At 38.2% G+C, this 113187-nt stretch overlaps 11 protein-coding genes, 5 long non-coding RNA genes and 2 pseudogenes across 40 annotated transcripts; 13 read left to right on the top strand and 5 right to left on the bottom strand.

Annotated features, from left to right (window-relative positions):
- Nucleotides 1-4606: 4606 nt before the first annotated feature.
- On the top strand, nt 4607-6422 carry LOC116189444. The gene is made up of 2 exons (XR_004152404.1): nt 4607-4841; nt 5502-6422. It is a non-coding gene; the product is annotated as an uncharacterized LOC116189444 (long non-coding RNA).
- Nucleotides 6245-11247, bottom strand: LOC116189443 (probable disease resistance protein At5g63020). The gene is made up of 4 exons (XM_031519105.1): nt 10448-11247; nt 7008-9419; nt 6787-6847; nt 6245-6544 (listed from the first exon to the last, which is right to left on the bottom strand). Exons 1-3 carry the CDS (start codon nt 11128-11130, stop codon nt 6841-6843), a joined length of 3102 nt encoding a protein of 1033 aa, XP_031374965.1. The 5' UTR covers nt 11131-11247; the 3' UTR covers nt 6245-6544; nt 6787-6840.
- A 3603-nt stretch (nt 11248-14850) lies between these two features.
- LOC116189264 (probable disease resistance protein At5g63020) lies at nt 14851-19428 on the bottom strand. 5 transcript variants are annotated; one of them, XR_004152365.1, is made up of 6 exons: nt 18661-19428; nt 16770-18023; nt 16065-16643; nt 15594-15818; nt 15305-15431; nt 14851-15138 (listed from the first exon to the last, which is right to left on the bottom strand). XR_004152365.1 is itself a non-coding variant. In XM_031518850.1 (5 exons), exons 1-5 carry the CDS (start codon nt 19341-19343, stop codon nt 15407-15409), a joined length of 2766 nt encoding a protein of 921 aa, XP_031374710.1. In that variant the 5' UTR covers nt 19344-19428; the 3' UTR covers nt 14851-15406. The 5 variants fall into 5 exon arrangements, 4 of the variants coding, with proteins under 4 accessions (XP_031374710.1, XP_031374711.1, XP_031374713.1 ...); XM_031518850.1 differs by having other exon boundaries at nt 14851-15431; XM_031518851.1 differs by lacking the exon at nt 15305-15431.
- A 2164-nt stretch (nt 19429-21592) lies between these two features.
- Nucleotides 21593-23451, top strand: LOC116188206. The gene is made up of 3 exons (XR_004152216.1): nt 21593-22073; nt 22851-22935; nt 23009-23451. It is a non-coding gene; the product is annotated as an uncharacterized LOC116188206 (long non-coding RNA).
- Nucleotides 23452-23604: 153 nt separating this feature from the next.
- LOC116188204 (probable disease resistance protein At5g63020) lies at nt 23605-34063 on the bottom strand. 3 transcript variants are annotated; one of them, XM_031517407.1, is made up of 5 exons: nt 33324-34063; nt 24903-26689; nt 24260-24791; nt 24077-24133; nt 23605-23833 (listed from the first exon to the last, which is right to left on the bottom strand). In XM_031517407.1, the coding sequence occupies exons 1-4, from the start codon at nt 34004-34006 to the stop codon at nt 24112-24114; spliced, it is 3024 nt and encodes a 1007-aa protein (XP_031373267.1). In that variant the 5' UTR covers nt 34007-34063; the 3' UTR covers nt 23605-23833; nt 24077-24111. The 3 variants fall into 3 exon arrangements, with proteins under 3 accessions (XP_031373267.1, XP_031373266.1, XP_031373268.1); XM_031517406.1 differs by having other exon boundaries at nt 24260-26689; XM_031517408.1 differs by lacking the exon at nt 33324-34063 and adding an exon at nt 26797-27109 and having other exon boundaries at nt 24260-26689.
- On the top strand, nt 27432-33494 carry LOC116188205. Its single transcript, XR_004152215.1, has 5 exons — nt 27432-27875; nt 29160-29224; nt 30948-31009; nt 32772-32866; nt 33360-33494. It is a non-coding gene; the product is annotated as an uncharacterized LOC116188205 (long non-coding RNA).
- An 8521-nt stretch (nt 34064-42584) lies between the features above and the next one.
- LOC116187149 (probable disease resistance protein At5g63020) lies at nt 42585-46751 on the bottom strand. Its single transcript, XM_031515747.1, has 3 exons — nt 46019-46751; nt 43163-45547; nt 42585-43031 (listed from the first exon to the last, which is right to left on the bottom strand). The coding sequence occupies exons 1-3, from the start codon at nt 46684-46686 to the stop codon at nt 43016-43018; spliced, it is 3069 nt and encodes a 1022-aa protein (XP_031371607.1). The 5' UTR covers nt 46687-46751; the 3' UTR covers nt 42585-43015.
- Nucleotides 46752-47513: 762 nt separating this feature from the next.
- Nucleotides 47514-49126, top strand: LOC116188880 (annotated as a pseudogene).
- A 472-nt stretch (nt 49127-49598) lies between these two features.
- LOC116187394 (chloroplast envelope quinone oxidoreductase homolog) lies at nt 49599-51236 on the top strand. The gene is made up of 4 exons (XM_031516060.1): nt 49599-49732; nt 49866-50007; nt 50267-50358; nt 50438-51236. Exons 1-4 carry the CDS (start codon nt 49667-49669, stop codon nt 51134-51136), a joined length of 999 nt encoding a protein of 332 aa, XP_031371920.1. The 5' UTR covers nt 49599-49666; the 3' UTR covers nt 51137-51236.
- A 1379-nt stretch (nt 51237-52615) lies between these two features.
- Nucleotides 52616-54346, top strand: LOC116188942 (annotated as a pseudogene).
- A 595-nt stretch (nt 54347-54941) lies between these two features.
- LOC116188941 (chloroplast envelope quinone oxidoreductase homolog) lies at nt 54942-57787 on the top strand. The gene is made up of 4 exons (XM_031518393.1): nt 54942-55108; nt 55798-55939; nt 56264-56355; nt 56832-57787. The coding sequence occupies exons 1-4, from the start codon at nt 55043-55045 to the stop codon at nt 57525-57527; spliced, it is 996 nt and encodes a 331-aa protein (XP_031374253.1). The 5' UTR covers nt 54942-55042; the 3' UTR covers nt 57528-57787.
- Nucleotides 57788-63238: 5451 nt separating this feature from the next.
- Nucleotides 63239-69236, top strand: LOC116189056 (serine/threonine-protein kinase MHK). Of its 5 annotated transcripts, XM_031518584.1 has the most exons (20): nt 63240-63437; nt 64016-64050; nt 64351-64456; nt 64545-64671; nt 64767-64845; nt 65204-65272; nt 65377-65466; nt 65644-65782; nt 65896-65998; nt 66118-66170; nt 66258-66324; nt 66652-66760; nt 66870-66935; nt 67052-67120; nt 67197-67257; nt 67348-67452; nt 67705-67739; nt 67851-67896; nt 68203-68278; nt 68731-69236. In XM_031518584.1, exons 4-20 carry the CDS (start codon nt 64664-64666, stop codon nt 68861-68863), a joined length of 1308 nt encoding a protein of 435 aa, XP_031374444.1. In that variant the 5' UTR covers nt 63240-63437; nt 64016-64050; nt 64351-64456; nt 64545-64663; the 3' UTR covers nt 68864-69236. The 5 variants fall into 5 exon arrangements, with proteins under 5 accessions (XP_031374445.1, XP_031374444.1, XP_031374443.1 ...); XM_031518583.1 differs by lacking the exon at nt 64016-64050; XM_031518582.1 differs by having other exon boundaries at nt 64351-64671.
- A 9716-nt stretch (nt 69237-78952) lies between these two features.
- Nucleotides 78953-82282, top strand: LOC116188879 (cytochrome P450 82G1-like). The gene is made up of 3 exons (XM_031518338.1): nt 78953-79389; nt 80059-80653; nt 81459-82282. The coding sequence occupies exons 1-3, from the start codon at nt 78953-78955 to the stop codon at nt 82080-82082; spliced, it is 1656 nt and encodes a 551-aa protein (XP_031374198.1). The 3' UTR covers nt 82083-82282.
- Nucleotides 82283-88115: 5833 nt separating this feature from the next.
- On the top strand, nt 88116-88905 carry LOC116189548. 3 transcript variants are annotated; one of them, XR_004152416.1, is made up of 2 exons: nt 88116-88552; nt 88670-88905. It is a non-coding gene; the product is annotated as an uncharacterized LOC116189548 (long non-coding RNA). The 3 variants fall into 3 exon arrangements; XR_004152414.1 differs by having other exon boundaries at nt 88120-88538; XR_004152415.1 differs by having other exon boundaries at nt 88144-88496.
- Nucleotides 88906-89714: 809 nt separating this feature from the next.
- LOC116189549 lies at nt 89715-90762 on the bottom strand. Its single transcript, XR_004152417.1, has 2 exons — nt 90286-90762; nt 89715-90148 (listed from the first exon to the last, which is right to left on the bottom strand). It is a non-coding gene; the product is annotated as an uncharacterized LOC116189549 (long non-coding RNA).
- Nucleotides 90763-97184: 6422 nt separating this feature from the next.
- LOC116188374 (cytochrome P450 CYP82H23-like) lies at nt 97185-102684 on the top strand. Of its 5 annotated transcripts, none has more exons than XR_004152241.1 (4): nt 97185-97592; nt 97975-98587; nt 100089-100359; nt 102360-102470. XR_004152241.1 is itself a non-coding variant. In XM_031517682.1 (3 exons), exons 1-3 carry the CDS (start codon nt 97234-97236, stop codon nt 102489-102491), a joined length of 1098 nt encoding a protein of 365 aa, XP_031373542.1. In that variant the 5' UTR covers nt 97185-97233; the 3' UTR covers nt 102492-102684. The 5 variants fall into 5 exon arrangements, 3 of the variants coding, with proteins under 3 accessions (XP_031373542.1, XP_031373541.1, XP_031373543.1); XR_004152242.1 differs by having other exon boundaries at nt 102366-102453; XM_031517682.1 differs by lacking the exon at nt 100089-100359 and having other exon boundaries at nt 102366-102684.
- On the top strand, nt 102644-107215 carry LOC116188373 (cytochrome P450 82G1-like). The gene is made up of 3 exons (XM_031517680.1): nt 102644-103072; nt 103455-104067; nt 106302-107215. Exons 1-3 carry the CDS (start codon nt 102714-102716, stop codon nt 106923-106925), a joined length of 1596 nt encoding a protein of 531 aa, XP_031373540.1. The 5' UTR covers nt 102644-102713; the 3' UTR covers nt 106926-107215.
- An 892-nt stretch (nt 107216-108107) lies between these two features.
- LOC116187964 (nuclear transport factor 2-like) lies at nt 108108-112354 on the top strand. Of its 9 annotated transcripts, none has more exons than XM_031517030.1 (7): nt 108125-108799; nt 108908-109045; nt 109445-109733; nt 109810-109976; nt 110113-110199; nt 110355-110479; nt 111654-112354. In XM_031517030.1, the coding sequence occupies exons 1-6, from the start codon at nt 108749-108751 to the stop codon at nt 110379-110381; spliced, it is 759 nt and encodes a 252-aa protein (XP_031372890.1). In that variant the 5' UTR covers nt 108125-108748; the 3' UTR covers nt 110382-110479; nt 111654-112354. The 9 variants fall into 9 exon arrangements, with proteins under 9 accessions (XP_031372884.1, XP_031372890.1, XP_031372889.1 ...); XM_031517029.1 differs by having other exon boundaries at nt 108126-108799; nt 111826-112354; XM_031517031.1 differs by having other exon boundaries at nt 108127-108799; nt 110358-110479; nt 111826-112354.
- The last annotated feature ends 833 nt before the right edge of the window (nt 112355-113187 follow it).

Below are 113187 nucleotides of genomic sequence, written 5' to 3'. Positions count from 1 at the left end.
CTGGGAGGAATTGGATGATTGAAATATCGTGGCTCTATGAAACATTTTATCTACTTCATTGCATTATTCATTTTGGAAGCTGTATCTTCTTCACTGGATTATTTCCATTTTACTTGGAGGAACATCAGTTTCTTCCTTATGGCTTTTCGGAAGAAAGTGAGCTTGTTTCAGTAGAGGAGTTCTTCTGATATGGCCTGTAGCCAACTGCCTAACCACTAGGCCTACGACAGACTATCTAAAGGTTAGTCTGTGGAATCCCGGAGGAGATCCTGAAACTTCTAAAAGTCATTATGATCTATTTCATTCTCAGATCCATGAAAACCTGCATTGAGTGCCAAAAACTGAGCAAGATGTTCATATATTGTAGCAATTTTGGTGCACCGAATAAAAGTATAATACATAGAATCAAAAGAGCAATGTTCCATTTAATGACTCATCGGTAATCAGCAAAACGTGGAAAGTCCACCCAGCTTCACAGAAAAGCTTGTATTGATCAAGGGGCTTTTAAAAAGGGCAGACTGAGGCTTCCTTAGCACAGAAACACAGAGAGACAGAAAGACAGAAATGAAGAACTAACCAGATTACAGGAAACAGCTTGAAGGGACTTGTTTGCAGCAGTTGAACTGAAAAGAGTAGGTGTATTGGACGCCTTCTTCATGAGTTTATCGTCCGTCTTCCTTCCCGCACAAGAGGTGAATTTGGTTAACGGCAACAGAAAAAGCTTGTCCAGTTAAAGTGCAATCCTCTGATCTTACAATGGGCTGCCATCATTTGGCCTCTACTCCCATGGCCAGTCCCCTCTGCTTCTAGCCCGAGCCGGTTTGGGCTGCAAAATTGATAGAGGTCGAGGCTATCCACTGGTTCTAGTTCAATAAGACGTTTGTGCATTGTCTGCAAAAAATGGGTAAAAACAAATAGTCATTAGTCATTGATCTAAAAATTCTAAGAATAATTGTTTACATATGGTTATCAATTAAACTTTTCAGGATCTTACAACTCTAATTTCGATGGTAAAAGTAAAATAATTGTCTGATTCTTTCACTAGACAAATGATATACATAAGCAAGAACTGGCAGCTACCTAACCGACAAATTTGCACAGAAAACTTGCTCCAGTGCTGGATCATCCCACTTCAACTGACTCCACGGTATGTCTCCTTTAATAACCTGTAAAGTATTCTTTGCACTTCGCAATTCAGTGGGAACTTCTCTAGGCTGGGATACCTAGATATTTCGATCTCTTTAAGGGAAGGAAAAGGCAAAACTCTCCTGTAAACACTCTAATTTGATAAGGTGGTCCAAGCTGAGACGAGTAAGGCACGAGAATATCCCACTATCTGTCACATGGTTGTCTTCAATATCAATGGTGATAATTTCCTTCATTGAGTTACAAGATCCGATGTGGAGTGCCTCCAAGAAAGGAGCATGATAAATTAGCGATGTCACATCTACTAATTTGCTGCAGTTAAGAATATGTACACTCCTAAGGCTATGAAAATTATCCCAACTAGCAAACATTGAAGGTTTAGGAGTCACAGATTCCACAGACCACTCGTCAAAGTCCAAGAAGCCGTCATACGAACCACCTATATCGATCTGTGTAAATTGGCAAAATCCTAAAGCAAGGGACTACAATTGCCCCGGTCTTCTCAGTGATGATCTTGAGATTCTATGTGGGACAGAGTCATAAAGTCCCTCAAGACAGGAAATACAAAGTCCCTTGAAATGGCTAGACAGCTTGGGACTGCCCAATAGCTTTTCAACACCTCCACGTGAGGGTAAGGTTATGCGTATTTCCTCCAAGCTCGGCATCACCTGAAACACCTCTAATAATTTGGTTTCGCGAAATGCATCCCAGGTATTCCATAAAGCCGTGTCTCTATTGCACAAATGAAACACTCTTAGAGATGAAAGATCTGATATGACTTTCACTGGCAATGGAAAATTACGTGTTACTTCCAACAGCACCAACTTATCCAAATTCTTTATCTCCACCGGCACCTCAATAATATCGCCAAAGTTCCTATTCAGATTTAGGTACCCCGTGTTTGTTAATTTCCAGAGACTGGGGGGCAACTCTTCCAAATGTTCGTTATCCAACAGATCCTAGACTCTTAAGCAGGGCATTGATAAGAAGAACTCATCTGGATTTGTCTTCAAACTTGTGTCCCTTATTATCAGTGTCGAAGGATGGGAACAAGATGCAGTTGCCAATCATATATCAAGTAAACTGCTTACCACTCGCCACAGAGATATCCTCTCCACATCCTTCCATTTCTTAAGTTCCTCTGATCGAAACAACTCCAGCCTCTCTCGAACCAAGATTTTATTCTTCTTCAATCCATGTTCGGAATCTACCCACAAGCACATATCTCTAACAAGTTCGTGCATTTTAACAGTCTCTCCAAGTGGACACATTGTGAGCCCCACTAGACATACATGCCTTAGCCTTCTTAATGTTTTTTCCCCCCCATGAGCGAGTGCTTCATGACAATCATCGCATCCATCTAGAAATCCTTCTCCAAAGACCAATCACGTCATCCTCATAAATCTCATGGTTCTCCGGGAATATCGAAAGGTATAGAAAGCATCTTTTGTGAGTTTCATCTGACAGACCATCGTAGCTATATTCCAAGTTTGCATGCACTCTCTTCTCCATATCTGGAGATTTGGACGCCCGACTTTTCAGATCCTTCTCAGCATCTATCCAACCTTTCAGTTCTGCTGTACCGGCCATGGCTCGTGCAACAGTAACGGGAGCAAGCAGCAAGTATTTGCGCCCGTGAACCGATGTCATTGTGACCGCAGGGATCCCATGATGAGCGCTCCAATCTAGGCATGTAGGCTTTTAAGGCTTCAAAATGAATCTTGAAATCTTTGATCCCAAGAATAAGGCTCTGAACCGAGCCATGATTTGAAGCACATGGGTAGGGTCTTTGATTCTTGAAATTACCAGCTTCAGTGGGAATGTACTTAGACACCTCTTCTAGTGGTAATGTCCATTACTAGATGAGTGGCAGTATGAATTTCTATGGACATCCAGATTACCAGTTATTTGGTTCAACCATAATTGATAATTGAATGGGCTCTGGGAATTAAAAGCAGATTACTGAGAATCAACTTAGATTCCCTTATACCAAACACACCTGTCTCTTAGAATTTCTTGTGGTTCATTCCTTGAGCCCTATTTATCTTCATTAAAACATCATCAATAGCTGACCAAGTCAACCTTTTCACTAAAATGGCTAGTACAAAAAGCATCAACTGCACATAGACTGCCTCGATGCTCCTCTGAGACGAGTTAGATGTCTGACGGGGTCGATAAAAGGAAAACAAAGCAAATCCTGTAAGTCGGACCAGACGGGCAGCGGAATGTTCCAGCTGAGCAAGAGTTTTGTTCCTTTTTTCTGCTGCTTGATTTTCATTCTGCTTCTCCTTCCTTTAACACCAAGCAGGGCACCCTTGAAAAGGGGCCATATTCCTCTCTGCCGACGAAGATATGCCTTGAGGACCTTCATGTTTCTTGCTTGCCAAACAAAATACAAACAAGCATTCCATACTAGCCCATAGATTACCACCCGAAGGGACTTCCTCTTGATTGCCTCACTGGAACGGTCCATGCGAGCTTCATTTCCCGGCTCCCAACAGGCTGCAACTGCAAGGCTTTCTTCCAGACTTGCTGCCCAAATCTACGTACCCGCAAAGAAAAGATGGACTTCTTCTTCTTCTTCTTGTTGATAAAAAAAAACATCTCTTTTCTCAATTACCTCTCAAAACGGAACATTTGTCTGGAGCATAGTTGTCAGAATCACAATTTGAATAGTAAAATTGTACGATTCTACGATTTGAAGGGTGGGCACCGATTCCGATTCCATGTCTTGAGTCGGGGAGCGAGAATTGGGGTTGAATCGGGCCTAGAATCGCAAAATCGGCCCGAATCTACGATTCCGGGTCTAGCCCAATCGTGCCGAAGCACAGCACAGGCGGGCCAAAACCCAGCCCTGTTCTTTTTCCCTTCCCCCCCTTTGGGCCAAAACCCAGCCCCTTTTTTCCCCTTCCCCCCCCCCGCCTTCCACCCCCTCTTTCTTTCTTCTTTCTTCGAGCCGAAGCCCAGTCTCTTTTTTTTTTAAGAATTGTAATTGTTTATGTTGGGCATAGTATAGGCAAAAATTTTTCGATCCATTCGTGCTATTGGTTTAGAACTCTCAGCCAGCTTGTTCCTCACTTCTTTTATTTCCTATATCAAATCGGTTCTTAGAGGCATCCAGGGGCCATACAAGTCTTTTGACGCAGTCCTGTCTTTGTTTCTCGCTTTATCTGCGACTCAATATCGAACAATTAATAGTTACACCTTAGATATAGATTGCTCGGGAAAGTATGATTATATATATAAACTATTTTTTTAATCACAGATAGAATTTTACGATTTACGATTCGACGATCCTTGACCGATTCTAGATAGAATCGCGATTCTAATACCCTTGGTCTGGAGTACCTAATTTGTTCTTGATTGCAAGCTAAGCAATAAAGTTATGCCTGGGAATACTAGGGTTGTACCATATATACAAGCTTGTGCCAAGTAAACCTTTTCATTTCTTTTTAAAGGGAAGGAAAAAAAAGATGAAAAAAAGATGGTTGCTCCCTCATTGACTTGGAATTCTCTGGACTCCAATTCACGTGGTCGAACTTACTATCCTCATCGTTCCTCATCCTGGAGAGACTTGATCGTGTGATTGCAAATGCTGCCTGGCGGGCTCTGTTTCCTGGGCCGTAGTGTATCATCTTCCCCGATCAAACTCAAATGATAGCCCTTTACTTCTATCCCTTCGGCAATCCAGCTCGGTGAGGCTTCGCAGTTCATTTTGATTTGAGAGTTGCTGGCTTTCACGTTGGAGCTTTTGTGATTTAGTTAATGAAGCATGGGAGCAAGCGCAGAATAATCATCTCAGGGCTGGGGATCTATTCAAGGCGAAAGTGATCCCTTGGAATAAGAATACTTTTGGGAATATATTCGCCAGAAACAAAGGTTGCTTGGCTCGGCTTGGGGGGATCCATAAGAGTCTTGAGAGGGGGCCCAATGCATTCTTGGTAAAGCTGGAAAGGGAGTTAAGGGCTGAATACTCAGCTATTTTCCTGTACGAATTGGATCACGGTGGGAGACCGTAATACAAGATTCTTCCATGTCTCTACCATTATCAATAGGAGGAATAAAATTTTAGAAGTAAGGGACTCTGTGGGTAACTGGTCATATGATCAGTGTACCATAATGAAAGTTGTGCTGACTCATTTTAGGAAGCTCTTCTCTTCTTTCCAATACTTCTACCTGCCAGTAATGGAGACTCGATTTTTTTTTAGGCGATCTGGTAGGAGAAATGGATGACGGAAAGATTGCGACTCTATGAAATGTTCTGCTTCATTTCATCATTCATTTAGGAAGCTCTCTTTTTCATTGGTTTCTCACCATTTCTCTAAGAATATCCGTTCCTTCCATATGGTTTTCAGGATTTGTTCTTCATCAGTCGGCTTTGACAGCACTGCCTAAAAAATTAAACCGTCATTGCAGCCCGATTGCAGGAACTCGTCATAGATTTTCTTCTGCACCACGGCCTTGGGTGAGTTCTACTTCCAAGGTGGCTCTCATTTGCTCGGTAAGCTTTGACAAGCCGTTTCATGATGGGTCGTCAATAGAGAGACCTCCTGATTGCAGCTTGCTTGAAACAGGAACAGGCACTAACTTGACCTAGTTTGGGTCAAGTGTCGATCATCCGCCATTGTAACTCGGCAGTTAGCATCTTCAAGGACTTGGTCCATTTGTTTATGTGATTACACTGCTCAGATCATCCTTGACTCTCTGAGAGCTGTGAGATTGTTTGGTAGGACATTGGCTATGATGAGAATGAGCTCACATGTGAGCCTGGATATATGCTCGGCAGGGTTTGATTAGAATGAGCTCACATTGGGAAGACAGTTCGAGAGAATGGTACGTATCTGGAGGATTGAAATGCCTATAAGTCTAAATGACTACATCTTTGCTTGTTACCATGCATATAAATGATATCTAGGCCTACAACATACAATCTGAAGGTCTGGCAAATCCAGAGGTGATGCTGAAACTTCTAAAGATTAATACGATCTATTAATAGAGCTCTCAGATTAGGGAAAATCTATGTTGGTTGCTGTAGAACTGGCATGGTCATAGTTGTATAGTATCCATAGAGTAGTGTACTGTCCAAGAGGATAATATGAAGAGTCAAGAGTGCAAAGTTTCGCATAATTCAACGGAAATAATCCCCAGAACACAGAAAGTCCAACGATGTCATCAAAGAAGTGTTCACTGTTGAACTTTAGGACCAAACGCGAACTCAAGAAACTTGTACCAATCAAGCGCTTTTACAAAGCACAGACTGAGGCTTTCTTGGCACAGAAATACAGGAAAGCAGAATACCAAGTGACCAGAAACAGATTGAACAGATGTGCTTGCAGTAGTTGAACAGAAATGGGTACGTTTTGTTGTAGCCTTCTCGTAAAATCCTTTCTCTTCCATCCTGCACAAGATGTGAACTTGCTTAATGGTAAGAGGGAAAGTTTGCTTCATTGAACAGTAATCCGCTGATCTTACATTTTCGTGAGATGAAAAGGGAATGAGGAAAAACAAATAAAAAGAATTGTGGGAACATCAGATTGTCACTTATAGGGTCAGAAATCCAAATTTAAGAACCGTATTTAATGTCTACTTATGCACATGATAAAAAGCAGTGTTCTTCTTTAACACTACAACTACACTTACTCAATGATCTTAGGAAGACATCCTGCTCCGGGACATTTAGAAGAACGTAGCATCTCAACAACTGAAAAAAAGAGAGAGAAAATTAATGAGCTCCCTAAGACCTCCGATGTTACTTGAGGAGTTGATCACAATGCATGCTTTTTTTGAGTGACCTTTTGCTTAAGAACAAAATGGGCCTATATTGATATGGTAAAGATTTCTGAGAACTGGTGGCTACATACCTGACAAACTTTGTGGAGAAAACTTGCTCTGAGGCAGGATCATCCCACTTCAAGCCTTCCCACCACGCCTGCTCTCCCTCAATAACCTGTAAACTATTCTTTGCACTGTCGCAATTCAGTGGGAGCTCCTTGAGCTCGAAGCACCCACGTACTTTAATCTCTTTGAGTGCAGGAAAAGGCAAGGCTCTCCTGCAAATTCTCTCCAAGTTATAAAGATCATCCAACCTGAGAGATGCAAGCAAAGGGAATACTCTATTACTCGTGACATGGTTGTCTTCAATGTCCCCCACGATCACTTCCTCCATTGAGTCACACCTTTCGATGCAAAGGTTCTCTAAAAAAGGAGCGTGGTAAATTAGCGATGTCACATTTTCTAATCCCGTACAGTGGAAAATTCTTACATTTCTAAGGCTCTGGAAACAATCCCAACTTGCAAAACTTGCAGGTTTAGGAGCAAGAGATTCCACATACGATGAATATCTTCCTGGACTTTCATAAGAGCCTTCATATTCACCAGAACCCACTTCAATCTCCTTGAAATCGCATCTGTATAAATAAAGGGACTGGAAGTACCCCGATCTTCTCATAAATGGCATTGATATTCTGAAAGAAGCCAAGCCATTACACCTGCAAAGACAGAGACCTCTCACGCGGCTTGGCAGCTTGGGACAGCTCAGTAATTTTTCAACACCTTCGGGTGAGGTTAAGGTTATGTCTATTTCCTCCATGCTCTGCATCATCTCTAGCGCTTCTAAACATTCAATTTCGCAAAATTTTTTTGACAGCGTCGGCCAATACCTGCTTGTATTTGACCAATAAAACAGTCTCACAGATGAAAGATTTGATATGAGTTCGGCTGGCACCAGAACATTGCGAGATAAAATCAACACTACTAGGTTACTCAAATTCTTTATCTCCTCCGGCACCTCATGAGTTTCGGCTCCAGCTATATTTAGATTTAGGTACCTGAGGTTTATTAGTTTCCAAATACTACCTGGTAGCTCCTGCAGATATTCATTATCGGACAGATCCAAGACTCTTAAGCAGGGCACTGACAAGAAGAGCTCGTCCGGGATTTTCCTCAAACTTGTGTCCCTTATAATCAGAGTCGAAAGACGGGAACATGATATAGTTGCCAATGATGTATCATATACACTGCTTTTTACTCGCCACAGGGATATCCTCTCTGCATCCTTCCATTTCTTAAGATCTCCCATTCGAAACGACTCCACCTCCTCTTGAACTAAAACTTTCTTCTTCTTCGATCCATGCTCTGAGTATACCCACAAGCACATTTCTCGAACAAAATCATGCATCTTAAAAAATTCTCCAACCAGCACTGTCTGCGCTATAAACTCCACTAAACATGCGTGCCTTAGTTTTCTATATATTTTTCTTCCATAAGTTCGCGCTTCATGAACGTCATCACATTCGTCTAGAAATCCTTCCCCAATCCAGAGGGCAATTGCATCATCTTCATAAAACCCATGGTCCTCCGGGAATATTGAAAGGCACAACAAGCATCTTTTGTGGATTTCATCAGGCAAGCGGTTGTAGCTGAATTCTAGTTTTTTAAGCACTTCCTCCTCCATATCAACCTGCCATTTCAGATCCTTTTCGGCAATCATCCAATCTTCTAGATCCGTTGTACCGGCCATGGCTCTTGCAACAGTAACGAGAGCAAGTGGTAAATATTTGCACTCACCAACCAATGTGTTCGCAATCTCAGGGATCCTAGGATGAGCAATCCAAGTTTTCTCTCCTAACTTCTGTCGGAAGAGTTGAAGAGCATCATCTGGTGGTAAGCACTCCACCTTCTTACTCTTGTCAGCTTTCATGCGATTACAAACTTCCACCGATCGAGTCGTGAATATGATCTTGCATTTGTTTTGGTGGTCATGACAAGGGATCCCAAGATCAATTAGAAGATCTATAGCATCCCAAAGATCATCCATAAAAAGCAAGAAGTTCTTATCCTTCATCAACTCTAGGATTGCAGATGTTGTGCTTTCTTTGTCACTGGGATTCCATTTATCTTCCGGGAGGTTTAGTTTTTTCCAGATGGCCTTCTGAAGTTTTTCTAGATTAACTGGCCTGGACACCACAACCCGGAGTACAAAGTTATAATCATGGCTAACTTGAAGGAATTGATTGTGGACCTTGTTCAGCAGGGTGGTCTTTCCAACACCACCCATCCCGAATATCCCAATGCACCTCACAGATTCGTCCTCAACCCAATTCCATACCTCCTCAAACATGGAATTCATGCCCACCGGGGGCTGAAGGGCTATCTCAACCATGAGAGGATCATCAGGCTTACAGGTTAACTCAGTGAAGCCACGGCGCTCTCCTAGCAGCCCTTCCATGATAGCTCTCTTCTTGTCAGCGCTCGTTGATATGCTGGTGAAGTTCCTATTGACAACAATAGAAAGCCAATCAGAGGAGTAGTTAATCAGAGCAGTCATCAAATTGCTTTCAAGGGAGTCCACTCGATAAGGAGTCGAGCTCTGGATTATTACATTCTTGAGAGTCGAGGAATATCGTTGTAGTTCTCATGTTTATATATTTATATATATATATATATATGCACCGAAGCGTGGTTCCTCTGCTTTAAGATCAAATGATGAAAAGATGAGGAGTGGGAAGACTCTGATATTAATTCTACGTTTGGTTTCAAAGTAGGATTTTAAAATCAGATTTTGATTTGAAAAAGAGTGGTATAAATGGAGTCTACCATTTGATTTTGTATGAATTATTTTATTTTGTTGTTGAATAAAAGTGATATAAATGGGACTCACTCTTTGACTTTGTATGAGTTTTTTTGTTTTGTTGATGGTAGAATTAGTTTAAAGTTGTAATTTTAAAATCATATTTGCAAACCAAACAAGTCATAAGAAAACTCATGAATGCTAATTCTGTCCGAATTGTTAATATATATATATATATATATATATATATTTCACCATGACAGTGCTGATGTCTGCATAGGGCATGTCCATTTTATTACCTGTTCATGGCCATGATTGTACAGATATTGACTATCGGTGTTTCCTATAAGTATCTAGACAAGATCACATGTACAAGCATCGTTACATTATTCAACATAGTACCCTGGTCTGTTCTCAATCAAAATGCGATGCACATTGAAATTCTAATGCTACGTTTAGTTTTAAAATATGATTTTAAAATTAAATTTTGATTTTGAAAAAGAGTGATATAAATGGATATGTATGGGACTCATCATTTGACTTTGTATGAGTTATTTTGTTTTGTTGTGGAAAAAAGAGTGGTATAAGTGGGACTCATCTTTTAATTTTGTATGAATTATTTCGTTTTGTTATAGGTAAAATTAAATTAAAAATATAATTTTAAAATCACGCTTTGAAATCAAACTACCCTTAAAATGTTGCTATGACCGGCCTTATATGTTGACTTGTTACCTCCGAGAATGAAAGTCCGCTCCCTCTTTCTTGCAGCTTTTGTCCAGTTCCAGCTTCCCTCGCTCAAGAATCTGTCCCACTTCCTCCTCGAGGACAAGTTTGACTCTCTCCAACCAACCACGGACTTCTGGTGTTCTAACCAAGTGCTGATCTTCCTCCCCCTTAACTCGTTGTTTCACTGTTTCAAATACTCCGCGCAGCTCATCCATCTTGTAGCGAAGAGCCTCAAGAGATCTCTCAAGGATCGGACCAGCAGGATCGTATGCAACATCATCCTTTACTCTGAAGTTACGGCCCTGCCCTAATTTAGTGTCTAGCGCGGCCTCCTTTGCCTCAGCGAGCTTTGATTGCTTGTAACGTGAACGACAGTTCCTGTAACAGAGACCGCACAGGCAATTCTTCCCCATGATCCACTTCCCATCTGCTAGAATCGTGTCGGCTTCCTCCCTGAGGGCTCTCACACTCTCCAACCAGCCAGCGGCATCGTGCTTTCGGATCCATCCTTCTCCTTCAGCTGTCTCAGCTAGTCGGTTCACGTCATTGTAGACGCCACCCAGTTCATCCTTCTTCGTCTCAAGGGCGGTCAAATTGTCTCCAAGATTGCGGATGTACTTCCGGTACTCGGCCGTGCGATCCCAGAAAGTGAGGCCTGTACCAACGGCCGTACTTGCAATATCCGCCATTTGGATCTCTGGACTGAAAGTTGAAATCAATCAAGGAAACGGTTTGAGAGAATGAATTGGTTGTCCGAAATAGTGAGTGTTTATTTGATCAGATGATGTCCTTTAATTATATTGATTAGTTCAAAATCACATCACCTATCAGTGGAGATTATTTAAAGACCTATAGAATGACTCCGCCTTGAATAGAATATAATATAAGCCTAATGGTAACTAGCTGTCGACCGCCCAGGTGGGGGCCGTGATTAATTAAAATCAATACGCTTTGCCTTTAATATGTACTACTTCAAAAAGGAAAATTAACATTTGTTCCAAAAAAAGTCCATAATGCACGAAATTTGAGCCGTTGGATTGGAGGATTGAATAGTAAATTCAATCGACTTCCACTCATCTTCTACCTTCGCTATTGCCAACTTTCTCGCCCTCCCCCTTCCATGAGACTTCAACTGCCTTTGCCCACGTTCTCCTTTTTAATTTTTATTTTTCTAATAACTATTTTTTTTTGCATTTTTGTGTAAAAATGAATTAATATGATTTTGACTATAACCGGACGGAATATTAAGTTGGGAAAATAATATCTACTTTTAAAAATTTTGCACATACATAGTTCATTTTTTATTTTAAAATTTCACACGTAGGGCGGGTTCTTTTTCTAATTTTTCTTAAATCAAATATATAAAATTCTGCAACTTGGTGAAGGTTTCGGCCGGCATTATGTCCTCTAGTGCATATTCACACGGGAGTGGTTAGCTCGATTCCATCATGCTCTTTTTCTAGTTTTTCTTAAATCAAATATATAAAATTCTGCAACTTGGTGAAGGTTACGGCCGGCATTGTGTCCCATAGTGCATATTCACACGGGAGTGGTTAGCTCGACTCCATCATGCTTTTCTCAGGCATTGTTTCTAATGAAAAATGCAGTTTTGATAAAAGACTGTAATATAGCAAACGAACATGTGCTCAAAAATTAATGCAACCATAACCAACATATTTAAAGCGTTCGACTAGCTACTTATGTTGCGTTAATTCCCAGTATGTCTCATTACTCAAGATGATGGAGAGACGTTCTAATCTATATATATATATATATTTCTCGGTTTCAATCACCATCGACATTTTGTAAATACATGCATATCAAATTCATTTTCGTTCAGCCCTCGAGAATTGAGTTTTCTTTTCAGACTCAAATTCATTTTTTCGTTCAGTCAAAGATTATTTTCGTCTCTCTCTTTTTCTCTCTTATAAAAAAAAACCAAAATCCCCCAACTTTAAATTTGATAAAAGACTGTAATATAGCAAACGAACATGTGCTCAATAATTAATTCCTAATTAACTTCTTTAATTAGAATTAATTTTTTTTCTCGACTTAAACACGCTTAATGTGTGTGACTAACAAGGTTCATCACCAAGTGGCAATGGATTATAATATCAACTCGTTTGACATTATCAATCTAAAAAGTGACAAGTATATAATTAAAATATTCTAATGAACTTGTGGCCATATATACCATGCACTAAGTCCCTTCACTACAAGATCCCAATTTAGCTAGAGTTACGGTAAATGTCAAACCTTTTAACCGACCATATGGATTCTCTGTTTTCATTCTTGGATCTATTGCACTTAAATAGAAACTCTTTCCTATTCAAATTTATCTACCTCGGCCGAGGATTCCTCGATCCACAATAAAACTCACATTCATAGGACCTTTTTCTTTCTTACTCAGGTTAGTGAATCTTGTCTTGATCGGACACTTATCTCCAAGTATAACTAACTAGGACCATCATCTGCCAAATACTCATGCTAAGCACAAATACATTAGCAGTAGCAAATTCTAATTATCCGTGCATGAGATAATGTTCCATTTCAGGTCTAAGGACTAGATACATTAATACGATCTAGATAATATTCATTGACATTAATAAATTACCATATGAATATTATCAAAATGTCAATGTTCGACTGTTTATCATATAAGCATCTACATGTCTGTCATGACAACAATTGTCAGATAGCATGAGACTCACTACTTTATTTTCATTAGTATCAATATACCAATCATGGATACAGACAGAGATGACGATTTATCCAGAGAAATAATGTCCGATTAAGTCTCCTATGATTGTGAATAATTTAAAGATCTTCCTACCGAACTAATCCGTCAATCATATTCTTAGCTCTTTAAAAATGAAGTATTCAAAATATCTTAAAAACTTTATTCTAATAAATATAGACAATATATGAATAACTGAATAAACTTTATTGCCATAAAAGGAATTATCCGAATATATAAATTGACTTTAGGGCATATCCCTAACAGCTTTCACATTGGAGCTTTTGCGATTTGGTTAATGAAGCATGGGAGCAAGCGCAGAATAATCATCTCAGGGTTGTGGATCTATTCAAAGCGAAAGTGATCCCCTGGAATAAGAATACTTTTGGGAATATCTTCGCCGGAGAGAAATGTTGCTTCGCTCGGCTTGGGGGGATCCAGAAGAGTCTTGAGAGGGGGCCCAATGCATTCTTGGTAAAAGTTGGAAAGGGAGTAAAGGGCTGAATACTCAGCTCTTTTGAGCCAAGAAGCAAAACTGTCGGCTTTGAAATCCCGTACGAATTGGATCACGGAGGGAGACCATAATACAAGATTCTTCACCATTGTCAATAGGAGGAGGAATAAAATTTCAGCACTAGGGGATTCTGTGGGTAATTGGTCATATGATCAGTGTACCATAATGGAGGCTGTGTTGAATCATTTTAGGAAGATCTTCTCTTCTTTCCAATACTTCTACCTGCCTGCAATGGAGACTCGATTTTTTTAGGCGATCTGGTGGGAGGAATGGATGACTGAAAGATCGCGACTCTATGAAACGTTCTGCTTCATTTCATCATTCATTTAGGAAGCTCTCTCCTTTTCACTGGTTTCTTGCCATTTCTCTAAGAATATCGGTTTCATCCATATGTTTTTTTGGATTTGTTCTTTATTAGTCGGCTTTGACAGCACTGCCTAAACAACTAAACCACCATTGCAGCCCGACTACATGAACTCGTCATGGATTTTCTTCTGCACTACGGCCTTGGGCGAGTTCAACTTCCATGGTGGCTCTCATTTGCTCGGTAAGCCTTGACAAGGCATTTCATGAGGGGTCGTCAATAGTTAGAGCTCCTGATTGCTGCTTGCTTGAAACAAGAACAGGCACTGACTTGCCCTATTTTGTGTCAAGCGTTGATCATCCTCCATTGTAACTCGGCAGTTTGCATCTTCAAGGACTTGGTCTATTTGTATATGTGATGACACTGCTCAGCTCATCCTTGACTCTCTGAGAGCTGTGAGATTGTTTAGCAAGACATTGGATGTGATCAGAATGAGCTCACATGTAAGACGCTAGATATATGCACAGTAGGATTTGATTAGAATGAGCTCACATTGGGAAGACAATTCGAGAGAATGGTACGTATCCGGAGGATTGAAATGCCGGTAAGTCTAAATGACTACATCTTTGCTTGTTAACAGGCATACAAATGATATCTAGACCTACAACATACAATCTGAAGGTCTGGCAAATCCAGAGGTGATGCTGAAACTTCTAAAGATTAATATGATCTATTAATAGAGCTCTTAGATCGATGAAAATCTATGTTGGTTGCTGTAGAACTGGCAAGGTCATAGTTGTATAGTATCCATAGAGTAGCATATTGCCCAAGAGGATAATATGTGGAGTCAAGAGTGCAAAGTTTCGCATAATTCAACGGAAATAATCACCAGAACACAGAAAGTCCAACGAAGTCACCAAAGAAATGTTCACTGTTGAACTTTAGAACCAAAATCGAACTCAAGAAACTTGTACCAATCAAGCGTTTTTACAAAGCACAGACTGAGGCTTTCTTGGCACAGAAATACATAAAAGCAGAATACCAAGTGACCAGAAGCAGATTGAACAGATGTGCTTGCAGCAGTTGAACAGAAATGGGTACGTTTTGTTGTTGCCTTCTAGTAAAATCCTTCGTCTTCCATTCTGCACAAGATGTGGACTTGCTTAATGGTAAGGGGGGAAGTTTGCTTCATTGAATGGTAATCTGCTGATTTTCGTGAGATGAAAAGGGAAGCAGGAAAAACAAATAAAATGAATTGTGGGAACATCGGATTGTCATTTATGGGGTCAGAAATCCAAATTTAAGAACCTTATTTAATGTCTACTCATGCACATGACAAAAGCATGGTGTGCTTCTTTAACACTTCAACTCCACTTAATGATCTTAGGATGACATGCTGCTCCGGGACATTTAGAAGAACATAACATTTGAACAACTGAAAAAAAGAAAGAAAGAAAATTAATTAGTTCCCTAAGACCTCCGATGTTACTTGAGGAGTTGATTAGAATGCATGCTTTTTCCGAATGACCTTTTGCTTAAGAACAAAATAGGCCTAGATTGATATGGTAAAGATTTCTGAGAACTGGCGGCTACCTACCTGACAAACTTTGTGGAGAAAACTTGCATTGAGGCAGGATCATCCCACTTCAAGCCTTCCAACCACTCCTGCTCTCCCTCGATAACCTTTAAACTATTCTTTGCACTGTCGCAGTTCAGTGGGAGCTCCTTGAGCTTGGGGCACTTTTGTACTTTAATCTCTTTGAGTGCAGGAAAAGGCAAAGCTCTCCTGCAGATTCTCTCCAAGTTGTCAAGATAATCCAACCTGAGAGATACAAGCCAAGGGAATACTCTATTACTCATGACATGGTTATCTTCGATGTCCCCCACGATCAATTCCTCCATTGAGGATCACCCTTCGATGTGGAGGTTCTCTAAAAAAGGAGCATGGTAAATTAGCGATGTCACATTTTGTAAAACCCCACAGCAGCGAATTTTCACATTTCTAAGGTTCTGGAAACTATCCCAACTTGCAAAACTTGCAGGTTTAGGAGCAAGAGATTCAACATACGATGAATATCTTCCTGGACTTTCATAAGAGCCTTCATATTCACCGGCACCCACGTCAATCTCCCTGAAGTTGCAGTAGTATAAACCAAGGCACTGCAAGTACCCCAATCTTCTCATAAACGGCATTGATAGTCTAAAAGACACCAAGCCATCACAATCGAAAAGTCTGAGACCTCTCACATGGCTTGGCAGCTTGGGAAAACTCAGTAATTTTTCAACACCTTCGGGTGAGATTAACGTTATGTCTATTTCCTCCATGCTCTGCATCATCTGTAGCACTTCTAACAATTTGAATTCGCATTCTATTTCTGACGATTCAAACTCCCACCAATAGTCGCTTACATTTGTCCAATAAAACAGTCTCAGAGATGAAAGATTTGATATGGGTTCGGCCGGCACCAAAAAATTGCGCGATAAAATCAACACCACTAGGTTACTCATATTCTTTATCTCCATTGGCACCTCATGAGTTTCTTCTAGGGCTATATTAAGATTTAGGTACCTGAGGTTTACTAGTTTCCAAATGCTTCTTGGTAGCTCTTGCAGATAGTAGTTACGGGACAGATCCAAGACTCTTAAGCTGGGCATTGACAAGAAGAGCTCGTCAGGGATTGTCCTAAAATCCGTGTCCCTTATAATCATAGTCGAAAGACGGGAACATGATATAGTTGCCAATGATGTATCATCTACACCGCTTTCAACTCACCACAGGGATATCCTCTCTGCATCCTTCCATTTCTTAAGACCTTCCATTCGAAACGACTCCACCTCCTCTTGAACCAAGACTTTCTTCTTCTTCGATCCATGCTCTAAGTATACCCACAAGCACATTTCTCGAACCAAATCATGCATCTTAACAGTTTCTCCATGCAGTGCTGACTGCCTTACAAACTCCACTAAACATGCGTGCCTTAGTTTTCTAAATACTTCGCTTCCATAAGTGCGTGCTTCATGAACGTCATCACATTCGTCCAGAAATCCTTCCCCAATCCAGAGGACAATCGCATCATCTTCATAAATCTCGTGGTCCTCTGGGAATATTGAAAGGTACAAAAAGCATCTTTTGTGGATTTCATTAGGCAAGCAGTTGTAGCTGAATTCCAGTTTTTTAAGCACTTCCTCCTCCATATCCGTAAATTTGGAAACCTGCCTTTTCAGATACTTTTCGGCATTCATCCAATCTTCTAGATCCGTTGTACCGGCCATGGCTCTTGCAACAGTAACAAGAGCGAGTGGTAAATATTTGCACTCATGAACCAATGTGTCTGTGATCTCAGGGATCCCAGGATGAGCAATCCAAGTTTTCTCTCCTAGCTTCTGTCGGAAGAGTTGAAGAGCATCATTTGGTGGTAGGCACTCCACCTTCTTCCTCTTGTCAGCTTTCATGCGATTACAAACTTCCATCGATCGAGTCGTGAATATGATCTTGCATTTGTTTTGATGGTCATGACAAGGGATCCCAAGATCAATTAGAAGATCTATAGCATCCCAAAGATCATCCATAAAAAGCAAGAAGTTCTTATCCTTCATCGACTTTAGGATTGCAGATGTTGTGCTTTCTTTGTCACTGGGATCCCATTCATCTTCTGGGAGGTTTAGTTTTTCCCAGATGGCCTTCTGAAGTTTTTCTAGATTAACTGGCCTGGACAACACAACCCGGAGTGCAAAGTTATAATCATGGCTAACTTGAAGGAATTGATTGGGGACCTTGTTCAGCAGGGTGGTCTTTCCAACACCACCCATCCCGAATATCCCAATGCACCTCACAGATTCGTCCTCAACCCAATTCCATACCTCCTCAAACATGGAATTCATGCCCACCGGGGGCTCAAGGGTTATCTCAACCATGAGAGGATCATCAGGCTTACAGGTTAACTCAGTGAAGCCACGGCGTTCTCCGAGCAGCCCTCCCAGGATAGCTCTCTTCTCTTCAGCGCTCCTTGATATGCTGGTGCAGTTCCTGTTGACAACAATAGAAAGCCTATCAGAGGAGTAGTTAATCAGAGCAGTCATCAAATTGCTTTCAAGGGAATCCACTCGATAAGGAGTCGAGCTCTGGATTATTACATTCTTGAGAGTCAAGGAATATCGTTGTAGTTCTCACGTTTATCTATACATATATATACACCTAAGAGTGGTTCCTATGCTTTAAGATCTATGATGAAACGATGAGGAGTGGGAAGGAAGCAGCCGTCATCATTTTGCAGTTTCAATTGGATAGACTCTGATATTAAGAAAACTCATGAATGGTAATTCTGTCCGAATTGTATGTATATATATATATATATATTTTACCGTGACAGTGCTGATGTGTGCATAAGGCATTTCCATTTTATTGCCTGTTTGTGGCCATGATTGTACATATATTGACTATCGATGTTTCCTATAAGTATCTAGACAATATCACATATGCAAGCATCGTTATATTATTCAACATAGTACCTGGTCTGTTCTCAAGTCAAAATGTGATGCACATTGAAATCCTAAACGAAGCTATGACCGGCCTTATATGTTGAGTTGTTACCTCTGAGAATGAAAGTCCCCTCCCTCTTCAAATCATGCTTCGGACAAACTAAATGCATATGCTGAGTTCTTACCTTTGAGACTGAGAATCCTCTACCACTCCCTGGCAAACCTTCTCCATTTCCAGCCCTCCTTGCTCCAAAATTTCTCCCACTTCTTTATCGAGAAGAAGTTTGACTCTCTCCAACCACCCACGGACTTCAGGTGTTCTCACTGAGTTCCGATTTTCCTCCCTCTCGACTCGTTCTTTGACTGTTTCAAAAACATCTTGCAGCTCATCCTTCTTCCTGCTAAGAGCCCCGAGAGATCTTGTGAGGATCAGATCAACAGGCTCGTAGGCAACTTTATCCTTATCATGAAAGTTACAGCCTTGAGCCAATACGGTCTCTATATCGGCTTTCTTCTCCTCAGCAAGCTTTGACTGCTCGTAACGTGCACTGCAGTTGCTGAAACCGAGACCACAGAGGCTACTCCTCCCAATCATCTGCTTCCCCTCCGCGACAGTCTTTTTGGCTTCTTTCTGGAGTGCTTCCACCCTCTCCAACCAGCCAGCCGCATGGCCCGTGCGGATCCACCCTTCTCCTTCTGCCCTCCCCACGAGTCGGTCCACATCTTCATAGATGTGGCCTAGCTCATCCATCTTCGTCTCGAGAGCAGTGAGATTGTCTCCAAGACTCCGGATGTATCTCCGGCGCTTGGCTGTGTGAACCCAGCATGTGAGGCCTGTTCCAATGGCCGTACTTGCAATATCCGCCATTTGGCTCTCAGATTAGACTCTGATCAAGGAGAGAAACGGATTCTAAAAGAGGAGGAAGAAAGACTGAATGGTGTGATCTGCGTGTTAATTTAATCTGGTGATGTTACCTTATTTAGTCCAATAATACAAAATATGGAAAGTGATGGATTGAAGGAGCAATATGTCCAATAATTGATGTGCAAGTTGTTGTAGTCCTGTGCATACATATATGGGAGTGGACCTTTTGCCATAACTGTAACCCGGCCCTAGGCACGTGCTTTTCGAATAGCAGCGAGAAGTGCAAGTTCTTGCAGTCCTGTGCATACCTAGCTGCAGCTGCGTTTGGTGCATTGCTAGATAAGATTACTAGTAATCTAGATTACCATCAATATAGCTTACCACCAATTAAATTACCGGCAATCCTCTTTTTTTTTTTTTGGGGGGGGGGGGGGAGGACCATCCATCCTCTGAGGTAGCTAGAGTCGTTTGAGTCGCTGGTGACCTTGGAGGAGGGGTGGTTATGGCCGGTGAATTCCCTCCACCCAATGAGCTCTATTGTCCCTATCCTTTTCTTTCCTTTTTTGCTGTTTTAATTATTTTTTTCAATTTTCACAAATTGATTTATTTTCAAAAAGATACCCGTGCTTCCTCCGGATTTTTTCAAGAAAATTTATTATGAAAATTTATTTCGAAATATGGATATAAGATAATTATTAATATTAATTTATATGTTGTTACACTATATACACTTTAATACAATAAATTTCATACTCATTCTAGATAATATTAATTTAAGAGCTCATAAGCAAATAATGCATGTAGACTATATCATAGACATGATCTCAATTATCAAATAAGAAAGTAATTATAAAATCCAAAAATACGAAATTCGTAACTTTAATTAATGAAAGAAATATTAATAATCATAGAGGATATAAAATTTTAACATTAAGTATTCGATTTTTTTTCCTCACTCATATTTCATATATTAAGTTTTGTAAATTTGAATAATTTTAGATAAAACGACTAATCACATCCATGAGAAATAATTTAATTTAACTTTTATAGGGCTAAAAATGATTATTAAAATTAATTGAGTAAAATTTAATAATTCTTCATTTCTGTAAAATTATGTATATTTATTTAATGATAAAATAGAAATTACTTATAGAATAACAATAAATGATTAGAATTCTTTTTTAATGTTTTTTTTGGATATATTTTATTTAATTACAATAATAAGTAATATTATTCAACTTCTATATAGCATACTGATTTTTTAAAACATGTATTATTCTACCTCTATATAATAGAGGCATTTACTGTTATACGCATATTTAATAGGGTGAAAAAGAACTTTATATATATATATATATATATATATATATAGAAAGATAGATAGATAGATGTGCGCGCGCGTGTGGGGTTGTTGTTGGAGGCAGGAGGGGTAGGGGAGTTATATATAGAAAAATGCTATTGATAGTAATAGGTCCATCATTTTCTTTTACGAGATGGATGTGCTTGAAAGGTGTATCTGCTAGAGACTATTTCAAATGAAACAAATTCCGAGAGAAGAGAGTGGTCGTTCTCCAATCAAGTCCTCTTAGCTATTGTCGTGACAAACCTTTTTGGGCGTCCGTCCGTATCCAATGACTCCAAGTCGTGGCAAGTTGGGGCAATGACGTTACCGTTGATTCAATTCTTAGCCATTGGCAAGGTCATCGTTTGATTCTTTTCGTCCAAGGATGCAAGGAATTATATTATTAGACTAGATAGTTGTCTTCATTAAATGCACTATGCAAACTTCTAATGATTGAGCAAATATTGAATGTGTGTTGCTTCAGTCACTTGATTGAGTAATATCCAATCAGAATACACGTAAATGATAAATTGCACATATGTCCCAAAGATTCTTATTTATAAATATTATAATTAGTTATTACTCGTTCAAATTATAGGAGTAACACTCATTGAATATTTAATCCTAATAATTGTGTGAGAGACAATTCACCTAACATTTTCTATCATATCAGGGGACCATCTGGACTACACCAGTTTTCTACAGCGAGCTACCATGACGTTCCGCCCTTTTTTGTTCAAGATAAAATAATGACCATCTAGTATCTGAAAGTTCGATAAGTTCCAACTAATTTTTTTGGGTAACACGTTCTAACTAATTTAGATTTGAGATTTTTCTTCGACCTAAGTAAGAAGACATCCTAACACGAGGTTCAACAAAACTAGCTATATTATCTCTCGTACAACCATCTACACATACTAAAGGTTTGACATGACTAGTATCATCTTTAGTAGTTAGGAAATCGAAAATTCTCCACTCCAAGTCCAGATAGATGTTTCCATTTGAAAGTGAGGCAGCCATCCAATCAGTGCTCAATCTTTGGCTTGATGCGTGGAGAAAGAGAGAAATGGAAATCCTTGCCAGTCGTCCAATCGGTTAATGATAAGCTTTCGATGATGGAGATCCTTGCCAGTCTTGGCCATTACTTGGCTGACTAATGTGTTCAACCCCAGCTCAATCCATGCTACATGTGAGAGAGGGGGTTTTGTTCTTTTTCTTTTTTTCGCTGCTTGGTTTTCATTCCGCTTCTCCTTCCTTTACCACCAAGCAGGGCACCCCTGAACGGGGGTACTCCCAAAAGTTGTGAATCACACCCCCATCAGCCATGGCAGTTCATTTTCGAGTTTCCTAGGATTCAAGTTGGCTTCAAACTTTTTTTCGGGAGAATTAAGGTACTGTATGGTTTAAATGGAAGCCCAAACCACTTATTTTGCTTTTCCATTTGATTTTTTGATGCTTTTGATGTCGCGATTCATTGAAGCCTTGGCAGATTATTGCTCAGTGTCGCAGTTGCTGGAACTTCCTTTAGTCGAAGTGAGAATATCTCAAGCTATGCAAAGTATATTAAGGGCTAGACTTGGAAACCCGACAAGATACTGAAACTGTTCTACTATGTCGTCGAATTAATGGTTATACTTGCTATCTAAATCAAGCTGAACAGAATAATGCCCTTCTTTGCGGGTAATGGTACAGATGGAACCGACTTTTTAACTGAATTTCGAAGTCAGTATAATTCTATAGTGTCTTAAAATCACGTCTGGTGTCTCTAGGATATAGGAGCATGATGAGGGATGAAGGCTTGAAAAGAATCCTAACTTGCAGAACCAGTGAACATTGTTATAAATTTTGAGTTGTCCGAAATGACATAGTTGCTCAGGCACCTCCGTAAATTATGAATGCGTAACTTCTGAGCGCCTTCTAGTATTTCGAAAATTCTCATCTTAAGAGCACCTTAGCAGTGGAGCATTCTAGGAGGAAATATTCTATATATACAACTTCATCTGGAAACATTCTGCTTCATTTCATCACTCATTTAGGAAGCTCTCTCTTTTTCACTGGTTTCTTGCCATTTCTCTAAGAATATATGTTTCTTCCATATGGTTTTCTGGATTTTTTCTTTATTAGTCGGCTTTGACAGCGCTGCCTAAACAACTAAACCGCCATTGCAGCCCGACTACAGGAACTCGTCATGGATTTTCTTCTGCACTACGGCCTTGGGCGAGTTCTACTTCCAAGGTGACTCTCATTTGCTGGGTAAGCTTTGACAAGCTATTTCATGATGGGTCATCAATAGAGAGACCTCCTTATTGCAGTTTGCTTGAAACAGGAACAGGCACTGACTTGCCCTTGTTTGTGTCAAGAGTTGATCATCCTCCATAGTAACTTGGCAGTTCACATCTTCAAGGACTTGGTCCATTTGTATATGTGATGACGCTGCTTAGATCATCCTTGACTCTCTGGGAGCGGTGAGATTGTTTGGCAGGACATTGGATATGATCAGAATGAGCTCACATGTGAGATCCTGGACTTATGCCCGGCAGGATTTGATTAGAATGAGCTCACATTGGGAAGACAATTCGAGAGAATGGTACGTATTGGGAGGATTGAAATGCCTGTGAGTCTAAATGACTACATCTTTGCTTGTTACCATGCATATAAATGATATCTAGGCCTACAGCATACAATCTGAAGTCTGGCAAATCCAGAGGCGATGCTGAAACTTCTAAAGATTAATATGATCTATTAATAGAGCTTGCAAATTGGTGGAAATCTATGTTGGTTGCTGTAGAACTGGCGAGGTCATAGTTGTATTGTATCCATAGAGTAGTGTATTGTCCAAGAGGATAATATGTAGAGTCAAGAATGCAAAGTTTTGCATAATTCAACGAAAATAATCACCGGAACACAGAAAGTCCCGTGATGTCACCAAAGAAATGTTCACTGTTGAACTTTAGGACCAAAAGCGAACTCAAGAAACTTGTACCAATCAAGCGCTTTTATAAAGCAGATATTGAGGCTTCCTTGGCACAGAAATAGAGAAAAGCAGAATACCAAGTGACCAGAAACAGATTGAACAGATGTGCTTGTAGCAGTTGAACAGAAATGGGTACATTTTGCTGTTGCCTTCTTGTAAAATCCTTTGTCTTCCATCCTGCACAAGATGTGAACTTGCTTAATGGTAAGAGGGAAAGTTTGCCTAATTGAATAGTAATCTGCTGGTCCTACATTTTCGTGAGATGAAAAGGGAAGGAAGAAAAACAAATAAAATGAATTGTGGGAACGTCAGATTGTCACTTATAGGGTGAGAAATCCAAATTTAAGAACCTTATTTAATGTCCACTCCTGCACATGATAAAAGCATAGTGTTCTTCTTTAGCCCTACAACTACACTTACTCAATGATCTTAGGAAGACATGCTGCTCCGGGACATTAGATCATAGCATCTGAACAACTGAAAAAAAGAAAGAAAGAAAGAAAATTAATGAGCTCCCTAAGACCTCCGAGTGACCATTTGCTTAAGAACAAAATAGGCCTAGATTGATATGGTAAAGATTTCTAAACACCGGTGGCTACCTACCTAACAAACTTTGTGGAGAAAACTTGCTTTGAGGCAGGATCATCCCACTTCAAGCCTTCCCACCACTCCTGCTCTCCCTCGATAACTTGTAAACTATTCTTTGCACTGTCACGGGTCATTGGGAGCTCCTTGAGCTTGGGGCACTCACGTACTATAATCTCTTTGAGGGCAGGAAAAGGCAAGGTTCTCCTGCAGATTCTCTCCAAGTTCGTAAGATAATCCAACCTGAGAGATGCAAGCCAAGGGAATACTCTATTACTTGTGACATGGTTGTCTTCAATGTCCTCCACGATCAGTTCCTTCATTGAGCCACACCCTTCGATGTGGAGGTTCTCTAAAAAAGGAGCGTGGTAAATTAGCGATGTCACATTTTCTAAATCCTTACAGCGGCGAATCGTTACATATCTAAGGCCCTGGAAACTATCCCGACTTGCAAAACTTGCAGGTTTAGGAGCATGAGATTCCACATTCGATGAATATCTTCCTGGACTTTCATAAGAGCCTTCATATTCACCAGTGCCCACGTTAATCTCTGTGAAGTCGCAGTAGTATAAATCAAGGGACTGCAAGCATTCCAATCTTCTCATAAACGACACTGATATTCTAAAAGAAGCCAAGCCATAACAAACGAAAAGACAGAGACCTCTCACATGGCTTGTCAGCTTGGGACAGCTCTGTAATTTTTCAACACCTTCAGCTGTGATTAAGGTTATGTCTATTTCCTCCACGCTCTGCATCATCTGTAGCACTTCTAGCAATTCAATTTCGCAAAATTTTGCTGACGATTCAAACTTCCACCAATACTTGCTTACATTTGACCAATAAAACAGTCTCAGAGATGAAAGATTTGATATGACTTCGGCCGACACCAGAAAATTGCGCGATAAAATCAACACCACTAGGTTACTCATATTCTTTATCTCCACTGGCACCTCATGAGTTTTTCCTTCGGCTCTATCTAGATTTAGGTACCTGAGGTTTATTAGTTTCCAAATACTATCTGGTAGCTCTTGCAGATTGTAGTTATCGGACAGATCCAAGACTCTTAAGCAGGGCATTGACAGGAAGAGCTCGTCCGGGATTGTCCTCAAATTTGTGTCCCTTATAATCAGAGTCGAAAGACGGGAACATGATATAGTTGCCAGTGATGTATCATCTACACTGCTTTCAACTCGCCACAGGGATATCCTCTCCGCATCCTTCCATTTCTTAAGATCTTCCATTCGAAATGACTCCACCTCCTCTTGAACAAAGACTTTCTTCTTCTTCGATCCGTGCTCTGAGTATACCCACAAGCACATTTCTCGAACAAAATCATGCATCTTAACAATTTCTCCAAGCGGCGTTGATTGCCTTACAGATTCCACTAAACATGCGTGCCTTAGTTTTCTAAATACTTTTCTTCCATAAGTGCGTGCTTCATGAACATCATCACATTCATCCAGAAATCCTTCCCCAATCCAGAGGACAATCGCATCATCTTCATAAATCTCATGGTCCTCTGGGAATATTGAAAGGTACAAGAAGCATCTTTTGTGGATTTCATCAGGCAAGCGGTTGTAACTGAATTCCAATTTTTTAAGCACTTCCTCCTCCATATCCGTAAATTTGGAAACCTGCCTTTTCAGATCCTTTTCGGCATTCATCCAATCTTCTAGATCCATTGTACCGGCCATGGCTCTTGCAACAGTAATGAGAGCGAGTGGCAAATATTTGCACTCATGAACCAATGTGTGTGCGATCTCAGGGATCCCAGGATGAGAAATCCAAGTTTTCTCTCCTAGCTTCTGTCGGAAGAGTTGAAGAGCATCATTTGGTGGTAAGCACTCCACCTTCTTCCTCTTGTCAACTTTCATGCGATTACAAACTTCCACCGATCGAGTCGTGAATATGATCTTGCATTTGTTTTGATGGTCATGACAAGGGATCCCAAGATCAATTAGAAGATCTATAGCATCCCAAAGATCATCCATAAAAAGCAAGAAATTCTTATCCTTCATCGACTTTAGGATTGCAGATGTTGTGCTTTCTTTGTCGCTGGGATCCCATTCATCTTCTGGGAGTTTCAGTTTTTCCCAGATGGCCTTCTGAAGGTTTTCTAGATTAACTGGCCTGGACACCACAACCCGGAGTACAAAGTTATAATCATGGCTAACTTGAAGGAATTGATTGTGGACCCTGTTCAGCAGGGTGGTCTTTCCAACACCACCCATCCCGAATATCCCAACGCACCTCACAGATTCGTCCTCAACCCAATTCCATACCTCCTGAAACATGGAATTCATGCCGACTGGGGGCTCGAGGGTTATCTCAACCATGAGAGGATCATCAGGCTTACAGGTTAACTCAGTGAAGCCACGGCATTCTCCGAGCAGCCCTTCCAGGATAACTCTCTTCTCGTCAGCGCTCCTTGATATGCTGGTGAAGTTCCTGTTGACAACAATAGAAAGCCAATCAGAGGAGTGGTTAATCAGAGCAGTCATCAAATTACTTTCAAGGGAGTCCACTCGATAAGCAGGCGAGCTTTGGATTATTACATTCTTGAGAGTCGAGGAATATTGTTGTAGGTCTCATGTTTATATATATATATATATATATTTATGTATGTATGTATGCACCTAAGCGTGGCTCCTCCGCTTTAAGATCGATCAATGATGAAAAGATGAGGTGTGGGGAGGAAGCAACCATCATCATTTTGCAGTTTCAATTGGATACTCTGATATTAAGAAAACTCATGATTGGTAATTCTATCCGAATTGTTAATATATACATACATATATATATATTTACTATGAGACCCGACATCTTTTTGCAAATATGCATACATATATATATATATATATATATTCTACTTTTATCGCTGGAGCATTAAAAAAATGAAAGGAAAAGAAACGGTGGCATGGGCTCCACGTGGTCTTGAGACCATCTCTACCGCCATATATTTCATTTTATTTGCTTCTTTCCTTTTCTTTTCCTTCTTTGCTCTATTTTTGGGCTAGGGGAGATGAAGAAAAACAGAGAGAGAGATCGAGATGAGCAACGAGCAAGAGAGAGGCTGAGAGCTGGAGATAGAGGTTAGGGAAGTGGAAGAAGATGGGCGAATGGAACAAGGCTGGCCGGAGATAAGGGTAGTAGACTGGGAGCGGGAATGTGAAGCCCAGAAAATTCTTTTTCCAAACATGCATACATTACATATACATACATATGTTTATATATATATATATATATATGTATTATATATGTGCATACATTACATATACATACATATGTTTATATATATATATATTATATGTACACGTTGCTGGAGAAAGAAAAAAAACAAGAAGAAGAAAGGGTAGAAATGGCCCCACGTGGCCTTCATTTTTCCATGCAATTCCTTCCACCGCCATCCATTTTTCCTTTCAATTGCTCTTTTTTTATTCATTTTTTTGCTCTGTTTTTGAGCTGTGGGGAAACCGAAGGAACAGAGTGAGAGTGAGAGAGAGAGACAGAGAGAGAAACGATGAGAGGGAGAGAGAGAGGGAGGACAAGAGCAAGAGCTCGAAAGCACGGGAGGAAGGCATAGAGCTCGGCATGCATGAGTTCAAGGGAGAGAAAGATGAAAGGCACAAATCGGGTAAGTGGAATTACGAAATTGAATGACAGATTTGGGTGTAATTAAGCCAAAAAGGAATTTAGGTTGGAACTAAATAGGTTATTAGGTAGTTGATTCTTCTTCTTCCAAATTTGTTTTTTGGTTCAATTGTGCTATTCATGCTGTGAAGTTCGAATTAATAGCTAATTAGATTGTTTAATTAAATGGTGGAACAGGAGTATGATATGTAAGAGTATATGGGAGACCTTGAATACGTCCTTCTTGGTATGAATTTGGAAGCAACGGGTTAGTTGGATTACTAAATTAGAGAAATTGATGGAACACCTTAGACCAGCACATTTGAATGTTTAGTGAATTGAACTTGGATAAATTGATAATGCTGGAATTTACTTATGATTACCCTGATTTAGTGGTTGTATTGAGAATGGGTTCTCTTTCAAGCTTTTGTCCATCATTGCTGGAACAAGATTTTGAATTTGGTGGTAATGAGTTAGTGGAATTTCCATATTTGATTGAGAAGGTGATATGTCGAAACGAAAGAGTAGATGGTGGATTTTGATTTAATAGGGGAATTTGGATGAAATTATTGATGTAGTCGATTGTTTGAGCTTTGCCCTTTTCAATTAATATGATTGGGTTTTTTATGATCATTTAGTTATTATTGAGATCTAACGAGAAGAAACATATTTTCTCTTAATGTGAAAAATGTACTTTCCTTATCTTTTAAGGCTACTAGGGATTTAGGATGGTCTTGTCTTACTAATTTTAGTGAATTAGGATTTTGTTTAATTATGATGGGATAAGCATGCCAAGTTGGACATTGAGGAATTTGTTAAGGTTTATAAGGATTTATTTATTTGATTGCTCAAGTAATCTGTGAGTTTAAAGCTTGTTTAAGGGTGACTCGTGGCATAAGACAAATCGGTATTGATTGGTTGTTAATGTTGATGGAAATTAAATATGGAATTTACTGACTTATTTATTTGGAATATATGGTTATCTTCTTTAGCTTTTGATACGGTTTTGGTGTTCGTATGTATTTGGTCTTTATTGAATCTCTCATTTACCTTGAAATTGACAAGAGCAATCAGGTTTGTTTAAATGAGAATTATGGAGATTGTTTTAGGTAGTTTTTGACATAGATGAAATATGGACATAATGAATATGAGGTGTGTATATATATATATATATATGAATTGAGACTTATTGGAAATAATAGGCTCTAAAGAAGATTGTGGGAGGTATTGGAAGTCCCTGTGATGGTGCTATATTTTTATTATTTAATCTAATGCTTGCAAATAATAGGCTCGTGGAGACTGAATTCTTGCACTTTGAAGGATTGACTCAGTGAAATGACTTTGACAAGCTCGGTGAGTACTCCATCCCATTGTGAAATGATATATATATATATATATATATCTGTATATATATTATGTGAGTACGCTATTCCCTTGTAAAATGGTGTATTATAGTTATATAAATTATTTAAGAAGAATATAGTGATAGTTAGATTAAGGAATATGTCTTGCTATGTTGTGTGAAATGATTTGAGAGGTATTGCCTTTTATGTTTCCTTTCGATTTGAGATATGCAGTGTGGTTGTGTATGTGAATTGTGTATGAGATATGTGATGATAACATGCTGCCATTGTAATGTGATTGGAATTGTGTTTGTGTATGATGATATATGAGGTGAGATGACGTGGTTGCAATGGATTATGCTTGCATTGTTGTTTAACTATAACCTTAGGGTCGCTGGACCCGGCGAGATAGAAAATGGGGCCTTAACGGCTGCTGGACCCAGCGGAATAGAAAGTGGGGCACCAATGGTAGGGGTGTGCACGGGTACCGGGTATACCCGGAATCGGTTGGAATATACCCTAACGGGTAGGGTTCGGGTAGTTCATATTGAAAATAGGGTAGGTTCCGGGTATTAAAATTAGGAACCTATGAAATTCGGTTCCGGTTCCGGTTCCTACCTACAGGGTACCCGAAACCGGCTATTTATTAAAAAAAAAGATAAAAGAGTAAAGTTACTGTCTCCTCTAATGAATCAGAATAAAAGTACTTTGTTGTGTGAGATCGTATTATGGATGTTTAATTTTGTCGATGGATTGATGAAACATATTATTATTTCATTGTTGTGGATTAATCTAAATTTTGTTGATATTGGCGTGATTACTAATTATGTAGGTGACATTTTCGATTTTATTTAGCGAAAGAAAAAAAATTGCAGGTTCCAACAGGGTACCCGGAACCTGTAGTATAATACAGGTTCCGGGTAGGTTCCGGTTTCATGATTCAATAGGGTAGGGTCCGGTTCCAAAATCTTGGAACCTGTCCCTTACAGGGTAGGATCTAGGTATTATAAAAAATACAGGATAACCGGAATCGATTATCCCTAACCAATGGCCGCTGGACCCAGCGGAATAGAAAGTGGGGCACGAACGGCCGCTGGACCCAGCGGAAGAGAAAGTGGGGCACGATTGGCCGCTGGACCTGGCGAAATAGAAAGTGGAGCACGAATAGCCGCTGAAGCCGACGGAATAGAAAAAGGGGCCTGAACGTCCTGACTTGTCGCAAGGAAATGAGACTCTATAGTTATATTGACTGATTGTGTTGTATATTGTTTATCTGATATGTTTGCTGGAGATGTGATGATTGTTGAGATTGTTGAAGATGCGATGATTGTTGAGATTGTCTAAAGATGTTCTCTGAAAGCCGTGTTGTTGCTAGAGTTTGATATGTCAGGTGATTGTGTTGTGAAGTTCTATGGAATGCTAATGAATGGATATTTGATGTTTATATGATATTGGATATTAGAGAAATGGTGGGAAGAGTTGCGTGTATTTGTTCGTAAATTTAGTTACTATATTTAATATAATTATTATTATAGTTGGTATCTATATATATATATATATATATATATATACCGTGTGTGTGCAGGTGAGATGATGGTTGGATTGGAAGTGATTGTATTATTTATTTGAATATTTGGTTGTTTACAATTAAATATTTATTTAATAATAAGTCGTTTGTTTTGGAGTATAGTACTCGTTGAGATGTAGCTCACACCCTATGTATATCTTCCCAGATAAGCTTCTAGCTGTGCGGAAGAACCACTTTTTGATATCGGGGATCAGCTTGGAGAACTAGGTAGGGACTTTAGTTATTTGATAAGTATTTTTTTTTGCATAGAATGCATTTAAATATGTTACGACCTGGAGCTTTTGTGTAGTTGGTTTAGTGATGTGGGTGAAAAGAAAATACTCTCTTTTGAGATGCATATACATATTAGAGCTTGCTAGGTTGGATGTATATACATTTTTGGGCCTTATGGAAAGCAGGTTTTGATATGAATAGTTTGTGTGGTATGGGATATCGACGAAATTAAGGGGAAGTTCTGCCGAAATTTCGGGTCGTGACAGGGAAGTCATTCAAGGGGATGAGTTTCGATTGCAATTGGTTAGCTTATGGGCATGCATGTTCAATGTGTTTTTGATTCTTCTTGATTGTGCTTTCCTTGATAACATTTATTGAATTTCTAAATTGGAGTTCGGGTTAAGTGAAATGAGGGTGGAGAGTTTAATCTTGCATTTTTGGTTGGCTATAATTGACCAAGTTTGGGTATGTGTAGCTAAATATTTTTCTTTCGTGGTTAGGTCTTCATTTAACTTAACGTTAATTTTTTTTTTAGAACTAGGAAGTGGAAATCTGTTTGAGTAGAGTAAGTTGAATGAGTTGGACGATAGCTGTAGGTTCTCTGCGAGTGGGTGCTATGGAATTGATTACTTCCAGCCTCGTAAGCTCAAGAACGGTTTTCCTATAAATGTTGGAAGTGGGTGTTTATGCCGATATGCATATGAGAGCTGCTGATTGGTGTGTTCGAATAGTTTGTTAATTTTCTTTTGATGTGATAATTGAGCTCGACATGTTAGGAGTTACTCTTAGAGATCATAGGGAGATGAGATGCTGTTTAGATTATTAAGTGAAGAATTAGACTTGTTTTTTAACATTCCATTGCATTTGTTTGGTTAATAAATATTCTTAGCACCTGAAGTGTCATTTTTATGCTTTGTTATGCTTCCATCAAGTGATTTCGATGTGTTATTTGATATGGACAGATTAAGATTGAGATATATAAGTATATATACACATATTTCTACTTGATTTTCTAATCGAGTTTTTAATTTATTGGAGCTGAGGAGACTAAGACGATACACCTAGAAGGCTCGATTCGTTGAGTTATCATTTTAGGGATCTTTGTGAGCATTTTTATTCCACTGTAGAATGAAACTCAATCTTAAATTAATTATATCAATGCTTGTTTGAATGAGATAAGTTGAATGAAGATGGTATGAGGATTTTAAGGATTACTGTGAATGAATTTGGTTAATTGCGGTGTGATGAAATTATTATTTATAGCCATGGGACCGTTGATCTAGCGGTATATAAATAGGACACCTAGACTGCTAATCCGGTGGGATACAAAAAAGGACGTCTAGACCGCTGATCTAGCGGGATACAAAAAAGGACGCCTAGATCGCTAATACTCCTACTATCGGCGGATAATGGGCAGCCCCCACTTATGAGAAATAAAATGAGGAGTTTGTGGACATGGGTGCTGGGTCACGGTACCGTCGAAACTCTGTCGCGAAGATATTATTATTATTATTATTATTATTATTATTATTATTTGTTGCTTAAGAATGATTGATTGAGTTATATAATAGTGAATTGGTTGATAAGGGAAAGGTTCGAGGCTGAAAAGTAGGTACATCTATATCATTAGTAATTTTGAAGCAAATGATATTATTGTAATTGTTGATATGAATACATAAATAAGTTTGATATTTCATTTTATTGTGAAATTTAATACTCATTGAGATACAACTCACTCTCTGCATATATTTTTCAGATAAGCTAGGAGCTAGATTAGTAGCACGGGAGAATCTTTTTGCACATCAGGGATCAACGTGAAGGATTTTGCAGCTAGACTTACTCGTGGTACAGGTAGTAAGTTAATGTAAAATGCTATAAATATATTACGACCTAAAACTTTTGTTTAGTTGGTTTATTGATGAGAAAGAGTATTATTTTGAGATGTATATAGATATTAGAGTTTAGTGGATTGGTTATATACATATTTAGGAGTTTATGGAAAGCATGCCTTTATCTGGTAATAGATATCTAGGAAATTTAGGGAAAATCAGCTGAAATTTCACGTCCGGACATTTTACCATGACAGTGCTGATGCGTGCATAAGGCATTTCCATTTTATTACCTGTTCGTGGCCATGATTGTACATATATTGACTTTCGGTGTTTCCAATAATTATCTAGACAAGATCACATAAACAAGCATCGTTATATTATTCAACAGAGTACCCTGGTCTGTTCTCAAATCAAAATGCGATGCACAATGAAATCCTAAGCGTTGCTATGACCGGCCTTATATGTTGAGTTGTTACCTTTGAGAATGAAAGTCCCCTCCCCCTTTCTTGCAGCTCTTGCCCAGTTCCAGCGTCCCTCGCTCAAGAATCTCTCCCACTTCCTTCTCGAGGACAAGTTTGACTCTCTCCAACCAGCCACGGACTTCTGGTGTTCTAACCAAGTGCTGATCTTCCTCCCTCTTAACTCGTTTTTTCACTGTTTCAAATACACCGCACAGCTCATCCATCTTGTAGCGAAGAGCCTGAAGAGATCTCTCAAGGATCAGATCAGCAGGCTCGTATGCAACATCATACTTTACTCTGAAGTTACGGCCCTGCAATAATTCAGTTTCCAGCTCGGCCTTCTTTGCCTCAGCGAGCTTTGATTGCTCGTAACGTGAACGACAGTTCCTGTAACAAAGACCGCACAGGCAAATCCTCCCCATGATCTGCTTCCCATCTGCTAGAATCTCGTCAGCTTCCTCCCTGAGGGCTTTCACCCTGTCCAACCAGCCAGCGGCATCGCTCTTTCGGATCCATCCTTCTCCTTCAGCTGTCTCAGCTAGTCGGTTCACGTCGTTGTAGACGCTACCCAGTTCATCCGTCTTGATCTCAAGGGCGGTCAAATTGTCTCCAAGACTCCGGATGTACTTGCGGTACTTGGCGGTGCGATCCCAGCATGTGAGGCCGGTATCAAAGACTGTTTTTGCAAAATCCGCCATTTGGATCTCTGGACTGAAAGTTGAAATCAATCACGAAAACGGTTTGAGAGAATGAAATGGCTGTCCGAAATGGTGAGTGTTTATTTGATCAGATGATGTCCTTTAATTATATTGACCAGCTCAAAGTCACATCACCTACCAGGGGAGATTATTTAAAGACCTATATAACGACTGCCCTTCTTACGGTGAATACAACAGCAGCAGCCGCCTGAATAATTAAATCAATACGCTTTGCATTTAATGTGCATTACTTCAAAAAGGAGAAGCAAACTTCTTGGTCTAATATTTGTTTTCCAAAAAAGCTCATAATGCACGAAATTTGAGCAGTTGGATTGGAGTATTAAATAGTAAATTCAATTGACTTCCACTCATCTTATTCCTTCCCTATTGCCTTGGCCCACATTCTCATTTTTAATTTTTGTTTCTCTAATATCCATTTTTTTTCATAAAAATGAATTAATGTGATTTTGCATATAACACAGGAGAACGGAATATTAAATTAACGTAATGCAATTAATTATATATTTTTAATAGATTTTTTGAAAAGGTTAACAATATAAAATAATATTTAATTTTAAAAGTTTTTGCACATAGATAGTTCATTTTTTATTTTAAAATTCTGCATGGAGGGCGGGTTCTTTTTCTAGTTTTTCTTAAATCAAATATATAAAATTCTGCAACTTGGTGAAGGTTTCGGTGGGCATTATGTCCTATAGTGCATGTGCACACAGGAGTGGTTAGCTCGATTCCATCATGCTCTTTTTCTAGTTTTTCTTAAATCAAATATATAAAATTCTGCAACTTGGTGAAGGTCTCGGCCGGCATTATGTCCTATAGTGCATAATCGCATGGGAGTGGTTAGCTTGATTCCATCATGCTTCTCTCGGGCATTGTTTCTAATGAAAATGCAGTTTTAATAAAAGACTGTTATGTTAAACCAACTGGTTTAGAGCGTTTGACTAGCTACTTACGCCGCGCAAGGAGTCAGTTAATTCCCAATGTATCTCTCATTATTCAAGATGATGTAGGGAAGTTATAATCTATATATATTTCTTGGTTTGAAGCACCATCGACGCTTTGTAAATACATGCATATCAAATTCATTTTCGTTCAGCCCTCCAGAATTGAGTTATCTTTTCAGACTCAAATTCATTTTTCGTTCAGTCAAAGATTATTTTCGTCTCTCTCTTTTTCTCTCTTATCAAGAAAAACCAAAATCCCCCAATTTTAATAGTGGCAGAAAAGGAAAAAGAAATTTCAGGGTGAAAAAAGTAGGTCTAGTCAAAACAAGTTGTCTTTTCTAACTCAACAAAAAAATTTCGCCTTTCTTTGCCTCCCTTGTCGAGGAAAACCAAATCTCCCTGTTTGATAGTGTTAGGACAGATCTCGACTTAGTGTATTCACTGTGGCAATGGAGACAGTTTCAGTTGAACGACTTCTTCGAACGAACAAGAGTCACCACCATTCGATCTGCAAACTCAGCAACCGCATCCGCCACAGCCTTTGCCAGGTTTTTCTCCGGACCTTGAATTTCAGCAGCTTCTCAGGAAGGAGCACGTGCAGGATGAACAGGAAGTGGCAACGGAAATCTCTCCTTTCGCATCCTGATTATAGTACTCCTAAGTGTCTTGTTCCTGTAAGAAAATGAATTAGATTATCACCCACTTGGAAATGAAGCCAGGTAAAACCAGATAACGCGCAACAAAATTTCCAAAGTAGATGCACAGAAGCACAGTACCGCAAAGTGAAACAAGATCTAACCCGAGATAATCAACAGTAACCCCAAATCAAACCAAGCAAAACGAGTAAAACAAAATCAAACCCAAGATAATGAAACAGATACCCGCCCACTTTGAGATGAAGACAAGTAGAACAGGAAAATGTGCAGTACAAAGTTAATCAGATTATCCCCGAGCAAGATCAAACTCAAAATTTTGAAAATGGAGGCAAATCGATAACAAAATTAGAATGTACCTCATTCCCCACAGTTTTGGAATCCCCAGAACCGTGTTCCTCTTCGGAAGGCTAAGAATCTACGCCCTTCATCCTTTCCAGGTGAACAGAACATGAATGGTTAACAAAGAAGAATGCGCCCTGGAGTAGCAGAGATAACCCTAAGAGGAGCATTCATCTGTTTTGATATACCCTCCACACTATAGAAGTTAGGGTACAAGCCGTTGCCGAAGCCTACAAATAACAGCACTATAAGGGGAAGATATGGTGTTGGTCACAAAGAGGGCCAATAGGACTGCAGTCAGGGCTGCAATGTCATATGCGTGCTTGCAAGGGAATAAGACTTGTGACTCGATCCAAAAGGAGAAGAAGCGTTACAGGCCGAGCTCGAACGCAAGCTATGGATTCAGCTCGTATTGGGTGCTGTTCAAGAAACTCGGTGGGTCTTGTTACTTTAATGGGCTCGCCACTCAAACTATCAAAGACCCAAATAAGCTCAAAACAGCAGCCACTCTTGTGTTTTACTTGTCACTAGTGGCATCGCAATGTTGATATATATAGATGTTTTTCTTTTTGGTTCTGTTTGTAGATTACGGATCCTGCAAGTTCCCTAGCGTTACTCTTTGAAGAAGCTCCTGACAAGGAATGGAACATTGCCAGGGATGCTGGATCAAAAGGAAATTAAAAAAAAAAGTCGATAATTTGCTTCCGGAACATTCATTTGGGCAGCCCCTTTCGATCTATATACATTTCTTTTTTCTAGGATTCAGATCAGTTTCTAACTTTTTTGTCCCGAAGAGTTTTGGGCATTGTATGATCAAAATGGAAGCCAAGCCGCTCTATTCCTTTGCCATTTGATTCTCTGAAGCTTTTGATGTCGCAATGCATTGAAGCCATGGGAGATCACTGATTGACGGCTAACTTGAAGCCTATGTACGGCATGTTCTCTTGCAGCAAGTTGGTTTTGCAATCGTGGAAATTCATTTTCCTTATCTTTTGTGTGGTTGAACGAGGCACCTCATGCCATGTAAAATATCTTAAGGTTGGGCACTGAAACCCGACACATTCCCAAAACTATTCTACTATCTTTTCTGTTTAGTGACCCCACTTTAGAAGTTATGCAGGAGACAGTGTTGCTTGATTTGGTTGCATGTATTCTTTTAGATCCATGGAAACCTGTGTTGGGTGCTATAGATCAAGCAATGAGAATACCGTATCGAATCAAGAGAAGAAATTCTCATTATTTGATTCACTGAAAATCAGCAGATCTTGGAAATACCATAGCTCCAACAGACATCTCTAAAAAGCCCGAAGAAATGTTTACCGTGGAAATGCCCGAACACAGACAATCTTCAGAAACTTACACCAATCAAGGGCTAATTACAAACGGCACACCAAGGCTTTCTTAGCACCAGGAGACAGGAAGGCAGACTTGAATTAGACCAACTGATTGAAACAAATTGAACAAATATTTATGTAGAAATTGAACAGAAAAAGGGTTGGTCTGTTGTTGCCTTCTTGTAAATCATTCATGTGTTCCCCCTGCACAAACGGTAAATTTGCTTAATGGTAACAGAAAAAGTTTGTCCAAAAAAAGGCTACATATTTTAACAGTCCTAGTCAATGTTTTGTCATGGCACATGGTAAAAACACTCATATTCTTCTTGAACGGTACAGCTATACTTATTGATCAACAGTCGTAAGAGTACATGTTACTCGATAATATCTAGGAGTTCAACCAATAAGATGCACTTGAAAAAAGAGATAATTAATTAGATTCCTAAGATCTCATATGTTACTCGAGCAATTGATGAAATGCATGCTCTTTCCGGCTAACTTTCCGCTTGAGCGTTTCATACACTAAGGCAATTATTTGATATGGACTTTCACGAAGTGAAAATCGAATTCCCAGAGGCGGCTCCTATAATCATGACTACATTTATCACAATTATTAGGACATGCCTCTCCTCATGCTGGTGCACGGTATTAAGATCCCACAAACACGAGATATGGCAGTCACCTACCTGAAAATTTTGCAGACAAAACTTGCTTTGAGGCGGGACCATCCCATTTCAAGCCTTCCCACCAGTCATCCTCTCCATCAATAACATGTAAAATATTCTTTGCACTTTTGCAGTTCACTGAGAGCTCCCTCAATGTGGGGAAGTCACGAACTTTGATCTTTTTGAATGAAGGAAACAGCAACCTCCTCCAGCAGATTCTCTCCAATTTGGAAAAGCTATCCAAACTGAGATATGCAAGACATGGGAAAACTCCATTTTCGTTTACATGTTTGTCTTCAATATCACCAACGGTCACTTCCCTCATCGAGTCATAACTTTCAATGTGGAACGTCTCCAAGAAAGGAGCGTGATAAATTACTGATGTCACATCCACTAAGTTGCCACACCAGCTGATTAATACATCTCTGAGGCTATGGAAACTATCCTGACTTGCAAGCCTAAAAAATTTATGAGAAAAAGATTCTATATATGAGTAGCTTCCCGGAATTTCCATGCAGATCTCGTGTTCACCGCCACATATATCAATCTGCCTTACTCTACAGAGATGTAAAGCAACCGATTGCAGGTGCCCCAGCTTTCTCAGTAGTGATGTTGAGATTCTTAGTGAGGCTAAGCCATCACTTACGAAAAGAACGAGTGCTCTTAATTGACTGGCAAGCGTGGGGCTGCTCAATAACTTTTCAAAACCTTCTAGTGAGACCAAAGTTTAATATATTTCCTCCACATTTTGCATCATCTGCATCACCTCTAATAATTCGATTTCAGCCCATCCCTTGAACTTCCAATACTTGCATATATTTGACCAATAAAGGACTCTTAAAGATTTAATATGACTTCCACAGGCAAAAGAAAATTCCGAGATAAAATCAATACCTCCAACTTATTCAAATTATTCACATCCACCGGTACCTCAATAATTCTTCTTTTGCTGACTATATTTAGATTTAGGTACCTCAGGTTTATTAGTTCCCAAATACTGTCCGGTAACTCAGCCAAAATGTAATTATCTGGCAGATCCAAGACTCTTAAGCAGGGCATTGATAAGAAGAATTCATCTGGAATTGTCCTCAAATTTGTGTCCCTCATTATTAGAGTTGAAAGGTGGGAACAGGAAATAGTCGTCAAGGAATCGTGTAAACTACTTTCCGCTTTCCACAAAGATATCCTCTCGGGGTCCTTCCATTTTTTAAGTTCCTCTGACTGAAATGACTCCAGCTCCTCTTGAACCAAGACTCTGTTCCTCTTCAATCCATGTTCTGACTCTATCCACAAACCCATTTCCCAAACAACATCATGCATTTTAACAATCGCACAGTGCAGCACTGCATGATGTAGGAACTCCACTAAACATGCATGCTTAGCCTTCTAAATACCTTTTCACCATGATCGTGTGCTTCACGAACATCACCACAATCATCAGAAAATCCTTCCCCGATCCAAAGGACAATTGCATCATTTTCATAAATCTCATGGCCCTCTGGAAATATTGAAAGGTATAGAAAGCAGCTTTTGTGAGTTTCATCTGGCAGATTGTCGTAGCTAAATTCCAAGTTTACAAGCACTCTCTTCTCCAGTTCCGGAAATTTGGACACCTGACTTTTCAAATCCTTGTCAGCATTCATCCAAATTTTCATATCTGTGTTACCGACCATGGCTTGTGCAACAGTAACAAGAGCAAGCAGCAGGTTTTTGCACTCATGAACCAATGCCTCTGCGATCTCAGGGATTCCAGGATGAGCGTCCCAAGTTTTTTCTCCCAGCTTCTGACAAAACAGTTGAAGGGCTTTGTCCGGCAGCAAACACTCCACCTTCTTTGTTTTGTCAGCTTGCATGTGATTACAAACTCCTTGCTCTCGAGTCATGAATATAATTTTGCATTTATTTGGATGATGATGACAAGGGATTCCAAGATCAGTTAAAAGATCTATTGGATCCCAAAGATCATCTAAAAAGAGCAGGAAGTTCTTTTTCTTCATCAAGCTGAAGATTACAGAAGTTGTGCCTCCTTTGTCACTGGGATCCATTCATCCTCTGGAAGCTTCAATTTTTAACAGATGGCCTTCCGAATTTTTTCCAGGTTAGCTGGTCTGGACACCACAACCCGAAGAATGAAGTTATAATCATGGCTAACTTGAAGAAAATGGTCGTGGACTTTGTCTAGCAAGGTGGTCTTTCCAACACCACCCATCCCAAAAATACCAATGCCCTTCACTCTTTCATCCTCAACCCAATTCCATAGCTTCTCAAACTTTGAGGTAGTACCCACAGGGGGCTCAAGGGGGATCTCAACCCTTAGAGGATCGTAAGACTTGCAGGTTAAAACAGTGAGGCCACGACCTTTTGTGAGCTCTTCAGCTAACCTTCTCTTCAGCACGCTTTAGTGTATGTTTGGCATTCAAAAAATTTTTCAACTCAACTTAACTCAACTCCACTTATCTTCAATTCAACAACACAATCATTACTTTTTCAATTTTTTTAAATTTTTTTAACCATTCAATTCATTTTTTAATATTAAATTCTCTCAACTATTCAATGCTTTTTCACAATTCAACAACACAATCATTACTTTTTCTCAATTATTCATTACTTTTTCACACTTTTTCTCATAATTCAACAATACAATCATTACAAACCAATTAAAATCAAAACTCAACTCAACTCAACTCTAAAACCAAACACACTACATTGTGCTCATGAAATTCCTTTTGACAAAGTAGACAGTAAATTGGATGTACCATAAAATTTCCATAATGATAAATGATCATTGTTTTAAGGATTTTCCTGTTAACAAGGCATGGAATCTGATCTGATCATTGTTTTAACCATCATATAGTACTGGCTGCGTTCTGCTCGTATATAAATTCTGTACTGCCTATAGAAGCTGGCTATCTTTATCTTGATTACATTTTGCTCTTGTGTTTTCATTGAATTGAGCAACTTGAAAGGATCATATAAGTATTGCTACTGTATCACTCAGATACCTGGTCTGACCTGTTTGATGATCAATTCTTCATGCTCATTGAAATTCTGAAGGTTGCTATGACGAGTTTTATAATACCCTTAGCTCTTACAATTGAGACTGAGATTCTCTGGCCCCTCCATGACGGACCTTCTCTATTTCCAGCGCTCCTTGCTTGAGAATCTCTCCCATTTCTTTCTCTAGAAGAATGTTGACTCTCTCCAACCTGCCAAGGACTTCAGGTGTTCTTACCAAGTGCCAATCTTCCTCCCTCTTTACTCGTTCTTTCACTGTTTCAAAGATATCTTGCAGCTCACCCATTTTTTGGCAAATCAGATCAGAAGGCTCATAAGCAACTTTATTTACTTCATGAAAGTTACGGCCTTGGACCAATTCCATCTCTATATCAATCTTCTTTGCTTCAGCAAGCACTGACTGCTTGTAACTAGCCGACAGTTTCTGAAACGGGAATTGCACGGGCAATTCCTCCCCATCATCTGCTTTCTGTCCGCCACAATCTTTTCAGCTTCTATTCGAACATAAATTCGGGCCTACTTTCTCTATTCAGTCTTTTATCATATTCATCTCGTTCAGTCTTATGTCATATCTTCTCCCTTATTATTTATCAATTTGGGCCTTTTTCCAATCTAAGTTTTGTAAATTTTCGAATACTATGCGTTAAATCTCACACAATAAACAATGAAGAGAGCGAAGGCGGACATAGTAAAGTTAGATTCGTTCGTTACTTCAGCTTGGTTCTGGGAGGAAGAGAAAGAAGTAACATTGTGATGTTGTCCATGTTATTCTTCGTTCTTCAGTTCTCTCTATTTTTTATCTTTACTATTTAACGTTTTTGGCTTTTTTTTTATTTTCAATAAAATAAAAATTTGTTGATGTGCCATTTATGTTGCATCCACAAGGATCCAACTCAGTATTTTTAACAGAATAGTTAACGGAAGGACGGAAATAGAAAAACAATGAAAGGTATAGGACAAAAATAGAAAAGAAAATAGAAAAAGGAAGAAAATAGAAAAGAGAGTATAGGTAGAGGATTAAATGTGTAGTTTTACCTTAAAAATAATAGATAAATTGGATGAGTGAATGAATGGAAAGAAAATAAAGAAATTTATAGGAGAGAGTGGATGAGTAGAGAGAAAGTAAGGTTAATTGGGATGTTACCGAAGTAGAATTACATTTTTTACCTTAGTTGAATATTGTAGTTAATTATGATTATTTTAGTAAAGGTGGTTTTAGGAAAGTGAAAGTTAGACCAAAACTTTCTTGTTGCTTTTGAAGTAGCATAGATAATAACAGATAAATCACATGCACAACGTCAAATGTCACATATAAATGAACTATCACACAACCTCAATTTTATAAGTGACAATTGTGGGTGTTGCAGCATACTAAAGCACATGTTAAGCTTTTCAAATTAATCAATAATCATGTGTACATGGAGGTGGCTAAGCTGAGAGTTCTTGATCGGACCATGAGCTGACTAAGCCGAATTATTGGATGGTCGGAAAAAGGGGTTCCTGTGCTGGGGTGCTATAGATCAGGCATGCAGATCATATGTAGTTTGCATTATTATAATCTCAAGAATCATACAGGAGGATAACATTTTCGAATTTAGAGAGCAAAGTTTCTTTAAAACTCAAAATCAGTAGAACAGTGAAATTCACATAGCTCAACCGAAGAAATGTTAACTCTCAAACTGCAAAACCACAAGGAAATATTACAGACTTATTATGCGGATCAACGGATTTCATAAAAGACACAGACCACAGTTTCTTAGCAAAAAAACAGAAAGATGGAAACGAATCATAGACTGAACAACCAGAAACAGAGTGAATTGTCTATTGGTCACGGCCAGCACCCCATGCTACCACTCCGAGGTTTGGCTCTGATACCAGTTGTTATAGACTAAATGGGACAGCCCGGCCCAAAAGAACAATATATTATGTGGGACAGGCCATTTAGCTTATAAACCCTCTATCAATTGCCCATACAATCAATGTGGGACAAGTCTCATTCCTTGCAATTGCTTCAATTCATAACATCCTCGTGGATATATCATTCGTCTTCCTTCCTGCACAAGAGGTGAACTTGCTTAATTGCAACAAAAGAAGTTTGTTCGCTTAATTAGAAAAAGAGATCTCCTTGGATCATACATCCTAGCGAGATGTAACAAAATGTACGGCAAGAACTAGAGCGACCAACCTGACAAATTTTGAGGAGAAAACTCCTTCACAGGCAGGATCATCCCATTCCAAGTCTTCCCACCACTCCTCTTCTCCTTCAATAGTTTGTAAAGTATTATTCGCACTGTTGCAATCCAATGGGAGCTTCTTCAGGTTTGGGCAGCCAAAGACTTCGATCTGTTTGAGTGAAGGAAAAGGCAAGGCTCTCATGCAGATGCTTTCCAATCGGTAGAGGAAGCTTAACTGGAGAAAGGTAAGACATTGGAATATACTATTATTGGTTGTATCGGTTTCTTCAATATCGCAGGCGATCACTTCACTCATCGACTGACAATGACTGATTCTGAGTGACTCCAAGTTAGGAGCGTGATAAATTAGCGATGTCACATCTTGTAATTCTCCACAGCCGCTAATGGTTACATCCCTAAGGCTATAGAAACCATCCCGACTTGCAAACCTTGAAGGTTTAGGAGCATCGGATTCCGAATATGGGTATCCTGCATGACTTCCCTGAGAGCCCTCATCGTCACCGCTTATGTGAATCTGTCCGATTCTACAGTTAAACAAATTAAGGAACTGCAGGTTTCGCCCCAATCTTCTCACTGATGACGCTGAGATCCTTAGTGTGGGCAACCCAAAGCATTGATAGAGAGAGAGTCCTCTCGAATGGCCATGCAGCTCTTCTGGGCAGCTCAAAAACTTATCGATGCCTTCGGGTGAGCCTAGAGTTAGGCATATTTCCTCCACAGCCTGCATTCTTCGATCCTCTAATAATACCATCTCAGAGTATCCATCCAATCTCTGAGGCAAAGATAAATTGGACCAGTGGAACACTCTTAGAGAGGAGAGATTCGATATGGTTTCTTCTGGCAGTACAACAGTTCGTGGTAAAATCAGCACCACCAACTTTTTCAAGTTCTTAATCTCCTCTGGGACCACAATCAGGCGCCTAAAAGCATCTATCTTTAGGTATCTCAGGTTTATCAACTTCCAAAGACTCTTCGGCAAATTTTCCAGAAGAGAGTTACGCGACAGATTCAAGACTTTTAAACTGGGCATGCATAAGAAGAATTCATCTGGGATTTCCGTCCAGTTCGTGCCCCTTAGTATCAAAGTTGAAAGACTGGAACATGATACAGTTGCGAGGGAACTGTGAAAACTTTGATCCCCACCACATAGGAGTATCCTGTCTGCATCCTTCCATTTGTAAAACTCTCCGCCTTGGACAAAAGTTCGATTCTTCATTGATCCCTGTTTCGACTCTATCCACAAGGCCATTTCTCGGACAACATCATGCATCTTGATGAAGGCTCCAAATTGACGTGCACGTTTTACGTACTTCACTAAACATGCATGCCTAAGGCTTCTAAGTATCCTTGCCCCTTCAGCACGTGCTTCATGAACGTCAACACATCCATCGAGAAATCCCTCCCCAATCCAGAGCTCAATGGCATCATCTTCACAAATATCCTGGTCCTCCGGGAACATCGACATATACAAAAAGCATCTTTTATGGGTTTCATCGGGCAGACTGTCGTAGCTATATTCCAGTTTCGTAAGCACTTCCTTCTCCATATCTGGAAATTTAGACAAACGAATTTTCAGACTTTCTTCAGCTTCCACCCAACGTTTCAATTCCATTGCACCAGTCATGATTCGTGCCATTGTAACAACAGCGAGCGGGAGGTACTTGCACTGACAGATCATTGTCGCTGCTATCTCAGGAATTTTTGGATGAGTGCGCCAGGTTTTTTCTCCTAGCTTTTGCCGGAACAGTTGAAGAGCTTCATCCTGTGGCAAACACTCCATCTTCTTAGTCCTGTTCGGTTTCATGCTACTACAAACTCCCTCGTCTCGAGTATTGAATATAATCTTACATTTTTTTGGATGGTCGCGAGGGATCCCAAGATCAGTCAAAAGTTCTATGTGATCCCAAAGGTTATCTAGAAACAGAAGAAAGTTCTTTTCCCTCATCAAGCTTTGGATGATGTCAGCTCTGCCTTGTCTATTGTGGAAATTCCATTCATCTTCTGGAAGCTTCAATTTTTTCCAGATGGTGTTCTGAATTTCATCCAAGTTTGCTGGTCTAGATGCCACGACCCGAAGTACAAAGTCATAATCATGGCTAGGATGAAGGAATTGATTGTAGACTCTGTCCAGTAGGACGGTCTTTCCAACACCACCCATCCCGAATATCCCAATGCAACTAATTGTTTCATCCTCAACCCAATTCCACACCTCCTCAAACATGGCATTGCCGCCCACAGGGGGCTCAAGGGTTCTCGCAACCATCAGATAATCATCAGGCCTACAGGAAAAAACAGTGAAACCACGACCTGCTATGAGCTGTTCTTCCAATATAGCTCTCTTCGCTTCTGCACGTATTGATATGCTGGTTGAATTCCTGTTAATAACAGGGAAAGTCAATCAGAAGAGCAGTTAATCAGCCCAGGATCATTCAAATTACTCAAGCGATAGCATGCACTAGATGTGGACAAAGGTCATGGATAATGATGTGCCCAAGAGTCTCATTTCCAAAACGTCCAAGAGCATTTCTTGATAGACAAGTTTTACAAAAGTGGGAGACTGTATTTGCTGGAATATTAAGACCCTTGCTCGTGGATATACCAGCGAAGAACAGAACCAGGTGATACTATGTTTAACTATGGTAATTCCGAAAGAGGGCGTGTAACCCAAATTTTATTAGCTTGACTATGACTTGATTTATTAAAGATTTCTTGGCAGATGATCACTGGACGAAACTGAGGGACTGTGGGAAAATCTTCGGGAAATTCTAGTTACCGATCAAATCTCGACGCTCAATGAAATTGTAAACATTGCTTGCTATAACCAGTTTTATATGTTCAGCTGTTACCTTTGAGACTGAGAGTCCTCACCCTCTCCCTTGCAGCTCTTGGCCATTTCCACTGCCCCTTGCTTGAGAATTTCCCTTACTTCCTTCTCGAGAACAAGCTTGACTCTGTCCAACCATCCGCGGACTTCTGGTGTTCTAACCAAGTGCCGATCTTCTTCCCACTTAACGCGTTGTTTCACCGTTTCAAATACACCTTGCAGCTCATCCCTCTTCTGGCGAAGTGCCTCAAGGGATCTCCTGAGGATCAAATCAGGAGGCTCGTATGCAACATCATCCTTTACTTTGAAGTTAGAGGCCTGGTGCAGTTCGGTTTCTAGCTCAGCTTTCTTTCCCTCAGCAAGCTCCGACTGCGCGTAACGTGCACGGCAATTGCTGAAACAGAGACCACACAGGCAATTCTTCCCCATTGTCTGCTTCCCCTCCGTCAAATTCTTGTCGACTTCCTCCTTGAGGGTTTTCACCCTCTCCAGCCAGCCAGCTGCACCGCTCTTCCGGATCCATCCTTCTCCTTCAGCTGTCACATCATCATAGACATGGCCCAGTTCTTCTGTCTTGATCTTGAGAGCAGTCAAATTGTCCCCAAGATGCCGGATATACTTCCGGTACGTAGCTGTCCGATCCCAGCATGTGAGGCCGGTATCAAATATTGTTTTTGCAATATCTGCCATTTGGATCTTCGGACTGAAAATTGAAATGGATCACAGAAACAGTTTGAGAGAATGAATTGAATGGTCCAAAATGGTGAGTGTTTACTTGATCAGATAATGTCTTTGAATATATTAATTAGCTCAAAGTCAAATGATCACATGCTAATGCCACCAGTGGGGATTATTTAAAGACTTACAGGAAGGATGACTGTACACGACTTGCTTCAATTTCTTGACGATCACTTCAATGTAAGTAAATAAATATTGCAAATACAGCTGTACATAACAAAGAAAGGATCGATGTTGTTGACATTGCACCATCCCCTTCCCTACTTAAATTATTTAGTGAAAATTAAGCAGCAGAAATCCGTTCATATTGATGCGGTGCCAGCGAATGGTTACCTCAAATGTCAACATGGAGAACAATCACCGGAACGAGCCATTTCAGTGACTGGAAAAGCGCTCAGGAGATGTAATATCTATAATTCTAATGAGAGTTCTTAATAGCCTCAAAAAAAGATTTACACCATTGACTTGGAAGACCACAGACAAACTCTTGGAATCTTGAAACCAGCAACGAGCTTTTACAAGTTCTCTTAGCACGTAAACACAAAAAGACGAAATGAGTTAGACTGACTAATTAAAAAAGAGGAGTGCCCATGCTTGAAGGTCTTACATCTGTGTGTTAATTCGACATGTTACGAAGGGGTTCAGGTTCGATTTTCATTAGTGAGACTTACCATGCCCCTTCATTTGCCCCGGTCTATTCCTTTCTGGACCATGGGTCTCGTCTGTAAACGAAAATGTAAAAGTTAATGCAAGTTGAGTTTAGCCTCACAGATATAAGGATGGAAGCATCAGCAGTCGTCCATTGTCTTATATCCATTCCATTCCAAGAAGAGAGCCATTCAGACGAAATGGAAGTAAATATCACTTCCGAAGAGCTCATCAAGCCTTCTTTACCAACCCCACAACAACTCAGGACCTACAAGTTCTCCCTTCTCAATCAAAATACTCCCGCTGCTTATGCTCAAGTCATCCTCTTCTATTTTTCAAACTCCGAACCGGACCTCCTCCCTCGCATAGATGTCCCAAGTAAACTAGAACTTTTGAAGAAATCCCTGGGCCAGACCTTGGCTCGCTTCTACCCACTTGCAGGGAAGAAACAGGATGATTTCTCCATCGAATGTGATGATAAGGGATCCCATTTCATTGAGGCAAGTGTTAACATGTCCCTCACTCAATTGCTTACCAAGCCGGACCCCTTGTTTTTAAACAAATTGTTTCCCTACGAGTTAGATGTCCGGGAATGTCCTCAGACAACTTGCGCTACTAATATTTAAGCAATGTGTTCCAGTGTGGTAGGATCGCCATTGGGGTGCCCAATACACAGAGGCTCCATGATGAAACTGCCCTAAGCGTGTCTTGAAGGAGTGGGCAGCAGCCATCCAGGGAGGTGGCGGCAGCGCTACTGCAGCGCCACTGCAGCAGCTCCTGACCTCACGGTGGCAGGGAACTATTCCCTGCAAATGATCTGTGGCTGAGGGACTTAGCAATGATCACCTTTGGCTCCATAGTAAAAACTGGAAACAACATCACAAAGAGGTTTCTCTTCAGTGGGCCAGCGATAGGGGCCTTGAAGGCCTGAGGAACTAACCCTACTGTCAAGAACCCGACTCGGGTTAAGGTGGTCTCAGGGTTCGTATGGAAGCGTGTGATGGCTGCTTCCAAGAGAAAGAACAACGGCCTCAGCAGGCCTTCAGTCTCCACACATTTCGTTAATATTCGTAGAAGGATGAATCCTCCCTTGTCAGAATTCTCTCTCGGAAACCTTCTTTGGCTGGCTACTGCAAAATAGAAGACCACTCATTTCGATCATACTGGTAATATGGTGCCGTTGTTGGTGGGTGAACTAAGGAGAGCATTAGCCAAGATAGATAGTGACTTCGTCTTGGGACTGAGACATGACAAAAACTTGATGAGAATCTCTCTCGAAAAAATTAGCAAAGCAGGGTCGTCTAAAAATGGAGTGGACATATTTAGCTGTTCGAGTTGGTGCAAGTTTGGGCTTTATGATGCCGATTTTGGATGGGGAAGGCCCATCTGGGCTGGTGGTGACGGGTTGTGCTGGTCGTCAACAATGTTTCTCAATGCCAATGGTACGATTTTGGTTGATACGAGGTTTGGTGATGGAATAGAGGCATGGGTTACTCTGGATGAACAGAGGATGACTCTGTTGGAAGAAGATCCTGAGTTCCGGTCATTTGCTTCAGGGACCCCTAGTCCTTTAATTATCAGTGACAAGCCGTGAGTTGTCTCGATGGTCAATAAGATGTTTCCCATGTGTGTTTAGATAACTTTATCAGGAACAAGAAAATACATCAAGCGTGTTTGCAGTTCTCCATTCTATTCACTGTAATATTATCAAGTATGTTTAGATGAATATCCGTGCATTGTGCCGAAATATTATAACTTTGTAATGATTATCAATATAAAAATAATTGAGTACTCTCTTAGAAAAAATGTTCACTGAAATGGAAAGAACCGTCTTAATCATGTTTACTGAAAATAATAATCATTGTTTGTGTTGGCATAATTTAGCTTGTGTTTGTAATTAAGCATTATTGCAGTATCTAGGGCAATTGCCCCTCCACAACCTTGTACGGTTTAGTTTTCATAATCAAAGAGACATGTCCATACCAGGAAGAAAATTACTCAGATTGGACCCAAGAATGTATTGTTCAACACCCTTAATAGAGGCCCAGAACAGAACACATTTCTTCCCATGAATAGTATAACCAAGAATTTTCTTTATTCAACAGTTTGACCCCCATGTCCCCCCCTTTTCAAATAGAGATGGCGGGAATGACGTGATCACATCACCAGCCGCCTCGGACTACAGACCACACTACTCGGGCTTTCCCTATTAAACGAGTGGATACCATTGAACCAACCCCAACAGAAACACTCTGCATTCCGAGAGCTTCGGTGGACAGAGAAGATGGCCGGAAAGCTTATGCGCGCCGTCCAGTATAAATCCTACGGTAGAGGAGCTGCTGGCTTAAAGGTTAGCGCGCAAATCATATATATAATAAAACGGGTTATTTGATTGAACTCAGTTCGATTTAGTGTCTGCTGCTGATCTTATGTGGACTCTGCCCTATGAGTATGATGTCCTGGTATCTCTATCCTTCATGCAGCATGTAGAAGTACCAGTTCGTGTACCGAAGGAGAATGAAGTTTTGATCAGAACCGAAGCAATTAGTCTTAATCCTATGGATTGGAGAATACAGAAGGGCGTCACAAGACCCGTTTTGCCCCGCAAGTTCCCTCATATACCCGGTATCGTAATTGGAACTGTCATGTCATCACTTTTTCCTCTCAAATAACACATTCCGTGTAACTTGCATTCTGAATTGATCATTGACTTTTCGGTCGATCAAAGTTGATGTGAAATGTTGCTGTATCTAAAGAAATTCCTGTCCAGTAACCATTTCTGCTGTTTGATGTGATTCATCTCATAGTTACAGTTGTTTAGTTCACTTCATGCTGGAAATATCCTATTCGTTCAAATGTTTTGACGGGACTTTTCTGGTGATAGCCACCGACGTAGCTGGAGAGATCGTAGAGGTCGGCACAGAAGTAAAGAACTTCAAACCGGGAGACAAAGTTGTTGCAGTGATTAGTCACTTTGTAAGAGCCGATTTCTCATTGGACATCTCATTTCTTTGTGTTTATTCTGTGACCATGATCAAGTTGGATCATATGACAGGTCGGGGGCGGGCTTGCGGAATTTGCCATTGCAAAGGAGTCCCTGACTGTTGCAAGGCCACACGAGGTGTCTGCCCGCGAAGCAGCTGGCCTGCCCCTGGCTGGGCTCACAGCTCACCAGGCCCTTACGGGGCCTGCTGGAGTCAAGCTTGATGGGAGGACAGACGGACACCCGATAAACATCCTCGTCACTGCAGCTTCTGGCGGGGTGGGTCATTACGCAGTCCAGCTAGCAAAGCTTGGGAACACCCACGTGACTGCTACCTGTGGAGCCCGCAACCTCGACTTCGTCAAAAGCCTCGGGGCCGACGAAGTCCTGGACTACAAAACCCCCGATGGGGTTGCCCTCAGGAGCCCATCGGGCAAGAAATATGATGCTGTGATCCACTGCGCAATGAATAGGATCCCGTGGTTGACCTTCGAGCCCAACCTGAGCGACAACAGGATGGTGATCGACCTAACTCCCGGGCCCCGGGCCATGTGGACCTTCGTCCTGAACAAGCTCACCTACTCAAGGAAACAGCTAGTGCCTATGTTTATGTCATCAAAAAGCGAGAACTTGGAGTTCTTGGTAAGGCTCGTGAAGGAAGGAAAGTTGAAGACTGTAATTGACTCTGTTCACCCACTTAGCAAAGCGGAGGATGGATGGGCTAAGAGCCTTGACGGGCATGCCACCGGTAAAATTATCATAGAGCCATAGTTCTACTTCCATATTTGTGTAAGTCTAGTTTTTTTTATTTTATTTTTTTTCCTTTGAAAGTTTGTAAGGTGGTTGTGCAATAAAAAGGAATCTTACTCTATTCATAGCTTCTATGATTTTATAAGTGAATATTGTGCGTGGATATACATTACATATATGACGGGCATACCCGTAGTTATATGATCGCCGACCGAGTCTAATTTGATATTCATCCATGACACATCGGTAAAACCCGAATTAGCAAATAACGTTATCAGGACCGATCGCAGGGGTAGAAGCTTACTGTACGTGAATGTGGTTGTTAGATGACTTAAGAATACGTTCCGTCCATAGCAAATGGAATGATCCGTATCACTGAGATCGGTTGGTGGCGGTGATTTAGTACGTTATCTTTCAGCTCTCCAATTGCTAGCAATGAACAATTTCATACCACCGGCAAGGATTCATCCTCATACGTCAAACCACGGATCAAGATATATATACATTTACATGAACTGAGAACTTTTCGATCATTCTATTTCGTTATCTCACGTAACATAAAGCACTAATATGATTGCAACAGATAAATCAATGAATTGATGAGCATGTGCGCGGCGAAGCATTAATACAGGTCTTTAGGGAGCCATATCGATTCTTCGTGATCACGTCATAATAGCGAAGGATGATTTAAGAATTTCTGGAAAAGCAGAGTATTAATTTGAATTTGAAGGATCCATCCTTGGAATTTTTTCCCGAGTTCCTCCTTTTCTGAATGGTGGACAGCAGTAGTGGCAATATTGTCGCCTCCCACTATACAATATTTGGATTCTTGTGTTTAATCGTAAATATATCAGACGAACTGAATAACCAGTATAAATACTGATCCCATCAGTGTAGCACCATCAAAAGCCTAGTATAATTCCCACCAATGTTCCCTAAATCCAAGCAAAGAGCATATACTTCTACTAAATGTTTGGACACAAATGCATGTGGGATTTGAACTTAAGATCCTATGAGTGAGCATTACTCATTTACAGTGAATGGGTAATAACCTATCAAAATACTTGTAAGTGAAACTCTATGGATCCGTTATATTGCAGGGCATACTTCTTACTTTGTAGCATTTTTATTGAGTATTACATTTTCAAGTGGATGAGTAATACTCAGCAATATTTGCTCGAATTGGCCATACAAGATTCAAATGGAAGTTGACCGTATTGCGATCGCCATCAGAGTAAGATGAACGATTTTCGATTTCCCGATCCAGAATTAGTTTTCATAATCAAAGAGACATGTCCACGCCAGGAAGAAAATTACTCAGACTGGACCCAAGAACACATTGTTCAACACAATTAATAGAGGCCCAGAACAGGACACGTTTCTTCCCATGAATAGTATAACCAAGAATTTTCTTTATTCAACAGTTTGACCATCCTTTTCAAATAGAGATGGCGGGAACGATGTGATCACATCACCAGCCGCCTCAGACTACAGTCGACACTATTCGGGCTTCCCCATAAAACGAGCGGATGCCATTGAACCAACTCCAACACAAACAGTCTTGACATTCCGGGAGCTTCGGTGAACAGAGAAGATGGCCGGAAAGCTTATGCGCGCCGTCCAGTATAAATCCTACGGTGGAGGAGCCGCTGGCTTAAAGGTTAGCGCGCAGATCATATATATAATAAAACGGCTTATTAGATTGAACTCGGTTCGATGTCGTTTCTGCTGCTGATTTTATGTTGACTCTGCCCTATGAGTATGATGTCGTGGTATCTGTATACTTGTTGCAGCATGTAGAAGTACCAGTTCGTGTGCCAAAGGAGAATGAAGTTTTGATCAGAATCGAAGCAATTAGTCTTAACCCTATGGATTGGAAGCTACAGAAGGGCGTGGCAAGACCCGTTTTGCCCCGCAAATTCCCTCATATACCCGGTATTCCCTCATCACTTTTTCCTCTCAAATAACGCGTTCTGAGTAACTCGCATTCTGAATTGATCATTGACTTTTCGGTCGATCAAAGTAGACGCGAAATATTGCTGTATCTAAAGAAATTCGGTCCAGGAACCATTTCTGCTGTTCAATGTGATTCATCTCATAGTTACAGTTGTTTAGTTCACTTCGTGCTGGAAATAGCCTATTCGTTCAAATGTTTTGACGGGACTCATTTCTTGTGATAGCCACCGATGTAGCTGGAGAGATCGTAGAGGTCGGCACAGAAGTAAAGAACTTCAAACCAGGAGACAAAGTTGTTGCAGTGATTAGTGCCGCTGTAAGCGCCGATTTCTTATTAGACATCTCATTTCTTTGTATTAATTCTGTGACCATGATCGAGTTGGATCATATGACAGGTCGGAGGTGGGCTTGCGGAATTTGCCATTGCAAAGGAGTCCCTGACTGTTGCAAGGCCACATGGGGTGTCTGCCCGCGAAGCAGCCGGCCTGCCCGTGGCTGGGCTCACAGCTCACCAGGCCCTTACGGGGCCTGCTGGAGTCAAGCTTGATGGGAGCACAGAAGGCCACCCGATAAACATCCTCGTCACTGCGGCTTCTGGCGGGGTGGGTCATTACGCAGTCCAGCTAGCAAAGCTCGGGAACACCCACGTGACTGCAACCTGTGGGGCCCGCAACCTCAACTACGTCAAAAGCCTCGGGGCCGACGAAGTCCTGGACTACAAAACCCCCGATGGGGCTGCCCTCAGGAGCCCATCGGGCAAGAAATACGATGCCGTGATCCAGTGAGCGACGAAAAGTATCCCGTGGTCGACCTTCGAGCCCAACCTGAGCGATAACGGGATGGTGATCCACCTAAGTCCCGGGCCCCGGGCCATGTGGACCTTCGCCCTGAACAAGCTCACCTGCTCGAGGAAACAGCTAGTGCCTATGTTTATGTCATCCAAAGGCGAGAACTTGGAGTTCTTGGTGAGGCTCGTGAAGGAAGGAAAGTTGAAGACTGTAATCGACTCTGTTCACCCACTTAGCAGAGCGGAGGATGGATGGGCTAAGAGCCTTGACGGGCATGCCACCGGTAAAATTATCATAGAGCCATAGTTCAACTTCCATATTTGTGTATGTCTTGTTATTATTATTATTTTTTTCCCTTTGAAAGTTTGTAAGGTGGTTGTGCAAAAAAAGGAATCTTACTTTCCATAGCTTCTATGATCTTATAAGTGAATATTGTGCGTGGATAGACATTACATATACGACGGGCATACCCATGCTTATAGATCGAGTCTAATTTGATGCTCATCCATGACACATCGATGAAACCCGAATTAGCAAATAAGGTTATCAGGACCGATCGCAAGGGTAGAAACTGACTGTATGTGAATGTGGTTGTCAGATGACTTAAAGAATACGTTCCGCCCATAGCAAATGGAATGATATGTATCACTAAGATCGGTTGGTGGCGGTGATTTAGTACGTTATCCTTCCGCTCTCCAATTGCTAGCAATGAACAATTTCATACCGCCGGCAAGGATTCATCCTCATACGTCGAACCACGGATCAAGATGCATATATATATTTACTGAGAAACTCTTTGATCATTCTATTTCGTTATCTGGCATAATATAAAACACCAATATGATTGCAACAGATAAATCAATGAATTGATGAGCATGCGTGCAGCGAAGCATTAACACAGGTCTTAAGAGAGCCATATCAATTAATTCTTCGTGATCACGTCATAATAGCGAAGAATGATTAATTAGAATTTCTCGAAAAGCTGTGTATTAATTAGATTTGGTCGAATTTGTTTACATGTAATTGCGGGGGTATATCCGTCAATTCAGCAAGGGAACAGAAGTACGCGTTCCTCATGAAACGAGCGGCTCCCATCGCAACCTGCTCGAACACTCTCCTCCTTCCTTTACCCCCCGCTTTCCCTCTCTCTCGCTCGATTGTGAGAGCTCAGTGGACGGAGAAGATGGCCGGAAAGCTTATGCACGCTGTCCAGTATGAATCCTACGGCGGAGGTGCCGCTGGCTTAAAGGTGAGTATCACCGGCATTTCCCCTCTGATGTTCGGTGGACGCGTAGATTACGTTGGGATTCCTTGCAGTATCGTTGCTTGATATGCTGCTGAAATTTATGGCTATCAATCCATTTTTTGGTGCGTAGTTATGGTGGTTGAGCCCCGATTTTTTTCATCCCATAGATCGATTCTTTAATGCTCTGATTTTAACTCATTGCTTGATTGAATATGGAGGATTTATCAGGAGTTCCTTCAGGTTCCCTGTATGCGGCGTAATGTCGATTATCTAGTTCGTCTTGATACTGTCAGGTTAATGCGTTGCAAATGTCTTGAAAGGGTCCTTCTGCAGTAGTACATATGCTCGAATTCGACTCTGTTCCTGTTAAAAAGAATGTTAGAAGCAGAATGATATCGCTGTCTTTGACATAGAATTTTCGGGATATTCAAGTTTGTTGCTTTCTTTGGTGCACCTCTTTTAGCTTAGATAGCCCCCCATTGAATTTTCGGGCATTTGAATCTGTGTTGTAGACCCTGCGTTATTTCCCTTACGGAATAAAAGAAACTCCCCGGTTTGCATGCAACTTGTTGAGATTTTGTTGTTGTGGTGGTGAGATAAATAAAAGGGGTCCTTCATCTGAGCTCAGTTTGGTCGGGTTCTGCTGCTGATCTTGTGTCTTCCTAATGACCTAGTATATGTTAATCTTGCAGCATGTGGAAGTACCAGTTCCCGCACCGAAGAAAGATGAAGTTTTGCTCAAAGTCGAAGCAACTAGTCTTAACCCCGTTGATTGGAAAATACAGAAGGGCTTGCTTAGACCCTTGATGCCCCGTAAATTCCCTCATATACCAGGTACTGTAATTCAAGTCATGTCATCACTTTTTTTCTGGCCGGAATGTGTTCCATGTATTATACATTCTGAATTGGTCCGTGGCATTTGGATGGATCAAAGTATGAACTTCTGGAGTGTTATTACTTATAAGAGCCAAGTGATGCAAAATGCTGCTCTTTTTTGAGAAAATATGTCCATTTTTCCGCGTCTTCTTATTTCAAATCAGCCATCTGATGTTCCTCCAATATGTACGATGTGATTCTCATTGTCCAGTTGTTTACTTCACTTGCTGCTGGAAACATCCTATGTGTTGTTGTTCTGAAGGAACTCTTTTCTGGTACTAGCCACTGATGTAGCTGGGGAGGTCGTAGAGGTTGGATCAGTAGTAAAGAATTTCAAACTAGGGGACAAAGTTGTTGCATTGTTCAGCCATCTTGTAAGTGCCCCCTTCTCGCTTTCTCCTCTTCATCTCTCTCGTAAAACACTAAGCTTGATGTCACCCTCTTATGAAGTTATGATGAACTTAAAATAAAAGAACTTTTTTTGTGGAAAATAATTCCCATTTATAGGTGCTGCCATAGCTTGAGGTCGGTCAAAGGTTCTTAAGCTGAAGTCTTTTATAGACTTTTCTATTACTATGAGAAGAAACATCTCCTACCGTTTGTTTTCTTAAGCTGAAGTCTTTTATAGACTTTTCTAGGAGGTTTCTGTTGAGATTTCTCGTGGTTTTTTTAAAAAAAAAAATTTATGAGAGAAGAGAAAAGGAAACCACAGAAAATTCTTTCTGGTCAATCATACTAATGTCCAGAAGTAGAAACATGTCGTAAATAACTATGTTTTTCCTGCTGACTGAAAATGCACATTGCACTTTCATTGTGTTTCTTGGACCATAATCAAATGATTATATGTTAGGGAGGAGGTGGGCTTGCTGAATTTGGCGTTGCAAAGGAGTCCCTCACTGTTGCACGGCCCCCGGAGCTGAATGCCCGTGAAGCAGCTAGTCTGCCCGTGGCTGGCCTCACAGCCCACCAGGCTCTGACAGGGCCTGCTGGAGTCAAGCTTGATGGGAGTAGGGATGGCCCCCCAATAAACATCCTCATCACTGCAGCTTCTGGCGGGGTCGGCCACTATGCTGTCCAGCTGGCCAAGCTTGGGAACACCCACGTGACTGCTACTTGTGGGGCCCGCAACCTCGAGTTCGTCAAAAGCCTCGGGGCCGACGAGGTCCTTGACTACAAAACCCCTGATGGTGCTGCCCTGAGGAGCCCATCGGGCAAGAAGTATGATGCGGTGGTCCACTGTGCTATGGGGATCCCGTGGTCGACTTTCGAGCCCAACCTGAGTGAAAACGGAAAGGTTATTGATATGACACCTGGGCCCAGTGCCATGTGGACCTTCGCCCTCAAGAAGCTCACCTTCTCGAAGAAACAGCTGGTTCCTTTGCTGATGATACCAAAAGCCGAGAACTTGGAGTTCTTGGTGAGGCTCGTGAAGGAAGGGAAGCTGAAGACTGTTATCGACTCTGTGCACCCGCTGAGCAGAGCAGAGGATGCCTGGTCTAAGAGCATCGATGGGCATGCCACTGGGAAGATCGTCATCGAGCCCTAAGATGATATTCAGTAAGGAGTTTCCATTGTTATTTTGCAATAATAAAAGGAGTCTCGTGAATATTCTGAGACCATTGCCCAAATGGAGGTCTGAAGCTGTGTCAGATGACAAATCTTAGCTTCAAAGCAAAGCTATTGGTGTCTTTGTGTCTGTAAATCAAGTAAAAGCCTATAATTATATAGAGATCTTATATGTGAATATTTTGTATACGTTTCGAATGCTTATTCAACTTTTCTTAAGTGTATATGTTATTAGAAGTATAAATTATTCCGTTTTATTTTTATTTATTTTTTCAACTCTGATTAGAGCTGAGGGAAGTGACTAACCCGAAAGCCGAACCAACCAGCCCGAATTTTCGGCTCTTCTATTCTAGAAATGGTTCGGTTCCTTGTCTAATTTTTCGATTTCGGGCTACGGGGACGAGTTTAAGACCCCAATCGATTGCTTATATATTTGGTACTTAAATTTAAATATATTTAATTAATTGCCTCGAGCCCAGCCAATCATCGTTTCTCTTCTAATCAGTGATAAGAACCTCATACAGGCCTCCTCGATCATTCCCTCTCTCACTCAGACAGTCTTCAAACCCTAAATTTCAACATGAGATATTGAGCTTGTAATGTAGATTTTATTATTTGAAATTTTGTGATGAATTTTGTTGCTTCAAAGCAACGCTGTTGGTGTCTTTATGTCTGTAAATTTAAGTGAAATCCTATAACTATATGGAGATCTTAATATGTTAATATTTTGTATATACATTTCGTGTACTTATTCAACTTTTCCTTGTGTATATATTATTATAAATATAACATATTAAGCTAACAGAAGAGTACTCGGGAACACCCACGTAACTTTTCTTAAGGGGCCGGACTCGTTTAAAGAAATAAAAATTAATTGACATATACAAATATTACTCAAAAGAGAATTTGAATACCTTTCTCAGGAAGTTGGATTAACCAAATAAATAAGCACTCCAAGAAGATTAAGCTTTAGTGTCTTCCGATCGAATCAATCCGTGCAAGAATTTCCTTTTCCTATTTGCACGGGAGATATTTGCTCTGCCAGCTCTTGGATATGAGTCCTTGCACCACCTCTGCGAGGGAATGGATAGTATTAGGCTTGGTTTGAGAGTGTTGTTACTGAAATAAAAGTATTAAAGTATAATTACTGAAAAATAAGTGCTGATTTTAAAATAAATAAAAGCGTTTGAGTGGTAACAATTGAAAATTGCTAAAAGTAAAAAAAAATTAATTATTAATATTTGAAACAAAATAAGCATAAATAAATTTCATAAACACCTACCAACTTGCTTGAGAAAATCACGTTTACAACCACAATATCTCATTCCCCTCTCTCACAGACAGTCTCCAAACATTACATGGGAGACACTTGCATGAGATTAAAAAAACATTTCGATTGGAGAGAAATTTATTTACGAAATGATGGAATAGTCATTCATTCAAATAACTTAACAAAAATTTCCATTCCATCATTTCTACTAAACTTGACATATATCATATATTATCTTTTAGTTTTATATATCTAAACATATAATATATAGAATGCTATCATAAAAAATAAAAATAAAAATCATCGAATTAAATTTAAAAATTCATATTCTCTTATTCAACCTAAAAATCACAAGTTTTCTTCCAATATAATAACATTCACTATAAAAAACCATTCCAACATATCAAAAGGGGCTTGAATTCCAATATGCAATATTGAGTTCGTAATGTAAATATTATTTATTTGGAATTTTGTGCTGAATTTTGGTATATATTATGTGTCCTAGGACCTATTCATTGATTTTAGTTTTTTTTTTTTTTAATTTGAATTGTTTATTTGGGTAACCTAACAATTGAATACTTATCCAAAAAAAAATAGAAAAAAAAAACTGAGACTGAATCGAGGAAAACGATAGATGCAAGGGCCAATATTTTTTATTAGATTCCGTTTTTATTGAGCAAAACCTCTAACATCGTCCATCTTCCCCTCTTATCAGCGCTGCTCCATGAGCTATGGCTAATCCATAGTTGACTCGAGAAGCAATATTTGTTTTTCGGTCTGAATTCTGGTATTCAAAAATTTAATTGGACCCCGATTAATTCAGCCAAGTCCGGTTGCTTCATTAAGGATAAAACTCTTCCATAATACATTTTCTGAATTCACAGGGATTCGAATTCAAGATCTCAATAAGCACCAAATCACTTGAACCAACTCTTATGGGTTAAATCTAAAATTCACCTGCATTCCTTAAATATAATTGTATTCAGGATAGGTCCAGATCCTTTTTTCGGTATGAAGCTTAGTATTCAAAAATCCAATTGGACCCCGACTATTCCAATTGAGCCGAGTCGGCCTTCTAAGAGGTAAAGTTTTCCCAACATGGATTTTACGCATTCACAAGGACTTGAACATGAGATTTTATCTAAACGAAATAAGCGCTGAACTGCTTGAATCAAGTCATGTTGGTGATAGGTCAAGCTCCTTTACTCGATATAAGATTGCATTTGGATACCGTAAATTACTTTAAACCTAATTGACATAAAATTAAAAGGTATATTCGTCGTATCCCTTTATTTTATTTTTTTCGATTATAAGGGGCTCATATTCCTAGGAATATAAGAGAAGAAAATAAAGGAACAAGGAGAATTTTAATCGAACTTGAATTTTTTTCTTTTCGGGTAAAAACTATTTTGAGTTTATGCGAGAGATTGTGTTGTTCGGAATGTTTGTTCCGTAATCCCAACCCTATTGAATTGGGATTTCCCCTCTCATCAGGTTTGCTCATGGATTTTATCATTATGCGATGAGATCTCCTGGAAGATTTGATTTGATTCTATCTATCCATAAAGCTCATTCTTTAAATTCCTGGTTTGCCGATAAGTATTGTACGTCTTCCATCCTTGGACCAATCCCTTTCCCCATTTCCCCTCTCCCGCTTTCCCCCTAATATAATATTTAAATTAAGTATTTCAAATAAATAAATCACCTCCTCTTCATTAATATTAATTAATCAATCAACTATATCCTAATATGACAGAAGACATTAGTGGTGTAACTTTCTCTTTCAAAATTATCCTCATGTCATTTTTTTGAAAATCAATAACAATTATTTTCAAAGCTAATTTTTTGGTTTCATCTTGTCATGATTTTCTCATCCCACTTTTTCCACGTATAATTTCTCACTCTTTTCTCTCTTTCTGCCCATATGTTGTTCCCTATGTTCACATTTTTTAGGGTTAAAATAAGAATAAAAACTTATTATCATTATCCTTTTTAAATATAAATCCAAAATTAAAATTGTTAGAACTAGAGCATGTATTTTATAAAATGTTTATGATCATTTTTGTCTTCTATTAACTTTTCCTTCAGAATTTTTTTTTAGTTTTTTTATAAATCAAGACAATTTTAAAAGTACAAAATTGAGAAAATTGAAAATAATAATGTTTAGAATAAAAATGAAGATGTGAGAGCATGAGTTAGGAGAAGTAACAAGGGCCCCTAGTATGCCACCACTTAAATAAAGTAGTGAAAGCGTCTTCTCCTCACTAACCTCTGTTTGTTCCATCTCCGGTGTCGTATATATTTTTCTTTTTATCATTTTATTTTTTAGTACTATTGTTCAATTTTTTTTGTTGAAACTAATGAAAAGTTTATGCAAAAATGGATAGAAAAAGAAAATTTTGATTGCAATTGTTATAGAAAATACACAATTAGTCATAAACAAAACAAATTACAAATTACGTACTTTAATTTTCAATAACCTTTTCCTTTAACTATATATATATATATATGTATATATATAGAAAACAGAGTAAAATGTGAATTTTTCCTCATAACCCCTTTTTTATTTCAGGTTTAATTTAATTTTCATAGATTTTCCATATAGAACAAAAGATGAATTTTGCAAGTATCATGTAGCGCAGGGTTCACATGTTATAATTTACACATAATTAACATACATGACATTAAAATAAATTTATATATTCAAAATATAACTTAAAAATTCAATGGAAAAATAAACAAACTCATCCTTAGTGCTCGTACAACTATTTGAAATGAAATCATATTTAATTCCGCATGCAACGCAAATGACCTTTTTACTATCTTATATAAAAACAAACAGAATATTCAATAATTAGTCTTTTCATAAATCAAAGGATGTCCTTAATATATTGGTTACAATTAATTTTAACTCAGCTTTGGCTAGTCCCAATCCAAGTTCTTCTACTGGGCGTTTCAGAATTGTTCAACTTACTTACCAGATTTTCTTGTTTAACAATATCCAATAATACAAAATCCATTGAACCAAAATTTTGATTTTTGAGAAGCTAGGAAAACAAAATCCTCACAAAGAAAAAATATTTTCTAAATTCTACTAAAGTCAAATTTCATCTTAAAAACAGAAAGAAATCCTACCAGATTTATTTCCTAACAAATTTGAATTTCCAAAGTTTCATTTTGATCTTGTGATATAGGAAGAATTTAATTCACCCTGTGGCACTGTTACGGCGCCGGTGCATGAAACTTCCGTCCAGCCGTCCGCCGTGTGATGCAGATCTTTGATGAGGATCGGCATCGTTCACACTGTGTACGCAACCAATCATCAACCACATGGTAATGGATTCATCAAAATACCATCAAACCCCCCAACCTATCTTCCAAATCTTCTTCCAAATAAAGATAAAGGGGGTTGCGATCGGAAATAAAGAGCGACATTTGGTTCGAGTATTATTAGAATACCTAGAATATTGAGATTTTCGGGAAAATTTACTCGTATAGCAATGGAATATATGGGGAGAGGATAGATATATATATCTATCGTATTTGACAAGTATATTGTTATTATAAGATTATAAAAAATATGAATGGGTATTTGATACTGAATTAATTTATCTTATCACTGGCTCTGTAATTATATTTGGAGAATACCATACGTTTCAATATTGTAGTGTGTCTACCATAACTTGGACAACTTGTTTAGGATATTTTATTGGTATAGTTAAATTCTAACCTAACGCAATAATTAATGAAAACGCATCGAAATTCCGAAATTCCCCGACTTTTCCTCAAATCAAACACCTATACAAAAGAACTGCAAACGAGAAACTAATTCATTTGTAAAATGGTACTTTTTTTATTGAATAATAAGGTATCATCTATATCATTTTACACGTATCTCGACTGATTCATCCCTCCAGATAAGTCATAAATAAAGTCATTAATATTAAACCCGTGGGAATCTCCACGGTAGAGAATTTCAAAGGGGATTTAGACCTGAGCGGCTTACTGAAATCGATAATTAAATCAGTAAAAATCGACACGTATAAATTTTTCTATCAATAAATATGACGTGACTACGCACGTACAAATTGCAAAGATTGCCATGTCAATTAAAGATTTCCTTCGGGGCATTATCGTCAATTGAAAGGCATCGTCGTAATAAGAGAACCTCGCCGGGGGCAATCGCGTAAGTCCAGAACCAACAGTATTTTATTATCCGTGGGGACCACCTCCCACCCCCACCACAACCATTTTCAATTTCTTTTTCAAATAAAAAAATCCGGGGCGAGATATCGTTATTCGAATTTATTTCCAATTTTTAAATCAATTTTATTTTTTTAACAATTAATTAAATGTTTTTTTATTATTAAAAAATATAACGCTCCTTTGGTTTCTTCTCCTATATGCTGTAGAATCAATCCTTCCTCCTCCTCCCTCCTTCCTTCCCCTCCTCTAATGGCTTCCTTCTCACTCTAACTCTCTCTCTCTCTCTCTCTCTCTCTCTCTCTCTCTCTCTCTCTCTATCTCTCTATCCGTTTCTTGTTCTCTACAAGAAATCCAACGGCATTGGCATTATCCTTCTCGGGTCATTGGGGGGATCATTGTTGCTGCTGATTAATGGTGAGTTCATCAGCGTATTCCTCCCTCTTGATCTCTCTCTCAATTCTCCTTCCCCTGCTGAGGGAATTGTGCGGTTGCGTGAGTCCTTGTTCAATCGAATTTCGGTTCATCCGTCGTCCCGCGTTGCGTGAATCGGAATGCAATGGAGCTTCCGGGTCGCTCTGCTTTGGTTGTAATTGGATGAATTGATGATGATTAGAGAAAAAAAAAATCCAGAATTTCCCGGTTTCCGTTTGCTTGTTCTTATTCATGTAACACGAGATGGTAGAGGGAATTTCGAAGAATTGTTCTGATTCAAGGTGCTTCCTTTAGTTCTTCAGCTTGTGATGACTATGATTTAAGAGCCTGGGAATTCTCTTGGATAAGCAATCTTGTTCTTCCCTTCTCTCTTTCTTTTTTCTTTTTAAATTTTTTCTTTTATCAGCAGGAAAAAGAGGAATTGGTTTTCCACTCGGAGTGTACAATATTGTTCAAGTTGGATGAAAGATTGTTCAAATTCTGGCCTTTGTGTTTCTGTCCAAATACGAGCCTTTCTTCAAATTGATTTTCTGTTTTTGCTTCAAATTTTGATGCTGTAGGATGAGAAGAAAGATGGTGATAACCCGGAAAAGTGGTGAAAATTCAAATCCTCTGGCTTAGTTAGCTTTATAATTGTGGCATGTCAATGATTTGGAACTGAGTTATGCAGGCTCGATTGTTGAAGAGTTTAGATGAGCAATTTTTCTGGGGAACTAGATCAGTGTCTTTTTTCTTTATGGATCTACACAAGCTGAAGCAATAGGAAGATTTTAATTGCTATGATTGGTAAAACAACTGATTGTTGAGCGGAGCGCAATCATAAACATACTCTGGTTTGGTAGGGTCGGTTTCCTAGGCTTTAGTTGTTGATGCATTCTCTAATTTTGTCTTGCAGCTTGCTTGCTGCAGATGGGCTCTGTCCAAAAGAGGAAGAGAATCGGGTTGGCTTCTTTGATCGTTTGCTGAGTTGAATGCTTTGTCAGAGAGCGGTTATTTGGGAGGTTACAGCATGTTGCTAGTTCTCTCCCAATTGTTCAATTACTCTTGCAACAATAATTTCTATATAAACAAGTCTGTCATGCTACTCAGTGACGACAAGCTTCTACAAGCCAGTGACCCTCACGGTACTGACGGTATAGAGACCTCTATGTCGAGGTTTCTTGAAGTCCACTGAGAAAGTGTTGCTTGTTCTTTGCTGAACCTCAAAAATGGAGAGGTACATTGCTTGTTAATGCCCCATAGTGGATTCTCCGAAAAATCTCATTTTGGTGTAACTCACAGAAGTTTTGGCTTGTCTTTTCTATCTTCCAGATATAAAATTTTGGAAGAGCTAGGAGATGGCACTTGCGGCTGTGTTTATAAGGCCATCAACAGGGAAACATGTGAAACTGTACGGAACCTCTTATGCAATGTGAATCAATTGTTTCTGATTGTCACAGCTATTCTTCAGTCCTTGCAATGAAAGTTCTTTCTGTAAATGAGTCAGGAGTGCTACCTCTGGACTTCTAACTATACAAATGATCCTTCTCTTTGACTAGAATTCGTGTCCTTTGGATAGATGAAAATTCAAAGCGGATTTCTTCTTGGCATATTCTGCTTCAAAGAAAAATAAAAATTGGTTCTCTTCCCGTTAGTCCTTTTTTTTTTAAAATAGAAAATTTGCAATTGTTTGCTTTTGCCTTTCCCCCTCTCGTATTTCCTATCCTCTTAAGTATATTATCATGGTCTCTATTTTTTCATGGCCTCAGGTTGCTGTCAAGAAAATGAAGAGAAAATTCTATTTCTGGGACGAATGTGTAAATTTGAGAGAAGTCAAGGTATATGCACTTGCCCTCTCTCTGATATTGTTTTGCCTCTTTTTTGAGGTTCAAGATACTTATTTCGCATTTCAGTGTCTGACAGAATTTAAATCTTTCTGCAGGCCCTCCGCAAATTGAATCATCCCAATATAATAAAGTTGAAGGAAGTTGTCAGGGAAAATAATGAGCTGTTTTTCATTTTTGAGCATATGGTGAGGGATCACTTTTTATTTTTTATTATATTACTATGATTGTATAACATGTCCCTGAACCTTTCTGCAACACTTAGGCGACTAGCAGTTGCATCTATTTTGACAATATAAGTGTGACACTCTAATCAGATGAATTTTGATGGGAAATTCAATGAAATGCTTCCTTCCTATTGCTAGGATTACAACTTGTACCAAATAATGAGAGATCGAGACAGTCCGTTTTCAGAGGAAGAAATACGCAACTTCATGTCTCAGGTGCTTCAGGGCCTTGCCCACATGCATAGAGTTAGCTATTTTCATCGAGATTTGAAGCCAGGTAAAATGCATAACTTATTCAAGGTTCAGTTTTTATGTCTTTTTAACTGTATCGGTCCCATTGTGGGGTTCATAGATTTTGGGACTGAGGTTATAACTAGTTCCTTCTCTCAGAGAACCTGCTGGTAAAAAATCTCATTCTTAAAATTGCTGATTTTGGACTGGCTAGGGAGGTGACTTCAACACCTCCTTATACTGAGTATGTGTCCACACGCTGGTGAGTCGCCCTTTCAGCAAAGTTATTTGTATCACTAGGGTCTAGGTGCTTCTTATACCTGGAATAATTGTGAGGATACTTGGAATTTTTGCTCCTTATGACGCGTCTCATGTCTTCAGGTACCGTGCCCCAGAAGTTCTGCTGCAGTCCTGGTTGTACACTCCTGCAATTGGTATGTCGTACTTCCATTTCAAAGTTGCTGCAAAAACAGTTTAATTTTGTCATGTTTAATTTGCCAACAAAATTTAAATTTATGCAGACATGTGGGCAGTTGGAGCTATACTAGCTGAGCTTTTCACCCTGTCTCCTATTTTTCCAGGCGAAAGGTGATTTCCAGTATCTCTGGTTCATTGCACCCTCTACAACAAAGTATTCATTTTCAAACTGAAACTGCATTTATCACTTATCAGTAATACATGTGCGTGAATCCCAAAGGGGCTTCTGGTTTGGCTTTACTCTCTCATGTTTTAGTAGAATTGTGCAGACCATGTCGTTAAAGAAATTTGTCAAGATTGTAAACCAGAATCTTATTAGTCATATTTAGAATTTAGGATCTCTGTCTATGCAGTAGTCTTTTTATGTGCTTCAACCGTGCCCATATGTAATCTCTACTTTAATCTGGAAAGAAGGTAAAAAGTTCTCTTTACTTGCAGTGAAATGGATCAACTGTACAAAATAGTTACTGTTCTCGGGAGGCCACATTGGAATGCTTTTCCTGAAGCTAAAAATATTTCTCGATTGGTTGACATCAGTTATACAGAGGTGAACTTTCTAGTTAACTTAGTATTCTTTTCGGTAAGAATCTCCTGTACTTTGTTTTAGGTCCAGTCATCTTCTATGGAGATGATCGGTTCTTTTCATTTCTGGGCAGATTCTTCCTGTCAATCTCTATGAGATTATACCTAATGCTAGCACAGAAGCAATTGATCTCTTCATGGTGCGGACCTGAATTTAGTTAATATTCGAATGAATTTGATTTTTAATTTTCGATTTTTCTACTTCTAACTAGTTTTCCCCATTTCTTGTCATGTTTTGTAATTTAACCAATGATAGCAACTGTGTTCCTGGGACCCATCAAAGAGGCCGACTGCAGATCAGGCCCTGCAGCACCCATTTTTTCATGTAATGGTCCTCCCTTCCTCTCCCACTTCCTCATATGATTGGTCAAAGATCAATTTTCTGATTATCTACTTCATAGGTTTCCACGTGGATTCCACGTCCACTCCATGATTCTGTTGAGAAGAAGCTAGAAAAAACAGGTGAGTAGTTTTCCTCTTCCCGCTTTTGGGTACTATTGCTGACTATCCCATTCAACATATGATTTTTCAACCCCTCCATTTATTCTGCAGGTTCAAAGCCGAACCTTGAGTTGAATCTGTGGAACTTCAGCACACAACCTGATGACTGTTTCCTTGGCTTGACTCTAGGCGTGAAGCCTAGTAATCAGAATCCGGGTGCGTAGTCCTGTACCTCGGTTGAATTTTTTTTTTTTTAATTGGAAAGATGCTTCATTAAAGTGTCTATCTTCTTGCTGGTCCTCGATTTTTCTCATTATTCAATCATTTTGGTTCTAAGATTATTGTAATTGGTCTTCTGCTTTAGATTTTTTTAAGAATCCTGCTCTTCTTTTATGCATCTTCTGTTCTCGTGGCAATTACATTTCTTTTGTCATTTTGTGTTTCTCACTATGTTGACGTCTCTTCCAGGGATGGGACCTAATGTCTCTCAGGGTCTAAGAGAGGTTAGTCCGTACTTAGGAGTTTCAAATATTCAAAATCATGCTTTTGTTGGTTGTGAATGTACGAATCAGCTTCTTTGTTCTCATTCAATATAACCTGTATCTGCAATGCAGGAAATACTGTTTGGATCTGATTACAAAGAGTACCAGGAAAAGTCTGGTGATTTTCTTGTTTAGCTTTAGTGTATCCCTTATGCTGATTGGGTTTGCCAGAATGTATAGAGAATGCAATTTCTCAACATTATAGTTTGAAACAAATGGACCAGGCAAAGTTTATATTGTTTAACGAGTTAGTAAATTACCTGACTCTACGCATTTCTCGACTTTGGAACTGGGTATTGTGATCCTGTAGCTTGATGCATTAATCAGCCATTTCAAGGACATGATTGTCGTGCTAAACTCCTAGTTCTGTTATTACTTGAAGAAGATTCTGATTTTGCGTCTATACTTTGGTTTTTATTTCCAGCTTTCTGGTCGCTGCTTTCTCCTGATCAGAGTCGAATTCACGCGCCAGTGGATTCTGCACTTTCATTATCATTCAGGTCAGTTGATCTTTACCATAATCATCTCTCTTCTGAGAAATCCATTTTTATTGGGCCGAAGTTGGGGGCAAGAAAGACTTGTTACATATGCGGACTTCATGGGGAGAATTGAACCTAAACTGGCTAATTATAATTTTTCGATCCGTTGTGGGTCAGTCCTATGATTATCATCATGGGACCCATGGGATGATAGGTATTTAATTAATCTGTTAAAAGTGAAACTTCGTTACATCGTATCTGAGTAATGGGGACCAGTATATTGTTGAGGTTCCTAGATTAGTCTTTGCACTGTTTTTGCCAAACCAAAAGAAAAAGAAATGTTGCAACTGCATTGAGACGGCAATCGTCCTATGGCATAATCTAGTTCTGGCTCTGGACCTGGAGGCTGCTCTTTTTGTTCATACATGCATATATACATATCTTCTTAACTTTTTTAATAATACTTGTGGCAGCAATTCGATTCAGCAGCCGTCGGTCGGGGTCCTCCAATCGACTGGGTTAACGATGCCTTCTTTGCAGCCCAATCTTCTGGACTGCCCTTTATTGGCCATGCCCACTCCTTTTCGGCAGGGCAACTGGCTTTGATTGAGCAGATGCAAACTAACCCTTATGTTTGACCTACTGAAATAAAACTGAGGAGGAGCCTCTGCAATTCTTCATTTTCATCAATCTCTCTCTTTTTTTTTGTTTTCCAAGACATTTTTCTTCTTGTAAATCTCTACATGGGACCCACAATTAAAAGAGATCTTTGCCCCCATCCCACATCTTTTCATATGGGGGTTTTACGTTTAGGAATATATCATAGTTGGCAAATTTTGAGGTGCAAATTGCTATATTTAGGATCTGATGTTTTTCAATTTTTAGGGGAGAATTCTTGTACAGAGGGGTGGGACTGAGTCCAGAGTCCAAACTCACATTCTTAATATTGCAATCCAGCATTTCGAGTTTTTCTTGTACACATTTTCGATTATAATCTTCGATTGGCTGTTCTTGAACTGCTGGGCTTTCCCGAATGTGGGAGTTCCGTTTGTGAGAGAGAGTAGCGAGGTGCTTACAGGAGGATCGATGCTTTAATGGTTTGGTTGATTTTTGGCATGGTGTTTTGGACTTGACCAGGAATCCATTCTGGTGAACGATCAGAACCCCTACATACCCCGTTCCAGCATATCCGTACAAGACTCCAGTAGGGGGTCGAGGTCGTGAAACTGGGTCGGGCCAAAAGCGGTTGGGCGCTGTACATACGATGTACACACCGTTAGTTACATATTGACCTCATTTAACCCAATCTTAGGCCATGTTTAGGCCGATTGACCTTTACCTAGGCAGACATCGGTAATTTGTTGGCTCAAGCCTCGGTCTAGTGATCAGTGGTGACGGTTCAGCAGGCACCGCGCTGCCATTGATAATTGTTTGATGACTTTTGTTCATCGTGATTGGAATTATAGTCACCCCTACAACTCCGACCCTACCTACTAGTTTCATTAAGAAGCAGGCACACTTCTTTCAATTTACTGATTGCCATTTTCCCAGCTAAATAAACGTCGAAGTCTAAAACTATGCAAAAAGTTACATTTAAGTTTCATTTAGCCTTAAATATTATATCAAAATAAAATAACTGTCTACTTCCAATATTAGAGTTTAATATAAGTCAAATTTTGTCACTGGTATATAAGAGTATGAAATCATATATTTCAAGAGATTTTATCTTATTTTATTTTTTTTACATTTCTAACACAATTAGTAATTTGGTCGAAAAGAATATATATGCTAGCAGTGCATTTTTTGTGTAATAAATATTCTAATTGTAGAAATATTAATTACTCATATCCGAAACTTAAATAGAACACTTTCTTTTCACGCTCTTCAACTTTTATATATTTATGATGTCGATAACCCCTATTAATATATTTCATATTGATTTTACCTTTCAAGCCAAAGCTACTAATGTGACGCATGAGTGATTAATTGCACGGGCTCAAATTAAGCTTTCCCAATATAATCAAAATTTTAACCATAACCTTTTTAAGGAAAAGGATTTTTTTTCCCTTTTGTTTTTTAATATTTTCTTGACTTTGTTGTCATCGTAATTCCGGGGTGAGGAATTTGAAAGTTTTGAAAAGGAAAAATTATGATTTTAGTCCTCTACCTTTTACTATTTTTCTATTTTCGTCCTATTTCTATTTTTTTCTGTTTTCATCCCATATCCTTCATCACTTAACCTCATTTTTCGTCCTCGACTTGAACACCAAAAGCTTATCCTCACAATTGCACAATCGTAGAGATTTCAACCTCATCAAGCTCTTCCAAAATTGAAACTTACAATCAAAGGGTTCTGGAGCAATTAAACAACCCCAACAATCCTTAGTTTCATCGAACAACCTCCAACAAATCAATTGACTTTCGTTCAACAATTTAAACAGAGAATTTGCTGCGGAAAGAGAGTCGAGGTCAAATTTGGGAAGGGGAATGAGGTGTTCACTGAACTCATGTCGTTTATGTAGCATCAAACATGAACAAATCGATCCCTAATTTGGGTCGTCTTGCAGTGCATAAGGGTCGGCGGTGCTCCTTCGTTAGGTTTTATGTCGGAGATGCTGTTGTTGAGTGGCCGGCGTAGTGGCCTTTGGTGCTCTTTGTTTTCATTTTCCATTTTTTTAAAAAAATTTCTTGTTCTTTCTTTCTTTTTTTTGATTTTCTTGTTATCATCTTGCCTTTAATTTAGTAAGTCGGATGTGGATATTCAATTATTTTCCCATGTCGGCAAAATTAATGGTGTGATTAACGGAATGATGAAAATAGAAAAGAAATGGAAGGCACATGACAAAATAGAAAAGAAAATAAAAATATGTCGAAAATAGAAAAGCAGTAAAAGGTACATGATCAAATATAGTTTTTCCTTTTGAAAATATTTCTTTATTCTGTTATAATTCGTTTTTTTGTTTCTTTTCGGTTTTCCATTTAAAGTTGTTAGATTTCTGGAAATTGTAGTTTATTTTGGTCGGATTATTGGTAATTGTAGACATAACTAATAGAGGGTGGAAATTTGATTATGGGTTACAATATATAAAAGCAGGAGAATGCGATGTGGACGTGCTATCTAAGCTAAATTAGCAAACTTTTGATTTCACACAATTGAGTGTGTTTACAATTCATTAAATGAATTTTTTTATGTTTTTCAGTGGGATCAAGTTCAACAAATCATCTTTAATTAGTCACATTATTAGTATAATATTAATTACTTATTGAGATTCTTTCTTAAAAATGAAAAATTTATTCGTAATTGTAAAAGACACAGCTCGAGATGCAAAAAATTACACACACATATATATAACTCAATTATTTACGTACTAAAAGTTTTATAAATATATTTGCCCAAAAAAAGAAGTTATATAAATATGATTAATATTTAAAAATTAAGTACAACAAAACTAATTCTATCGACCATCTTTGTTTCCGTAATTAATTCTCCATCCTTCCTTGCCTCAATCTAACTCGATCCTTTCTCTCAATGGGTCACTCTTGATTTGCACGTGAAGGGTAAATTATCAAAAAAATTCAAACTTTACACTTTGTATCAATTTTAGGAGGAATTAGTTTTTTATCATGCAAATTCACTAACTACCATTTTGATATTAATTTTAGTATGGTGTCAAATTTTCTGACAATTTCGAAGGATTTGCTAACGTGGACACCGTGTGCTTACTGAGTAGGCCCCAAAGCCTTTTCTAATAAAAGATATTTCGAAAATGAAAAAAAAAATAAAAACATAAAAAAAGGATAAAGAAAAACCTAATCATGTTTTAATGGAAGAAAGGGAGGGGGAGCCGATGGTGGGGGCCTTGCTGGTGGTCGCTACCTCCCTGATTTGGTCGTTGTGGGATCCGGTGAAGCCCTTGCTGCTTGATTATTATTAAAAAAAAATTATGTTTCAACTGAATATAGAAGGGGGTCGACAATAGGGGCCTCGCCAACAGCCACCATCCCTCCAATTGGGTTGTCAGCCACCTAATTGGAGCGGGAGAGGGGTTATTTTTAGAATATTTTTATTTAAAAAGGTCTTTTGGGGCTCGCTTAGTAAACCATGTGACTTCCACGTGACCAAATCTATCAAAATTGGTGAAAAAATTGGTGTCATGCTAAAATTGATACCGAAACAATAGCTGGTGAATTTTCATGATAAAAAAATAGCTCGTGCTAAAATTGATATGAAATAGGAAGTTTGTATTTTTTTAGTAATTTATCCGAATATATTTATATACATAGAGTTATGTATATGTTAAATGCTTAGTTACACGGATACTATTTTCTTTTATACGTGCTATTAGATGGTATGTGATTTACTGCGTTGAAATTATATTCAAGTAAGTAGCCTAAATTTTAGTTATATATTTTAAATGCAATCATCTTTTATTTTATATATACCTATAATATTAATTTAAATACCATATATTTTAAATAGATATATACCTATTTCTTTTAAATAGAGAGAGAGAGCTGGAGGGAGAAAACTTGGGGCGGGAAAAATGAAAGTGTTGGTTACCTTTCCTCATTGAGGAAGACGCCCTTTATAGGAGCTGTGCCGGGCATTGTCCCCAGGCTTTGGGCTTTTACCCTAACGGGCTGAGCCCATGGGCCGACTTTAATGGGCTTAGGCCCATACGAGGGCAAGATGCAAAAATACATTATTTTTGCGCTCTTAATCTTATTAATTAATATTTTTATTATTTTGGAAAATACAGTTTTTCATTCATTTCCACACCAAATTTCTCGTATAATGCAAAGGCTCATCTAATTTCTTCTTTTTAGAAACAAAAAGGGACGAGACCTTTAGGTGTGGTTCAGTTTTAGGATATAAATGCTACTCCATCTACTCTATTTTTCGTCCTCAATAACATAATAATAATTATTTTTTATTTAATAATAAATTCCCTCACATATATTTTCCTAACCATTATAACAACTAATATTTTAACAATAAATTCACCGTCCACTTTTACATTCAAATATATATAAGTTTTTTTTGTCTTTTTTCTCTCATTTTATAATAATTTTTTACATATATTTTTTCTAATTATTTTCACAATTAATTTTTAATAATAAAATTTTTCATCTACTATACCTATTTTGACTATAACTGCTGGAGTGGAGTGGAATTTAATTCCATCTACATAACCAAACAAAAATTTTTCCTTTTTTCTTTTGCGAAATAGGGAAATAAGGAGAACGATAGGGATCGCGTGACTCATGTTCATAAATAGGGAGCTGCACGTTATGCACGGAGCTGTCAAATGGCCATTCTTGAGCTTTAAAGAGCTGTTCATATAACCCAATAAGAAACTATCACGAGAAAATGTTATCTATGATAAGTATAAAATGTATAATATGTCACGAAATCTCACAAAAAATATTTTTAAAAAAGCTTTAAATCACAAATTTGTAACTATTTGTACTAATGTTTGGAATAACTATCAGTTTGTGATAAATGTATTGTCTCCTGATATAACAAGACTTTTTGGTCGATGGTGCCTAGAATAATTTCTCAAATACATTTTCTCCCATTCATATTTTGTCGGCCAATTCTTCCTGATTCACATCTGCCTTTTTCCTTCGACTTTTTTTTTTTTTACTAGAGACCCATGAATATATTATAATGAAATAAAAATTCTAATAACTAATAAAATAGTACAAGTAGTCCCACTGAAGGTATCGAACCCGCAATCTCTTGACCGTCAGGCGAGAGTATGTGCTATTACGTTATGCCCTCTTTTGATTTTCTTGATCTTTCTTAAAGGACAAAATTTAATTTTTGGGATAAGTCATCTATATATATATATATATCTATTACGAAAAGAAGAAGAAAATTTAAGTCTAATATTTACTTTCCAAAAATACCATATTAAATGAAAAATTGAGAGCCTCTCAAGCCCTGGCCAGAGCTTGCGGTCCTCCTCAATTGAGTGCGGGGTCAATTGGATGAATTTGTCAAGTCAAGGTCACCGTACAAAGGAGTAAGGATGGTGCATCGCCTATTTCTCGTTCCCACTTGAAAGAAAGTCTTGAATATAATAATTATATGTAACAAAATTCACCATTTCTCAACTCTTTATATTATTAAATTAAGAAAGAATAATAAATTAAGATCTTTTTTGACAATCAACTTCTCGACTCTTTCTATAAGGCTTTCTCCAATGGAGCACCTGCATCGGTCTCCCCTTACCAGGTGGGAAGGGGAGACGTGCTGCGCCTTTGCCCATAGACGCCCAAGCAGGCAATACGGGGCTACCGCGTGGCAGCCCCAAGCCTCAACCGGAGAAGAATAATTTTTTTGCAAAAGCTCAAGAATCAACACGAAATGACATGAAACATGCATTCAGAGTGTTGAAGGCTCGCTTTATAATTATACATGGCCTGCTAGATCGTGATCCCAAGAGAAATTCGGAGGGATTATGAAAGCTTGTATCATATTGCATAATATGATCATTGAGGATGAGCGAGAAACGTATGATGTCAACATCAATCTAGCAACCTCGTATGATGAACTCCCAACGGCAGCTTATCACAACCGGAACAAGGACAACAAAAAATTTTCTCCATTATAGGAATTTTTCCAAAATAATATCAGGTTTTGAGCTAGAGAAAAGTATTGACAATGACAAGCCGATTTGGTGGAACATATATGGCAACGACGACAAAACCACAACGGGGTGTAAATTTTATAAAAAAAATTTATCGTTTCGCATGTAATTTTTTTTCTTAACGTGTGTATTTTTCTTTTTACATCGTGTATTTTTTTAACGTTATGTAGTATTATTTTATTTTAATGAATTTTAATTAATGAATTTATATTTTATTTTTAATTCTAATAATTTATTTTATTTCTTCTGTATTTTTAATTATTTTTTAATTAATTTAATTAATTATAACTATTAAGAATATATATTAATTATATATAATAGTAGTTATATGCATTTGATTAATTTAATAATAATATGGGTCCGAATCAGAAATATCAAAATCAGTGACACGAATGTAATAGGTGTCTCCCATTTTCTATGACAGTGTGTGGCCCCAATTTAGAAACTGGGGAGAGACCCGCCACTGGAAAAAGCCAAATTTTGTGTTACAGTCATCTATATATATATATATATTACAAAAAGAAGAAGAAAATTTAAGTCTAATATTTACTTTTTAAAGATACCATATTAAATGAAAAATCGAGAGCTCTCAAGCCCCGGCCAGAGCTTGTGGTTCTCCGTTAAGTGTGGGTTCAATCGGATGAATTTGTCAGGTTAAGGTCAACTTACAAAGCTGTAAGGATGGCGCACGGCCTATTTCTCGTTCTCACTTGGAAAAAAGTTTTGAATATAACGGTTATATGTAATTAAATTTAAGATTTCTCGACTCATTATATTATTAAATTAAGATTAAATAATAAATTAAGATCCTTTTTTACTATCAACTTCTCGATTCTTTCTATAAGGCCTTCTCTTCCCTCTTTCTCTCCTTTCTCTCTCTCTTAGCAGTTGCCTTCAATGATTCAATCCTTTGCTCTCTGTTTTTCTCTGCCATCCACTGTTTTGCGTTATTTGTACTATTAATTTTTAATAGAATTTTTATTATTAATAACATTGTAATTAATAAAAATATCTCCTTTTAATAATTACGATATTTTCCAGAGTTCTAACAAACAATAGAAGAAGAGTCGCACATAGCGCGGGTACACAATCTACTTTTATCAAAATGAAAGAACAACTATTAAAAAGAAGATGTTATTTTGTCAAAAAAGTAATTTCATTTCAAGCTAATTATTCTTGATGTGTATAATGCTACTTGTATCACGTGGATTGCAACTTAATTTTAATATGAGCTAGATAACGTGTAAATTTAACATAAAAGGGATTTTATACACATTCTAGTTCGTAACAAATTGATTATCGTCATGAGTTTGAATTATTCATGGAATCATATATAAAAACACAAAACTTGACAGTAAATCAAAATACAATCACGATTAAGTACATATTAATTAGATACTTCATGACAATTGAAAGTGAGTACTTTCGTTTGAGGGCCATCAACTATGCGGCACATTTGCACATACATCAGTAGGGACGGGGTATTTAATAAAACTCTTTCTTTTTTTCTTTTTTTCTTACATTATTCAATTCATTTAAAACAACAAAAACAAATGTCGATTTAAAATTGCTCCTAATTACATCTGCCAGTCTCTTCTTATAGTATAGATTGTTTTTGTTTGCCCCTTTGTAGTGACATGAATTTAAAAGGAAAAAATATGTTCAACTCTTACTTTATAATATTCTCACTTTAGAAGATAAATTAATTAATGATATTATTTTGTTACTTTGATTTTGAAGATTTTCGAGAGACCCATATATAAATAGATTGCTATTTTGTTGCTTCAATCTGTAATTATTTTTTATGCATATGATGCTGCACATGCATCATTGCACGTAGAGCGCTTTACTTGCTTGGAAAATAATGTAATTTTAAATTTGATCATAATTGATAAACGTGTAAATTTCAAATGAAATTGGGTCTTTCTCGAGTATAATTGCAAGGAATCGGTCAATATTGAGAGTTTGATTTATTTCTCGAAACATATGAAATAGACAAACTCAAGTTTATGTAAGCATATCGACAAACAATTGTATAAATAATAAGTTACACCGAGCCCAGGAGAATTGAGAATATTGGACCGCTTTGAATTAAAATGTCAAGTGACAACCCTTGTGTTATTCAGCATATTGATTGAGAGTTTCTTATCTCGATTTTGTGTAGTTTAATTTTGTTTTTCTCTTTTTTTCCTGACTCCATGTCAGTTTTATTTTTCTAAAAACAATAGATAGTAAATCAAGTTATCGCTTAAAAAACTCGATTTCTACAGCAATATTCCGATCGTTTTTAATAAAATTAATGTTATTTACGCACAAGTTCGGGTAGTTTAGAAAACTCGAATTCTTAGTATTGAAGACCATCGGCCACCACCTGGTCGGACCCATCTGGCCAAGAACCACGGAAGTTTTCTGTTTTAAGAAAATTTGGGCCACACATTTAGAAAAAAAAATCTTGCGCTCGATATCAACTTCCAACTACGTCCGTTAAAATCGACCAATAGAATGAAATGGGCGGGAAGGGTGAAGTGAAATTTTATAGGAAAAAAACAATAAGAGTGGACTCAAACGATTCGGTGTTTACTTTTCTTAAGTAAAATTCTGAATTTGACTAAATGAAAAAAATTCATATTAAGAGAGATTTATTCCTTAATAGATCGATTCGATTCAAATTAAATTAGTCAAATTTTTTGAGCTTCTAAATATCATGATTGAGCTAAACAAAACAAAGGGAAACCAAGGCCATTTGAAGTGACAAACGAAGATGATGGAGGTGAAGGAAAAGTTAAAATAAGCCTGAATGTTCGAGTTTAATGAAAGCTTGACACATGGAAAGTTGATAATGATTTTCTTTCTTTGTTTTTTTTTTCGACGAACAAGTGACGCTCTTATTCAAATCAAGCAAATCATTGAAAAAGGGTATAAGGATACAATACGAGCAGTAGAACTGCCAAGCACAATAAAAGCTTGTAAGGCCAACAGTTTAAAAGAACATATTTGTAATCAAACAAGACTACAAATTAAATCAAAGCTATTGAAGAACAACAGCTTATGAGATAGCCCCCAATTTGCCAAGATCTGCTGCTGTTGTCTCATCTTCACTCAGTTCATGTGGCTGGGACCATACAATGTAATGACCTTTATGGTTTGTTTGGTAATGAGGATTATAGATTGTATCGAAATGCTCATAATCCACCCGTTCATAACCCTCCATAATCTTCGATCCTTATATCCGGGGCTGTCCATATAGTTTGATACTCTTTTCTAGCATCAGGAAGGGTGGAGGATAATTTGTCTCGAATGGAAGACATGACAGCAAGTCTGGGAGGAACACGTGTAAAGACTGATGAGATATATTCGGTTCTCAAACCTTGTATCTGTGGAAGATTGCAAAATTAGAAAGGAACCACCCAAAAGTTCCAGTAAAATTTTTGTCAGCCGCAATATTATAATTTTAAGAGTGATCAATGTATAAGTATCACCAGCACGTACGTACCTCGACATCTTTTTAACTAAGATTTGGGCATGGAAAATTCTGTGCCACACATTCTATTCATATTTAATGATTTTCCTTGACATTTTTTTTCTTCTGTCGGATGAGTAATTTTCCCTGATATTATTATTTTTAGTGTGCACCAAGGTATTCGAAAGTCTAACGGATCTCAACTAATCTAGTTCAAGTTGGATCAGCGTACTAAAAAGTAAAATTCTCATAATCATGAATTTTCTCCATTAAGATTCGAACTCGATATATTGTTTAAGAAAAACAAACGCAGATTCATGTTGGTTCCTTGATATATTAATTATTTTTTTCGATGTGAATCCTAATATCCGAGGTCTCGACTAATCTAGTCGATCTGGGTCGGTCCACTAAGAAGTAAAGCTCTCATAACATGAATTTTCTACATTCACGAGGACTCGAACCCTAAACCTTACTTAAGCGGAACAAGCGTCGAACCGTTTGAACCAATCCATGTTGGTTTAATTAATTTATTCATAAACATGTGAGACATGCTAGTTGCTACTATATATAAATATAACAATGCCCATCGATTTTTCATATCAAAGCAAATCAATTTTAACCAAACATTACTCTTCCAAGTTCCATTCTCCTCGTAATAATGGACATCTCCTCTCTTACTTCCTACTATTTGTTTTAGGACTATTCCCAAGTCTATTACTTCACCCCCTTATTGTTCATAAGTTCGGTTCTGGTGCTCGTAGGCAGTCGAAACGCAGCAAGCCATTACCCCCCGAACCATCCGGTGCATGGCCTTTGATAGGGCACCTCCATCTCCTGTGGGGAGGAGAGCCCGCTTTCAGGAAGCTTGCAGCCATGGCTGACGGATGTGGGCCCGTCTTCTCCCTCAATATCGGCCTCCAAAGGCTGGTGGTCGTGAGCAGCCCCGAGGCCACGAGGGAGTCCTTGAGCGTGAACGACAGGGTTCTGGCCAGTCGGCCCAATATTGCAGCAGGACGGTATTACTAAATAACCCATTTATTATTATTATTATTATTATTTTATCAAAAAAAAGGTGTACTACAATAGTGCACATCTCGCATGTTGATTTAAAGGTCGCAAGTTCGATACTTAGTAAGACTACCCGTGCCTCTTTATTAATTATTTAAATTTCTCTTTTGTTATACTAAACATTATGCCTCCTTTGTAACAAAAAAAAATTCATATATTTTTTTTAAAACCATACGATACTATTGATACCATCAAATCATATTTTCTTTCAGTTCCACCGTACCAAACAACATTGTTACGTACTCTTTTGCTGATTAGAGCTGGAAATGGAATGGGTAGTTTAATCTAATAACATTCGTTATTTTTATACTACGACGTATCGCAATTCTGGGATTCATAGTATTTGATTGATCGAATATTGATTTCACTGAACATTACAACCATAATACAACTTGAAAGAGCACACTTATCTACTGAGACAAAAGTTACAACATGAAACATTAATGCATAAAGTTGGTAACCACTGCCTCGCGGTAGCACATAATTAATCGTTGATATTCATAACTGTTGATTGCAATATTCATAACCATTAATCGTTGTATGTATATATATTGCTACCGAAAATAGAACAATTATATATATATAGTTAAATAATTTACCTTGACATTGGTACGTAGGTACATGGGGTATGATAATGCCATCTTTGCGCTGGCGCCTTACGGGGCATACTGGCGCGAAATCCGAAAAATTGCCGCCCTCGAGCTCCTCTCAAGCCACCGCCTCCAGCGGCTCCTCCACGTTAGGGTCTCAGAGATAGCCTCCTTCATGGCGGATCTCCTCTCCCGCTCCCGACACAACAATCTAGTTATTCCCATTGACATACAGTTCGAGCACCTAACTTTCAACATAAACCTGAGGATGATTGCAGGGAAGAAGTTCGCAGACACCGAGTTCGGCAAAACTGGATCAGACGCCTGGCGGTTCAGGAGAGCAATTGAGAGCGCCCTATACCTCAGCGGGACGTTTGTCCTGTCTGACGCAATCCCGTGGCTTGAGCCGGCAGATATTCAAGGACACGTGAGGGCTATGAAGGCGACGGCGAAGGAGATCGACTATGTCCTCGACAAGTGGCTAAAGGAGCACATTGAGAGGAGGAAAGGTGAAGAAGAAGAAGCTGATGATTTCATGGAAGTTCTGCTCAAGAGCTTGCCGGAGAGTGACGACATGTTCTATGGGCATGAACGCGAGAGGGTCATCAAGGCTACTGTCCTGGTACTAATTAATATCGAATTCATTGCTTTTCTTTCCCTTTATTTTATTTTTAAGTTTTCCATCTCAGCCACAAAACTCTACTTTGAGATTTTTTCTTTCATCATAAAGAAGGCTCATGAACTAAATACAATAATATAAAATAAAGCGAATAAACACATAATTAGTCCTACGTATGAAGATTGGAACACATGATCTCTTAGTTTCAAGTCGACGCCTTATAGAGATCACATGTGTGGTTTGCACGACTGTAATCTCGTTGTAATATGAGTATTCCATTTGTTTCGAAGATAAAATCTTTAACAATCACAGTGGTAATTTTTTCAGTTGAACAAGTGATTACAATGATTAGTTTTACGACCAAATGCTGTAAAAAAAATGATATGAAGTTCCCACTTTACAATGTAAAATCGTAACCTTATTAAACCATCCCTGTATGTCAAATTGGGAATAGAAAAATCAAATAAAATAAAAACAAAGTGCAAAATGTGAAATAAATAAGACAAGTGGACTCCAGCAGAAAACAAATTTCAACATTGATCTTTTCAGATTACAAAGGACCATGGATAGCATCACTATCGAAAATCGAACCTAAAAGTAATTGTGTGTATTACTATACTATGTCCCTTACATATCTTTCTCGGAATTTTAATCTATTTTTAATTGTCCTCATTTTAATATAAAAATTAGCATACAATGTGGGTGAAATGGTACATACGAGATGACATTAATCGAATCCTCATGTATTATTTTGAATTTGACACCGATATTATTGTTTTTGCTTTTGGTTGTCTACTAAATTTTGCAGATTCTCATAATGACCGGTTCGGAGAGCACGGCATTGACTATGACATGGGCTGTGGCATTGCTACTGAACAATCCCAGCACCCTAATACATGCTCAAGAAGAGCTAGACAGAGTCGTAGGGCGAGACCGGTGGGTCCAAGAATCGGACATCGAAAGCCTGAAGTATCTCCAAGCCATCGTGAAAGAGACTCTCCGCCTCTATCCACCGGCTCCATTGACGGGTCTCCGGGAAGCCATGGAGGATTGTCACATTGGTGGTTATCGCGTTCCCAAGGGTACGCGTGTTTTAGTCAACATATGGAAACTCCAGAGGGATCCCGCAATCTGGTCTGACCCTGATGGGTTCCGACCCGAGAGGTTCTTGAAAGAGCATAAGAACGTCGAGGTCAGAGGACAGAGTTTCGAGTACATCCCATTCAGTTCCGGGCGGAGATCGTGCCCTGGTGCCACATTTGGACTCCAGGTTGTTCACTTGATGCTGGCTCGCATGCTACAAGGTTTCGACATGACAATCGCTGGGGATGGGCCGATCGACATGGGTGAAGGCCAAGGCATCGCACTACCTAGGGCGAGCCCTCTCAGGGTTGTCCTGAAACCACGCCTCGATTTGCCACTTCACGGATGAAGTGATGCTTAGCAATCATAGCATCCCTAGTAATCGGGTCAAATGGATATATTAATCTCCTCCGCTCGCTTCTCTCATCTTGTCTGTCCAAAATGATTTGGACGTAGGAGACTCTTATGATAATAAGATCGGAAGCACATTACTTATTGGACAGACTGCACTAAGAATTATGTATTGAGTATTTTTATAGTCGGGTTTTATTGAAGATCCAAATACATAGATGTTCATTTTATGATATCAACATAACCCTATCACCTCCCCAGTTGGGTTTAATCATTGCAAATAGGATTAAACCACTACTTGACAAAATCATCTTCCTGAATCAAACTGCGTTCATTGAAGGAAGATGGATTAATGAGAACGAGCTTCTTGCACAAGAAATCCTTCATACAATGTGGAAAACCAAAGCACGAAGGGGATGGGTCAGGATGACAAACTGAAATAGAGCTTCATCATTAAGATTCTGGAAAAACTAGGATTCCACCCAATCTTCATATCTTGGATCTATCAATGCATCTCCACAACCACCTTCTCCATCTTGCTCAATGGATCTCCTCACGACCATTTTTCACCATACAGAGGTATAAGATAGGAAAACCCTATATCGCCTTATCTGTTTCTAATATCAATGGAAATTTTATCACGACTCCTCCATAGGGCCAAAACCAATTGAGACATCAAGGGTATTCAAATAAGCATGGGAGGACCACAAATCACCCATTTAATGTATGCAGATGATCTCCTCATTCTCTCAAAAGCATCAGAAGCAAATATTAGGAACATAAAGGACATTCTCGACAAATTTTGTTTCTAGTCGGGTCAAGAAGTCAACTGCATGAAATCAGGCCTATTCTTCTCCAAGAATACATTTGCAGAACTAAGAAGAAATGTCAAATCCATTCTTGGCATGAAAAAATTGAAGGACAACACCAAATACCTGGGCAATCATCTCTTCATAAAGAGGAAAAGAAAAGAATCATTCTAATTCCTTATTGACAAGATTAAGAGCAAACTGGCATCATGGAAGACAAAAGTGCTCTCCTGGGCGAGTAGAGCCACCCTGATCAATGTTACTATTCCGACTCCCAAAATCCACCTTAAACACAATCGACAAAGTGACAAGAAGATTTTGGTGGGGTACATGTAAGGAAGAATGTAGCTACTATGCTTCAAAGAGTCGGAATACCATTTGCCAACCAAGAACAAAAGGCTTAGAAAAGTGAAAGACTTGAACAAAGCAATGCTCTCCAAAATAGCTTGGGCATTAACAAGAGATAACGGCAGCCTTGCTGGTAGGGCTGTAAAGGCAAATATGACAACTTCCTCAACTCTTCTAACCGCACCTCTTCCTTACCAATTTGGAAAGGCCTACAATGGTGTAAGGAGACCATCCAGGTAAGTACATGTTTCTCGATTGGTAATGGCTCATCCATTTCAGCATGGCATGACCCATGGATCCTAGGTACGCAAAATCATAAACCCTCTTCGAGAATAGGCATAACTCCAAATCTAGGCCTAAAGGTACATGACTTGATGCTTTTCCATTCCAAGAGATGGAACACTTTACTACTCATAAATCTCTTTGAGCAAGACACTGTGCAAAAAGTTCTCAAAATCCACCTAGCCCAAGAGGATTACGAGGACTCAATAGAATGGAACCCAAGTACCTCAAGGAAGCACTTGGTCAAATCCTTTTATTTTATTGATCAAAATCATAGATTCCAATATCAAAATGGATTAGTGTGGCAAGCTATTTGGAATCTAAAAATCCATGAACGTCTCAAACACCATATTTGGAGAATTGCCAGTGAATGCCTCCCCTGGTTCAACGAAGAATGCAATTCATGCCTTCTTTACCAAATCAGCTCCGATAAAATAAAGCATTTCTATGGCAATTGTCTTTTTTATTATGTTGTTTGGAGGGAATCACCCTGGAATTTTCATTCAAGCTTTATCCCGTCCACCAATATGAAGGAATTAATAAACTTTGTTGCTTGCCCCCTGCGCTCTGTGTTAACGAATAATAATGATAGGGCTAACTTTTCCTTATATGCAGCTATCACATTATATCAGTTGTGGAACTCACGTAACAATGTTGTGCATGCAGGAAAATAAGCCGATCTCCACAAAACCATCAAGAATCGCTTCGCAGAACATAGCAGGGGTCGACATAGTCTACACTGGGGGGGGGGGGGGTGGCAAGATGGGAACTTATCCGAAGCACCTCAACTTGAAATATCAAAAATACCTTCAAGACCTGAATGGAGCATCATCAGTTCGAATGTTGTTTGGAATAGCAGCAGATCATGTCTTGTTAGAGTTCTACACTAACCGAAGACACCGCCATTGATTTCATGGTTCCATGTTTTGCTCGAAGACACATCTCTCCAAGCAGAGGCCAAAACAACGCTCCTTGCCCTCAACATAGCAGCAAAAAGAGGATTTACGAAGATCTGGCTTCATTGCGACGCTTTGCTATTAGTGGAAGCCATTTTGAATCCATGCTCTTCCCCGTGAAAAATTAGAAGCATAGTCTCTGATATTATCTCGACTCTAAAAGTTTTCTCGGATTGGCTATGTTCTTGGATTCCTAGGTCCGATAATACTCTTGCTCACGACCTGGGCCACTTTGGCTCAATGTTCAATTTTCAATCACTTTGTACTTTTGAAGGGTATCCAGATCTTAGGACTCTTGTAGACGCTACTATCTATTAATATTATTAATATGAATTATTCAGCCAAAAAAAAATCACCCTATCACCGTAACTATTTAGGCTTTATGGGAGGTTATTACTGTTTTACTGTTAATCAAAAAATTATATGTTGAAGCGATATAAATTTGAGTATATTATATAAATATGAATATCACTCCTATTGCACTCGCGAAACTCTCTCTTATTCTAAAAAAAATGTCTCGATTTTTTAATCATTCTAAAATATGTAGTGGATGAGATCATAGCGAAGACTTTTTAGGTAAAAGAATAGTGAATTTTCACCTACTTCAGCGGTAAGCAGTTTTAATCCTGTGAGGAGGAGAATGTAAATTTATATCTCGAGAAACACACTTATTGTAAGAGAGAATAATCTTCAATACTAGATATCACGGAATTGCGAAAGTAATGTTTTCGACAATTTTTGTAATAAAAATTGATTTTTTTATTTTCTAAAATTTCCATGAAAGTAGGAGGATTTTAATAGTTTATCAATATAATAAAATTGAATTCTAAGAAAATATGACAATTATAAACTAGTTTTTTTAAAATAATAATATAAGAAAAAATGATTATTAAGACATTATAACATCATTTTTGTCTGTTGCTGTGTAATGTAGTGGCAGGATTTTGACCCTTTTTTTGTGGAAAAAATGGTGCTCTTTTGTGTATACTATTTATCTTCACATGATGTACGAATTTAATCCATTAGTTTTCATAATCTTACTAAAATAGATCACCAATAACATTAGACAAATGCGATATATGATTATTTGCACATGCATAGTTTAATTTATATGTGATTTTGCTAATGCTCTTATGTTTTGTATGTGTACTGTGTCTAGGGAGCGAGCCGCGTAGTGCCGCTACAAAATTGAAATTAATATGTTTAATTATCTTTATATATATGAAAATAAACCCCCAGCTGAATTCTCAAACCGCTACATCATAAAAAAAAAGGCTCTCTCGTTTTGTTATGTCATCATTCATGTGTTAAGAAAATTTTTTATATTCTTTTATCACTAATTATGCAATAGAATATATAGATTATATGCATATAGACAAACATAATATATACAAGGAAACAAAATATGCAGTAGACTATATTCATTGAGTGCTGCTTAGAAAATATTTTATATTCCTTATATACATTATATAAATTGTACAACTTGAAGCATAATTTTATATTTTTTTCCTTAAAATATAAAAACTCAGATTGACTACGGTACATGAGACGGATTTAATAAGCTCAGTTAATGAGGGGACTGAAATTTGTGAGCCACTTGAATGATGCCTAATTATGGGTCACAATGGATGAATATAGTACAAAAGGATAGATTGGATTCATAATATTAATTTTAGGAAGTTCAAATTATAATAGTTTTATATCTGATACTATAATTTGAACGAAAAGTGAAAGTGGTAACCATCATATAAATTACTTAATATCTACCTTATTTTAAAAGATATAATAATAAATGAATAAAATTCCAAATTGAATTCTCACGCCATTATATCATTAAAAAAAAAGAAGCTCTCTCGGGATACCACGTCATCATCATTTATATAGTAAGAAATTTTAATATTCTTTTATCGAGAAATATTTATCCACTGAAAAAATATATATTCGTAATATTCTCTTATTATATCAACAATTCGAAAAAGTGGAGTATACAGCTAAATATATTTTTGGTAGTGGCATATTAGTGGAAGATAGTCTAATAAGGGCAGTTGAAATACGTAGTGAAATATAACCCATCGTCTAGATATAGCGTAATATTATCTAAGTATAATTATAGTCCAATATTTTAATAGAAGTGAAATTTTTTAGATAATTGTTAAGGACATAATTATGTATATATATTGATAGTCTCGTACTAAGAATCATACTTGAAGGTAGATTTTTTGTGCTCATACAAAAGTAGGTTTTTTCTTCATTTTCAACGAGGTTCATAACAATATGCATTATATTATATCATGGATAATTTTATTGATTGGAGCTTGAATACTATTTTTTTATTGGTTGTTATTTATTTCACATTCAATGAGTTTTCTTTTATTTTCAATGAATTTATTCATAGTGTCATTACACTGTATTTAAATTCAATTGTTATTTCTATGCTCATACGATCTCTTCAATTGTTATGAGTTAGAACTGCATATTTATTGAACATTAGATAGTTGTCTTACTTCTATTATATTATTGGTTTGGAGAATTTTTTATTCTATTGAAGAGTTGTGAATGGCATACTTGATGTAGATTTTGTTAAGATGGCAATTGTGATTGTGTGAGCTATTAAAAATTGAGCTGGATAGAATATTAAAATTAAATTAAATATATTATAATTTATAATTATGGTAACTATAGTAGAGAAAAAAATTATATTTTTGAATAGGTACATTTTTTAATTATTTGTTTTCTTAAAATAATTATTTAAGGTTTGTGCTTTCTTTATATTTGAAAAAAAGGCGCATTACTTCCTTTTTTCACAATATATTTAGGATATTAAAATTCTGCTCTTGGCAAAATATAATTTTCTACTGAACTCATTTAATTTTTAAGTGAAAAAATTTTAATCCACAATATATTTTCCTTGAATAAAAATTCATAATGTAATTAATTTTAAGGGTATTTACCTAAAATGGCCCATGGTTTGCCCGTTTTGTCAAATCTATCATATGCTTTTTTTTGTCAAATCTATCCCATGGTTTACTTTTTACATTAAATCTATCCCGGCGTTATCTTTTCCGTCAACATCTAACGGCCGTGCTGACGTAGCGCCTACGTGGCAATTATCAATGTATTTCCATTGAAAAATTTTTCATTTATTTTTTTAGAGTTTATCCTTGAAAATGAGTCGGATCTTGATTAATACATAATTAATTAATACATTGAAAATGGGTCAGCTCTTGATAGAGGAGTTTAATGACCTTTTTCTTGACCAGTGGCATTATTATTCGTGATGAGGTCTATTTAACATATAGATTATTTGAAAATTTTAGGCAATTATGAATTGAATAAATCTGCTTTGCAGAACATGATCCACAGAGATATATCGAAAATGAGTAACCATATAATTCATAAATAAATAAAAATTGTCGTATATTAAAAATATAAGTTTTGCATCAAGACCATATATATATGAAAGTAGAACTGTCATTTTATCAATTCATATAAGATCCTCTAATTTAGCCTGCCTTATCGTCCCTTAACTATTTCATGTGCCTTTATAAGTTGTCCAAAATGTTTTATTTTTTCAAGAGTAAAAGGTATTATGCCTCCCGAACTATGGGGTGTATGTAGGTTTATCCCCTGACCTTCGAAATATTGCAAAAAGCCACATGACCTAATTCTGAAATAAGCAAGGTGCCACCTACTCCCAATTCCGATCAGATTTTCGGCCAAAAGGAGAGCACATGCCTCTCACAAGTCAAATATAAAGGGTAAGAAGGTCATACTGATTAAACTTGGTGGTAAAAAAAATCAAAATAAAATAAAATTTGGGTATAATTACCCTCCCCCAATTCCACGCACTGTGATATCGTGTCTTCCGACCAGCCCCTGTGACCTCAACTCCTCGACCAGCCTCCGGCGACTGCTCCGGCCGATCAGACCGAGTGCGATCACATCTCCTCAACCAGATGTCGGTGCAGACCGTACTAGCGACTCCTTCTCCCCGGCCTCAGCTTCTCGCAGACTACAGTACGGCGCCTTTTGATTTTACAGAACCCGTTCGCCTGTTGGGTATTTCCTGAGTAGTGAGAAGTTTGGAGCTTTAATCGCTTTCGTCTCTTTCTATGGTACAAAATTGATTGTTTTGTTTTGATGAGTCTTCAACTAGATTTCTTCTTTGTTTGTGCATTCTTGTTTGGCAGGTTACTGGAGGTGGAATTAGATTAGTGTCTGAGCATGAAACTCACGGCTTGACTAGTATTTTTGCAACTTATGCTACCAATCTTGCTATCATCGCGGGATGCTATAGCTATTATAGTAAATCCTTGCTCGTTTTTCTCAAGATTTTGAGGTTTCCTTGCGCCATGCGGTTGTATGTTACTTCTTCATGAAATGACATTGGGTATCGGGTTTTAAGAATGACCCAGTTACGTTATTATGAATTTTCACTTATCCAATCTGCCTATAGAGAATTGGGCTTTTCGTCTAATGACAAAAGGCTGCATGTCAGCACATCTAAAAGCATTATGCGGTTAAGTAATACACCATTACTGGTGTTATAGGAGGATTTAGATTTGATAAGACCCTAAGATACAATATATGAGGCATTTGAAGTAGGTAGCCTCGATCAGAAGCTGCTATGTTTAGTGACATAAGGCCTGAGTTTCCATCAGGGCTCTCATAGTGATTCATACTATGATAGACGAGATGAGTTCATTCTGCAACTGAAAGCATAGTTCTTTCCAATTTAAATCATTGGCTATGCTTTCGACAATGTAACATGAGACATGCACATACTTCCTTCCGCTTCGGCAGGAGCCCGGGAATCTGTCAAGAGTAAGTCGTAGAGTATATCCCAATGAGTCTGCGGTTGCAGTTATGAAGTCTGAAGACCAAAAACATCTTGTAAAGATGAAAGGCAGCTGATATGCCTCATATTGTTTGATATTTGGTAATCGCTAGTGAGGAAAACACGAAGAAGATGTTACTGTCGTGAAATTACTCTTGAATAGAACATCATAAGTATCGATATCCTTATTCCAGATGTAGTTTTAGGATGCAACTTATATATGTACTCATGAGTCCTGGATGTAACCTTTAATTTCCGATGAACGATGTAAACTTTATTTTTCTTTTTTGCTAAATAACTATGTAAAGTTTATTCTACTTAATAGAATATGCCTTTTGGGATGCAACTTCTATTTTTGACATTTACTGATCAATATCTGCATGTTGATCGACAAGATAAAGCAAAAACAAAATATCATAATGAACATGACCAATAACAAAATTATCATCATCCTGTTTGGACAAAATCAACCTAATCGAATCTACACTAATCAAAATGAGTTCAGATCTCAGCTGTGATTCCAAAACCATTTACACGATTCTTTCTCCCCAACAATATGAAAATGCACCATTCATTCATCTAAAAGCCAAAACGCCACAAACCATGTCTGCTTAGTCCATAGCAGAAACACAAAATAAATCAAGTCTAGAGAGAGAGCTTAGTTCAATAGGTTTCCTGAATGAAAGAAAAGTAACATCACTTTATTCTCCAAATTCAGTTTCGGTGATCGCTTGCTACTGAAGACTGTGAAGCCAAACCAATTTCTTTGTATTCTGGAGTCGACCTTTCATGGCTTTCCTCTCTCAACTTCCACCCCATCATGAAGTGCCTACTACGTCAATTGAAGAAGAGTAACATTACAGAATTCGCAGAGTTTGATCGGTGAAACAAAAGATTATGACCTCGTATGAGTAACCCAACAATAAAAACAAACTTCGTATGAGAAACAAGAGGACGAAACTGACACACTTTTCGTCGCGACAGTCTTCGGGACAAAATTCTCATCGACAAATGCGAGAGCATGTGGCTGCAGGAAAAGCTGTTGGGCGCGTGGCTGCGTGCACAACTGATGAAGCCGAGGTATGGTCTTCGGGGAGCAGAGGTCATCGAATTCTGGTCGAGGAGAGGGGCTCGCGAGTCTGGTCTGCGTCCGAGCCTGGTCGTGCGTGATTTAGTCGGCCAGAACGTGGTCGGGGAGTTGAGGTTGCGGGGGCTGGTCTGCAGTGGAGACGTCACAGTGCTGGTGAATTGGGGGAGTGTAATTATGCCATAATCTTATTTTATTTTGATTCTTTTTATCACGAGTATTTTGATTAGTGTGACCTTCTTGCCCTTTATATTTTGACATGTGAGAGGTGTGTGCTCTCCTTTTGGCTGGAAATCTAATCGGAATTAGAAGTAGGTGGCACTTACTTATTTTTAGATTAGGTCAGGAGACACTGTACAATATTTTAAAGGTCAGGAGACAAATCCAAACGCACCCCTTAGTTCGGGAGGTATAATGCCTTTTACTCTTTTTTCAATGTCATATGATACTATCTTCTACAGTACTATTATTTGTAATGGAAAATATAAGAGCAAAAATATAATTGTCTGAGAAAATATAAAGGTACGTGCAAGCGTGAGTATCATAATGATATTTGCTCCATTGTTGAACCATAATAAATCCATCTAATCTCGTAGTTACGTTCACATGTGCAAGAAAGATGCCTCCTTCAAGCCTATGGCATGCTGCCCCATTATTGTTTCCTTCCACTCCATGCTCTCCACCAGCTCCTCCAAACACCACCCATAAGACGCTTATATTAATTCTCCGAAAAGACCACGATCGAGAACCTTGATTGCTCTATCTTATCTCGTCCTTTCCGGAGAAAAACGTTCATTAACGTGAAGATTCCTGCCCTGCGTAGCGTGTGGTACTGGTGGCTCGTGAAGCCTTCCTGCATGTCCTTGCCTCTAAAGCTCAGGAATACATGGTAGTAGCCGACCTTGTTACAAGGGCTCTTATCTAACTTCCACTGCATAAATTCATGTTAAAGATTCAAACCTGTATGAAGAAGGTGGACGAGGAGTAGGAAGATGGAAGAGAAGAAAAGGATACTCTAACACTCTTAGTTCTTTTTAGAGAAGGTAGAGTGAGGATAAAGAGATGATTTATCTTGTTTATAGCACGCTTGATTAATAAAAAAAAAGACTTTATCTTGTGTTTGTATGAAAGAAAGGGAACTGAGAAAGGAAGAGATGGGGTAGAAAGAGGAGTGTTAATGCAGTGTGATATGGGTGTAGCGGAAGTAAAACTCACTTCTTAAGTTACAGCTTTCATGACCATGCAGTGGTATAAGAAGACATCGTCATCTTCTACAAAATAAAATTTCGACTGTCCTCTCCCTTCGTCATAGGCATTGTTTTTAAATTCGAGAGAGAAATTTCAGTAGAGATCGTTCATGGTAATTTTGTATATACTCATTTTTCTCTAAAGCTTTTACATGGTTAGGCCCCTATCACCATGGGGAAATCATCGAATTTCGTAGAATTTGATTTCGTTGAACATATTAAAAGTTACAATATTTTAAAGTTCTTTCTTTGTGGCGAAAAATGTTTTTTATCTTTACTTAGTTTTCGACTTGATTTCTCAATATTTTGAACTCCCATTTGCAGCTAATCTGTAGATCGCTATGTGAGATTTCTGTAGACACTAAGAACATCTCATTTGGTGTTCTGTGGAGGGAGAACCGAGTCCTTGAAGTTGCCCTTCAGAACAATATTGAAAGATGAGTTTGAGGTATAGAAGGACCTATTTGATGTGAAGGACCCATTTGAAGTTTCAAACTTTGGCCCTTTAACGGTGGGAGTATGAAAAACCAAATTGATGTAAATTGAAAAGTCAAGGACTAATTTAATGTCCAGAATGACCAAATTTATGCATAAAAAGACGAAATCGGTACCTAAAGGATTCAATTGAGTGAAATTCGATCACTGGGGAACCAATTCGTGTAAAAAATACCGAAAGACCAAATTAATGCAAAGTTAATCTATCAGCGACGAAATAGTCTATCTACTTATCAAACATTGCCCGACAAGGTACCCAATTTCCTTCTGATGTGAGGGAATTGACTGGGTTGTTGGGGCTCAGTATTATTTCTTTTTGTTTCAGAGTAAGGAATAGGAAAATAAGGACATCGATGATAGAATTATGACCCCAGTCCTTCTTGCTAAAGAAAGGAGTCATGTAACTCGTGTTTTCCTTCTGATGTGAGGGAATTGATTGGATTGCTGGGGGTTAGTATTATTTCTTTTTGTTTCATGGTCAGGAATAGGAAAATAAGGACAACGATGATAGAATTATGACACCAGTCCTTGCAAACGAAAGGAGTCATGTATCTCTTGTTTATTTTTTGGTTACAATGGAGAATTATGGCTAAATACAATAAAAGAAAATATTAAATAATTAATAAAGAAGCACAAATAGTCCAATTGAATATCGAACCTGTGATATCTAAGTCGACAGGTAAGGACATGCGACACTGCGCTGCACCTTCTTTTAATACGTGACTCGTGTTTATTAGAGGGATTAATATCCACAGTTTGATATTACTATAAATAGAGAAATATAAGTGACTCATGTTTTCTTACTGTAAATAGAGAAATAATGTGATTCACGTTTTCAGATGAAAACAACCAAATTAATCAAAAGAGAGTGTAGTATAGTGGTACATGCTCTCGTCCGTTGACCTAAAGGTCTCAGATTTGACACCTAGTAAGATTATTCTTGCCTCTTTATTAATTATTTAGGATTCCGCTTTCATTGTACTAGGTCTTATGCCTCCGTTGTAATCGGAAAACAAATCAATTACGAATTATAAGTCCATGAGAACAAAAGGTATCCTATATTTATAATTAACCAACATTTACAAAGACTAGGGGTTATTTAGAAATGGAGTTGAGTTTAACTCAATTTGATTCTAACTATATATATATATATATATATATATTTAATTGGATTCTAATAATAAGGTGGATGGAGAAAATAAAAATAAAAATAATTATGTTGATGAATTATGAAAAAAAGGAAAAAAAGTAATTAATAGTTCATATAAAATAATAATTGTATTGTTGAATTGTGAAAAAATAATAATGAATAGTTTGTAGAATTTAATATTAAAAATTGAATTAAATGATTAAAAAAATTGAAGAAAAAGAAAAAAGTAATAATTATATTTGAAGATAAGTGGTATTAAATGGGGTTGAGTAAAAAAAATTTTAAAATCAAACAAAGTCTTGAGAAGCTATATTACTTCGATGACAAAAACAGTGATTTCGTCAAAAAAGGAAGAGAAGAGCTACACGAAATTAAGTACTGTTTCTTTGTCAAAGTACTAAACGTCATTTCGTGCATTTTTCTTAATTTCTTTGTATTTTATCCGATTAAGATTGCTATTTTGTTGTTTCAATCTGTAATTACTCTTTATGCATATGATGCTGCACATGAATCATTGCACGTACAGCGCGTTACTTCTCTGGAAAATAATGTAATTTAAAATTTGATCATAATTGATAAACGTGCAAATTTCACATGAAAATGGATTTTTATCGAGAACAGTTGCAAGGAATCCGTCATTATTGAGAATTTGATTTATCCCTTGAAACATATCAAATAGAAAAAGTAGAGTTTAAATAAGCATATCGACATACAGTTGCATAAATAATAAATTACGCCGAACCCTGGAGAATTGAGAACATATATTCATTTGAAGGCTGTGGTACACTTGTACACCCATCAAGGATTTCATCGGGACGCTTATAATCAACAGGTTTAAAATCATTCGATAACCGGTTGGATTCGATATTTTAAGTACTTTACTTCAAGCTGTTATTACTCCTCCAATATCCTACTTTTGTATATCAGGTTCAAACAATATCTATTGCTATGTGGACCGCTTTGAATTAAACTGCCAACTGACAATCATTGATTCATTATGAGTGCGTTTGGATTTAGAGTTGAGTTTTGATTTTAATTGGTTTGTAATGATTATATTGTTGAATTATGAGAAAAAGTATGAAAAAGTAATGAATAGTTAAGAGAAAGTAATGATTAAGTAATGATTGTGTTGTTAAATTGTGAAAAAATAATAAATAGTTGAGAGAATTTAATATTAAAAATTGAATTGAATTATTAAAAAAAATTTAAAAATGAAAAATAATGATTGTGTTGTTAAATTAAAAATAAGTGGAGTTGAGTTAAGTTGAGTTGAAAATTTTTTAAAAAACAAACACAATGTCTTTCAGCAATTTGTTGTGAGTTTCTTGCCTCAAATTTGTGTAGTTTAATTTTGTTTCTCTCTTTTTCCCCAGACACCATTGTAGTTTTATTTACTGAAAAACAATAAATAGTAAATCAAGTTATCGCTTAAAAAACTCGATTTCTACACCGATATTCTGATCGTTTTTAATAAAATTAATGTTATTTAAGCACAAGCTCATGTATTTAGTTGAAACCGACAAAGTTTACAAGATTGGAATTCAATAGTATTGCAGACCATCGGCCCCACCTGATCAGACCCATTTGGCCAAGAGTACGGAAGTTGTCTATTTTAAAAAATTTTGAGCCGTACATTTGGAAAATCTGGCACTAGATATAAATCAGCTTCCAACCACGTCTGTTAATATCGACCACTAGAATGAAAATGGTCGAGAAAGGGTGAAGTAAAATTTTATAGGAAAAAACAAATCTAAGTTGACAAATAATTCGATGTTTATTTAAGTAAAATTATAGATTTGATTCTTATAAACGGAGAAAATTCAATATATTTACTTTTTAGTGAGTCGATCTAATTCGAATTAGATTAATCGAATTCTTTGAAGCTATATAAAAAAGAAAAGGGGAAAAGCAATGCTGTTTGAAGTTAGCTTGCATTAGGTTATTGAGTTGAATAGTGATTTAATTCAACTTGATTTTATATAATGATCACAAATATTGATAAATTTATTATTGTGTGAGAATATATAAATACATGTATATATAGTTATGAAAGTAGGTGAAAAATTTATTATAATTAATTTAGACAATGATGATGGCAGTGGAGGAAGATGGCTGAATGGCCGAGTTTAATGAAAGCTTTGCCACACGGAAAGTTGATCATGATTTTTTTTTTCGATGAACAAGTGATGCTCTTATTCAAATCATTGAAGAGGGGCATGAGGATAGAAGCAGTAGAACTACCAAGCACAATAAAAGCTTGGAAGGCCAACAGTTTAAAAGAACACTCTGGTAATCAAACAAGACGACAAATTAAATCATAGCTATTAAAGAATAACAGCTTAAGAGGAAGGGAATTAAGTGGCATAAGTTGTTGCTGTAATCATGATGTCTCGGCTCGATCTTCTTAAATACAACTTTCGTACTTTTTACTAGACCATAAATTTTCCTTACAATCCGAAAAAAAACTTAGGGTGTATTTTAATTTAATTAAATAAATACTTAAAAGTTAATTATAAGTTAGTTATATGGAAAAATGAATGGTAGAAAAAGGGAAAGATGAGGGATGAGTGCTTAATCATTAAGTCAAAAATTACTTAATGAATTAAGTCACAAAATTTAATTAATAGAATAAGTCATTTTTTCCTTATTGATATCTTTAACTTCTCAAAATACATCCCCTCATCCTTATCAATTCTCTCATCTTCACATACACTTCTTTTTTTCAACTAATTAAGTGATTAATTTTTAAATACTTAATTTATCAAACGTCACTTTACACATATACTTCTTTTTTTCAACTAATTAAGTGATTAATTTTTAAATACTTGATTTATCAAACGCCACTTTACTGAGATAGTCCCCAATTTTCCAAGATCTTATGTTGTTGTCCCTACTACGAATAGCTAACCACGAAATAAAACAATGTTTTGGAATGCAGGGTTGTGACAAAAAATTGTACCAAAGAACCTTATGACCTTTATGGTTTGTTTAGTAATATAATCCTTCATAATCCACCTCCATAACCCTCGATACAAACACGGCGCTTGAATTTGAGGCGTGTCCATACAATTTGATCCTCTTTTCTAGCATCAGGTGGGGCAGACGATAATTTGTCTCGAGTGGAAGAGAGATACCACTGCCGAAGATCACCCTCGCAAACGTGCCACTCGATAATTTGTCTCGAGTGGGGATGCCAGTTGTTAAATCAGAACCAGGTGCCCTGTCCATCGCCAATTTGCTGGACCAAGTGTTCCCCTGGATTTGAGGTGGATCTGGAACTTAAAATGAATGGTGTCAGAATACATATCGTGAATTTTTAACTAATGTTAAAATTAATAATAATATTGAAATTTACTTATATTTCTTTTATGATACAAGGAATGTCATTGAGTCAAATTAAAGAATTGTCTAAGGAAAATAAAGGGACACGAAAAATGTTACCGATAGAAATAACAAAAATAAAACTCACTTCTAAGCAGTTTCTGTTTTGATTAATTTTTTCATATTAACAGTATCTTGTTGCAAAAAAAAAATCTGAAAAAAATCAAAATATATTTCAGTTACAAGTGGGACCTATGAATTTATTGTAATGAAATAAAAATTCTAATAATAATACTAATAAAAAAGTATTGATAATCTCACAACGAGTATCGAATTTAAAATATCTTCTTACCAAATTAAAATATGCATCACTGTGCTGCACTTCTTTTAAGAATCTCAAAAAAATTGGGGTACTTTACTACTAGTAGACAAAAGACACGTTATACACATTTTTTTTTCTTTTTTGGGTAAGCCATGTTATACACATTTTAGTTTCCTGTATGTGTGGAAAGTCCAAGTACTATAAATAGCAACGTGAATCAATGTTAAGATCAAGCAAATTCAACAAATTACATAATTCTTCCTTCTTGATCTTGCATTCGATCAGCTATTATTCGATGGACCACCTCTTGTCGCTTCTGTTATTCGTTCTAGCACTTTGTCCGCTAACTCTAGCACTTCACGGCCGTATTTTTCGTAGATTTGGTTCTGCTGCATTAAAACGGTCGAATCACAGTGAGCTGTTACAGCCTAGGCCATCGGGTGCATGGCCTTTAGTAGGCCACCTTCATCTCCTGTGGGGAAGAGAGCCCGCTTTCAGGAAGTTTGCAGCCATGGCCGACAGATACGGGCTCGTCTTCTCCCTTAGGGTCGGCCTCTGCAGACTAGTGGTCGTGAGTGGCTCCGAGGCCGCAAGGGAGTGCTTGGTCGTGAACGACAGGGTTCTAGGCACTCGGCCTGATATTGCAGTAGGAAGGTATGATTGAATAACCCGCTTAACACACGGCCAATACTAACAGTGAGATCATATTTTCTTTGGATATAAGCATACCAAACATGATCATTAGAAATTGACCGGACACTATGCTGGTAGGCATGTGGAACTGGTAGCTAGTTTAATCGAATGGCATTACTTACTTTTATACATGCATTGGAATTCCAGGATTCAATTACAGTATTTAGATCGAGCATCATATCGTCTGGAATAAAACTTGCAACATGAAACAGTGCATAATGTTTGGCAACCGATGGCTGCCTTGTAGCACATGATTAACCGTTGATATTCGCCATCATGGATTGTTATTTATTGTTGATTGTTCATGTTATTATTACTATTCCTAATATATTGACATGGACAGGTACATCGGATATGATAATGCTATTTTTGCCCTGGCGCCCACAGGGCCATACTGGCGTGAAATCCGAAAAATCACTGCCCTCAAGCTCCTCTCAAGCCATCGCGTTGAGCGACTCCTCCATGTTAGGGCCTCTAAGATAGCCTCCTTCATGGCGGATCTCCTCTCCCGCTCCCAACACGACAGCCTCGTTATTCCCATTGACAAGCAGTTCAAGCACCTTACCTTCAACATAAACCTGAGGATCATTGCTAGGAAGAAGTTCTCGGACGCCGAGTTTGGCAAGGCAGGCTCCGATGCCTGCCGGTTCAAGAAGGCGATCGAGGACTTCCTGTACCTGAGTGGAGTTTTCGTCCTGTCGGACATGATCCCGTGGCTCGAGTGGGCAGATATCCAAGGGCACGTGAAGGCGATGAAGGAGACGGGGAAGGAGCTTGACTATGTCCTTGATAAGTGGCTAAAGGAGCATATTGAGAGGAGGAAACAGAGAGGCAAACATGAGATCGATGACAAAGAAGCCGATAATTTAATGGAGATTCTTCTCGAGAGGTTAACGGAAAGCGAGCCAATGTTCTTCGGGCGTGACCGGGAGACTGTCATCAAGGCTACTGCCCTGGTACTAATTAATTTCAATTTTCTGCTTTTCTTTTTTTCTTTATTTAATTTAGAAAATTGCATTATAAAATAAAAAAAATAAAAAAATAACCCACAAGACTTGAGTTTCAAAAGATAATAAGATTCCTGGCCAGGGTCGGGCAGGGCTATGTAAAAAACCAACGCAACTCAAAAACCCGAGCAGGTCTGAGCAGAACTACCCCAATTTTTTGGTATTGTGGGATTATTAGAATCAGTTTTCTCTGTTATTAAGGTTCGGGTTTTGAAATCAGAAACCCGTTTAGCCTGATTCGAACTAGAATTTTTTTTTCCTCAACACATAATATATATATTTATATATTTAGAAGTACCTGATAAAAAGTTAAAAAGCTAAAATCATCTTCATTGGGAGATACTCTATAAAAAAGAAATAACAATTAAAACTTTTTTATATTGCAAGAATAATAACCTTATAATGAAATAAAAAATTTTAAAAATAATAAAGATGCATGGGTAGTTTCATTGCGAGAACTAAACCTATAACCTATTGATTAACTGGTAAAAACGTGTACCAATACGCTGTATCCTCTTTCACAACATTTCAAAATATTGGGAGATTTTTTCTTGGATTAAGGGAACAACATCATTTATTAAGCCCACTGAAAAAATCGTGCCGGCCTCCCATTGGTCCTGTGTTGATGGCCGGGGCAACATAGAAGTTATACCTAGTGTTATCAGAACCGGACCGGATGATGAACCGGAAGGGGTATGGGGTCATGGGTTTATGGGTCTAACCGGGGGTTCGATGGATTGGACCGCACGTTTATTTAAAATAAAATAAATATTCATATTATTAAAAAAATTATGATAATTAAGATAAAAGTATGATGATTTTAAAGAAATATAACAATAGTATAAGAAAGTATCTATATTTAATATTTCTTACTTCAAAATAAATATTTTATTGTAATAAGTATTTAAAAGTAAAGTAAAAAGAACAAAAAAGTGGTGGTGGCTTGGTTGGTAGTATGCTAATATAAAAAGCAAGAGGCTACGAGTTCAAATCCTTACACAACCAACTAATTTTTACATTAAATAGGAAACCCATAAAAACTCATAGAACCGGCCGGTTTAATGGAATTTTGCTTAAAACCGGCAGGTTCAATGGGTCCGGCGGTTCAAAGCTGCCATTTCGGTTTTCAGGCGAACCGGACCGGACATGGTGCCGGTTCCCGATCCGATCGGTCGAACCGGCCAGTCCGGTCCGGTTCTGATAACAATGGTTATACCTATCCAACGGTTCATCCTTCCACTGAAGTTCATTTTCCACTTCAGAAAACACATTTTTTTATAAGGAAAAATCAATGTTAAGATCAAGCAAATTCAACAAATTAACATTATTATTCCTTCTTGATCTCGTATTCGATCAGCTATTATTCGATGGACCACCTCTTGTCACTCCTATCATTCGTTCTAGCACTTTGTCCGCTAACTCTAGCACTTCACTACCTTATTTTTCGTAGATTTGGTTCTGCTGCCTGGAAACGGTCGAACCACAGTGAGCTGTTATCGCCTGGGCCAACGGGTGCATGGCCTTTAGTAGGGCCACCTTCATCTCCTGTGGGGAAGAGAGCCCACTTTCAGGAAGTTTGCAGCCATGGCCGACATATATGGCTCGATTGACCTGCGATTCCACATTTTCCGACTTAGCCCATTGAATCGGAATCATATAACCCCCCTCGAGTCGTAGAATCGTACGATTCTACGATCCGAATCACAATTCTGACAACCATGGTACGATTCTACGATCCGAATCACGATTCTGACAACCATGATTGCACATATAGCGCTTTACTTCTCTAAAAAATAATATAATTTTAGATTTGATCATAATTGATAAAAGTGTAAATTTCACATGAAAATGGGTCTTTATCGAGAACAGTTGCAAGGAGTCCGTCATTATTGAGAGTTTGATTTATCCCTTGAAACATATCAAATAGAAAAAGTAGAGTTTAAATAAGCATATCGATAGACAGTGGCATAAATAATAAGTTACGCCAAGCCCAGGAGAATTGGGAACATATATTCATTTAGGCTGCAGTACGCTTGTACACGCATCAAGGATTTCATCGGGATGCTTATAATGAACAAGTTTAAAATCATTCGATAACCGGTTGGATTCAATATCTTAAGTACTTTACTTCAAGCTGTTATTACTCCTCCGATATCCTACTTTTGTATATCAGGTTCAAACAATATCTATTGCTATGTGGACCGCTTTGAATTAAACTGCCAACCGACAATCTTTATGTCTTTCAGCGATTTGTTGGGAGTTTCTTGCCTCGAATTTGTGTAGTTTAATTTTGTTTCTCTCTTTTTCCCCAGACACCATCACAGTTTTATTTACTGAAAAATTATAAATAGTAAATCAAGTCATTGCTTAAAAAACTCCATTTCTACACCTATATTCTGATCGTTTTTAATAAAATTAATGTTATTTAAGCACAAGCTCATGTACTTAGTTGAAACCGAGAAAGTTTACAAGATTGGAATTCTAATAGTATTGCAGACCATCGGCCCCACCTGATCAGACCTATTTGGCCAAGAATACGAAAGTTGTCTATTTTAAGAAAATTTGGGCCATACATTTAGAAAATCTTGTGCTCGATATAAATCAACTTCCAACCACGTCTGCTAATATCGACCACTAGAATGAAATGGGCGAGAAAGGGTGAAGTAAAATTTTACAGGGAAAAATAAATCTGAGTTCAACGTTTATTTAAATAAAATCTTGAATTCGAATATTATGAATGAAAAAAATTCAACAGATTTATTATTTAGTGAGTCGATCCGACTCAAATTAGATTAATTGGATTTTTTGAGCTTCCGAATATAAAAAAGAAAAAAGGAAAAGCAACGCTGTTTGAAGTTAGCTTGCATTTGGTTTCGAGCTGAATAGTGATCTAATTCAACTTGATTTTGTATAATAATAGTAAATATTGACAAATATATTGTTATGTGAAAATATATAAATATATATATATATATAATTGTGAAAGTGGACGGAGAATTTATTATAATGGATTTAATCAATGATGATGGCGGTGGAAGAAGATGGCTGAATGGCCGAGTTTAATGAAAGCTTTGCCACATGGAAAGTTGATCATGATTTTTTCTTTTCGATGAACAAGTGATGCTCTTATTCAAATCATTGAAAAAGGGCATGAGGATAGAAGCAGTAGACCTACCGAGCACAATAAAAGCTTGGAAGGCCAACAGTTTAAAAGAACACACTTGTAACCAAACAAGACGACAAATTAAATCATAGCTATTAAGGAATAACAGCTTAAGAGGAAGGGAATTAAGTGGCATAAGTTGTTGCTGTAATTATGATGTCTCAGTTCGATCTTCGTAAGTACGACTTTCGTACCTTTTACTAGGCCATAAATTTTCCTTACAATCGGAAAAAAAAACAACTTAGGATGTATTTTAAATTTAATCAAATAAGTATTTAAAAATTAATTACAAATTAATTATAAGGAAAAATGAATGGTAAAAGAAGGGAAATATGAGATATAAGTACTTAATCATTAAGTCAAAAATTACTTAATGAATTAAGTCAAAAAATTTGATTAATAGAATAAATCATTTTTTACTTATTGATATCTTTAACTTCTCAAAATATATCTCCTCATCCTTATCAATTCTCTCATCTTTACATACACTTCTTTTTTTCAATACAAGCAAGAGCTTAAATTTGAGGCGTGTCCATATAATTTGACCCTCTTTTCTAGCATCAGGTGGGGCAGAGGATAATTTGTCTCGAGGGAAAAATTAGGACTTGGGGAATGTCAGTTGTCAAGACAGAACCAAATGCTCTGTCCATCACAAATTTGCTCGATCGGTCCCTTGGTTTTGAGGTGTGATCTGGAACTTAATAATTGGGGTACTTTTGCTACTAGTGGACAAAAGACACGTTATACACATTTTTTTTTGGGTAAGCCACGTTATAGACATTTTAGTTTCCTGTATGTGTGGAAAGTCCAACTACTATAAATAGCAACGCGAATCAATGTTAAGATCAAGCAAATTCAACAAAATAACATAATTCTTCCTTCTTGATCTTGCATTCGATTAGCTATTATTCAATGGACCAACTCTTGTCGCTTCTATTATTCGTTCTAGCACTTTGTCCGCTAACTCTAGCACTTCACTGCCGTATTTTTCGTAGATTTGGTTCTGCTCCATTGAAACGGTCGAACCACAATGAGCTGTTACTGCCTGGGCCATCGGGTGCATGGCCTTTAGTAGGCCACCTTCATCTCCTGTGGGGAAGAGAGCCCGCTTTCAGGAAGTTTGCAGCCATGGCCGACAGATACGGGCCCGTCTTCTCCCTTAGGGTCGGCCTCTGCAGGCTGGTGGTCGTGAGTGGCTCCAAGGCCGCAAGGGAGTGTTTGGCCGTGAACGATAGGGTTCTGGGCACTCGGCCTGATATTGCAGTCGGAAGGTATGATTGAATAACCCATTTAACACACGACCAATACTAATAGTGAGATCATATTTTCTTTGGATATAAGCATACCAAACAAGATCATTAGAAATTGACCGGACACTATGCTGGTAGGCATGTGGAACTGGTAGCTAGTTTAATCGAATGGCATTACTTACTTTTATACATGCATTGGAATTCCGGGATTCAATTACAGTATCTAGATCGAGCATCATATCGTCTGGAACAAAACTTGCAACATGAAACAGTGCATAATGTTTGGCAACCGATGGCCTCCTTGTAGCACATGATTAACCATTGATATTCGCCATCATGGATTGTTATTTATTGTTGATTGTTCATGTTATTATTACTATTCCTAATATATTGACATGGACAGGTACATCGGATATGATAATGCTATTTTTGCCTTGGCGCCCACAGGGCCATACTGGCGTGAAATCCGAAAAATCGCTGCCCTCGAGCTCCTCTCAAGCCACCGCGTCGAGCGACTCCTCCATGTTAGGGCCTCTGAGATAGCCTCCTTCATGGCGGATCTCCTCTCTCGCTCCCAACATGATAGCCTCGTTATTCCCATTGACAAGCAGTTCGAGCACCTCACCTTCAACATAAACCTGAGGATTATTGCCGGGAAGAAGTTCTCGGACGCCGAGTTTGGCATGGCAGGCTCCGATGCTTGCCGGTTCAAGAAGGCGATCGAGGACTTCCTGTACCTGAGTGGAGTTTTCGTCCTGTCGGACATGATCCCTTGGCTCGAGTGGGCGGATATCCAAGGGCACGTGAAGGCGATGAAGGAGACGGGGAAGGAGCTTGACTATGTCCTTGATAAGTGGCTAAAGGAGCATATTGAGAGGAGGAAACAGAGAGGCAGACATGAGATCGATGACAAAGAAGCCGATAATTTAATGGAGATTCTGCTCGAGAGGTTAACGGAGAGCGAGCCAATGTTCTTCGGGCGTGACCGGGAGACTGTCATCAAGGCTACTGCCCTGGTACTAATTAATTTCAATTTTCTGCTTTTCTTTTTTTCTTTGTTTAATTTAGAAAATTGCATTATAAAATAAAAAATAAAAAATAACCCACAAGACTTGAGTTTCAAAAGATAAAAAGATTCCTGGCCAAGGTCGGGCAGGGCTGTGTAAAAAACCAACGCAACTAAAAAACCCGAGCAGATCTGAGCAGAACTACCCCAATTTTTTGGTATTATGGGATTATTAGAATAAGTTTTCTCTGTTATTAAGGTTCGGGTTTTGAAATCGGAAACCATTTTAGCCTGATTCGAACTAGAATTTTTCTTCCTTAACACATAATATATATATATATATATATTTAGAAGTACTTGATAAAAAGTTAAAAAGTTAAAATCATCTTGGAGATACTCTATAAGTCTCTAAAGTGGTCCGATTTTCACCACATGGACTTCACATAGATTAGAGACTCCCCAGAAAAAAGAAAGACTAAGGCCTGTTTGGTTTCAAGATGGTATTTTAGAATCACAATTCTAACTTTAACTCTACCAACTACAAAACAAAATAACTCTTACAAAGTCAAAGAGTGGGCCCTATTTATACCATTTTTTTCCACAACAAAACAACATAACACATACAAAGTCAAAGGTGGGGCCCATTTATACTACTTAAAATCAAAATCAAAATCTGATTTTAAAATCCTACTATGAAATCAAACGCAACCTAAAAATTTCAGTGATAGTTCGTGATAGGATTTCCATTGCCGACATAAAATATTTTAGAGACTAAAATATTTTTTTAATATTTTTAAAACCCCACATTTTTTAAAAAACAAAAAAGAAAAAGAAAAATAATGCGTGGGCGGCTGGAACAACGACCCCCACAAATAATGCAACAGCTTTTGCATCAGTTTTTGTCCTTTTTTTTTTCTCAGACTGTTCATCTCTTCCTTTCTACCTTTAATTAATACCATCCCAAAGTTTCATTAATCTTTTCTTCTCTTAAATAAAGTAATGGATAGATTCAATTTAGCCATTTAGGCATAAGGATTTTTTTATTATGATAAAAATGTACTTAGGTTAATTACTAAGAACTAGCCGATAAAACTCGATCCGTGGCAATGGTCGGTTTTTTCCTTGAATTTGGTTTAGGTTCTTGGGGATCGGTGAGATCCTTGACCCAAACAAGTCGGTGTCCTTAAATTTTCTCTAAAACCCGCCCCTCATCCCGTCCGCAGAACAGCTCTAGGGTCAAGTATATCGGAAACGAGATTAAGTCTCAGTCTCAGAGAAAAGAATAGAAAAAGAAATAACAATTAAAACTTTTTTATATTGCACGAGTAATAACCTTAGTATAATGAAATAAAAAATTTTAAAAATAATAAAGGGGCACAGGTAGTTCATTGCGAGAACTAAACCTATAACCTATTGATTAACCGGTAAAAACGTGTACCAATACGTTGTATCCTCTTTCTCAACATTCAAAATATTGGGAGATTTTTTTTTGGATTAAGGGAACAGCATCATTTATCAAGCCCACTGAAAAAATCGTGCCGGCCTCCCATTGGTCCTGTGTTGATGGCCGGGCCTGGGCTGGCTTGTGTAGCCCATTGGGCCCAAGGCCACTGCCTAGCCCAGTCCATACCGGCCCAATCCTGACCAACGGACGCACCTCCGTTGCATAATATCCATGGTATATTCTTATGGAGAATGAGATAATCAAATGTTATGAATAGCTCTTTTGTTTTCTCGGTGAATTTTATGCCAAATTTGTGATTAGGAGGGAAAAACCACCAAAATGAGACAAGAGAAACCATGTTTCCTGATTACCAAGAGGTTCATGAGTCAAATATATCAAATAAAAATCCTAATTACTAATAAATGGTACAAGTAGTCCTACTACGAGAATCGAACATGAAACATCTTCATTACTAGCCGAAAGCGTGCAGCACTGTATATGGCAAATAATCTTAATAAATTACGTGATTTCCTCCACTTCTATTAAAGCTATCCAGATTTTTTATTCTTAAAGTAAAAATTCATGTGATTTCAAATTTATCGAATCTATCCACCATTTCAAACATCTTCATTTATATTTCCATTGTTCAATCTGGGATCCTGGACAATGATTATGCAAAATTTCCCCTAAAAGGAAAATAAAATTTTCATTTTTGACTATGGCATGAACTGAATCGTAATTATATCTTCCGAACTTGATACTGATATTATTTGTTTTTCTTTTTTCACTAAATTTTGCAGATTCTCATATTCACCGGTTCAGAAAGCACGGCATTGACCATGACGTGGGCTGTAGCATTGTTATTGAACAATCCCCGCGCCCTGAAGCATGCCCAAGAAGAGCTAGACACAGTCGTCGGACGGGAGCGGTGGGTCCAAGAATCGGACATCGGAAGCCTGAAATATCTCCAGGCCATCGTGAAGGAGACTCTGCGTCTCTATCCACCAGCTCCATTAACGGGAATCCGCGAAGCCTTGGAGGATTGTCACATTGCAGGTTACTCCGTTCCTAAGGATACGCGTCTATTAGTCAATATATGGAAGCTTCAGAGGGACCCCACGATGTGGTCCAACCCCGACGAATTCCGCCCTGAGAGGTTCCTGAAGGAGCATGAGAAGGTCGACATCAGAGGCCAGAGTTTCGAGTACATCCCCTTTAGTTCTGGACGAAGGTCGTGCCCAGGTGCCACGTTCGGGCTTCAGTTGGTTCACCTGACGCTGGCTCGCATGCTGCAAGGTTTCAACATAACGACTGTTGGGGACGGGCCGATTGACATGGGCGAGGGCCAGGGCATCGCCCTGCCCAGGACGAGCCCTCTCAGGGTTGTCCTGAAACCGCGCCTTGATTTGCCACTTCATGGATGAACTGATTCTATATGCATCGGATCATCCCTAGTAATTAGATCATACGGATGCGAATCGTAAGATCGTGTGAGCTCACCAAGCTCATCGGATGGAAAATAATAATTTTTTATTTTTCTTGTCTATCAGCCTATTTCAAGTAATATTGGATTAAACAAAAGAGATAACTTGTTCCCCTTTTATTATGTACTTGAGCCTTCTCCATGAAGGTAATCTAGCGTTGTATATGTGCGAGGATGAGTCATCCCATGTCAAAAGGGAAATGGAATAAGATGCTTTTTCACTCTCAACAATACATAGTCCAATATCCATCAATTCAATTTTTCTCAATGAGACCAAGAAATACTCTCAACCTATCAATTGAGATTAATATGCACTTGAACATCTAATTCATATATTTATTTTTAGTCAATACCTAATAGTGCAATAATATATTATTAACGAAAAAGGATGATTTTTTTTTCAGTAGACACGAAAAGGATGATTTTGAAATTCTTTTGAAAAACTTCAACGGAAACACCCTAAAGAAGGTGCCCCGACGTACACCTGCAGGTGTAGTCAATTCCTCAAGTAAAATATGCTATCTTAATAATTATAAATCAATAAGATGCTAGAAGTATGTAGATATATTCTACTAGAAATAAGTGAAGAAAGCAAAAAAGAGAGTGGTGGAGGGTGCTATTGAATAAAGAAAGTATGTAATTTTGAGAAGGTATTATGTGTAATAAGTATATCACATGACATTGTGTCACCAAACACAAAAAAATATATTATTTTTGTTAACAGTAAATTTATTCGGGGATATTTCCAAAAATCAATAAATATTAAGGAACATTTATTTAATTATGACATTGCAATGTAATATACTTATCACAAATAAAACTTTTGTCACGCCGTAGAGAGAGGCTTGGAAGGCCTATTGCAACGCAATTCTTTCTTTAATTGAGATGTGCATTACCTTGTTAAGATTTTAAATTTGGTGTTCTGTTAGATTTGTAAATGGACCCAAATATGCCTTTTCTTTTACGCAATTAGCCATTATTCAATTCATTTCTTAATGTAAATCAAGTCCTACGGCTGCCTAAAATACATAAAAAGAGCTTTTATGACCCTTTTTTTTTTGGTTAAGTGGTTGATAGCTTTTAATCTTTACTAGTGCACTTCAGCATCTGCTTTTGTTTTGGTGTAACATTGCTAGAAAAGAAATCCTCAATCGTGGTAAAACTAACATACATATATTAGTAGAACCCTTGTAGCGTTCAATATTCTGATCATAAACTGCATTCAGAGTTACAATGCCTGGTTGATGCTTCGTTTTGCAATGTAACTCGTTCTCTCACTCGTCAACTATCTCTGCTCGCCTGGTTGATGCTTCGTTTTGCAATGCCTGCCCTTTCTGCCAAATGGTTGTACGGAAAGTCATTAGTGTAATTGGACGATGCTTCTTTATGCTCTTAGGTTTTTTTTTTTTTTAAATTTGGGCTTCTGTTATTGGATTCACAATTTTGCCGAGCAAGAATGGTTTCTTTGCTTCTGTTCATGTGGAATTCTTGATTTCGCTGAGAGTCGGATTGTGCTGTCAAACATATTGTGTTGCTGAGCTCAAATCATGGTGGTACTTCGCGATCAGCAGTTGAGTGCAATAATGTAGATTTCATGATTAGATTAGTGGGATTATCTGCTCATGAGCAATTTATTGGTTGAATAAGATTTTGCTCATGATCACGTGTTTTTCTTGCTAGGTTCTACTTTATTTCATGTTGATTGTGATATCAGTAACTTGTTTCGTAGGTTTGCGGTTACCGGGTTTGTGATCGAAAGAAGTGATGGCAGTGCAGCAAGCCCCAACTACGATAGTCCCTCTGAATGCCGATGTTGTATGTATTTATTCTACTTCTTAAACTGATGAACCTAAATTTCTCAATTTGTTTCTGCCGTGGCTCTAATTTTTTATTCTCTGTTGATTTATGGATCGTGTGGTATAGGTCAGCAAGGCATTCGTCCTTCAATACTACCCCATTCTGCATCAATCGCCGGAGCGTGTTCATCGGTTTTATCAGGACATCAGAAAACTTGGCCGTCCTGAAGAAAATGGAATCATGGGGATCACCACAACCATGAAGGTTAGCTCTTTGTGAGTGTGTGTGTTTGTTTCTGCTGGTCTCTGGGTATGTACCTTTTTTTTTTTTTTTTTATTATAGTAATAGGAAAGGATTAAAACTTTGAAGTGTTTAATTTTTGAATGCATGAAGTTATAGTAGTATTTATTTCTGTCTTGGTCAGTCAGCTGTGGAATAGGGACTTGGCATGGATAGAAGCGAGCCAATCGTTTGTTCTCGGAACTTATAGTTTGTCGAACGCCATGTTCTAGCATGTTCTCAATCCCAAGAACCTGCGACCAATATCTTGATGGAAGTGTTTCGTCTTTGATGTTTCCTAGTCACTTGATTTCTTGCTTGAATTATACCCTCTCGCATGAGCTTGTACATTAGAAACTGTATCTTACTTATCCTAAAATGCAGGCAATCAAAGAGAAGATGCTGTCGCTTGATTATGGTGAATTCAGTGCAGAGATAAGCACAGTTGATGCACAGGATTCTTACAATGGTGGAGTTCTTGTTCTTATCACTGGATATTTGACTGGAAAAGATAATGTGAGGCGGAAATTCACTCAGAGTTTCTTCCTAGCACCTCAACATAAAGGCTATTTTGTTCTGAATGACATATTCAGATATGTTGAGGAACTCCAGCTCTTGGATGCAAACCCTGTTCCTGTTAGTGATGTAGAAGCCCCTGTGGCTGTTGAAGAGGGTAAGTATTTACTAAGCTCCAATTGTATGAAGTGCCTATTGACATCAGATTGCCCCTAAAGATGCTCTTGTTTTAGATCCTACTCCAGATCAGGAGAATGATATAACTGAGCAAAGTCCGGTGCCTGTGGAGGAAGAAGACCATGCAGAAGTGTATAATCCTTCTGAAAATGGAGATGTTTCAGTATGGGAGGAGGAAATTTTGGCACCTGAGGTTATTGATGAAAGTCCTGTTGATCCAGAGGTAGCTGCTGAGTCTGATGCTAAATATGAAGATGTTTGACTGTACAACATAAGAGTGCCCTAACATCATATACAGTCTAATCTGTTTCAGCTTGCATGGTACTTGAACACTACTTTCTTGTTGATGTTTATTTCAGGTAAAGGTAATGAAGGAGGGTTCTGTTCAAGCATCTGCATCAACGCCTGCCTCTGGGAAGTCTGGTACGAGGGCTCAAGAAGAGCAGGTGACTGCTTCACTGTCTCCTGCCCCCACAGTTGAGAATCAGCTTACCAATCCAAAAGTGACTGAAAATGAGAACAGTCAAGAGAGTGAATGTATCATAGCAGGATAAAGGGTTTATTTGGATCTACACTGTCTGATGAATCATTTGATTGTCAGCAGCCGATGGTCACTCCATCCACTTGAAAGGACTACCAATGAATGTTACCTATCTGCAAGTTCAGAGCGAGTTTACTAAGTTTGGACCTATTAAACGTGGTGGTATTCAGATCAGGGCCCAGAAGGTATGCTTGACCTCAGCTTCAATTTACGGTTGTATTTTTGCTCAGGATTTATTGTGATTTGTCCATGCATGATCTTGAACAGGGATTTTGTTTTGGCTTTGTTGAATATGTAGAACGGAGTGATGCACAAAGTGCAGTACGGGTGTGCATTATCCTATCATGCGCCGATTCTGTAGTTTCAAATTGAGTGTTATCAAACTACATGAATGTTGGCAACTGAACTATTCTAGTCTATGTCGGTGCTTAAGGACAGGTTTTACTCATTTAAGCATTGGTAATCTATATCTTTAGACTTAGACATGGAGAAGAGCGAAGTTAGGGAAATGGTGATACTGACAGGATTATCCTATCGTCCTCATTTCATTTAATTCCAGTCAAGATTCTTTTGCGCTGATTCTGTAGTTGCAAATTGAGTGTTATCAAACTACATGAATGTTGGCAACTGAACTATTCTAGCAAACGTAGCAGATCGAATGGAAATCAGATTGGTTAGGCAATGAAGTTATAACCTCAGTGAACTATGTTTCTCCAATCTGGCTTCATTAATCTCCCCTAGTCCACTGTCCGGTGCAACCACTTGCTTTTCAAATAATTTTGGTTAATGTTACAACTTATGCATGCACATCTTAATAAACAGTGCATGAGATTCTCATCAGTGAAGGGATTAAACGGGTGTTCTTTGTTCTCCATTCCTGTCTATGCAATTCTTTCTTTCTTCTTCATCTTTTTTTTTTGGGACAAGTTGTTTATAAAGTGATGCCTCTGAAGTTCAGATAAGTGGATTCTCATTGTTTTAGGTTGTTACGCTTGTTTGTTTTCAAGAAATATTTTTAACTTTAATTTTAACTCGATTCCACTTAACTTCACTTATCTTTAATTCAACAACACAATTATTATTTTCTCTCAACTATTCATTACTTTTTCCACAATTCAACAACACGATTATTACTTTCTCTCAACTATTCATTACTTTTTTTTAAAATTTAATAACACATTCATTACTTTCTCCCAACTATTCATTATTTTTTCACACTTTTTCTCATAATTCAACAACACAATCATTACAAAACAATTAAGTTCAAAATACAACTCTCAAACCAAACGCAGCCTGTCTTCTATTTGTATTAGATTGGCTTGTGAAGATAAACAATGTTCGACTCTTTTGCATTTTCAGTGTTCCCTCATTGATAAAGTTTTGCAATCGTTTTACCATGCTTCACCCATTGCAATTGGTGGACGTCAAGTTGTTGTTGAGCCAAAGAAGTCCACTGCTCGAGGCAAGTTACTTTACTACTTTGATAAAAGTTAGCCCATATGTTTGACATGGCTCTTCCTTTGTACTGCAGTGAATAGCCGAGAGCGGTTTCCATCAGGAATGCTAAGTGGAGTATTTAGGAACGATGGCCCAAGAGGACGCGGGAACTATGGAGGAGGAAACAGAGGCTACAACAGGGGCGAGATGAGCAACAGGCCTGACTTCCGGAACAGAAATGGCAGCAGAGGAGGGTACTCCCACCACGGGGATGGAGGATACCACCGAGCAGAGCGTCCACAAAGAGGGTTTAATGGTGGGGACTAGGGGCGGAGCCAAGATTTTTATCAGGGGGCAAACTTACACATTTGGGGTAAAATTTAAAATTTTCAAAGTTTAGGGAGGGCAATTGCCCCCCTGCTCCTTCATTGGCTCCGCCCCAGGTGGGGACCCACCCAAGAACATAGCCGCAACGAGTCCTGTTGCTGCTTGAACTATGGGTCAATAGTGGTCTAGAATCTTTTTTCTTTTTTTGGGGATAGGGATTATTTTCCTTAGAATTGGATCGGTTCATTCTTGTGGAGGTGAATAGTAGGTGGGAAAATTAAGATACCTCAAATTTACCAATTCTCCAATATCTTCAGGTAACTCTTTCAGGTGGCGATTCTTCGACAAATCCAAAACTTTCAGTGATGGCATGGAACAGAATATTCCATTTGGAAATGTCTCCAACTTGGTATGTCGTAGTATCACTGATGCGGCAGAAAACCTGGCAAGTCGGTACCCGGAGAAAAATAGGTTTTGACGACCATATTTCGAAGGAAACGGCCTCCGGAGCAAAACTCACCGCTTTGCCGTGATTTTTCGATATTTAAGGCAAATTCCATCGTTTAGGGCCTCAAACAGGAAATTTATGTTAATTAGAGTGTTTTTGCAATTTTTAAAAAGTTTAGTTCTTTTATGCAATTTAGGTTTATTAATACTTATTTAAGCCTTCTGTAAGCCCTAGGGCAAAGTGAGTCGTCTTTTCAGATTATCAATAAAATTCAGAATTTTCTTGCTTTGTCCAATCTCGGATCGATTCGAGTTTGATACCTATTTCCTGGTATTTGTAGAATCAACAGGTATAGAAGGTCGTAGTTCTGGTATTCGTGCGCGAATCAACAGGTCTGTGACGGTTACTCGCGTTGTACGCTGCGTCAATCATAGTAGACAGACTAGAACGAGTTGTCAATGTTGCTGGGAAGTTACCAATCCTTTGATCCACCGGGCTCCAAAGAGATATCTTTCAGGCATCTTTCTACTTTCTGAATGATTTCCTTTGGCTCAAATGACCTCCGCTTCTCCTGAACTAGGATTTTACTCTTCTTCTTCCCATGTTCAGAGTCTTAACCATAAAGCCATATCCCGAATAACATCATGCATTCTAAATCTCCACATACCCGCATAATCAACC

The sequence above is a fragment of the Punica granatum genome, chromosome 8 (genome assembly GCF_007655135.1).
Source record: "Punica granatum isolate Tunisia-2019 chromosome 8, ASM765513v2, whole genome shotgun sequence".
NCBI classification, from domain to species: Eukaryota; Viridiplantae; Streptophyta; class Magnoliopsida; order Myrtales; family Lythraceae; genus Punica; species Punica granatum.
Note: the sequence above shows the minus strand (reverse complement) of the source record. Positions and strands in the feature narration are given on the sequence as shown.

What these genes read in the sequence shown, in the direction of transcription:
- LOC116189443 (XM_031519105.1), bottom strand. Translation starts at nt 11,130, where the DNA reads ATGGCGGATATTGCAAGTACGGCCGTTGGTACAGGCCTCACTTTCTGG. An exon ending in GCGGACTTTCATTCTCGGAG is followed by an intron (nt 9,420 to 10,447) that starts GTAACAAGTCAA and finishes TGTTGTCAATAG; the next exon opens with GAACTTCACCAGCATATCAA.
- LOC116189264 (XM_031518850.1), bottom strand. Translation starts at nt 19,343, where the DNA reads ATGGCGGATATTGCAAGTACGGCCATTGGAACAGGCCTCACATGCTGG. An exon ending in GAGGATTCTCAGTCTCAAAG is followed by an intron (nt 18,024 to 18,660) that starts GTAAGAACTCAG and finishes TGTTGTCAACAG; the next exon opens with GAACTGCACCAGCATATCAA. An exon ending in TTCTCCACAAAGTTTGTCAG is followed by an intron (nt 15,432 to 15,593) that starts GTAGGTAGCCGC and finishes TCTTTTTTTCAG; the next exon opens with TTGTTCAAATGTTATGTTCT.
- LOC116188204 (XM_031517406.1), bottom strand. Translation starts at nt 34,006, where the DNA reads ATGGCGGATTTTGCAAAAACAGTCTTTGATACCGGCCTCACATGCTGG. An exon ending in GGGGACTTTCATTCTCAAAG is followed by an intron (nt 26,690 to 33,323) that starts GTAACAACTCAA and finishes TGTTGTCAACAG; the next exon opens with GAACTTCACCAGCATATCAA. An exon ending in TTCTCCACAAAGTTTGTTAG is followed by an intron (nt 24,134 to 24,259) that starts GTAGGTAGCCAC and finishes TCTTTTTTTCAG; the next exon opens with TTGTTCAGATGCTATGATCT.
- LOC116187149 (XM_031515747.1), bottom strand. Translation starts at nt 46,686, where the DNA reads ATGGCAGATATTGCAAAAACAATATTTGATACCGGCCTCACATGCTGG. An exon ending in GAGGACTCTCAGTCTCAAAG is followed by an intron (nt 45,548 to 46,018) that starts GTAACAGCTGAA and finishes TGTTATTAACAG; the next exon opens with GAATTCAACCAGCATATCAA.
- LOC116187394 (XM_031516060.1), top strand. Translation starts at nt 49,667, where the DNA reads ATGGCCGGAAAGCTTATGCGCGCCGTCCAGTATAAATCCTACGGTAGA. An exon ending in CAAGTTCCCTCATATACCCG is followed by an intron (nt 50,008 to 50,266) that starts GTATCGTAATTG and finishes TTCTGGTGATAG; the next exon opens with CCACCGACGTAGCTGGAGAG. An exon ending in TTGCAGTGATTAGTCACTTT is followed by an intron (nt 50,359 to 50,437) that starts GTAAGAGCCGAT and finishes ATCATATGACAG; the next exon opens with GTCGGGGGCGGGCTTGCGGA.
- LOC116188941 (XM_031518393.1), top strand. Translation starts at nt 55,043, where the DNA reads ATGGCCGGAAAGCTTATGCACGCTGTCCAGTATGAATCCTACGGCGGA. An exon ending in GAGGTGCCGCTGGCTTAAAG is followed by an intron (nt 55,109 to 55,797) that starts GTGAGTATCACC and finishes TTAATCTTGCAG; the next exon opens with CATGTGGAAGTACCAGTTCC. An exon ending in TAAATTCCCTCATATACCAG is followed by an intron (nt 55,940 to 56,263) that starts GTACTGTAATTC and finishes TTCTGGTACTAG; the next exon opens with CCACTGATGTAGCTGGGGAG.
- LOC116189056 (XM_031518583.1), top strand. An exon ending in ACAGGGAAACATGTGAAACT is followed by an intron (nt 64,846 to 65,203) that starts GTACGGAACCTC and finishes TCATGGCCTCAG; the next exon opens with GTTGCTGTCAAGAAAATGAA. An exon ending in TAAATTTGAGAGAAGTCAAG is followed by an intron (nt 65,273 to 65,376) that starts GTATATGCACTT and finishes ATCTTTCTGCAG; the next exon opens with GCCCTCCGCAAATTGAATCA.
- LOC116188879 (XM_031518338.1), top strand. Translation starts at nt 78,953, where the DNA reads ATGCCCATCGATTTTTCATATCAAAGCAAATCAATTTTAACCAAACAT. An exon ending in CCCAATATTGCAGCAGGACG is followed by an intron (nt 79,390 to 80,058) that starts GTATTACTAAAT and finishes ATTGGTACGTAG; the next exon opens with GTACATGGGGTATGATAATG. An exon ending in TCATCAAGGCTACTGTCCTG is followed by an intron (nt 80,654 to 81,458) that starts GTACTAATTAAT and finishes TAAATTTTGCAG; the next exon opens with ATTCTCATAATGACCGGTTC.
- LOC116188374 (XM_031517681.1), top strand. Translation starts at nt 97,234, where the DNA reads ATGGACCACCTCTTGTCGCTTCTGTTATTCGTTCTAGCACTTTGTCCG. An exon ending in CCTGATATTGCAGTAGGAAG is followed by an intron (nt 97,593 to 97,974) that starts GTATGATTGAAT and finishes TGACATGGACAG; the next exon opens with GTACATCGGATATGATAATG. An exon ending in TCATCAAGGCTACTGCCCTG is followed by an intron (nt 98,588 to 102,359) that starts GTACTAATTAAT and finishes CCTCTTTTCTAG; the next exon opens with CATCAGGTGGGGCAGAGGAT.
- LOC116188373 (XM_031517680.1), top strand. Translation starts at nt 102,714, where the DNA reads ATGGACCAACTCTTGTCGCTTCTATTATTCGTTCTAGCACTTTGTCCG. An exon ending in CCTGATATTGCAGTCGGAAG is followed by an intron (nt 103,073 to 103,454) that starts GTATGATTGAAT and finishes TGACATGGACAG; the next exon opens with GTACATCGGATATGATAATG. An exon ending in TCATCAAGGCTACTGCCCTG is followed by an intron (nt 104,068 to 106,301) that starts GTACTAATTAAT and finishes TAAATTTTGCAG; the next exon opens with ATTCTCATATTCACCGGTTC.
- LOC116187964 (XM_031517025.1), top strand. Translation starts at nt 108,749, where the DNA reads ATGGCAGTGCAGCAAGCCCCAACTACGATAGTCCCTCTGAATGCCGAT. An exon ending in TCCCTCTGAATGCCGATGTT is followed by an intron (nt 108,800 to 108,907) that starts GTATGTATTTAT and finishes CGTGTGGTATAG; the next exon opens with GTCAGCAAGGCATTCGTCCT. An exon ending in AAAGTCCTGTTGATCCAGAG is followed by an intron (nt 109,977 to 110,112) that starts GTAGCTGCTGAG and finishes TGTTTATTTCAG; the next exon opens with GTAAAGGTAATGAAGGAGGG.